Source organism: Saccostrea cucullata, unplaced genomic scaffold, assembly GCF_032062105.1.
Source record: "Saccostrea cucullata isolate Sc308-1 unplaced genomic scaffold, CSIRO_AGI_Scuc_v1 ctg382, whole genome shotgun sequence".
NCBI lineage: Eukaryota > Metazoa > Mollusca > Bivalvia > Ostreida > Ostreidae > Saccostrea > Saccostrea cuccullata.
This window is the reverse complement of record NW_026925758.1, coordinates 192,822-337,000: the sequence shown is the minus strand read 5'-3', so window position 1 is coordinate 337,000 and position 144,179 is coordinate 192,822. Positions and strand designations below refer to the sequence as shown.

Genomic DNA, 144,179 nt, shown 5'->3' with positions numbered 1-144,179 from the left:
ACGTAAAATCTATGAGATAATAATATTACACACAAGTATGACACGCCAAATTCACAAACATGAGCTAAACATAGTTTCACAGTCGATAAACTAGGTTTCTCGGTTGTAAACTATAGTTAACAACGTTAATATATATTCTAATCTGTAAACCATAGTTAATGAGATAATGTATGTTTCAGAACCGTAAACTATTCTTACACTGAAAACAATCACTTGCGATTGCAAAACATAGATTATCTGCTAAATACAGTTTCACGATTTGTAAACTATGGTTTACAACTCTTAACTCTTAACTATAGTTATCGATCTGTTAAATATGGTTTCACGATTTGTGAAACTATGATTAACAACTCTTAACTATAGTTCACGATTGTAAACTATAGTTTACAGACGTGAATTTATGTTAATCATCAAAATCTATTGTTAACGTTTTATTACTGACAGATAAACTCAGATATGCATTCGTAAACTATATAGTTAACAACCGTTAAATATAGTTTTACAGATGAAAACTATAGTTAACGAATTGTTAACTTTAGTTCACTATGGCACGCCAAATTCACAAAAATGAGATAAACCTAGTTTCACAATTGATAAACTAGGTTTATCGACTGTAAACTATCTTAACGGTCGTTAACTATAGTTTACGAATGCTAATCTAAGTTTATCTGTCTGAATAAAGCGTTAACAATAGATTTTGTTGATAAACATAGATTCACATTTGTAAACTATAGTTTACAATCGTAAACTATAGTTAAGAGTTGTTAATCATAGTTTCACAAATCGTGAAACTATATTTATCAGATCGTTAACTATAGTTAACGGTTTGTAAACTATAGTTTACAAATCGTGAAACTGTATTTATCAGATAATCTATGTTTTGCAATCGCAAATGATAGTTTTCGGTGTTAAGTATAGTTTACGGTTGTGAAACATAGATTATCGCATTAACTATAGTTTACAGATGTAAAATATAGATTAACGTTGTTAACTATAGTTTACAGTCCGTAAATTATAGTTTACAACCGATAAACCTAGTTTATCGATTGTGAAACTATGATTTGCTCATTTTTGTGAATTTGGCGTGCCATAGTTCACAGTTTGTAAACTATAGTTTACAGTCCATAAACCTAGTTATCAACTGTGAAACTATGTTTAGCTCATTTTTGTGAATTTGGCGTGCCATACAAAAGAATGAAATTTATAGGGATCAAATGATATCGTGTGTTTCCAGGAAAATAAAGCAAAATGATGCCACGGTATGTGTGTATAGAATTTAGAAGAATGTACAATGTCAAAAAATCGGATTTTATATTTTTGCTTCAGTCAATACCATGTACTATCAGGTGCAACATTTTTAACACGTGTGCGATAATATATTAAGGGTACTTGGACACAGATTTAAAGTTAATATTTTCTGTATAATATCACGAATTATATTATATAAATATAGCCCTTTGATGAGGTCGATCCATAGATATATCGACTTCACAGAAAAGCATATAGACCGAGCACGAAGTGCGAGGTCGATATGCTTTTCTGTGAAGTCGATATATCTATGGATTGACTGAATCAAAGGGCTACATTTGTTATATTATTTTCTTTGGCAAAAATAAAGCTTAAACAATTTTTTGGACCATTATAACATATTCAAACATTTTGTATTAACTAACAACAATTTTGAACACAAAAACTCATTTACTCTGTGTTAGTGTTTTTGCATAATGTTATAGTTTATGGTAACACTTGTGCAGTTGGTAAGGCTCAGGCCTGGAATCGGTACAAGCATGTTAGCTGACTGTAAGGTAGGTGGCTGTACCAAGGTGGTGTTAACCTGAGTTTTCTGTACTTGGACATTCTGTTCAAATTCAATAGAACGTAGGATATCATCAATTCCATCCGATTCATCAAATAAATCTTTCATAAGAACTTCTTCCTGTGAATTTGATAGGGGCAATAAACTGTAATCTTGCATTGGGCTTGGACTAGTGACTGTTTCTGTTGCCTTTCTTCCTGATATTTTCCCTGAGATTATCTGTGACATTACTTTTTTGGTGTTCTCGTTGGTCTTCCCTGAATATGTTTTAAGGGAACTCTCTGCTTTATGACCAGTAACTGACATAATATGTCTACTTGGGATATTTGCTGAATCTAACACACTTACAGTTGTTGCCCGGCATGAATGATTAGTGTAGAGTACATTTATTCCAGCACTGACACAAATTCTTTTCATATACTGTCCAAGTTCATTATGACCCACAGGTATATTACAGTAGTAAGTATTGTCTTTAGGAACACTTCGGGGCTGTTGGAACAATCTTGGGCAATGAAGACAGTCGTCGAAGATATTTCACAAAACTTCGTACGGGACATCGGTCACTATCTGAAATTATACAACATAAATTCTAAGAACTGCTTTGACCCAATATCTTATTAAAAGTAGGGTGATTATTATAATTAAAGTAAAAATAAAATTATTTTTTCTTTCCTTACTTTTCAAATATTTACCTTTTATCTCGTACATCCTTCCATCAGATGATTTTTCAGAATCATCTTGATGGTTCTTTGTTTTTTCATCTTTTGTTTTGTACACGAAGAGCTGATTTCCTTCCCCTCTCATTACTGCGAAGTCCTTTCGTGTTAGGGAGGAAAGGTTTTCTCTGCCTCGCCGGCCAAAATGTAACATTATGTCCAAAAAGACCTTAAACAAACAAGACAGATATCACGCTCAAAAACTTTAATATATCATAGGCCTATAGGCCTAATTATTTACAATTTCTTATTCATAATGGCTAAAGTACCAACCTTGTACTGCAACATTTTTTTTCATCCTCCAAGTTTTGGGTTAAATGTTCATAGATTACTTCCAAATGTTCGTCTGAGATGGGTGGATGGTGATCTATAGCTGCGCGACCCTGTCTTTTTAGCTCTTTAGTCATACACTTGAATGCCCTTGCCGACTTCTTAAAATCAGTTCCTTTCAAAATGTCAATATCAGTTCTCGTTTTCTCTAAATGTCTCTGTAAGCCCTGTCGATACGAAAGCAGTGTTGTTTTTTTATACATCTCACCATCCCTGTTGCGCATCTCAAGGTAAAACTTGGATAAAAGTTCGTCAAGTTTTTCATTGTCGAAAGATTCGAAATCTAACTCCTGCCCCTTCGTTAACAGGTATTCCCGAAATAATTTCACTGACGTTGAAGTGACTCGTTTGGTATTTTGTGCTTCAACATTCTCCATCAAATTTTTGATGCCTTCATCGTCAATAGAAGCGAATCTTCGCTTTTCAGTTTTTACGAGCTCTTTCGTGTCGTTCATCTTCTGCTAGTTTCGGAACGTACATGAAAGAACGATTTTCATTGGCTAAAATTTTCGATCATGAACTAATCGCAATCTGTAAAACAAATCTTGGATTTTCCCTTTTCTATTCTTAGTAACTCAAGTCTTTATCGGTATAATATAATTTAACACGTGGTACAGACCAAACCAATCAATTTTACTGAATTACATAGTAAAAATAATATTATATAAATATAGCCCTTTGATGAGGTCGATCCATAGATATATCGACTTCACAGAAAAGCATATCGACCGAGCACGAAGTGCGAGGTCGATATGCTTTTCTGTGAAGTCGATATATCTATGGATTGACTGAATCAAAGGGCTACATTTGTTATATTATTTTCTTTGGCAAAAATAAAGCTTAAACAATTTTTTGGACCATTATAACATATTCAAACATTTTGTATTAACTAACAACAATTTTGAACACAAAAACTCATTTACTCTGTGTTAGTGTTTTTGCATAATGTTATAGTTTATGGTAACACTTGTGCAGTTGGTAAGGCTCAGGCCTGGAATCGGTACAAGCATGTTAGCTGACTGTAAGGTAGGTGGCTGTACCAAGGTGGTGTTAACCTGAGTTTTCTGTACTTGGACATTCTGTTCAAATTCAATAGAACGTAGGATATCATCAATTCCATCCGATTCATCAAATAAATCTTTCATAAGAACTTCTTCCTGTGAATTTGATAGGGGCAATAAACTGTAATCTTGCATTGGGCTTGGACTAGTGACTGTTTCTGTTGCCTTTCTTCCTGATATTTTCCCTGAGATTATCTGTGACATTACTTTTTTGGTGTTCTCGTTGGTCTTCCCTGAATATGTTTTAAGGGAACTCTCTGCTTTATGACCAGTAACTGACATAATATGTCTACTTGGGATATTTGCTGAATCTAACACACTTACAGTTGTTGCCCGGCATGAATGATTAGTGTAGAGTACATTTATTCCAGCACTGACACAAATTCTTTTCATATACTGTCCAAGTTCATTATGACCCACAGGTATATTACAGTAGTAAGTATTGTCTTTAGGAACACTTCGGGGCTGTTGGAACAATCTTGGGCAATGAGGAGACAGTCGTCGAAGATATTTCACAAAACTTCGTACGGGACATCGGTCACTATCTGAAATTATACAACATAAATTCTAAGAACTGCTTTGACCCAATATCTTATTAAAAGTAGGGTGATTATTATAATTAAAGTAAAAATAAAATTATTTTTTCTTTCCTTACTTTTCAAATATTTACCTTTTATCTCGTACATCCTTCCATCAGATGATTTTTCAGAATCATCTTGATGGTTCTTTGTTTTTTCATCTTTTGTTTTGTACACGAAGAGCTGATTTCCTTCCCCTCTCATTACTGCGAAGTCCTTTCGTGTTAGGGAGGAAAGGTTTTCTCTGCCTCGCCGGCCAAAATGTAACATTATGTCCAAAAAGACCTTAAACAAACAAGACACGATATCACGCTCAAAAACTTTAATATATCATAGGCCTATAGGCCTAATTATTTACAATTTCTTATTCATAATGGCTAAAGTACCAACCTTGTACTGCAACATTTTGGCATCCTCCAAGTTTTGGGTTAAATGTTCATAGATTACTTCCAAATGTTCGTCTGAGATGGGTGGATGGTGATCTATAGCTGCGCGACCCTGTCTTTTTAGCTCTTTAATACACTTGAATGCCCTTGCCGACTTCTTAAAATCAGTTCCTTTCAAAATGTCAATATCAGTTCTCGTTTTCTCTAAATGTCTCTGTAAGCCCTGTCGATACGAAAGCAGTGTTGTTTTTTTATACATCTCACCATCCCTGTTGCGCATCTCAAGGTAAAACTTGGATAAAAGTTCGTCAAGTTTTTCATTGTCGAAAGATTCGAAATCTAACTCCTGCCCCTTCGTTAACAGGTATTCCCGTGATAATTTCATCTGACGTTGAAGTGACTCGTTTGGTATTTTGTGCTTCAACATTCTCCATCAAATTTTTGATGCCTTCATCGTCAATAGAAGCGAATCTTCGCTTTTCAGTTTTTACGAGCTCTTTCGTGTCGTTCATCTTCTGCTAGTTTAGGAACGTACATGAAAGAACGATTTTCATTGGCTAAAATTTTCGATCATGAACTAATCGCAATCTGTAAAACAAATCTTGGATTTTCCCTTTTCTATTCTTAGTAACTCAAGTCTTTATCGGTATAATATAATTTAACACGTGGTACAGACCAAACCAATCAATTTTACTGAATTACATAGTAAAAATAATATATTTTAATAGCATTTTACACAAAAATTAATTAAAAATCTTATTTCATTTAAAAGTTATTAAAACTTCAAATTTTTTGGCGGGTTTGATTGTCACATCCTTGCACTTTCACAAATTTTAATTTTATTCTTAACACTTAGGAAAAGTGTCAATCTTGTTGTGTATGAAAGAAAAATATTAATACTATAATCCAGAAAATTCAGAGTAGACATGTTCGAAAGCAAAACAAACACACAATATATTCTCAGTCCGTGCAGTTTAATAACTTTTAAATGAAATAAGATTTTTAATTAATTTTTGTGTGAAATGCTATCAAAATATATAATTCGTGATATTATACTGAAAATATTAACTTCAAATCTGTGTCCAAGTACCTTTAAAGTTTTCTTAAAAAGTAAGAAAATACCATCAAACTCATTTATCATATTTAAAAATTGGCAATAATAGATGTTAAGAAAAAAAATTATGCGTATGGACTACGCTGTTCTTAATTAGGAATTTAATGATTTTTCTTCTTTTTTCCATTTCCTTGTTGAAATTAATCGTTACCAAATCCTGTTATTTTTCATTCATTAATATCTTAAATACGAGACACATTAACACTTCGTGAAATACAATGTACTTGTCGAAAGGTGTCTATGCTTTTATGACTGAAATACTCATCTTAACAAACAAAATAGCAGTTGTAAAGAACATCAATATCTATATGAAATTCAAAATATTTCTAAAATTCGTTGTTATGGTAAAAAAAAATATCCGGTTTATTTTGTCGACTTTTACATGCATTCTGTATGCGAAGTATTTATTAAAGTAAGCAGAGGGAAAATGGTAAAAAAAAAAATCAATACATGGATGGCTACCTTTTCACTTCAATGTGCTTTTTCAAGTATACTTTAATGTTGATATTAGATTATTGACTTTTCGTAAATTATATTGTTTTTATTACATTAACACCCTTGAATGAAACTTAATGCAACGATGCTAATGTAGCATCAACAGATATTCTATGACTTAAAAAAAAGGACCAACATTGCCAGAGATCATTCGATACATCACACAATGACATATCTAATATTTTAAAAATACAAGTTCCATAAAACATCTTTATCTATCATAAGCAATAGCCTTCATAATTATCGATAATCTATAACCAAGGTCCGATTTATTCAAATACTTTATTCATACATTTATTAAAATGTCTTCACTTTCCTCAGATTTTACAGGAAATTTAAAACGAACTGTATGGACAACTGCTAAGATGAAATCAAAGCCAAAAACTTATTCTAAGCAACCAACGGGCGTTTGCAAACTAATCAAACCAGCTTAGCATCCCACTAAATTTCCCTTGGCATTAATAAGTTGATTTATGCATTTACTCTACAACATTTTGTTATCCTCTCGTATGAGAAACTTGAAATCCAATTTCTAGCTGGGCTTTAGGCTTGTCTTGAATCAAAGAAGATTCCTCTTTAAATGAATGATTACTTAGGATTTTATGCTTCAAGATACATTTGGATACCAAACAAGAGACATTGCGCTTTAGAAAAAGTTCGCAATATCCTAGATTCTTCATTAAAACTAATGCATATCGTATGTAATAATTTTTTTAAACTATTTTGGACAAATGTCTATTTGCTTATTTATTTATCTTGATTTCGCCATATTTATTAATCTTTTCGTGATTAACGATAACAATTTTTATATTAACTCTGACAAAGTGTAGACCCAAATAAAAGTAAAGGTTTAATATAAAATGTACTTATTGGTACATTCACTTCGTTTCCTGAGCCAGTGTGCAATTATTTATAATAAGAGATTGATAATAAGGCTTCAGACAAATAAGTCAATGTCACACGGGTTTCGAAAATCTCGTTTAAAGTCAACATTTTATATATTATGGCCATTACAATAACATTGTTTCCTGTCAGCCGGTGGATACAAGGACATTTGTTGACTTGGTTTCATGGCAATATGTTTGTCAGACCCAAGAACCAAACAGTAAGGTTCCAGTGGTTGACAAAATACAATTTGCCCGAAAGCCAATAAATAATTGTTTCGTTAAATCTTATTTTAAATTGAACATACTGGCATCTTGCCCTGACTTCTATATGCTTGCCATACATGTTACGAGATTGTAATTGATAATATATAGCTGATTCTACCCAATGTGAAACGTTAAAACCCTCACAATGGTCCAATATCGCATCGACTGGTCCAACTTCTCAATCAACAATCCAACTTCGACTTTTGTGGCGGCTTAGAAAAACAGTTCTATCCATTTTTTAGAGGAAGTTATGGATATGCTGTTATTACCTGATTCGTGAGTACAGGTGTATGCAAATTATGTTTTTAAACAAGAGGCCCATGGGCCTTATAGGTCACCTGAGTATTATGCAACAACTTTCCAGTGATTGAATTTGATTCATGTTTTAAGCCAGATGCTATGGCATTCACAATTTTGAAAGAGGCACCATTGATCATCATATCAATACACTTAGCAGTTGCTTAATTTGTTTACTTAATACCCATATGCAGGGTAAGGGAACAAAAAATGCATTTCAACTAATCAGTAATATTCAGCAATAATCAATAGTGCCCCTTTTTTACCACACATGAACCCCTGACCCTTAGGCCTTGATATTTGATTAATACCAAGGAGCTTTTCAAACCATTCATTCATTTTCAGTATATAAGTACAGCCCCCCCCCCTTCTATGGTACCCTGACCCTGGGGCCTTGAAATTCACAATTCTGGAAGATATGGGCCCTTGTCCAGCAAACTATATAGGTAAAAATCATCTGCTTAATACCCTGGAGCAGAAGAAAATTTTCAAAGATTTAATGTATTTTCACTATATAATCAATAGAGCCCCGCCCTAACACCAGAACCCCTGACCCTGGGGCCATAAAATTCACAATTTTGGTAGAGGCACTCTTGCTCATCATAACTATGCACTTAGTTAGTTTATTTAATACCCAGAAGCAGAAAAGATTTTCAAAGAATTCATGTATTTTCACTATATAATCAATAGAGCCCAGCCCTAACACCAGAACCCCTGACCCTGGGGCCAAACAAATTCACAGTTTTGGTAGAGGCACTCTTGTTCATCATAACTATACACTTAGTTAGTTTATTTAATACCCAGGAGCAGAGAAGAAGATTTTCAGAGAATTCATGTATTTTCACTATATAATCTATAGAGCCCCGCCCTAACACTAGATTTTCCTGACCCTGGGGCCATAAAATTCACAATTTTGGTAGAGGCACTTTGCTTCATCATAACTATGTACTTAATATTTTTTATTTAATACCCAGGAGCAGAGAAGAAGATTTTCAAAGAATTCATGTATTTTAACTATATAATCAATAGAGCCCCACCCTAACACCAGAACCCCTGACCCTGGGGCCATAAAATTCACAATTTTGGTAGAGGCACTCTTGCTCATCATAACTATGCACTTAGCTAGTTTATTTAATACCCAGGAGCAGAGAAGAAGATTTTCAAAGAATTCATGTATTTTCACTATATAATCAATAGCGCCCCGCCCTATCACCAGAACCCCTGACCCTGGGGCCATAAAATTCACAATTTTGGTAGTGGCACTCTTGCTCATCATAACTATGTGCTTAGTTGGTTTATTTAATACCCAGGAGCAGAGAAGAAGATTTTCAGAGAAATAATGCATTTTCACTACCTACTTATTTAGCCCCGCCCTAGCACTAAAACCCCTGACCCCAGGACCATGAATTTCACAATTTTGATAGAGGACTCATTGCTGATTACAATCATGCAAACAGTTTGACTGCTTGATGTCCAGGAGTTAAGAAGAAGATTTTTAAAGATTGCATTAATTCTAGTGGTTTTGGCCCCACCCCTCAGGCCCCAGGGGGGCAGGGATCATGAAATTCACAATTTTTGTTCCCCTTCAGCCATAGATGCTTTAGGCCAAATTTGGTTGAAATTGGTTCAGTGGTTGCAGAGAAGAAGCTGAAAATGTTCAAATGTTAACGCAGGTTAACACAACGCACGACGCACGACGACGGACGAAAACGGATAGCAATAGGTCACCTGAGTTTACTCAGGTGACCTAAAAAGAAGACAGATAAAAGCTTGTGCTTTCTGACGTTTATTATATTTCTCATTCAATTTTATTCTTAATTTTATTCCAATTCAATGTTTTATCATTCATTTTGACACCTCTTGATTTTAAACATATATTCAATTAGAAATCTAATCTCTTTTTAATATTACTCATTCAGGCTTTTATTTATTTAATGTATTCACTCAGTAACTCAGTTGTTATTATTTTTTTTCAACACCATTAAATGAATATATAATTCATACCCTTTTTTACTACCGCATTGCAAATGCTCACTTCTTTGAGAACTCATTGAAATCTTTTTAATATCAATTATCACTGAGGTGACTTTTATACCTCCAGTTTTTTTTTGTGAACACATGAATGTCGTAATTTACTTTAATTGAAAAATTAACTTAATTATATTTATAAATTCATCCCCCCTTATTTGGTATTTTACTACATCGTTCCATCTGCGTCTAATACCAAATATATCTCTTTTTTAACTATCAAGAGCCTTACAACTCATTTAATCTCAGACAATTACAATGCGTGTATTTACATCTTTGGTGGGCTTCTCTGATACGCGGCTATCCCTTCGAGGGGATCATAAATCGCCACAGACTAATCAAGTACAGCCGTACATATCAATCAATGTCTCCGTACCTCATAGAGGAAATAAAGTCCCTTAGAGAGAGGGGGGAAATGCATGTTGATTTTTTTTTTCTTTTTGTAAAAAGTAAACATAATGCATACTTAAAAAGAAATAAAGTGAAATTGGTCTTTGCATATATTTCCATTTTAAAGTAAACAAATGTCATGTGCATTTCATTTTTCTGGCTTACCATACTGCCATAACTTTCAATTGTATTTTTTTATATAAACAAACACTTTAGTAATAATATGGTTTTGCCTCTTCGCCTTAGCTATAAATCATTCTGTCCTACGTACGTATTAGAAGTTAGCTTTGCAAAGCCCTCACCGTATGCATCAGTTCAACATTATATAATAATCGCCTCCATACTTCCATTGCGGGGATCAGAAGATACCTTTGACATCACAGGACGAATTCTTCCTCAGGGTACCTTAGAGCACGTTTCTCATTATTTACAGAAACTGAAGGTGCACTATCTGTGTCCGTATTTTCGGATTCGTTTGCTTGAGAAGTCGTCGATGATAAGAGTTCTACTGTAGCTGCTGAGCTTGCCGGATTACTGTCATCACTTCTAGTTTTATGGTTGATTAGTGAGAGCTTTTTCTTCGGATGTCGAGGGTCGCTGACCACTTTCCCTTTATTACAGAGTTTAATGGTAGAACTGGATAAGGAGACGTCCTGTATCAGCGATTTGTTAGCATTATCGGCAATGTTTTCCGTCTGAGATTCAGCATTACATGTTATCACTTTACAAGTTTGAGATGAGCTGTTCTGTAGTTTCCTGGACTGGGCCGCGGTACAAATATCGATATGGTCGGGTTGTGAGGACACCTGTCCGGTTAGTAAGATATTCATACTCAGATAGAGCGGAAAGGTGAAGGCCTTCGTGACGGTCAATGCTAGCATTTCCTGAAATAGCAAAACTGGTAGATTTTTACGAGGTAATTATCCATAATCCTTTAATTATTTATTCCGACGTGTCGTCTGGATGAATATTATTCCCAAACGATTTTTTACGCATTTTACTTCTATGGATAACAAAATCACGACAAATGATTTATTGCTTGTCTGTTAATATAAATCTACATTAATAGGAAAAAATAATAGATACCAATTTGCAGCAAGAATGTGTATGTATGTGCATGGTTACCTTCTTGTAGAAGTCCATTATATCTATCTATGTTCCAGATTATTCCACAAATGTATTTGTTACTTCCCAATCAATCCATTTGTAAACCATGTATAATTACCGAAAAGAAATCAATCTTATAAAATGTCATATGTCTGATATCTGTCATTGTCATTGTCATTGATATCCTTATTCTCTGTAAGACCTGTAGACCTGTAGACCAGACAATGTACATTCAATTACTCGATACATCAGCAAGAGTTAAGCAGGCTTGTCATCAGTTAAAACAATGATATACTAGAAGACTACTTATGAATGCGATACTTTAATCTATTTCATTACTGACATTAAAACTGTTCCAATATATTTCTTACAGCAATGAAAATACCAAAAGAAATGAATTGGATTTTTATCAATGACGGTTCCAGCTTTTACGCAAACAGTTTCAACAATATATTAACATTATCGTTTATATGTTGGATTAAATAATGAAATTGTTTTATACAGAGTTACTTATTTCTAATGTTAAGGGAATTCTGTTTTAATCTTAATATTACCGATTTTCTGTGAATAATTAAAAATCCCACAATAACTGATTCTTTTCTCATTATTTAATAAGTAACCTTGGATGAAACACAGAGTAAAATGATATACTTCTAGAATTCAAACTTTAGAAATGCAAGAGATGGCAAAACGTTCTGTACATTTACAAAAATATTAAAACAAACAAATGAAGTGTTCATCTAGACAAATGCAAATGCATCTATAAAATAGGTAGTCTCACACTAAATAAATGTTCTGCTACTGTGTATCCCTAGATGAAACAGTGATGCAGATTTGAATTGTATAGGATTTAAAGTTAACTGGAATGGTCCAAAAAAATTCTAACTTGGTCCAAATTTAATCCGACCATTGCTCAAACAGCAAATGAAAATTAAACCCAGCATCTGGAGTAATTCTGGAAGTTAGCTTCCCTAGATGTATATTCATGCAAGTTTATTACTCAAGTATGAACCAGCTACAAAACTTTAATCAGAAAGATCGTCAGATGCAGGATTTGAAGTATGTTTCCATCCCTTAAAGCATTCACCGTGCAAGTCTGGTCCAGGTAGGGCTAACAGTAACATGTACTTGGGAATGGACATGCTCCAAAAATTTTAACTGGGACACCAATATTGTTGATTTCTCCATAAATATTTTATGCCTAGTAGAAAATTGAAGTTAATTTATTCTGTTTTTAAAAACAGAATCATAATTGGATGAAACTAAAAATTGATTAACATTTTAATGAGGGCAAGGGCTACAACACTTGTTCACCTTTCTGACAAGAAATCAAATACAGTAACTGTAGATTGGCAAATAATCACGATGGTTTTAATTTTGCTGTGTTCGCGATTTATCATTTTTCTGCAAAATTAAATCCATCGTGAATTCTCTAACCAGTTCTTAGATAACTTAGTTAAGATGCTAATACAAAATTTGAAAATTACAAAATTCTCTTACTAGTTCTTAGGTTACTTAGTTTAGATGCTAATACAAAATTTGAATTCATTTCTTGCAGCGTGAAATTAAAACCATCGCAATTGGTACTTTTTGGGATATCATAAAATTTTAACACCGTGAAATTAAAAGGACTTACAGTATATAGATATAAGGAATGTCTTCAGGTTGTATCCAAGCATTTCAACCCATGATTTAAGCAACTTTAGTTAAACTAAATCTTTTCCCCCCATTCTAGCCCCCCCCCCCCTCTTTGACCCCAGGGCAAAGCACTGTAAGCAAAAGTTGAATTATTTAAAAATCTTCACAACATAATATTGTTAGTTAACTTATTTACTACTTCAAATGTTGTTTCAAAACTTTTGTTTCTTAAAGGCCAGAGTACCAGTATGTATGTATATATGTACTATTCTCTATCAACCATTTCCCACATTTAAACTGAGGGTCGATTATTATTATAAAAAGTGGGCCCTGACATTAAGTATCTGATATTACCTCATCCTTATGTAGGGACAGTTTCTGGATCTCTGTAGTTTTAGTCTCCGTTACTTTTCCATCTTTATCCACAGAAGCCACAGTCAGCCTTCAAAATAAAGTTATGTCCTCTTTAACATCAACACATAAATATTGATCAGCGAACCTAACTATATGACTGAAAAAGTCGTAGTTATCTTCAACAAGTCAAATAACATGAATGTTTGTGTTTAACTGTTACAAAACATATTAGTTTACCTGTAGGCAAAATTTCGGACTTTTTCCAGGCTAGCTGAGTGAGGGTTGGGCTGGGTGAGAGTATTTCGCTTGATGAAGATCAGGTTGTTAACATAGGTGAGTAAAATGTCTACTCCGTAATTATAACCAACCCAACGCCAACAGTACTGAAATAGAGAGAGCTCGGATTAGGTGTTAGATCACAAGAAAATATCCCCATATAGCAGTAATCATATTTGATATCACGGCAATTACATCAAGTACAGGTATCAATAGATTTTTTTTTTCCATTCAGAAATGAATCAAAACAACTCAATAACATTTGATCATTGATATATCTTTATATAGTATAAATTTTCTCTTGGTCAGGAAAACTTACCTCTCCTTCACATTTAAGGAGTCTCCCACACCTTAAGGAGGTTTGATTAAAATGATTTTCATCTGGAATTTCCTCTGGACTGTTGATTTAAAGATAAAATGTAATAAAAGTTTACAAGTATATTACTTCATTCTAGGCATAAGATTTTACTTCTGACAAGAAAGGATTGCAGATTGAAGAAGATTGACTTAAGGAATAAATAATGAATGAAAAGTAGATAAACACACAGTCACATGAAATAAGAACCGTTAAATGGTCCCTCCCCAAAAGTAGGAAGATTGTCACATGCACAATACAAAACTCTGAAATCTAGTGTCAGATCTATGCAAAATTAAGTTTCTTTAATTTCAAACAGTCTGAAAATGTTTTACTGAGATTTGTATAAAAAATTTATCTTCAATTAAAAAAAAAAAATAAATTCCCTCCCTCCGGTGTCTGAAACCCTCTAGCCGGCAATTCCAAACAAACAATTTTTTAAGGGTGGCCTAAGAACCGTTACCCTTTGTCCTTGGATTGTTCTAATTTCATTTTTCTCCACATGCCATGATATAAAGGCTTAATCCACTCTAAAATTAGGAAAAGAAATTATATAGTTTTGTGTTTGAATTTTTTTTCTTCAGGAATTTTATGAAATAAATCACGGGTGGCTACAAAGAAATAACAATAACCCCCGCCCCCCACCCCTTTCGACATTTTTTTCATTCAAAGTTCAAGGTTAAATACTGACAAAGTTCATGATTAAATACTGATTCTGACCTAGATTGATTATCCTGTCCTGTTCCAGTATCAGCAGTGAGTCCAGATCTATGACAATATGCTGCCATCTTATAGGACTGAAGGCTGGTAGGTATGTCTGTCCTTCAGAAGATTCTAGATAACAGTCGGGTTCATCAGCCCCTAAAGAAAAAGAGTGAATTGAAATTTAATTTCATTATGTAAGTATGCATCATACACAATCTGATTAAAATCAGATCTTTGTAAAAATTTCAAAATTCTGTTAGTCTTTTTACTGGGACTATCAGAATTTCAGTGCAAAACAAGATCTGATATTAATCAGATTGAAATAATACACTGAATATGCATATTTCTTAGATTTACAGGCACAGATTTCTATCCCAGATTATGTGAGGAGAATTATCTATGTAAAACAGATGTACAAGTATTAATTAGCAGGCATAATTACTTACTTTTAAAGAAATCATCAATGACAGAGAGCATTGATTTATAGTCTCCACACCAGGTAGGATTCTCTTTCAGAAATATCCACTAAAATATAAATCAGCATCCACATACATATTTCTATACAACACTTATATATTTTACAGTAAAACCTGTTTAGTACGAACACAGATATTGCTAAGTCACGGATATAGCAAAGTCATTTTGGATCCCCAACTAAATAATAATTATGAATTTCTTACATGGATATAAGGAATTACGGATATAGTGAAGTAATTTCATAAGTCCCAGTGACTTCATTATAACCGAGTTTTACTGTACATAAATTAGAGTCATACAACAAGCAGACATCTTACCCGTTTTAACACTGTGTACACATCCATTTCTACCTGCATAACAAACAATCTGGGATCTCCAACTAAGTTTTTCATCATGTCAACACTGTGTATTGAAGAAATGTTGAATAAAAATTGACAGTATGATACAGCATGTGAAAAAAATTATATAAAAATTCTAAACATTAAACTCTAGAAAGCAAAACAAGCAAAGAAAATGTCTAAATCATTTCAAAATGTTCATATTTTTTATTGACTAAGACACCAAGAGTTATTCATTATGAAAACAAATAATTTGTCTCAAACAGTATCTGTCTTGCATGAAACTGTGACAATATCTACATTGTGTCTACATCATATAAAAGATCGAAAACACACACAAATCTGACCTGATTTGTTTAAAGAGGTCAAGGTCGGTTGAGGTCAGGATGTTGGTAAGGAGCCAGTTATAGCACTCTGCTTTCAGGTTCTCCACACTGTATCTACAGCAGGCTTCATGGTAGCTACACACTGTGTCTCCACTGTAATTATATAGAAGAAAACTTTGTGTTACATTATATTCAGCTGTATATTGTTTAGATATTATGTACAACTACATAGCTGAACAGGTATTTTAAGAATGAAGAAAATAAGTGGACTGGTAGGTGAAGCCTTTACGTGTGTGCTCAATATATGTTTGTACTATTCAGTGAAATTCAGGTTTAGAATAATAAAGCTGACACCCACCTTATAGTGTTACTCATCAAAGTCAAACACTGCTGCTTTAAACCATCCTACAAAAATATCAACATTATATAATTAAAGCCTTCCTAGAAAGGAATATCTATGATTTCAGTTTACACCAGGCTACAGAGAAGCTGAGCCTGGCTTTGCTCAGACCTACCAGCTGTAGGAGAAATGCTGCCGCCAGAACCCCTACCACCTCCACTGGCTTGATAAACACATAATCCCTGTACAGAGAACCAAAGGCGGTCTTCAGAGCTACAACAAAGTTTTAACTTTCATGATATATCAACATTGCATAATCATATTCATGTAGAAATGTGCTTTAATTTTTTGAGAGGTGAGATAAAAGCAAAATTGTACAGATGTGCATGTATCAAGAATTTTTTTTAAATTTTTTTAAGATAGATAATTTATAAACTTTCTTTTTTTTTTTCTCCTAACCTGCAGTGTCTATGGCTGGGTCAGGAATCTGTAAGTCTATTTCAGACAGAAGAGATTCCCTCCAGGAACCATTGAACATGCAGGCAAAGTAAGGCGACTGAAAATAATATCAAACAAAGTTAACTTTACCTCAATCTTTTGAAAAAGTTAGATATTGTGAAGAATTTATTTTCTGGAAAACTTATCAATATTCTCAATGAACAAAAAATAATGCAGTTTTGAAAGCTTACTCATGTTTTTAAAACAAAAGATGCTTGTTTTCAAGACAAGTTATCATTTCTTGATGAATGCCTATACATTCAAAAGTAAATTCTCACCTGAGAGAGATATATTTTGTGAAGTTTCCACTCTTGTTCTAGTGCATATATTTTGATATCACTATTTTCCCCATCAAGAAATAATGTCTGATAAATGTACTTTGATGTTGATTTGTCTGATAAACTTCTCATGCGACCACTGACAGTGATGTCCTGCCACAAGAGTGTCAGTTAATCCCATATGAAATGTTGAGCACTAGTACTTTGATGTTGATTTGAGTCTTTTTCTGTAAAAATATATATACATATAGTAGCAAACCATTTCCATGTAGCATACACCTTAAGCATCATATTAACTTTATACATATGATTTGTATGTATGCAGTGGACAGTGGTTTATATTTATAGAGTAACTTTTAGCTAATTTATTAATTTTTGTTCTCAAGTTTAAATTCAAATTTGTGATGGTTTGTTACATTGATCTATGCTGCAGACAAAATTTAAGAAATGTCTAGCTGTCTGACAAAATCTATTTAGTCCCAACTTCTTTGTCAATTTGGTCCAGATGTAGAGACAATTTTGCCATTAAATATTTTGACAAAAGAATTTGTCAATGAGAATGTAGTAGTTTAACCATGTCTCAAAACACTGGCGTCCCACAAAATGCACAGCATATTATTAATAACATATGAATTATGTTCAGAAATGACTATGAACCTTTCTATCAACCTTTCTACAAAAAAATGTATGACTAATAAAATATATTTTAATTTTGGAGAATTTTTTCGGAGTTTGGATTGAATAACTGAGTCAAAGTTTCATTAAACGAACTGTCAACGAGTTTCAAAGTTATTAGGAGTTACAAGCCTGACACTCAAATGACAGTAATTTGTCAAGTAAACAGGTAAACATTTCAGACTCATTATAATTTTACAATACTTAATACAAATAACTTTTTCACCTTTTAGGTGTATGAATGTCTGAGAGTGGGGCTAAACCAACTTCCAGATCCGACTTTGTTGGGGAGGGGCTTTCCTCCGAACGTCCCACAACTCCCTCTACTTTCTCTTCGTTGTCTGATTTATCCGAGTCAATTTCAAGCTTTCTTTTGGTCCCTCTTTTACCATGTGCACTTCCAGAATGCTTTGAAAACTTATTTGATATGGCAGAGCTTAACTTATTGCCCATAATTTGTCCAATATGAATAATTAATACCAGATAGTAAAACAGATGAGATATTGAGAGAGGTAACGCTAAAATGTCAACATCCGGTTATGGGCGATCACTCTTCCAGAGTAAGAATTGGGTAAAATTAGTTTACGAGCGTTTAAAACAAAATAATGCATTTTAACAGCCGTTGCGAATTTTAAAAAAATCTTTTGCGAAATAAGAATCTTAAGTTAATTTTTACAGTAAAAACTGGAGTTTTTTTGTAAGTTAAACATCTGAACAAACAGTCCACCTCCAATTCTTGTGACTGACCCCCCTTTTTTATTTTAAAAATCAATTCATTTCCTCAATTTTGCAAGAAAGAAAGAAAGAAAATTACAAAAAATAAATTCGAAAGATATATGAAATAAAAGTATCACAAGTTCTCGTCATATTTTACACGAAAAGTAAATTCAACCTTTTCTGACCGGGAGTGGGCCATATAGTACATACATGATTATATATAATATATACAGGGGTCAAAGGCTGGTGAAGGTCTCGAAGGGTGTAACTGATGTCACTAAGTTACATTATCAAAACTTCGATTCAATGTCTTCCGTCGCAAATAGGTTCTGCCAGCAAGTCACTGTGACACATCTCACAACTCCTCCTTTGGTGACCCTGGAAATACAGCCGTTGCGAATTTTAGCTGAATGACAGTGGCAAAAAGCGAGTCTCCAGCGCCTTTAAATAACTGGGGCCTGTGAATAAGGGAAGGAAAACCAAACAGAAAACCACCGGTCCTCCGGGTCCGGGGGGGGGGGGGGGGGGGGGGGGAGGAGTTGTGCACAGGGTTAGCAACCCTGCCATATAAAACAACAAGTGTACAGAAAGGCAAACAAGATTTAGTCAAAAGTGAAGACTTCTCAAATTCTGGAAGAAGTTTCTTCAAAAGGAAAACGAAGGACGCCATGTGGTGAAAGCCAGAGACAGAAGGAAACTACAAGACCGGAAATTCTTCTCGGACCTAGAATTTTCAATTTTAGAACTTTGAATTACAAGAACCATGTACGAAGCAGGGAAAACAGCGCAAATTGCAGCAGAGATGAGAAATTACAATCTTACACTGCACGACATTAATGAGACAAGATGGATTCAATCAGGACTGTGCAGACTTACTACAGGTGAATTACTCCTCTATTCCGGACATGAAGTAGAAAATTTACCGCATTCTCAAGGAGTGGCACTCATGTTATCCAAAAACAGCAAGGATCGAAGCATTAATAGGCGGGGAAGCACATGTACCAAGGATCATAAAGGCATAATTTAAAACAAAACATAAACGGATTAGCACAAATATTATACAATGCTATGCTCCAACAAATGATGCAGAGGAAGAAGCAAAAAACGAAGTGAGTTCTACAACAGACTTCAAAACATTATTGACACCTCTAGAGAAAGAGATGGTAACATCATGATGGGAGACCTTAATGGAAAAATTAGAAATGATAACACCGGATATGGTGAGGTAATGGGACAGCATGGACTGGGACGAGTGAATGGAAATGGTGAAAGATTAGCAAACTTATGTGTATTCAACAAACTGGTCATTGGTGGCACTCTATTTCAGCTCAAAAGAATCCACAAGCCACCTGGGTATCAACAGACCAGAAAACTGAAAAGCAGATAGACCATATATGGATCAATAAAAAGTTTAGAAGGTCTTTGCAGGATACTAGAGTCAAACGAGCAGCAGATGTAGCTTCAGATCACCATCTACTGACAGGCAGCATCAAACGGAAGCTCAAGAAAATGAAAACAGAAGGAAACTCTCACAGAATCAGATATAAGACTAGGTTTCTCCAAGCTACACAAATCTTATAGGAGTACAAGATTGCCACTGAAAAACAAATACCAAGCCCTACAGGAAATAGGTGAATTAACAACTGCTGAAGATAATTGGAAAAGGATAAAAGAAACCATCACAACAAGCTGCCATGAAATACTTGGAGTGAGAAAGTACCATCATAAAGAGTGGATCACAAATGACACACTTAAGAAAGTAGAGGAGAGGAGAGGATAAGAAGGCTGCGGTCAATTCAAGCAGAACTAGGGTTAAAAAAAAAATAAACACACAAAAAGAGTATGCAGAGGCCAACAAGAGAACAAAACAAAGTATTAAAGCTGACAAAAGAAGGTACATCGAGGAACTAGCAACAGAAGCAGAACAAGTTGCTAAAGCAGGAAACATGAAAGAACTGTATGGCATCACAAAGAAGCTAGCTGGGAAGCGAAGTAAACAAGAAAGGCAAGTAAAAGACAAAGCAGGGAAACAACAAGAAGGACAAGAAGAACAAAGAAGGATATGTAAAGAACATTTTGAAGAATTGTTGAATAGGCCAGTTTCACCTAACCCTCCTAACATTACACCAGCAGACAAAGACCTAGACCTAGACTGGGTACCATATACTAAAGAGGAAATAAAAATAGCCCTAAAACAGACGAGGAATGGCAAGTCAGAAGGGCCTGATAATACTACGGCCGAGGCACATAAAGTTGATTTTGACAACTCAGACAACATACTCCACCCACTTTTTCTGAAAATATGGGAGGCAGAAACAATTCCAGTAGAATAGAAAGAAGGGTACCTCATCAAGCTTCCAAAAAAAAGAGACCTCAGCGATTGTGCCAAGTATAGGGGAATAACACTGTTGGATGTTCTAGGGAAGGTATTTAATAGGATCATACTGAACAGAATGAAAGAAGTGGATGATAAGTTACGTGACCAACAAGCTGGATTTTGTAAAATATATCTTGTACGGACCAGATAGCAACGTTGCGCATTATCATCGAGCAAAGTGCTGAATGGACCTCTTCCCTCTATGTAGGCTTCATACCTACGATACCTTTGACAGTAATGATAGGGAGGCAATATGGAAACTTCTGCGGCATTATGGAATTTCCTGTAAATTGGTAAATATCATCCGCAACTCTTATGAAGACCTGACATGCAGGGTCATCCACGGAGGACAACTGACAGAACCATTCGAAGTATCTTCTTGCAATAGACTGGATAATGAAATTATCGACAGACAATAGAAGAAATGGATTACAGTGGACGCCATGGTCACAGTCAGACGACTAAGACTTTGCGGATGACCCGGCACTCTTATCTAATACTCAGGCACAAATGCAGGAAAAAATATAACAGTGGCAGAGACATCAGCACGGATAGGACTCAACATCAATATCACAAAAACATAGATCCTAATAGCAAACACACCATCACATGCTCCATTAAACAGAGAAGGTCAGGAAATAAAGGAAGTAGAACATTTCACCTACCTTGGCAGTATAGTGGACCAACAAGAAGGAACAGACGGTGATATAAAAACAAGAACAGAAAAGGCCAGAGTAGCATTCCTGCAACTTGGAAACATCTGGAAGACCAAGGGAATCACAACATGCACCAAAGTAAGGCTTTTTAAAACCAGTGTTAAGGCTGTGCTTCTTTATGATTCTGAGATATGGAGGTATACGCTGCCACAACAAACAGGATCCAGACATGCGTCACCTCTTGTCTAAGATGCATTCTCCAGATAAGATGGCCCGTTAAAAAAAGCAACATCAATTTGTGGCAAAGAACAAACCAAGCCTCTGTAGAAGCAGAAATAATGCAGAGAAGGTGAGGGTGGATAGGGCATACTCTACATAAGCCACACAATAACATTACAAGACAACCCTATCCTGGAACCCCCAAGGAAAACGTAAGAGGAGGCCAAATAACACCTAGCGGAGAGATTTGGAGGCAGATGTCAAAAGAATGGGGAAGAACTGGAAGGAGGTAGAAAGCATTGCTTAGGATAGAGGGGCCTGGAAAAATATTGTCAGCGGCCTAGGTCTCAAAAGGGGTAGCAGGCATAGATAAGTAAGTATAGCATAAATATTTTGAAAAGATTGGATTAGGTATCATTAAAGTCTTAGAGTCCCTGTCATGATCAGGAAAAATTGAGAAATCCAAAGATCTACATTTTTTAATGTAAATAATGGTCTTACAAATAGTACAGAAAGTCGATTCGGTGATAGACTTCCTTTGCTAACAAGGTCAATGATTCGACAATAGAACATTGTGAAATGATGAATTTAATCGGGACTGTTGATATTCTTGTTTCATTAACCGATTTGCCAATGGTTTGCCAAGATTTAGAAATTGTTATTACGTAGAACTTTAGATTTTCTTGTGTATCGAGTGAACTTAGATATACATCAACCCCTAATTGCTGATAAAGGTACATATACTCCTACATGTTACATGTAAATGAACTGAAGCTATAGAAATGTTGAAGACATCATGTTTATCACAAAATGTATTCACGGGTTACCACTGGCGTCTTTCTATGGTCATATATCTCAAAATGTCCAAATATGAAACAGATATGTCAGACTTTGTGGTACAAATGTGTCTTATATTTCAAGGCATAATAATTTGATATTTTCAATCAGAAGATAAGAAAATGCATCAATGCTTTTATTTTTTTTTAATGAAGTTTATCCATTATAGGTATGATTTAATTCAAATTCATTTTAATTGCAGGGAAGAGTAAAAAATATTTAAACTGATTTTGAAGAATACCTTTCTCAGAAAGGGACCTATGGGTATAAGTTGTATTACCACTTGCCAAAAAATCTCAGTTCCTCTAAAATACAGTTACAGTAAATACTAAGTAATGAGCCTTACAAAGACAATTTTTTTACCACCTGTGTCAGCTGTGACCAGTACATGCTGATCATGTAATCTACAAAATTCTTTTTTTTCACATCTGAATAGGAGAAGGATTTTTTCTTTAGTTTTTACATTGCCCTCAATCGCTCAAAGCAAGATTTTAACATCCAATACAAAAGTTGAAAATAACGAACAGCCATATCTCATAAGTGACACATTTTTATGCAATAGAGATCGTTAAAAAGCATTTAAAAACGAATCATGGGAAATTCGAGGCTGGATCGGTTGCCTAGGAAGAGTTAGAATCCCCTGCTGACCAGCCACACCAGCCGTGAGCCCTATGTTATATTGATCAGATAGGCAGAACATTAAGTAGTCGAAAGGTAAAACCATGATAGTAATTGGTATAAAACATGTCAGCAAAAATTCAACTCACTGATAGATTACATATCATAACAAGGTTATTTCAACGGCCAAAGTTGAGACGTGTGAGGACCATATGTAGGTGGTAGCGGAACATTACTAGAGCAATAAGGAAGTTGAAGACAGAAAATTTGAAGGCATCTTTTTTGTCATAGCGTAAAAGTTAACAGCTAATTCGCCGTTATCGTCGATAGTCAGTAAAACATCCAAATATGAAGCATGTGTAACCGCTTCTGCGGTATCTTTTATTTTGAGTTGACATATTGATAAAAGTAGCTAATTTCAATTGCCAATTTACATCGTCAATATATATCAATTCGAAGGACACAGCAAGTGTTTTATTCTTCCCATATTGAAGTTTCTAAAAGATACTTGTAACAATTATAATTTCCATTCTTATGTCGATATAATATATCCCAGTTAGCTTGAGATTAAAGGTATCACAGAGTCTGACACATCTGTTTCATATAAGGATATTTTACCTGAAAAAGACGTTAATGGTAATCTAACAACCAAGCTCTTTGTTAAACGCGAAGACTTTAACTTTTCTATAATCAACTTCACTTACTTATGCAGCAATATACCTTCATCACCAGCATACGGAGTTTATGTATCTCATTTGATTAGATACGCAAGAGTATGCTCTACGTATGAACAATTTCTAAAACGAGGTAAATTATTGACAAACAAGTTGATGAAACAAGAATATCAGCAGTCTCGTTTAAAGTCATCATTTTGTAAGTTCTATGGTCGATACAATGACCTTGTCAGCAAAAACAATTTGTCATTAAGTCAAATGCTGACTGACGTTTTTCAAACTAATTGGTAGTCCATTGTTTATACGTACACTGAATTGACGACGGATTTTTCCTTTATTTCCCGATCATGTCAAGGAGCACACAGCGGGTGTGACCGGTCGGCAGGGGATGCTCACTCCTCCATGGCACCTGCTCCCACCTCTGATGTTTTGGTGGTCCGTTTTTGCTCTGCTCCTGTTTTGTATTGTTTCATGGACTTTTGATCTTTAATACTGTTCGTTATGTCCATTTGTTTCATTGATGATACAGGATACAAATCTTTTTTCAAGTCAACATATTTCGCAAATTCTTTGGTTGATACAATGAACGTTTTGCAAGTACAATCTTCATTGTTATGTCAAATGCTGTTTGACGTTTTTGATACACAATTTTGGACCGTCATTTTTACACCTTTGTGTTAAAGATCACGACAGAGAGCACACTCGGGTGTGGTAGGTTGACAGGGCTCTCTCTCTCTCTCTCTCTCTCTCTCTCTCTCTCTCTCTCTCTCTCTCTCTCTCTCTCTCTCTCTCTCTCTCTCGCCTCGCCTTTTTTAAATTTGATTTTGTATTATGATTCCTTTAAATGAAACATTCTAAAATGAAATTCAAAATTTTATTGCAAGTTAATTTTTTTTAATTTGAAATTTTATTAACTATCAATAAGACGCCTACAAAGATGGAGTATTTTTGTGAATAAATGTGCGGAATAAAAAAATAACTCTATATAATAAAGACCATCTGACCCACCCATTCAATATAATATGTCAATGCTTTTAGAATTACTGAGTATTCAACAAAGCGTTCCTATTTTAAATGATGAAATATGACTTTTATTACATATCAGATAATTATTAAAGGATTAATTACAAATTATTACCCAAACTGAATACTAGCTATAACATAAAGAAGACCACTGAACATTAATAATTTGTCACAGACATAAAAACTTTGTATTATGAAACCTTCACAAAGAAAGCAATTTCCTCCTTCAAACTGACGCAATTTTTCTGCGGGAATGATTTTAAATAAGGTGCACATTTTGGCAAATTATACGGTTTTGAATTCATGTCACTTGAGAAGATCATAAGCATCGCAAGTACTTGATAACATTCTTACTTGGGAAAACCTTTTTTTCCAAAATGTAATTACTTAGCGATAAATTTAATGTATAGTTTCTTTAATTAAAATATAAATATACCAAGATATCAAAATGTGTCATAACAAAAAAATCTCTGCTTAAATGGTTTTTAATAATTCTAAAGTGCACATTTTTGCAAATATTTATTCTGAAGTGTATATTTTTGCAAATTACACATATACGGTTTTATATTCGGTTTTATATTCTTGTCACTTTGAGAAGAATTCAAAGTGCAGCAAGATCGAAATGTGATGTAGCCAAAAAAATCTTATAAAAAGTTTAGCATCGTTGTGGAAATATGATTTTGTTTTATAAATCAATAAATCAGTACTTATATATGACTTTCATAGTATTCTTTGTTAAAGTTCCAAAATGTATTTGCTTTGCTTTAATTTAGATAGTTTCTTAATTCAAAGTGCAGCAAGATCGAAATGTGATGTAGCCAAAAAAATCTTATAAAAAGTTTAGCATGAAAATCTCTCTCTCTTTCTCTCTCTCTCTCTCTCTCTCTCTCTCTCTCTCTCTGTTGTGGAAATATGATTTTGTTTTATAAATCAATAAATCAGATACTTATATATGATATTGGTGTCTTCATTTTAATAGTTTTATTTTTAGAACATAGTATTCTTTGTTAAAGTTCACAGCCAATTTTTGATTTTTCAATTGAGGTTATATATGCTAGTAAGACCTACAAAAATGTCTAGTGCAGATGCGTACGAATGTTAACATTATACATGATGTATGAGTAATCCCTTTATTCCATAATAGTTTCTTTTTAAAGTTGAATTTAATTATCATGAGGTAAAATATTTGCACTAAAAGTTATTCCGATAAATATCTTTCTTCTTCTAAGCACATATTTTATTTACTAAGTTAAAGTCTTCTTTGAAAGTTTCCATTTTGCCAGTTTCCAATTGTTAGAAACTTGAATAGTAAGGAATACGGTACTTGAAAATTAACATGTATGTGGCCTAACAGAACACAATGCATGAAACACTTTCAGAGTTACATTTTTAAAGCTTTTTTAATCTAAATACATTAAATACATCGGAATATTTCAGCCTTTCCCTGATGTTTGATGCAAAGATTGATTGAGGATACGCATCGTATTTAAAGATATCGAAATCACTTTTTAGGATATGGACAAGTTTGACTAGTTTATCAAAGGCCACCGTTCTGTATATATCTATGAAGAAGCCTTCTTTCTGTAACTTCCTGTTCTCTTTTGAGGTAGACTTCCGTTTTGCTTCCTTCATAGCCCGTATCAGCTGCATTGGTTTGAGATATTGGGACTGTTTCTCACTGTAGGGGTAGTTCTGATCGATACTAATCAGTCCTTTGATTTGCATGTGTCGCCAGGATCGGAGATAAGCTTCATGCATCGATATACACTTTACAATCTCGTCTCGTCTCTCCTCTAACGATGTGGCGACGTCGATGAAAGTATCGTCTCCTGCTTCTTCTTCTAAGTCGTTGACATCAAACTTAGATATATTTAACGTCTTCATCATGAATGTAAAGTCTTCTTTGAAAGTTTCCATTTTGCCAATAAAATCGTACTGTACTTGGCATGGCTTACATAAATCGTACATTGCCATGAAATGGGGGTCTCTCCTTCGAAAAGTTGTACTCTCTGCTTCAATAACATATTGGATGAATTCGTCAAAACTAATATTATGATAACATTTAGTGGGAGGTTTCGCTGTTTGGGATAATTTTGCGACTTGATCTAACCGCACCACTTTGGTAGTTTGTTTTATAGGGACTCGGATTTCTTTACCAAGCACCCCCCAGTAAAATGGATTGGCTGTGTATATCTTATCCAAATAACCAGACAGCAGTCTTTTGAATGGATTTCTAACAAACATGAATACTATATGAGTTCTTAATTTTGCTAACATCCGAAATAAATCTTCCCTGAATAGTGATTGTGACTTTTTATTCACATTTAGTGGTTTGATTTGGTAAGGATTTTCTAGATTAGTGGAGTCCAGAACTTGAAGCACTCTTCTCCAGAAAGTAGTCCCGGCTTTCTCTATGCTGCAGTATATCAGTTTATGTGACTTGCTCATCTGAAAGTGGTTTTGGATGGTGCGATCTGGTTCACGTCCAATGTCAAACTCTTTACCTCGGCAGGCTTCGTTATATTGTGTAAGTCTTTGATTTACATAGGGTTCCGAAAGGACAGCTGTTTGTATCTACAGACGTAAAAAACAGATTATAATTAACAAGCACTGTATGATATTAAGTACATTAGGTAACAATTGACTTTGTAATTTATGCTAATTTTTTCAATATTCATATTTCTGATTGTCAACTTTGAAAGATAATTTGATTTCTTTATTCAATAAATTTATTAATAGCCCCAAAACCTGAGGAATCAGAATAAGAGTTTTTTTGTCTTACTAGAAGTTTTGGTGACTGTGTGTGGTACGAGGAGACATTATTTTTATTGTCAGGTGTTAAATCCACGAACAATTCCGAGAGATTTGATGGGTATAAAGACAACTGCTTCCACACCACATCCTCCTGTGATCCCCTCAGGCTATTCAAGGAGGAAAGCTCTGCAAAGAATATTTTCATTATTTTTAAAAATCACAAAGGCTTGCTCCCGGCGTGTAAAAATACTTATAAACAAATATGAACTATTATCTATGTTACATATAGTATTTAGTGTATGTTTTAGTTCAAATATATATGGTTTTTTAAACCAGAATAGTTTTTGACACGCCTTAAGCAAACCCGTGTGTTGAGAATAAGTGAAAGTATTTGCAAATATTAACAGCAATTAAGTCATTCAACCCTTAAGCGCAATCTATCATGAAGCCAACCATACATTATTATGACAGTACGATGATGACATAGAATTAATTTTGTCGTGTAAGTTCACTACGTTATTTAAGTTAATTTATCAACACACATACTCCCAAATCTTACTTCACCAAAAACAAAATGTGGGATTCATTGTGCATTATTTTTGTTTTACCTCTTCAACTCTTTTTTATGTACTACACTTTGAATGTTACTCAAATGTAAGTGAAACATATGGAGGTAACGAACAGTATTCGAAATTAAAAGTCCATAAAACAATACAAAATAGGAGCAGAGCAAACACGGACCTCCAAATCATCGGAGATGGGATATATTTTTATATTTCTTTATTAGGAACTTTGGATGTCTGGGTATTATATCCTGGGTTGTATATATACCGAATGCAAGGTTTATGAGTCACTGAAGACTTTGTGTTCCTTCTCTGAACCGCAATAACCACCACAGCAAAGATTGCAAGAGAGATTGAAGTATTTAAAATTATCGCTCAAGTTGATAAATGCCAATACTTGTATTCGACACAAAACAAGAGGTCTTAATTACTCATGGTGTACGAATAAGACAGAGGGAATCTTATCAAATTATATGTTCAAGTTAATTACATTAATAAACCGATGAAAAGGAATTCATATTATATAGAAATTGATACATTGAAAGGGTAATTCATTTTTAGACTTTCTAATAGTCTATAATTAAGTCGAATGTTGACAGATACATTTCATTATTAAACCATTTATTTCGTACTGCATTGTCAACGGACCCATCATGACAGGGAGCACACGATGGGTGTGACCACTAGACGGGGGATGCTTACCACTCCCTGGCGCCTGATTCCAATAAGTATTTTAGAAGTCCATCTCTGCTCTGCTCCTGATTCGTATTGTTTCGAGGACTTTTGAGTTCGATTTTTTTCTGTTCGTGATCTCCGTATTTCATTCACAATTTACACATTTTTTTTAATTAAATATCTTTCTTTCTTAAAATATTATGTTGTGACTGGACAATAAATGGAAATAAAAGTTATTTTCTGAACTCAGAAATAATTTAAACTCGCATCTTACCTTGATATTGTACGAGCGCAAATAATACGAGAAACACAAAACCAATTATAGCCAGATTCTCTCTGGAGATCCGTCTTTTCCGGCAAAACATTCTCCTCCTAACACAAACCTTACTCTCACTCCGACTGTTTCGCAGTACCGTAAATCGAGAGCATTTTTGGATGATAAAATTCCCCTGATTTACATTCATTCAGCCATACTAATTAGGTAACAAGAGAACCGGACATATTCCGCTTTTTTTAAATGCCGTCAATCAAAGATCCTGAGTTCTTTTTATCGTCCGTGACACTTGTATAACATGTAAGGGGAATGAATGACAAATGATCGTAGAATGCTTGGAGTAAAATTTTAATTTGTAATTATATCAATGTCAGAAGAAAAACTTTCCATATAAGCTACGAAAATAAAAATCACAGAGTTTTCTTTTTAATCTTGAAAGATATATCATCATTGTCTCTGTTAAGTATTAAAATTTTTAATTTTTGCCTATAGACTTTTCTTCAAAACTTTATATTTAGATATTTCGACGACGTATTGTGGTTGTCGATACGATATATTCAGGTGAGCTGAAGATATAAGATACCACAACGTCTGTCACATCTGTTTCAAATTTGGATATTTGACTTGAAAAAGACGTTTATGGTACTAAGTTACCTAACAAGCAAGCTCTATATATGATAAACTGATGACTTTAACTTTTCAAACTTCCATTACTTATACAGCAATATACAGATATCTTCATCAACTGCATATGGAGTTCATATCTCTCAGTTGATTCGATACGCAAGAGCATGCTCTACGTATGTACAGTTTCTAAAATGAGGTAAATTATTGACAAACAAGTTGATGAAACAAGGATAGCAGTCTCGTTTAAAGTCATCATCCGTGAGTTCTATGGTCGATACAATGACCTTGTCAGCAAATACAATTTATCATTGAGTCAAATGCTGATGACTGAAGTTTTTCATAATCATTGTTAGGCCATTATTTGCACACAGAATGGGCGATGTATTTTCAATTATTTCCGGATCATGACAAGGAGTACGCGGTGGGTGTGACCGGTCTGTAAGAGATGCTCACTCCTGCATTGTACCTGATCCCACCTTTGATGTTCTGATTACAGACAACGTTTTATCAGTGAAATATCCAAATATTGAACAGATGTGTCAGACTCTGTTTAGGCCCTATATTCTTTTTCAAAGAATAAAAAAAATTAGCAAACATTGCCTAGTAGGGTTGTTTCCCCCCTCTCGATTGCAAATTCTTCATTGGGTCTCATGCGACCTGTAATTACAACACTGAACAATATGTAGGGGGTAGACTTGGAAACAATCAAGGAAAACGGAGAATCAACTTTGAAGTTTCACAGCAGAGTTCAGTTAGCATTATTATGGTTAATTGTGTACAAACTTAAACAAGTACGAGAAACTTCTTAAATGAGTCTTAAATGACTCCTATTTTTGGAGGTCCATGTTTGGTCTGCTCTCTATATGTATTGTTAAATGGAATTTGAGATTAGATAATGTTCGTCCAATCTAGGTTTCGTGCATATTTTTGGAGTGAAAAATGGAGCTAACGAAAAGTATTCAAGCTCATAAGTCCTTTTAGTAAAACAAATCAGAAGAAAAGAGCAACATCCAACCCTAAACATCAGAGGTGGGATCATGTTCCATCGAGGAGTACGCATTCCATGCAGACATGTCACACCCGCCGTATAGTCCTCGTCTTGATCGGGAAAGATTGGCAAATCCGTACACAATTCAGTGTTAAAACATCATTCTTTTTAAAAAAATTTAATGGCAGATTGTATTTGCTGGCCAGGCATCTGTATCGACCATACAACTTGCCGAAATGTGATTTTATATGAGACTATTGATATTTTGATGTATCAAAGTGTTTGTCAAAAGCTTGTCACATATTAAACAATATTTTTTTTCAACTGATCAGATCAACTGACAGACATAAATCCTATAAGCAGGTGATAAGGGTATCATGCTACATAAGTAAGAGGAGTTGTTGTTTAAAAAGTTGAAGTCATCACGTTTATCATAAAACCTTGTTGTTAGGTTACCCTTAATGCTTTTTTTTCTACTAAGATATCCAAATATGAAACAGATCTTTGAGAGTTCGTGTCGTCTCTATTTCAAGCTCACTAGAATAAATAGAGCATACTTGTATAAATGGAACTAAAGCTGTACATGTATTGTTAATGGACGATACGTCATCAATATATACTGAGTGTATTATTTACACAGTAAGTGTCCTCTTTTCTCATCAATAAGATTTTGAATAAACTTTGCTCCATATGAGGTCTGTTAAAATTGTTAATCTGGGTTTTCCGACAGATTGTTGGAAGACATGGCTCTGGTGCCATAAAACTTAAACGAGCTCGCTTTTGATCTCAGTCTCACTTTTTTCCAATGGAATTAATAGTGGAAAAGTGAGACTAAGTTAAAAAGTGAGCTCGTCGAAGTTTTATGGCCTCGGAGCCTGATCTCCAAAATCTATATGCATGTTCATATTGTCAATAAAAAAAAACCACAAGTATCTATTTTTAGTAAAATATCAACATTGTTGTGTGTACAATCATAGCGTTTTTCCCAATATCTTTGCCAAATGACAACGTAATAAAATTTAGGACTTTCAGTTTTATTTAAAAGCAGTTGTCAATGACGTCATTAAGCCTGGATTTTACATCTTTTATTTCATTTTTGGGAATAATAATGTTAAGGATTGAAATGTGTGGAAAGTCCTCCGTTTTAATGTTAGTTAAGTCTCAAAAATATGTGTAAGATTTCAAATATTCTTTAAGTTCTTTGGAAATTTCAGTATCCACATCTTAGTTATACCAACTCTCGATCATATTGTTGTGTGATGCTCCTGAAATTTCTCCTTCACTGCTTAAAATAAATATTTCAGTGTTAAGTAAAGAAAGATACCTGGTGGAACTTTTACTGGAACCCGCAATACATCTTTGATTGTAAGGAAGTTTTATGAAGTGGAGAAATCCATTATATGCGAATTCATTTTGATTGTTGGGATTATCAAAATTATTCACAATTCACAACTGACAATTGCTTGTCAAATATTTCCCCCCTTTACTTTTGAATTATTAAAGGCAGGGAGATAGATGGTTTTCATATTGACCCTTAATGCGAGATTTTAGCATCAAACAAATACCTATATATTTAAATCATTTTATCTTAGTGTCAAAATCTTCTTTTTTATGTTTGATCATTTGCCTAAAGTAATATTACACAGAATTCATTATACTTAATCCACTTCTGATGTTTGGGGGTCCATGATTGCTCTGCTCCTATTTTTATATTGTTTTGAACTTGAATGCTGTTTTTTATCTCCATATGTTTCATTACAAAATTATAACCCGGGTTGAAAGATCGAGCCTAAACATTGGGTTTTAAATTCATTATTACTTTAAACAAGGAAATTTCTCCCCTTTCACCGTAGAAACAAGTGGACGAATTTGAAGAAGAGGTAAACTAAAAGAACAAAGTTTTATTTCTTAGTGTGAATGGGCGAAAGTAAAACGAGACAAAATTGTTTGCAACAATAAGCAACTATATTTACTCCCCTAGTACAGACGTTTCTAGAAGGATTATAATAGTGAAGGTGTTTTAGATTTACGACATCTATCAGAGTCTTGTAGAGTTTTATTGTAATTAAAAGTTTGGAAGCAATTATCTATATATATTTTTAAATATTAAATTCAAGGTGTGGTATTCAACTTGAAATACATGTATGGTAGAATACAAAACTTGACCCCTTTTATTATTAAGAATATTACTCAAACTAACAGCGTCAATTTCATTTGTAGGCCTATTGAAGTTTAAGGGAAAATGGTTGTTTTTGCAATGATTTTTTCTTTTAAAAGTAGCAATTTAAACACCCTATGACTTGCAAATTTCATGATTACAGATCCAATCCTGTATTCCAGTATCGAAGATTTTTTTGCAAACAGATTTTTATTTAATATCAAAGGGATATAATGAGGTAGTAGTGAATCATAGGAGATTACATTTATATTGTAAAACCCATGATCATGACTACGCGTATGTTTTTTTTGTTAAAAAGTCAAATTAAATTCGAACTACTACACTATATGATTGAAAGATTCCTTATACTGTAAACGTTGTAATTGATTGACCTGTAGAGCGTATTCTTTGCCAATAATTTGCGTCATGGACATAATTATAGAACAAGAGGCCCATGGACCACATCGCTCACCTGAGAAGCTTTAATCATGCTATTCTTAACCAGATTTCCCTATTTTACATGCAATACCTTTTGTGACCCCATCTTACCCCACAGGTCAAAATTTGAACAATTTAGAATCTACACTATCCCTGGATGCTTCCACATAAGTTTCAGCTTTTCTGGCCCAGTGGGTTTGGAGAAGAAGATTTTTAAAGATTTTTCCTATATATTTCTATGTAAAACTTTGATTTCTTATTGCGGCCCCGCCCAACCCCCGGGGGCCATGATTTGAACAATTTAGAATCTGCACTATCCCTGGATGCTTCCACATAAGTTTCAGCTTTTCTGGCCCAGTGGTTCTTGAGAAGATTTTTAAAGATTTTTTTTAATATATTTCTATGTAAAACTTTGATTCCCTATTGCGGCCCCGCCCTACCCCCGGGGGTCATGATTTGAACAATTTAGAATCTACACTACCCTTGGATGCTTTCACATAAGTTTCAGATTTTCTGGCCCAGTGGTTCTTGAGAAGAAGATTTTTTAATAACCCCACCCAATTTTTGTCTTTTCTGGATTATTTCCCCTTCTGAGAGGACCTGGCCCCTCATTTTTACAATTTCAATTTACTGTCTTCCAAGGATACTTTTACCAAATTTGGTTATAATTGGCCCAGTGGTTCTTGAGAAGAAGCCGAAAATGTGAAAAGTTTACAGACGGACAGACGGACAACTAGACAGACAGACGGACGGACGATGGACAAAATGTGATCAGAAAAGCTCACTTGAGTCTTCGGCTCAGGTGAGCTAAAAATGTAATTTACTTTCGTTTCTTTAATATTCGCAGGCATCAATTTTCGTTGATTTAGTAAAAATCGCAGTTTTGAGGATACATAAATTCTTTGATAATAGACATACTAAAGAAACATTGTCACATTTTCATTTTGTTCTCTCTCTGTAGGCTTCACTGGATAGCTTTAAGCCATTTACAGTGTAAAAAGCAGGTTGAAATATTAAAAAACTTTATATCTGATATTGAAATCGATCGATTAATTAAAAAGATCAACATTTAAGGAAAAATTTGCAAGTGTCTTAAAATATATTCAAATCAATTTATCAGTATAACTTTGAAATTTACATAATCGGTTAATAGATAACGTCCAGTTTTCCCCGTAATCGAACATAATCGATTACCTTTAAATTTACAATCGATTAATAAAAGGTAACTTCAAATTTTTTCTTCTTTAAATATCAAAGCAAAAAATATTTTAATGTTCAGCATGTGGTATCATGGTTATGTAGATTATATCTCTCCTAATAATTGAATATGCAGTTTCAGTGCAGATTATGTTGAAGAAAAAAATCTAGTGCAATTTCATTCCTTGCATCCATCGTCCTCACTAAATGCTTAAATGAGGGACTCTTTATCATAGAACATGGAGACATGCTTCTCGCAATAAAATTTGTCACGGAAGTTAGTATTCTTTCAGCTTCTGGACGTTAACATCCATATTCATTTGCTTTTGTTGCAGAAACTATTAAATGTTTCATTGTGATTTAGAAGTACATTGTATTTGGACTACCTGCATGATGGCAGCACATATTATACATTCCTGAATTTTTTTAAGTAACAATCATATAAATAAAATTTGCCATAAAGTGAAACGAAAAGCATAATTTCTTTCTTTATTGAAATAAGTGTTTTGACAGCTTTTAATTATTGTAATAGTATTGTTTGTCTAATGTCTACAGTGGAGCCATCAAATACAGAAGTTAACCATAGTTTATCTCGTTATCTGTATACACATGGATGTTCCAGTCAATTAGGCAAAATAAACACACAATGACAATTACTGAAAATTACATACACTTATATAACCTCTCTGACAAAATATGTAACCTCACAATTTTGAATGATTTTGCAAATTTTAAAGTTCATACAACATATTTTTTTAAATAACTTTTAAAACATCAGAAATAAAGAAGTATTTCAAACTTATTTTTCTTAGTAGTATTTAGTTTGTTTACTCAATTTTTGACTTATACACGACGTTTAAGGACAGGTGATATAATCAAACTTTAATCAGCAAACTTTCATTAAAAATTCTGAAAATAACAACCTGAATTATAATCATGTTAAAAAATCTATAGAATAAAAACGTGGATGCAGAAAGGTTGAATTTTGAACATCGTAGGGAGTTAAATTCTTATAATATTTTAAAAATTTATGTTAATTCATTTTCAATCAAAATATAGCTAAAAATATATACCATGCCAAGCAACCATATTTTTGTTTGCATCATATGCCCCTTTTGTAATTCATTATATTCAATTACACAACGAAATTGAAATATAAAAGTAATGACATGCAGCAAAAGGAGTGCGTCAAATGTTAGATGAATAAACACAAAAAGCTGTATGTTTGAAATACTAGTACTTAAAAACTTCAGTATTTAAAATGCTTACTAGGAAAGTAGGTACATGTATATATTAAGTATATAATGTTAATTTTATACTTTACATCTTAAACTTATGATAAACTATATTGGAGATAACGAACAGTGTTCAAGACCAAAGGTCAATTAAACAATACAAAATTGGAGCAATTATGGACCTCCTAAACATCAGTGGTCAGATCAGATGCCATGGAGGAATGAGCATCCCTTGTTGACTACTCACTACCGCCGTATGCTCCTTATCATGATCGGGAAACAACAGAAAGTTTGTCGACAATTTAGTGTGTATATAATGGCCAACAGTTACATGTATTATGATAGTGTTTACTGACATGGTCATTGTATCGACCAACTATTGAAAACTTACGAAATTATGACTTTAAACGACACTGCTGATATTCTTGTTTCAGCAACTAGGGTGTCAATAATTTACATCGTTTTAGAAATTATTCATACGTAGAACATGTTCCTGTGTATCAAATCAATTGAGAGATTTAACCCTTTCATGCACGTGATAAAGGTATATTGCTGCATAAGTAAAGGTAATTGCAATTGGCGATTGAAAAGTTATTGTCAACACGTTTATCATACAAGTAAAGCTTGGTTATTAGATAACCATAACGTCTTTTTCAAGTAATATATCAAAGTATGATACAGATGTGACTCTGTGGTATCTTTTATGTCAAGTTCTCCGGAATATATTGTATCGACATAAGAATGGACATAGCCATTGTTTAATCAATACGTCGTCGATATATCTTAATGTCGAGTTGAAGGCCACAACAAGTGTTTTTGTCTTTTTATGTGTAAGATTATTGATAAATTCTGCTTTATATTAATACAAAATAGGGTCTGCTAATAACGGGGCAGAATTGGTACTCATGGGAATTCCAATAGATGTTGGAAGACCTGCTCTTCAAAACCACATAGATGTTGTTAATCAGAAATTCAAGCTTTTTAAAAATTATCTTCAGAGTACTTGTGTGAACAATCAGAAAGTTTTATAACAAACTAATTTTGCAAATAATCAATGACACGGTAAGTATATTTACGAGTTTCATTTTTTAAAAATACAGCTGTCAGTGATATCAAAAAGACTAAACTTAAATTTATCGTAGGGAATAGTTGCATATAAAGTAGAAAAGTCGCAAGTTTATATGCTGTTGATTTTGGTAAAATTTTGTGATTTAATATTTTCCAAAAGTTCCACGGATATTTTAATCTACATCCGATTTCCTTGAATATCTTAATCCACATCTAATTTACACCACCTCTCGAATATTTTGCATGAAAATTCTTTTTTACTAGTGTTAATATTTTAGTGAGAAGTACGGAAAAAGAGGCTTATTTGAACACTTGCTGGAACCCGCTATTTATCTTTGCAAGGATTGTTTTGTGTTTTTTCAGAATCCAATATAGATATGGTTATTTCAAATTTATTTTGGTTGTTCGGACTTTTTTCAAAAAATATTCAAAACTGATAAATGATATTGAAGAATTTCTTCCTTAGAAAGGGAGTTATGGGTATAAGTTGGATTACCACTAGTAAACTGAAATCCCAGTTCCTCTAAAATACAATTTAGATGATGAGCCATACAAAGGCAATGTTATTACCAGGTACATACTGACTGTAATCTATCTAATTCTTTTTCATTTCGTAAAAACTTACCACAGAAGAATTGTTCTTTTTCATTTTGCCCTTCAATAGCTTGATACGGTATTTTAACATAGTCTGATACATTTAATCCATTTTCACAACGTTTCAATGTCTCCTATTTAGTTTAAGTTATCTCCTGTTCTAAAACGTGGATAATTCTAGAGAATATTTGTAGTTAAGCATAGATTCTTTGATGTGTATAGCCAAGAAATCCTTCACAATATTAAAATATCTACTAAGAAAAAGTTGTATCAACATATCATAGACCGATTATTTATCAAGACCTATTAAACGTGCATACAAAAAATGAGATCTTGAGAAAACTATTCAATGTCTCCATATCTCATCTTTGTTATGGATATACTGTTCAAAACATTCTCACACAATCTTGAACTCTAACATGTCTAAGAGAAAAACATCCTGGTTGATATAAAATGTTTTAGTTTTGTATGTCATGTAGAACTTTCTTACATAACAATTAACATGAAATGTAAATGTACCTTTTAAAGTACATGTATAGTACAAGCATTTTATATTCATGCATGAAACCAAATTTATTTCTAGAAATGACAACAAAGAAGCTATATATACATTATTTAGGGGATCTAGACACATTTCTGTAAAAATAGAAGAAGAAAAAGTCATTTGGTATTTACGATAAAGATTCTTTTGATAAATTATCAAGTCATTATCTTTGCACATCTAAAATTTATGCTATGAAGGACTGTGGTGTTTTCACTTGGTTAATTAATTAAATGTATAGAGATAACGAACAGTATTCAGCTCAAAAATACATTAAACAAAATTAAACATATTTTGGAGCAGAGCAAACGCAGACCTCTAAAACATCAGAGGTGCAATCAGGTGACATGGAGGAGTAAGTAAGCATCCACCGCCTACCATTCACACCCACCGTGTGCTCCTTGTCATAATAAATAAAAGTTTAGTTGGTGTCTGATGAAAACAATGTGACCATAAGCAATTCATTCATCTTACTCATGAAACAAAACTTGAGAAAAAAATTTACGGGCATCCATAATTTAAAGTAAAAATGTTACTAAGTAAATAAACCACATATCAAGGGGTTTCTGTTTGTAATGAGAATAAATCTTAATCTGGCAAACCATTTGTTAAAAAATACTTCAATCTAATATAATAATCCTCTAAACTCTATTTGTCATTAGTAACCAAGAAATCTCAAGTTTAAAATGTATAAGGTAAAATTCGTTCGACGTTCGATAGAATTTTCAAATACTACTAAAAGTGAAATATTTACTGTCAAAAGCTCGGGAAATTCGCAATGTAATAAATAAATATTCATTAGACAAGTAGTGTCAACGACAAGCATTAGGAATTTATCTCCCCGCCAAATAATAAAATGTCATTTTTAGTAGAAAATGAAAGATACTTTGGGGGCAAAAACATGTTAGCAGAAAAAAAAAATTAAAAATAAATTTGACAGCGTTTGCATGGGATTTCATCTAGTGAGCTATGTATATGACTGTACAACCGGCTATCATTAATTTTTGTCACATAACTCACATTACCCAATGAAAATATGCAGTGCCTATCGTCTGATCAATAACTTGTATGGATACACATGAAGTTTAAATATAAATGTTTTACATATTTAAGATGAATGGAGTGCAGAGAAATTACAAATACAATTTTGACATGTCATACTTTAGATAAAGTGTATGCATAAAACATAAAACATAGATAACATTGAAAAATTCAAATGCTATGATCAAATTTAATAAACATACATCATGTGAAATGCATAAGCGCCTCTTCTTTTTTGTATACAGTTGAATACCAAGAACTAGAAGGTTAAATAAAAACTAAACTTCGACAACGAAAGAAAAGGGACCGGCAGATATCGCGAAATTTCTTGTTAAACAAAATGTAGACCCAAAAGTTACTAAAATAATTCAAAAAGCGCAAAACGTACAAAACAAATATTAATTGAGGACCATTTTCAATTATAAAATTGATCGGCTGTTTGGTAACTACCATATAATATTGCAAGCAAAAGAAAACAGAAAATGGGATTTCGGACATAAGATGTACAATCGTTAGAGCAGTGACAATTTTCACTGACCGCCTTGATGCTGGAGTTGGTCTGAAATCATATCTTCTTCTTGATAGTTTATAACAGAAGTATGTACTGGTACACACCAAGACAAGAACAGGAATAACATGGATACAGATTGCCCGGGTCAGACGATCATCCCTCTGCAAAAACATCTGGAAGTTTTCATTTTTGAAGCTTTTTATTGCACAGTAGAAACTGTCAGTCTTTTTCAATTCTTCAGGATACAACTTTGCAGTGATATCATAATTGTCTGTTAGGAACCGAGGAATATTGCACAAGAAAGTTATTATGTATACTGCCATGGTCCCTAGCAACAGTCTCCTGGTTGTCGTGTAAAGCTTTGCCTTTAGCGGAAAACGGACCAAAATGAATTTAACGATTCCAAGAAACATCATCAGCCAAATGGATGTCATGTTGAAGGTTATGGATAGGGTCGTTCCATATTTGTAGGTAATACATAAGAAATGAATCTGAAATTCACTTTGTGGGTCCACAGAATGGATGTGTAATGTCAGGGCGAACAAGTAGGAGATCAGGAGCAGCACCACGGACGCCATGTCAGAGAGAGCCATGCCAATCAGAATCACATTAACGCCTCCAAACCACTGTCTCCAGAAGAATAAGATGAGAATGAACATATTTGTGATAACCACCAACAGTTGTAAAAGAGCAGGAATCAAATTTAGGTAGAGTTCTTGATCCTTTGGGAACCAGCTATATCGTGCATAAAACGTGGTATACTCCATGTCCGGCTTTTACAAGGTTATCAATTCATTTCAAATTGCAACAATAAATGGAGGATACAAGGAAAGGGTATAACTTACATGATCAATTTAATCCTAATTGCTTCAAACTGAGTGTCTACTAGAGAATATAGTTAAGTAATTATCAAATTCGACCACAAATATCCAGAGGTCAGGATCACTGGGCAATAAAATATTGAAATAATTGTATAATTTCGTGGTGGACAGAAGTATCTACTTTATATGTTCATTACACATATGTTACAGAGTGAACTGAACTGAACATGTTGCAGACCGTTCGAAATTGTTTCCACGGTGCACCATTAATTACTAGTACGGTATGCAACATTAAATTAGAATCTGCCTCTAACCTATAAAGTATCAGGCCGTTATAACGATGAGTTTTATTTAAAATATAGTCTTAGTTTATTTAAAATATACTTCAAATTTAACACAGAAAAAATACTTGATCAGATCTTATTAGCCGCACGTGTACACTTCTTCTTACCCAGTAAATAGCCAAGAAGCTCAATAGTTAATTCAAAATATTAAAAATTACATTCCTTAATAAGACCCCAGGATGAAAAATTCTAAAACCTTATGCCAAAATCGCTTGGTCACCAGGTCTTCAAAAATATGAAAAAGCTACTGCTTAATTTTTGCCCGAAAAATGCTTTCTGTGTGTCTCTTACCGTCGGCCCAAAATACAAATGAAAATTTTGGCAACCTTCTTCCTCATGTACAGGAAACATATCCCATGTGTCATTTATTTCTCTTTCCAGATCTTCAGTGACCATTAAATGGAACGTATCACATGGCTTATGGAATATGTTTGGTATGTCATGTACATGAACAAGAAATTTCTAAAAATATACCTCTGCTTAAAATATGAGGAATTCTTAGAATTAAATTTTTGTACAGAAGACGTATGCCCCCTTTACCCCTTGTCCTCCCGGGTGCAAATACGGTAAAAATTTTGGAACCAATGTGTATACATCTACAGACACCTCACTGATCAGACAATGAACTGCACAATGACATGCATATATACTCGTTCATTCATGTATTTTGTTCCTCTGCGATCTTCTAACTTTTGAATTTACCGGGTGGGAGTACATACAAAAGTAAGATTTAGAAATTACAAATTAAATTATATGCTGATCGTTTATGCATCACTTGATACTTGATTGATTTGTCTGATGTCTAATGCGTTCAGCTGTCTTAAGAATACTATCCATGTCTACAGTTATGTTTGTTTCTATATGGTACCTAAGAGCCTTCGCTATAAACTTCATATTAGTGAAGGTTTCTGTGAGAAGAAAACTCGGTTGAGTTCTTTGACCTCTGTCATCCACACTCACTGGAGCGGGACATCCGTAATGGTCGCGTGATGCTCGAAATTCCAATTTTTCCTGTCCAGTTCTCTCCCTTTTGAGGTTTTCGTGCACTCTTCTGCAGACTAAGCATTCAAAGCCCTCGAAAAAAGTTATACCATCGCTGTTTCCAGAGTAATCATAGATCCACTCCCTTTCTCTCAGAACCGACAATAAATATCCATTACTTATCCCTGATTTCTTCCAATCCAAGTATTGTTGGTATTCGTCGTCGTTGTTGTCTAGGTATTTGAGATATTTAGCCAGATCTTCTACAGATTCATAGTCATCAACAACAATGGCCGATTTATTGGATGGGAAAAAGTCCTGTAACAAAGAAACTAACATTAAAAAATCAATGTAAAATAATTATTATATATACTAGTAAACAACGAAATGAAAAAAAGGCTATAGAAAACTCGTACTCGTATAAAAAAAATAACAACCAAGAGAGAAGGAATATACCTATTGTTTGTTTCGACCGTCTTAAAAAATTCTTTCTAAGATATCTAAAGTTTCAATGCATGTTACGCAAAAGCATACTCTATGTATGAAAAATTTCTAAAACGAGGTAAATTATTGAAAAACAAGTTGATGAAACAAGAATTTCAGCTGTCTTGATAAAAGTCATCATTTCGTAAGTTTTATGGTCGATATATACCGGTAATGACCTTGTCAGCAGATACAATTTATCATACTAATTGTTAGTCCATTATTTAAACACTGAATTGACGACGGATTTTAAATTACCGCTGTTTCCCGATCATGACAAGGAACACACGACAGGTGTGACCGGTCGGCAGGAGATGCTTACTCCTCCACACATGATCCCACCTCTGATATTTTGGAGGACTAAGTTTCCGCTGCTCCTACTTTGTATTGTTTGATTGACTTTTAATCTTGAATACTGTTCGTTATATCCATGTTTCATGCTATCTTTTGACAATAAAAATAATGTTGAATCCTTTACAAATCACAGATCAGTAATATTGATGGCAGTCAAAGATTACAGATTTAAGTTGAAAGGCGAAGCTATAAAAAAGGACTTCCTACTTTAACTTTTGTCGAGCCCAACACAATGGGGACTGTGCCGACGTGTAGCGGCCTCCAAAGCTTCTCCGTCACATAGTCCACACAGATGGCGTTCTCTATGGCCACGGCAAACTTGTACTTTGAGATCAGTTTGTAAAACTCCTCGTGAAACATCCCATCTATTGAATCTCTTAGACTGTAAAAGACATAGTGTCATAACCGGAAGCTAGGCCTACCTGAATACTAGTATTATTGTGGGCTGTTTTTCATTTGTGAAATGTATCATCATCCCAGACTTTTTGCAATCAATATTTTTATGTATTTTGTGGGAATACGTTTCATGAATATACGTAAAAAATAAATGTTTGCATTTTTACAGAAAGTATATACTCACTGTTTTGGTAAATCCCTGTTGTGTAGACATAGACCGTACGAGTCCACTGGTATGTATTCCATTAGTTTTCTTATGTACCCGTCTCTGTCTGAGGCTGTAGCGCAGGCGCTGTTTGTAAATATCACGGGAGCTAACTTTAATTTTTCGGCTTGCTGTTCTCTCTCCATTACACACAGCAGGTACTTTGTGCTGGTGAGCCAATCACTACTCTCCAGGAACTGGGTGATCAATGGGTAATCCGATTCCCGCCGAAATGTGCTGGTGTGATTGAACAAAGTCATCACTTCCTCAAACGAAAAAAGATAGTTGTTTTTGGGAGATTCCTCGTGAAGAAGTGCCCATTCATGATGAGGTTCTCTAGGCAGTGGAAGATCGGCATACTGAAATGATGTCCCGTAAAACATGAAAACCTAGAATAAGAAAAAATAAGGGAAATTCCTCGTGAAGAAGCGCCCGTTCATAATGAGGTTCTCTAGGCAGTGGAAGATCGGCATACTGATACGATGTCCCGTAAAACATGAAAATCTAGAATAAGGAAGATTTAAATATTGGACCGGTCGGCAGGTGATGTTTACTCCTCCATGACAACTGATCCCACCTCTGATGTTTCGAAGTTCTCGTTTGCATGGACTTTGAGCTTGAATACTGTTCGTTATCTCCATGCATATATTTCACACAGAATTGTCGACAAATTTTTCGCTATTTTTCGATCATGACAAGGAGTACACGGCCGGTCATTTCATACTTGACAAAAATAATTTTCATAGGTTCCATTCGGTAGCTTAGTGGGTAGAGTGTTCTCTCCGTGATCGGAGAGGTCGTGAGTTCGAATTTCAGCCGCTACTGACCTTAGTCGATAAAAAATGGGTAGCAAATGTTCCTTCGCCATGCGCTCGGCACTTGAAGTGAAAGTTGCGGTTCCTTCGCATGAGCCCTTTAAAAAAAAAAATTAGGGCCAGATCACGGCATTTGTTGGCACGATAGAGATCCCATTCTGCTCAATGACCCTGAGTGGCGAGTAAAGGTCAAAATTTGAAGCCCTTCACTGGTTTATGGTGACGTCTCTACATGAGTGAAAAATTCCCGAATGGATTCAATCAATCAGCGACTGACTGACCTTGGTGAGTGGATTTCTGGTATAGCTCCTGTTTCCGGTGATGAAGCACGTGACATCCCCACACTTCCTGTAGATGTCCTTCTGATCATCGCCGTCCGTCCACCACAAAATGATCGGATCTGCCATTTCTAGCTCCCCCGAGTGACCTTGAATTATAATTATTTTTTGTTTTTTAAAAACTGGGTTTCTTTTTCCATCTCGTAATATTTCATTGTTTCTTTTCTTTAAAAAAATTGAATAACTTGATAAGTAACTTAAAATTATGAGATCACTACGTACATGTAGAAATCAATAGCTTAAAATACAATTTGCTAAAGAAGTATTCAGAGCTTTGAAACAAACTCTACTACAGAAATCATTTTTAAATATTCGGTGTTATATCTGACATTTGAAAGGTTTTCCATTCTCTACATACATGTAGTTTCTTTCCTAAATGAAATATGAATTCAAATCATTACAAATTCTAAGAATCTGAGGTTTAAAAATGAAATGGAAAAAATTTGAATACTTGCTCCAATTGCCAGTACGAGCATCAGTAACAACAATGCCAGGAAAATAACAAAGAAGCACAGGATGAAACAGCGGAACCAACGTTTAATTCGCATAATAGAAAGCCAATGAGGAAAACATTCTAGGCATAATGATACATTGTTTATTGGGGTCACAAATTTCGTTGTCAGAGAAAATATTATCAGTATTGGTCACCTAGATAAGGCCTCAAGAATACAATGAACGACTGCATTAAGGTTCTTTCTTTATAATGCTATACATCGATCATTAATACTGACGGATATGCCACTATTTCTCTTGGTGTACAATTCAATCAAAAGGGAAAATAAATTTTATATTATTGAAAGATTTATTGAAAAATATACCTGTATATGAATGAAATACATGCGTTTATTGATGTGTACGATAAAATCAAAACCACCTATGAATAAGAAAGAACCTGAGATCAATGAAAATATATTATAAATAAAAAAGCATAATAAAACAAGATGCATTTGTAATACAATGATGCCCCCGTATGACAGCCTATGGCGAAGGTTTAAAAGTTTCTAAAATGCATTAAACTTCAAGGTCAAGATAGATTTCAGAGAGGACTTGTAAAAATGAATATACGTGTGAAAAATGAAAGGTCAAGAATCAACCATTCAAAGTTAAAGCCAAAGTAAAATTTTAAAAAGAGGGTCAAACTCCAAGTTCTAAGTAGAAATGAATGATATCCACAGAAAATATATTTCGACTAATTAAAGGACCTAGCACAAACTGTTATAAAGATGTTGTCAAAATTAAAGTTCCTCAAATATCAAAGATCACACATTAAATATTAAAGTCATAGATCCAAGCATAGTAGGTTATAGCAAGTTAGAGTATTTTCAAAGAGACAGACAAATAGATTAACATGCAAACTGAAAGACAGGGCAAAAGCTATGTTCCCCTGAATCTTCAAGTTCGGGGGCATAATTAAACTAAAGATATTGCAGCGCAAGCCTTAACACGTTTAATTCTCTACTCTGGAATTCTGCTTTTCTCCTGGTTTTTCCTTCTATACAAAAACCAGAAGTCTCTGTCGAGACTGTAGCTCTACTGGTTTGAACTTATACCAAAGGATGAGAAAAGAAGCCATTGCCATTAGACCAAAACTGTAGAAGGAGTAGAGTTTAAAGAAATTTCACAGACATTTCTATTTTTAGTAACAATGGCAACACCTTTCATCGAAATCAAAAAACAATGCACTATTTAATGTATATTATATCTTGGTGTAGTCTACTTGTGTGCCAAGTTATATTGAAATCAGATCAAAACTGTACGAGGAAAAGCATTTTAAAGAATTTTCACAGAAAATTCTATTGTTAGTAACCATGGCAACACCGTTCATCGAAATCAAAAACCGATGCACTATTTTATGTATCTTAGTGTAGTCTACTTTTGGTGCCAAGTAATATTGAAATCAGATCAAAACTGACGAAGGAGTAGCGTTTTAAAGGAATTTCACAGAAAATTCTATTTTTAATATATTTCATCGAAATCAAAAACCGATGCACTATTTTATGTATCTTAGTGTAGTCTACGTTTGGGCTTATCACAAAACTGAAGAAAAGGAATTTCACACACATTAAATATTCAAAAACCGATGCATTATTTTATGTATCTTAGTGTAGTCTACTTTTGGGCCAAGTAATACTGGAATCAAACCAAAACTGTAGAAGGAGTAGCGTTTTAAAGGAATTTCACAGAAATTTCTATTTTTAGTAACCATGGCAACACCGTTCATTGAAATCAAAAACCGATGCACTATTTTATGTATCTTAGTGTAGTCTACTTTTGGGCCAAGTAATATTGCAATCAGATCAAAACTGAAGGAGTAGCGTGTTAAAGGAATTTCACAGAAAATTCTATTTTTAGTAACCATGGCAACACGTTCATCGAAATCAAAAACCGATGCACTATTTTATGTATCTTAGTTTAGTCTACTTGTGTGCCAAGTTACATTGAAATCAGATCAAAACTATAGGAGGAGTTGCATTTTAAAGGAATTTCACAGAAAATTCTATTTTTAGTAACCATGGCAACACCGTTCATCGAAATCAAAAACCGATGCACTATTTTATGTATCTTAGTGTAGTCTACTTGTGTGCCAAGTTATACTGAAATCAGACCAAAACTGTAGGAGGAGTAGCGTTTTGAAAAATTGTTTACAAAAAACATATGAACACAAACAACACCTTACTATCGCATAAGCTCTTCTGGTCTCTGACCAGTAGAGCTAAAAATGAACACAAACAGCATATAGCCCCAGCAATAAAAAAAAATATAACCTACTAGAAATACTGTAGATCCTTTATTTTTGTGAGTATTTATGATTGCAGATGGGCTCTTCAGCGTCAAATCGCAAGAATATTAATTCGCAAATGGACGGTTGATTAAGAAATTTTACATAGATTTCAGCACCATAAAATAAAGGTGAGTAATTTCATTTCATGTGTGAAGCTTCTCACATAATTATGCGTTCATTCCACACATATATTTAGGAATCTACAGTAACAAAATAAGCAATGATGTTTCAAAATCAGATTGGTATTATATAGCTATCTTGACCTTGAGGTCAATTATTACATTACTAAATAAATAAAATGCCTAGCATTGATATAATAATGGATTTCAACAAAAAAAATTAATCAATGCCATTATGATGAGGTCATTGCTAGACATAACAAGAGGCCCAGGGGCCACAGCGCTCACCTGAGCACACCAGCTAGGAAAAAGCACATATCAGATCAGAACTAAAAGTTTACCGAGGTGGGGGGGGGGGGGGGGCTTTAATTTATACCCCCCAGGGGATCATGATTTGAACGAACTAGAATCTACATTACCTTAGGATGATATATATAAATATTACTAATCATGGCTTTGAAGTACTTGAAAAGAAGATTTTAAAAGGTTTCCCTATATATTCCTATGTAAAACTTTAATCAGCCATATTCGCCCCACCCTACTCCCAAGGGTCATGATTTGAACCCACTTGAATCAACACTACCTGAGGATGATTCCACATGAGTTTCATCTTTCCTGTTTCTATGCATCTTTAGAAGAAGATTATTAAAGATTTTTCCTATATATTCCTATGTTAAACCTGGATTCCCTATTGTGGCCCCGCCCTACCCCGGGGGTCATGATTTGAACAAACTTGAATCTACACTACCTGAGGATGATTCCACCTGACTTTCATCTTTCCTGGCCTATTGGTTCTTGAGAAGAAGATTTTTAAAGATTTTTCCTATATACTTCTATGTAAAACTTTGATCGGCCATATTGGCCCCACCCTACCCCCAGGGGACATGATTTGGAACAACTTGAATCTACACTACCTGAGGATGATTCCACATGAGTTTCATCTTTCCTGGCCCAGTGGTTCTTTAGAAGATGATTTTTAAAGATTTTTCCTATATACTCCTATGTAAAACTTTGATCAGCCATATTGGCCCCACCCTTCCCCCGGGGGTCATGATTTGAACAAACTTGAATCTACACTACCTGAGGATGATTCAACATGAGTTTCATCTTTCCTGGCCCAGTGGTTCTTGAGAAGATTTTTAAAAAACACCATTAATTTTTCTCTAATTCATAATTATCTCCCCTTGGTAAAGGGCGTTACCCCTCATTTGAACAAACTTGAATCCCCTTTACCCAAGGATACTTTGTAGCAAGTTTGGTTGAAATTGGCCCAGTGGTTCTTGAGAAGAAGATGAAAATGTGAAAAGTTTACAACGACGACGACGACGACAACGACGGACAAATTTTGATCAGAAAAGCTCACTTGAGCCTTCGGCTCAGGTGAGCTAAAAAGGCAGAAGCCAAATATTGTACAATGCACAAAAATATTGCTTTCAAACAGATAAGGATAATACAAAAAGTTGTTAATATTTTAGGAATGTAACATCCTACATGTACTTTTTGCAGAAATAAATGCTATAAATGAATAACAGTTTTTGGATATATATGTAAACATTTTAAACAAGAAAAAAAATAAATTACATATCTATAGAAATCTGATCTCAGATCAAAAGTATAAATATATAATGTGTGTACATGTTCTTATTATACATGGAGGACAAAAAGTTCTATACAGCCAATATACGTTTCTTTGTACATAAAAACTAAAAGTTTTGTACAGCAAATTATAAAAGTTTCTGAAATACCTAAAAAATATTTGAGCAAATCTTTGATAATTTTTCTTTGATTTAAAATACATCCAAAAAGAAGGAACCAAATATAAATAAAAAGACAAAGATGATATTGTACAGTTATTGTCATCTAAGATCCCCTGCTGCTCTGAATCGATTTGCAGTGCTGGCTATACTACTACGATCTATAGTTTTATTCATATCTAAATGAAACCTTAATGCTTTTGCATAATATTTACTGTTGAGGTATTCATAACCCCAGTCATCATTTTTCAAAGTCCTTTTACCATTGTCATCGAACTTTGATGGAGCTGGACAGCCATAATGATCAACAGTTGCTTGAAATTTTAATTTTTCTTTGCCTTTTTTCTCACGTTGTATATTTTCATGTATTCTTTTACAGACAAAACACTCAAATCCATCAATGAAGTTTATTGCATCGTTGCTGGTGTAATCATTAATGGCCCACTCTCTCTCTTTAAGAATTTTTAATAAATACTGATTTTTTATTCCTGTTTTCTTCCATTCCATATATTTGTCATATTCCTCATCATTTTCATCTAAGAATTTAAGGTATTTAGCCAGATCCTCTATCGAATCAAAGTCATCCACAATAATGGCAGATTTATTGGAGGGAAGCAAATCCTGTTTAGAAGTAACATGATATGATTAACTTGTGTGTAAATTGACAGCAGATGTTGACTAGAGCAGTGTACCTATTGATTTTAATGTGCTGTCAAGTCCTTCCAAATCATTAAAATAATATAACAATAGATCACTTTTATCCATCCAAAACTGTACATTTTACTGTACAACAGTTTTATTTTGCTGATATTACACCTTTACTCCAAGTTTTTCAAAAATTGAAATTCAACTTTTTTTATGAATTCCCCAATAAAAATGTATATAAAAGAATTCTGTATTAAAAGCAAGTTAATGAAAGGCTCTGTGTAATTAGTTTTGAAAAATAAATATATTGAAGAAAACCTTACCTTGATCCGTGGTGAACCAATGACAATAGGAATAGTTCCCACAAACAATGGCCGCCACAACTTCTCTGTCACGTAGTCATTACAAATACCATTCTCCATCGCAGCGGCAAATTTATACTTAGCAATAAGTTTGTAGAAATCATCATGAAACATTCCTTTTAATGGATCCCTCAGACTGGTAAACAAATCAAAATGAAGAATAAATAAGTGAAGTTGTCATGCTGTAAATTTTGTATTTACTGCCACACAGTAAATTCAAAATTTACAACATGACAATAGGGAGATCCTGATTATAACTTTCAGGAAGGAAAGGGATAAAAGAGCATGTCCATTTTCAAAGAGAGGAATGCCAACTAGCATAACCACACAGTAGCATTAAAGATTTGGTAAATTAAGAAGAATTCATTTTTACCTTTCTATATCTATACTGTTTGCTAGAACAAACAGGAAATACATGTACACAAGATATGTTAAACAATGACTTACTGATCAGGTAATTTTTTGTTATGTAGACAGGAGCCATAAGAATCAATCTTGATGTGGTTCATCAGTTTATATACAAAGCCATCCCTGTCAGAGGGTGTACCACAGTCACTGTGTGCATAGATCATCGGGGCCAGGTGTAGAGCCCTGGATTGTTCTGTCTTCTCTTTGGCAGACAGAAGAAACATGGAGCTGAACAACCAGGCAACACTGTCTATATACTGGGTGGTGATTGGGTAGTCCGACTCTCTCCTAAATGTGCAGGTGTGATTGAACAAGGTCATAACCTCCTCAAAGGAGAACAAGAAGTTATTTTTGGGAGATTCCTCATGAAGGAGGGCCCATTCATGGTGGGGTTTCCTTGGCAGTGGTAAGTCAAAGTATTTAAAGTCTGTTCCATAAAACATGAACACCTGAAAAATATTTTAATGCATCTATTCCAATCATCAAATTTGAAGATGTTATTTAAACAGGGTGGGGTTAAGATTCATTTAAAACAATCATTTCCTGAATTTTTCTGTAAACATCAAAGGAACCGGTAATAAATTATGCTTGATCAAATGAAAATCAGGTTCTGAAGTCTGTCAAATGCTGGTAAACAAAGACTATAGACTCAACCACCATTAAAACATATTTTCTCATTTAGTTTTTTCCCCCATTTTTACATCTGACCTTAACTATTAACAGAACTATGACAGTTTTTTCTTAACCCACATAATCAGGGCAACTTTTTTTTCTTAAGCAAGAGACTGAGCAGAGAACAGCTGTCATTTCAGGAAACTGCATGCAATTTGGAAGGCAGAAAGTGATTATTCATAGATGTTCTAGAAAGATTGCCAACCTACTTTTGTCTGTGGGTTATTCCTGTAGTGCCTGTTAACTGTGAAGTAACACTTAACATTTCCACACTTCTTGTACCTTCCAGGTTCCCCAGTAAATGGAGTCCACCAAAGAATGATTGGCTCCGTTATTTTCTCCTCTGATTTCTTTTTCTCCTCATCTGGATTTAAATCTTCTGGGTCTACAAATACCGGTATACATTATCATATCTGTATATTTCTCAATTTTGTGTGTATATCTATTTATGTAATAATTCTGAAATACTAAAAGCCTCTTGAAGTCTGTGAAGCATAGGATATGTTCATTAGAACGATTAGATTAAACACCTTACCATCATAATGTGGTTGAAAGACATGGTTATCTCCATCATAATTCTGAAAAAATAAAAACAGGGACACCTTAACTAACACAGACAAAAACATTCCTCACTGTAGATTGAAAGAGGGTCTCTTGTGTTCAATAATATAGATCACAGAATATTGTATAGACCAGATTTTTTTCATTTTAAGAATAATATCAAACAGTTAAAATATTAAATCTCGCTTTAATGTCAACATAAAATCTTCCGCTAACCTATATGTCAATGACTTGTAATTTACTTTCACTATTTAACGCAAAAAATTGGCAATTCTTGAAACTTTCATTCACCCAAGGCCTCACAGAAGAGTACAAACCTTATACAATCTATAAGTAAACATTACATGAGCAAATTCGGGAAAGGTTTTGTGACGTGTGAAAGTGAAAGTTGATCAACTAGGCGTGAATTTGTAATTACCTCTCCGCCGTACAGCATCATCGCAATAAAAATAGCAAAAAATATGAGGACAAAACACAATATAAACAATTTAAATGCATTTTTAACGCGCATTCTCCAAGTATTATCTCATTTGATGATGGAAAGATTGGAGAAAAATCGTCAGTCACCGATTAATCTGGTCACCCTGGAGAAGGACCAGTTTAATGGTGTGTGTAAAACTAGTTCATATTTGCTGAGCATGAAAGGTTCTCTGACAGGCAAGGCGGCGAGGCCTGTGCCTCCCTCTAAGTTGTAAAGTTGTTATCAAAAATTTTCAGTATGAAACTACGAATGATCATCTTTTTTATTTAATCACAGATTTAAAAAATACAGGTACCCTTGACATATTTGAAGAAGCTAACGTTAGATTCTTCAAACTTCAGTCTTTAATTCCACCATGCATATATCAAAGTAAAAAACTACACTCTGCATTTCCTACAGATAATCAAAACCGTTGCTTCCATACTTTTTAATAATAAACAAATCTTACAGAGTCAATATGGAACGCCAATTAATTAACATATATTCAAATATTTGTACTGTACGTCCTATCTTCAAATAATTGTACCTATCTTCAAATCAATCGTACCTATCCTCAAATCAATTGTACCTATCTTCAAATCAATTGTACCTAGTATCTTCAAATGAATTAGAGATAGGTACAATTCAATTCAGTTCCATAGTCTATAGACATATAAAAAATCCTCTCAAGTGTCTTACTTGCTCTTCTCGATGACCCAGTATACATACAGATACACAACAATAGTCCCACTGGAAACGTCATAACTTGTGATGTTAATATAATTAAAAATGAAGATCGTAAAACAACAATCTTAAAAAGTCTTAAATGTAGGGAGCCCTGACCCGGTCTTTGAAACTGATTGGCGGCAGAACACTTAAACTCATTTCTGTTATGAATTCTGTCTCTAGATTATGCAAGACTTTGGGCTTCATATGGAAAGAAAGATATTCAGACACTTTGTCAGAAGGAATTTAATGTTTGAAAAAAATTAAAAATAGTATAGGGTCGGTATGAATGACTTTGTAAGCAAAATATAAGCCATCATTCGTTAGTGTCTGCTAGATGTTGTGTGATGCATCTAGTGTGTTGGTATTGGTGTTGGTGTGCTTGTCACCTCTCGCTTTCAGCCCGCACTGCTGGCTAGCAGTATTGCGAAAAGGAAGCAATTTCTAAGTTTCCCCCCGCCAGTACATATCCTCCCCTCAACAAGTCCTATGCGATGCCTCCACGTGGAAGCAGACGGAAACTGGGCACCATTTGGCCCCAGGCTAACTTCGCAAGGGTGCAGGGGAAGATGAGGCTCGAAAGCCTTAGTCGGCAACTCATCTAAGGGAGAAAACTCTGACTACAATCCGGATTTAGTAGGAGACCGTTAGCAACTATTATGCTGGCCCGAAGACATAAACTTGGAGGTTGGATTTGAGGCTAATCACCCCCTTCCATAAAAAACAATTGATTACGGAAACTGTTACAACAATTAGTACCACGGAAGGAAGGGCAAGCGCGACATGCAAGATTCCAGATGAGGATTACATTCATTGGAAATCGAGAGAATGGCGGCAATTAGGAAAAGCCGAGAGGACCCTAATAGCTTGAAAGGAACGCAGATGTCATCTATAACGACACCTAAAAACGTCAACAAGATCGGATGTTGGAACGTAAGAAAATGTTCTAGATTGGAAAACAGCTAACATCGCAAGAGAGTTTAACAGATATGAGTTGGACATAATGGGACTGAACGAAGAAAGACGGACGGGCTTTGATTAACTAAAGAAAACCTCTGGAGAGACCATCTTGTACTCCGGAGCTGAAGAACATCATAGAGGAGTAGGACTAAATACTTAGCATGAAAAGCCGAAAAAGCGTGATGGAATGGAGTCTTGTTATGACAGAATTATCAGCGCACACTTTTTCTCCCGCTTTGCTAAGCTAACAATAATACAATTATACAGCCCAACAAACGAAGCAGTCGAAGCGGATAAAGAAACCATCTATGAACAGCTTGTGAAATTGCAAAAATGCCAAAGCATGACATACTGATGGTAATGATGCAAATGCAAAAGTTGGAAAGTCGAATGAAGGATGGGAAAGAGTCATGGGACCAGAGGGCATTGGGACTATGAATGAAAACGGCATGAGGTTAGCAGAAATGTGTACTCTTAATAATTTAATTATATGCGGAACACTCTTTAAGCACATTGACATACACAAGCTTACATGGGAGTCACCTAATGGAAGAGTTAAGAACAAAATTGGCCATGTCATGGTGAATGGCAGATACAGAAAAATCAGTATGTGGCGTAACGGTTATGCATTGTGCAGACGCCAATTCAGATCAACATCTAGTACTGGCTAAAGTAAAGATGAAGCTCTGCAGAAACTTAATAAAAGCCAAAGGAAAGCAACAGGAAGATATATGATGTCAATAAGCTGCAAGATCCAAGAGTAAGCAAAAGATTCCAACTTGAATTAAGAAATAGGTTCAAGCAACTGACTGATGATGAAAACACAATCAATGAAAAAGGAAAAATCTGGAAAATATAGCTAACCAAGCAGAGAATGCAGCAAATACAAACGGTCTGAGCGAAGTTAACCGACTTACCAAGCAGCTTTGTGGGGAAAAAGAAACAAGCCAAGTAGCATAAGGTCAAGAATGGTGAACGAATCATTGAGGATGGAAAAATATTAGAGTGATGGAAAGAACATTTTTAAAAGGTCCTTAATGTCCCAACAGAAACAACAGAATAACCTAAAGGATGCACCATCCAAGAGAACAGAATTGATGAAACTGACAAAACAGTAATAAGAGAGGAGGTCGAAAAAGCAATCCAAAAATGAAGAATGGAAAGAGTCCCGGCATAGATATCATCAATGCCGAACTACTAAAAGAGAGCGTATCATATTCAATATCAGACAAATTTTATTCAACAGAATCATCAGTGAGCAGGAAATACCAACAGACTGGAAGAGATTTCTCATTATCAAATACCCACGAAAGGGGATTTGACAATATGTGAGAACTATAGAGTAATATCACTACAATCAGTGCCATCTAAAGTATTTTGCAAGACCAGAACAGGCACGTAGCATCGTTTATGAAAGTGGGGGGGGGGGGGCCAACCAGAGAAAAAAATTTTTTACTTACCTGAAAAAGTTGAAAAAAAAAAAAAAAAAAAATGCAAAAGTTAAATGTCGCCCAAAGTCGAAAATCCTATTTTGTAGGGGGGGGGGGGGGGGGGGTTAGTGGCCAACTTTTTCAAAGCCAAATAACTTTCACTTCCAATTTTTTTCCAACTATTCCTTGATAACACTATACTGTGGTAAAAAGTGGGGGGGGGGATTTGACAACCTTTCTTTCAGCGAAAATTTCCTATAGGAAAGGTAATGTTGGCCAAAAAGTGGGGGCCAGTTAGCCCCCCCCCTGGCCCCCCCGGATGCTACGTCCCTGCAGAATAAGCTGCATATCGAAGAGGAAGCGGAACATCAGAACAGATTTATCTTCTAAGAAATATTTTAGAACAATCTATAGAGTGACAAGCCCCACGGTACATAAGTTTCATAAACTTTAAAAAAAAACCAGCCTTTGACAGCATAATAAGAGAGAAACTGTGGGACATACATGTACTAAGGCAGTGTGGAATTCCTGACGTATATGAAGACATCATCAAGAAATTATACAATGGAAGTTCTAGTTGTTTAATAGAGAATAGAAGAACAGCAGACTGGTTCAAGGTACAGAGAAGAGTGAGACAAGGTTGTGTTATGTCTGGGTTCCTGTTTATCATTGTGGTCGACTGGATAATGAGAAATACCAACAATAAGAAGAGAGGCATACGCTGGAAATTTATGTCCACATTTGAAGACCTGAATTATGCAGACGACCTTGCATTTATTTCCAACAAACACAGTAACATGCAAGAAAAGACCAGCAGATTACATGATGTTGCGGAATATACCGGCCTAAAAATTAATGTTGAGAAAACAAAAAGCATGAGAGTTAATGGAAAGACGACGGATGTCATCAGGATAAATGATAAAGAAATAGAAGAAGTCGACAAATTTCTCTTCCTGGGTGCCACAATGGATAAGACCGGAGGAACTGAAGCAGATATATGGAGAAGGCTAGGCTTAGCCAGGACCGCCTTTGCATCGCTTGCCAAAGTATGGAAGTCAGCACAATAAAGCACAAAGAACAAACTTAAGATCTTGAATACAAATGTTCTGTCTGTGTAGCTGTATTGACCTGAACTATGGAGAACAACAGAAAAAGACGACGAAAAATTTGAGACGTTCCATTGAAAATGCCGTTGGAGGATCTTAAAAATACACTGGCCTGAAAAGATAACTAACCAAGAACTGTATGAAAGATTGAAATCCATACCTCTATCAAGGACCATCAAAGGAAAGAGGTGGAGATGGATAGGCCAAATCCTCCGAAGGGAAGAGAGCCCACGCACATGGGCCCCTGAGGGAAAGAGACGAAGAGGACGCCCACAGAACACCTGGCGACGCTCTGTTGAAATGGACAGAGAAGAACTGGGCTGGAACAGTTGGAAGGAGGGAAGGGTTGTTGACAGTGACAGCCGTGAGTAGCGTACTTTGTTGAACGGCCTCATGCGTCCTCCGGGGCACGGAGAGGAGAAGTAAGTATTCGGTAGTATTTTTGCATGACTTGTTAGGCGTTTGTTTAAATACTGAAATGAACTACACATATCTGATCAATACACAGGGCTCACGGAGAGTGTGACCAATCAACAGGATGCTTAGTCCTATTAGGTACCTGATCCCATCTCTGGACTCTAAAGGAGTTTTGTATCGGTTTAATTATAGATTTTTTTTCGAGATCGATCACTGTTTATTGGAATCACCTATTTCATTTGAAAATAATTTGTTGTAAAAAATATTATTTTGATTGATCGATATATAAGAACCCCCACCCCTTGAAGGGTTAATTTGTATTGATATAATTTAAAAAGGCCTTATAACACAAAATGAAAAGACGTTTTTATACGCCATTTGACAGGCCTCTATCAATTTTTTTTTTATTTTGGAAGAGGGGAACAGCTTCCCAAAAATTCGACAAGCACAGATTTAATTAATTAATTAATTAATTAATTGCCAAACTCGAAAATCCTGATTCGTTTGTGATGATGGTGGATTTTGTATCTTTCTCCTACTTGCAGAAAAGTCTCTTTAATGCAAGGATTTTCCAGAGTTTTGAAATACATCCAGCAATACAGCGTATGTGTGGGGACAAAGAAGGGCAGGCTTTAAATGAAACTTTAAATATATCTCATTTTATTGGATTTTAAGTGTAATAATTTACACATTTATATATATAAATGCTTGTACATGTATACATATATTCATATGACATTATTTTTTAAAAGTTGATACCGGGAATGCCCAAGAAAATAATTGACGAGTAATACAACACCTAAAATCTCCACAAACTACCAGCACAACTGTACTCCGGTCCGTGTAACACTTAACAATTCAAATTTCTACAAGGATTTTGAGTTTTATAATGTTAATATATTAGTTCAAATTTTTTTCAAAAACTCAAAATGATTTGGTATATTGAAATTTAATATTTTTGTGCAAAAATCTAAAATGTGAAATTTCCAAACAGGTTTTAAAATTTTAATATTTTAGATTTTAACCTTAAAAAATCAAAATTCAAATTTCCAAAAACAATTTTTGTAATCTAAACGTTTGAGTTTTTAGTCTACTGTTTGTTCAGAAAGTTTACATTTAACAATCTATAGTTCAGTAATATTTTTCGTCTTTTGATTATTTGAAATCAGCTTCAAACTTCTAAAATCCAACTTTGAAGCCTTTTAGATTTTTAGAAATTTGAAAGTTTGCTTCAAATAAGCTAATTTCAAATAAACTGAACACTTTGAGTTTTAGAATTTTACTTTAACAATCCAAAATACCAAGTTTCCAAACCCGATTTGAATTTTGAATATCCGCTCAATATTCTAACTATCTTAAAGCTCTTTTTCTTAACCAACAGTGTTTTTGTAATAGTTTCAAAATTCAAACCAGGTTTGGAACTTGATATTTTGGATATTTGAAGTAAATATCTAAAAACTCCAAGTGTTTTGGTTATTTGAAATTTGAATGTTTAAATCAAAATTCTAAATTTCAAAAAATGTAAAACGTTTCGAAAGTTGAAATTTAAAAGTTTGAAGTAATTTTGAAATATCAAAAATCGTCAAACTGTACTGAAATTTAAATTGTTAAGCGTAAACTTATTAAATAAACGGTAGACTAAAAACTCAGAAGTTTAAAATTTGTTTTTGGATATTTGAATTTTGAATGTTTAAGGTAAAAATCTAAAAACCTACAAATTTTAAAACCTGTTTGGAAATTTGAAAATTTAGGTTTTTGAAATAAAATATTAAACTCCAATATACGAAATCGGTTTGAGTTTTTGAAATTTAGAAATTTGAACTATTATATTAACATTCTAAAACTCTAAATCGTTTTAGAAATTTGAATTGTTAAGTGTTACACGGACCGTACTCCACATAAACAGTCGAGATATTGTTATCAATTTTGAATAATTTCCCTTAAGACCATTTACAAAGAAAGAAAATAAATCAAAGAACTCAGTATCAATATATTTTAACTTTTGCAAATCACGGAAGTAAATTCTTTTTGGAAGTTGCCCTTTTGAATGGAAAGCACTGATATATCTTCACATTCTATGTAGAAATTCCTGTATCAATAAGAAATTTTAACTTTCAAATATGAATAACTTAATACAGTTACAACTGGTATACAGTATCTAGTATAACAGATGTCAAGGCATTCCCAGGTTGTCAATTCAACATTTTTATCAATGGGAATGACCACGTGTTATCTTCAGACTGAAGACCTCAGGTAAAATAAGACCAATATCGTCAAATGTAAATTAGCAAACGTAGCTACAAAGATCACAGGTAAGGCATTATAACAGTAAACATTAAAGGCATTGCATGAAACTTAATTAATATTTGTATATCCTTTGCTTTAAGTATAACCAATGTCATATGCCAATGGTTGAATTCTTTAAAGCATTCTGACTTATTTGGCCAGTAATTGATCTAACCATAATGAATATATCACATCTGTTCCTCATGCTATTGACCTAAAGAAAAGGATTTATTGACCCACCTTTACTATGGCCAAGTCTAGGCAAAACAATCAATGCAACACGTTGTTGGCGTCTAAATATAAAGTATCATCTCTATTTCTTGAAGAAAAGAATCCCACTGAAGGGTTTACCTTCATTTCATTTTGAAAGTCGTTTAATTAAAATTATTTTCACTTTTGAAAAGAAAAAAAAAACATGTTCTTATTGGAATTAAAATCAGAGGGCGAATTTCAACCTTGGGATGCTACTCAACAAGAGTATAGTATACATGCATAATTTATAAGCAGTGCATCTTCTGTGGCAAACAATCAATTCCTTCACTTCACGCCGATAGTGGGATTACCTATAATATGATTTGTTAGGTCTGTTATAATTGATATGTTCTTTGTTATATTTATTGAGCTTTAATTTGTAAATGAGAAGAGGACATGGCTTACATACACGTAACGATCAAATCTCAAAGGAACAAGGTGATTACTTCAGCACAGCAGGTATGTTTATGTTTTTATCCTTTACAAAGGATCGTGAGTTGTATTATTATCAAGAGGTACAGACCTTCACTTTAGGTCTATGCTAGAGGCAATAGAATTTTGGAAAAAATAACTTTTACAAGTAATCTTAGATGATTGCTTGAATTACTATAGTTATATATTTTCTGATTACACAGATTTACAGAATTTGTGTTAATAATAATAAAAAAAGCTTAATCTTTAAGGTTTTTAACTTATAGATTTCACAACTTTGACATTTTAGAATTGCAGCATAAAAGTCTATTGCCAGCCATCCTTAGGTAAGGTTCTTTATCATTTTTCTCTAGAACCTCTTATCTATTAATGAAATAATGCAGATTAACATTTAATTTTTTGTTTCTTTGTAGGAAACTGAAGAAATATCGATGTCATCGTAAATACTTGTACCCAATAGGTCTCGTGTTTCTTCTTCTTATTTTGCTCTACGGTGCGAGTTTTCTTTATTTTCTTTTTCTCACAAGCTTCAAGAAATTTCATTGGTATGTGTCGTATAATAAGGTAAAATAAGGATAAAACTAATGTTTTATAGGAATAAACTCAAACAACAACTTGTATCTGGTAGAAAGGAATCTCCATCAATCTGGTTTTAAAAATGGCATTGATAACATTACAAACCTCCATCCTACCATCCTGTGGTGGACAGCATACGGCGGGAAAACAGATGAGAATATTACGTGTGGAGAGATAAAATGTCGAGTCAGCGTGGACAGGACTCTAAAATCTCATAGGGATGTTAAGGTGAGTTGACCTTCTTCTGAAGGAACTATAAAGGTGAAGATAACAGCAGTGATTGATATAAACAAATCTATAAGCAATATAAATCCGAGAAGAGGGAATAACATACCGACCCCTGGAAATCCAGAGATAGAATCAGGTGCCTAGAAGGAGCAAGTATCCCCTGTTTATTTATTTATCTGTTAAGGTTTTACATTGAAAGATACCCATCAAATAAAGTTGTGAAACAATGCAAATATTTGTGCAACATATAGTTAAGATTATAAATAAATGTGTTTTTAAAATAAAATCTTGTTTAAAAAGAAATTCAAGTTTACAATATTTAATCAGAAGACCGACTTCTTTATCAATACAGACCTGAAACCATTTATTATATCCACAAAGGCCATCGTATTTTACGGAACCTCACTAGAGTTAGCGGATATGCCACTACCCCGTAATCCAGACATCATCTGGGCTCTGAAACACGAGGAATCTCCTAAAAACAACGACTTCATGTTCTCCCACGAGGAAATAATGACTCTGTTTAACTACACATCAACCTTCAAAAGGCAGTCCGATTACCCTCTCCCCACTCAGTCGCTTCCTAATCTGGATTACCTACTGGTGAGTACTCTTTAAATTCTAAACACTTATTAGTAAGTACTCTATCAGTACATGTTTCTTTCTTTTCTTAGTATACGTTTCTTCCAAATCTTAGTTGCTTATTGGTAAGTACGGTACTATACCTGTATCTTCCTACTGTTGAATACTCATAGGTGGGTATTCTTATTACCTACATATGGTGTATACATCTCCCAACTTGTTCAAGTTCATGTACCAAGTTCGATAATTTTTTTAATTGAGACAGAAAACAGATAGAAAAGTTGATGATACAGGGCCATTATAATGACCTTGATAGCAAACAAACCTTGCTCTTATTGATATTTTGGACATTTCGTTTCCTAATCATCAGGATACAACCTTTGTTGTGGACACTAGAACTAAGTCTGAGCTGAGGAGGACAGAGGATTTGGCCCCCATGCTGTACGTTCAGAGTGACTGTGGGGCCCCCTCAGACAGAGACGAGTATGTTAAACTCCTCCAGAAGTACATCCCCGTGGATTCCTACGGAAAGTGTCTACACAATAAAGACCTTCCAGAACAGTCAGTAAATTCAAAATCCTCCAAATCAAGGGCCATAACGCTTTCTTTCACTTTTAAGAAATGAAAAGATAATCATTTATTTTAAAAGCCAAATATTATAATTGAAAAAAAAAATTTCGTAGGATATTTACACATTTTTTTTATATTTTAATTTTATTGAAGCCATTACAATAACTTACCCGGGTAGTTATGTTTCTATATACATTTATTTTTTTATTCTCTAGCATTAGATTTGATTTTGGTAAAAGCATGACTGGTATGCACCACGATGACTTCTTCAAGCTAGCAGCAAAATACAAATTTACTTTAGCCATGGAAAATGCTGTTTGTGACGACTACATGACAGAAAAATTATGGCGCCCGCTAAGACTGGGATCTTTGCCGATTATATTCGGTTCACCTAAGGTTAAGGTAAGGTGTACATGTTCTGGTTGGTCATAAGTCAATAGATTTGGAACTTTTAAACAATTACAATTGATTTTTTATCATTCATAGTGGAACAAAACGTTGAAGATATGGATTGATATCATTTAGTATAACTTATCATTCATTTCAGGATTATCTTCCTTCCAATAAATCTGCAATTTTAGTAACAGACTTTAAAAGTGCTGAACACCTAGCCAAATTCTTAAAGGAGCTTGACGAAAATGATGAAAAATATAACGAATACTTGAAATTCAAGTATTCCAATTCCATTGACAACCAAAACTTAAAATCTCACATGCAGTATAGAGAATGGGGAGATTTTAGTGCAATTCAAAAGACGCCTAAAAAGTTTTACTCGCACATGAGTGGATTTGACTGTTTTATATGTCGAAAAATTCATGAAATACAAGAGGCTCGCGCCCGAAATGAATCTCCTATTTTGCATATAGCTAATATAGACCATTATGGATGCCCTGCGCCAAGGCGCTTTGATGCAGAGGGCAAATACGGAGTGTACGATGAATGGTTCGCAGAGCCATGGTTTTATTCAAAGTATCTTGCAAAGGCGTTCAGGAAGTACTATGACCGTAACGAATCCAACTTCACACACAACGACTTATTGGCTTTGTCAAAAAGTCTAAGGAAAGAAGACAAAGAATGATATAAATACAAAAATATGATATAAAAATGTGAAACTTTATTATAAAAAGATTAAAAACACATACATGATTAAAACAGTTTTTCGTTTTCGTTTCGTTCAAGCTTCAGTATAGAAAGGGTTTTGTGAGAGCGTAACGGAGAGAAAAACCTTGGCATGCCAAAGATAAAAATGTACATTGCAAGGTACTTTATATTCACTTAAATTGATTCAATATTGTTTGAGCAGCACTTGAGTTGTTTTATAATCAGATGATGTTACAAAGGACTGATTCCTGAGAACGGGGAGTTCTCCTCCTTTTCTCTCTGTTTATGTTGATTCTGACACGAGGCCGAATCGTCTTCTTAAAGACAGTCTTCTGTGGCGCTCTGATCGGTGAAAGCTTAAATATAAAATGGAGGATCAAATATTAAATGAATTTATGTGTATGAGTTAGATCATTAACATCTATGTTCACTCAAATAAGTTAAGATAAAGTGGATTCTATACAAACATACTTGAATTATTTCTGGTAGAGGTGAAGGTCCCGAATCACGTGGTTCCGGTCTTTGAGGAATGGGATACACAATGGAATATCTGTCACATGATGAAATCTTTGGATGTATAGGTAAAACGGGACTTATATCTATAGCGAAAGAAAAAATTCTGTTAGGCATAGTTTATTCAAGATCATTGCACAACAGTAGAAATATATTGTCAATTTTGATATGTATGATTTTATAACCGAACTAGGAGCAGGTGATTAGTCATGCCAGAAACCTTAAAATCTTCAAAATTAATTAAACAATTCTTTTGTACTAATACCTTTAAATCTCCGTCTATCTCGATCAAAAGTTGATTCACAAACTTGTATAAAGAACAGAAAAGAATCTGAAGAAAAAGGAAATTGAACTCAGTTACCTTCGTTTCTATCCGTGTAGCTGAAATGTGGCTGAGAATTGAGCGAATTGGACGGTTCAGGAGAGTTATGGAGACACAGAAGAGGCACATGTTTACTGTTCTCTAGGTGGACAACAATCTTACAGCAGTCGTCTGACATTACATGGTTAATAACAGGGTGGTGCATGTCAATCATAGTCACGTGGAGACCCAAAAGTACGTCCCACAACCTGATGGTTCCATCCTTAGATGCTAGAGACACATAAAACAAATACACATTTAGTATATAAAAAATTTATCGCTAAAGCTTGAAAACAAAAGTTTTCAGTGATGTTTGGATACTACTAAAACAAATTAAATACCCCTCGTCATCAATCGAAAAGCCTCAGTCACAATTCACCAGACAATACGGATGAAAAACGACGAGAGAAAGCGATCTTAAAAACGCATAATAACCACGTGCATTCAATACACATATTAACCATGCAAGCAGTACACAGTCAAATAACCGACTTCACTGTCTGAGTTATGAACGAGTGCCACGTAAAAGGAACGCAAAAGTTTTCAAACAGAATGGTTGAGATTGTTGTTTAGAGAAAGTCTTGTACGCTCCAAGGATTGTTATTGATCATACATGTATATGACAAAAGTTGACCGCTAACGTGTCGCAATATAGCAAACTTGTCAAATGGAAGAAAAGCTTATAAGTTCTACACTTAAATGCATACAAACGCACATGGCTACAGAACTTTCAGCGGTATTAAGTCAGTTTACTCTTTTGAGATAAAGGTCAAAATTGACCACCGGATAAAACTTTCCAAACCTTAAAAGAATTCGCCGAATAAGAAGTGCATGCGATCGGTAAGAAACGAATTCAGAATTTTGCAAAGCGTTTAATGCCAGGAAATCATCTGATAATATGAGACTAAGGCAATATATAGCAAAGTGTTTATAACTTACATGATATTACAAAATGCTCGTTGGAAAGAAAATTTAAGGCTGTTATGCACATTGTGTGACAATTGAGTTTATGGCGATACTCCCCACTGGATACCTCCCATACCATGATACACCCATCGCTGGCTCCTGAAATAACGGCGCTTCCACCGCTGTTAATAGCAACTCTGACAACACTAGTACTGTGTTCTACTAAAACCTAGAAATGTGAACAAAACGTATCATAGAGTCGGTCAAAGTTATTACAGTAAAAATCGGAACTTGCTTTATATTTTCTCTTCAAAATGACATGCTATGATTTCAGCATGTCTATAGATACGATTACTATAGTATGTGGGAAACAAATACTTTGCTATGTAACCATCAGAAAAAAATTGAGTTTAGGAATCAAGTCAAAGCCGTTTCCTTTGTAAGATGTGATTCTACCTTGGTGAGTTTTTGATGTGATCAGAAGGGAGCAGTGATTTGACCAGCGTGATTTGTGATATTACCTGGGTAAGTTTTCCCGTGGTCAGGTCCCAGACCTTACACGATTTGTCTTCAGAACCAGTTACCAGGAATCGGTCTTTTTTATCACAACAGAGGCACGTGATCTTTTCTGTATGACTGACACCAGTAACCAACGTTCCTGTGTCAGTTTTCCAAACTCGTGCACTGTGAGTACCAAGAAGACAATCACAACTTAAGATTGCTTAATTAACAGTACACATTAAAGAAAAGGTTATGGACATCAGGGTTGAGTTTCTTTGTTCTCTCGCTTCATATACCGGTATGCTATTTTAGTTTACCAAAAATATAGAAATTGCTTCATTATGTTCATTTGATCGATGAAGTAGTTTGCAAAACTCCTTTTTCGCCTAAAACGCTGAAAAAGACAACATATGTTTTAGTAGACACTAAACAAGTTAATCTTTAATTTAATTTTGCTTCACTGAATGCATATACTGAAACGCGTCATAGTTACACGTACCATACCCGGTACCATTTAATACAAGAAATTGCAGGATTAAGTTAAAATTGCATGATACGTATAATAAAAAAAAAAAGGTACATCTTTACTCTGATTGACAAAAGCAAGCATTCATGGATCCTATTTCAAGCCAAACAACAATTGAAAATTATCTTTAAAGTCTTGTTCAAAACAATCTTTTGTAGGGCTGTGCAATATTACCGGTATATCGGTATATTGCGGTATTATCCACCACGATAATATATCGCGATATGAAAATCAGATACCGGTATTTCACGATATCTATAAAAAATATATAAAAACCTCCTTTATTGTAGAAACCGCTGAAATAATACTTGTAACTTCCCCAGGCCTTTTCAATCTAGTAAAAAAAATACTTCGTCAGCTTTCAGAGGCAGATAGAGAGAAAAGAGAGAGAGAGAGGGTGAAGCTTTTCATTCACTGTCGCAATTTTAAATATCTTACTTTAAAATAAAATTAATAATTAATAAAAAGACTTTTAAATAAAATTATTAAGAAAGAAAATATATAAAACATTTCTACAGAGTGTATACCATGTGTATTGTGGTTCTCAAAATCTCATGGAATCTACACGATCGACGATGAATGTTAAGTTCAAGATACATATTACAAATCATTCTCTATCCAGAGTTGTCGTTCCCGCTTCTCCCCAGTTGTCGTTCCCGCTTCTCTCCCACATACACCTCTGTCAACGCTTGTTATACAAGTTTCTTGGAAAAATTGTTTTTGATTAAAAGTTGTATTTATAATTGTGTGTAACTATATTTCTTATCGGAAAACATGATTTATTTTAATTTGTTACATCTTAAAGGGATTTTTTGATTAAGATTTTGATTTTTACTCCGCAAAATAGTTCCCTAAAATCTTTGAAAATAAGTCGTTTTGAGTTATTATAGATTTAAAATAAATAATGAATTATCATCTTTATCAATATTTACAATAATTAAATATCATTTAAATTTCGAATCTTCGCTTTTTAAAATTTGTACAAGAATCTTGTACAACGAGCGTTGACAGAGGTGTTGTGAGCGTAGCGGAAGACAACTCTGGATATAGAGAATGATTACAAATAAATGGCCATCCATGTTTTCACTTGATACAGTGTTGCTTTTTATTATTTTTTAACAAGTTTCATGCCATTTTAAACACATTCATGCTTTACCAGGAGCATGTATATTAAAACAATAGAAAAAAGGCCAATGCTGTTCCTGATCGTATGTGTCATAATGTGAAATTAGGTCATAGACAAAAACCACATAGGTCACAGTTTCTGTTTTAATCATTAAGTTACATTTTATGCTATTTCAATAAAACAACCCCCCCACCCACCCCGAAAAAAAAACATATAAAGAATATACTATGCATAAACTTTTTTTTTTCAATTTGAAAATACACCAAATGAGTACATTTTGTTTTTATTTTTTACCTGGTTTTTGATAGAAAGTTATTACTTATGTGTGTGATTAATGTCTTATCCCCCGCCCCCTTTAAATTTTATAGAAAAATTCAAATAGTCTTTGAACTTCACAGCATTTTAAACTTTCTGCACAAGTTTATTAATGATAATTAATCTACAATATATTGCAATATATTGCAATATTCAAACTAAAATATTGCAATATATCGCAATATGGTTTTCACTCGCAATACCCAACTCTAATCTTTTGTTCGAAGCCAATCTTCGCCTAAACATGGAAGAAATATTGCCGACTCGGCATTTAACAATAATGATAAACCACTGAAACCAATCTTCATTTTTTAACGCCAATATGAATGTTCTACTCTGATTTGCACAAAAAATGTTTCTCCAATCAGAGTGTAATGCATGCAAATTTAGCTGCAGCATAATGGAATATGTTTATTAAATCATGAAGCGAATACAAATTGCAGCTAACTACCAGTCCTACTTAAAAGCAAGGCAAGGTTGGACTTTTTATGAGGGGACATAGCAAAAACCACATGCTCTTTATGGCATGAAAATAAGTGTGGGGAAGGTTATTGGATTGCAAATTGGTTATTCATTGTATGATTCGTTTTATTTTATAAAGGCAAACAATCTAACATAAAATCACAATCATAAAATTTCGTTTTCTTTAAATAAAAGCATAGCGAGAAAGGGACGTCATCGCACATTTGGCCTTCAAAACAGCTGTTAAAAAAACTGTCTAAGCGGCATCTTATTTTCGCGAGGTATTTTTTTCCCCACTTTTTTGTATTATAAAACGATAAAAAGTAAGTTAAAAATTTTATATATTGTTAAAAATAATGTAAAAGATACTTATTAAAATATCCCCGATTTTTACATTTTCGCAAACAGGCAGTTTTGCAAACAAATAGTAATTAAATGTAAACTAAAGGTCACAATATTCAAACGATCTCGATGCCTATGCAAGCAAAGTAAATATAAAGGATACTCGTGTGCGTGTCGCGAAATAAAATCAAGGCTGTATCTTTTAAATTTTCTATACCAACACATCTGAAACTTAACTACAATTCTACTAGATAATTAAACCATTAATATTTAAAATAATAGATTATACTAAATAATTAAACCATTAATATTTAAAATAATAGATTATACTAAATAATTAAACCATTAATATTTAAAATAATAGATTTCTATATTTTAACTTGTCGCACCAGTTATCTCCCCTAGCAGTGATGAGTAACTGACAATCTGTTGATAATATGAAGGTAGATGCTTGTCTGTCAAACGTCATCAAAGTCGTGCCTTCATCCGCCCGCCATAAATGAAAGTGTCCAAGGATATCGTAAGACACGATTCTCATATCATCCCCCAGAATCTTCATCTGTCTCACAAAGTTCTCGTGTTTCTGTAGGGAAGATTCAAATAATAGATGCCCTTTATTTTTGCGGTTAAAAACGCAAAATTTTAACAAGGAAAAACAATATTAAATATCACAAGATACCAGGTAGTTCATGTTTTTATACCCGCACTTTCGAAAGAAAGTTCGGGTATATTGTTGTTACTCATGTCCGTCCGTCCGTCCGTCCGTCCGTCCGTCCGTTTTACTCAGCAGCCTAATCATCTTTTGAGAGATGGTTGGTGGTGTCATGTAGATGTGCAGTAAGCTTTCGGAATTTTAATTTTGCCCCGGGGGATCAAATGGGGGTCGAAAAATGACGTTTTTTATACAAAAAGCCCCTTCTTCCCTGAACTCCTTCTACATTTTACTCAGCAGCCTAATCATCTTTTGAGAGATGGTTGGTGGTGTCATGTAGATGTGCAGTAAGGTTTTGGAATTTTGATTTTGCCCCGGGGGGTCAAATGGGGGTCGAAAAATGATGTTTTTTATACAAAAAGCCCCTTCTTCCCTGAACTCCTTCTACATTTTACTCAGCAGCCTAATCATCTTTTGAGAGATGGTTGGTGGTGTCATGTAGATGTGCAGTAAGCTTTCGGAATTTTGATTTTGCCCCAGGGGATCAAATGGGGGTCGAAAAATGACGTTTTTTATACAAAAAAACCCTTCTTCTCTGAACTTCTTCTATATTTTACTCAGCAGCCTAATCATCTTTTGAGAGATGGTTGGTGGTGTCATGTAGATGTGCAGTAAGGTTTCGGAATTTTGATTTTGCCCCGGGGATCAAATGGGGGTCGAAAAATGACGTTTTTTTTTTATACAAAAAGCCCCTTCTTCTCTGAACTCCTTCTACATTTTACTCAGTAGCCTTATCATATTTTAAGAGATGGTTGGTGGTGTCATGTAGATGTGCAGTAAGGTTTCGGAATTTTCATTTTGCCCGGGGGGTGGGGGGGATGGGGATCAAATCGAGGTAGAATTTTTATATATTTTTTTTTTTTACATATATTTGACATGTTTAATCATCCTGCTTTCAAGAACTTCCCTAATATCTTATGCTGCAATAGCTTTAAACCATGATCATTTAGAAAATGATTGGTTTGTTTTGTGTATGTGTAAAATGGTTTCAAAATTTGAATTTTCATATGGATGGCAAAAAGGGGCTGGAATAATATGGCACCTCCCTAACCCTGGTGGTCATGATTTGTACGAACTTGAATCTACACCTCTTGAGAATATTTCCATATTAATCATGCTCTTGGTGTTCCTGAAAAGAAGAACTTTAAAGATGTGTTTCCTTTTATTCCTAAATAAAACTTTGATCCCTAATTGTGGCCTGACCCTAGCCTGAGGTGATGATTTGAAAAACTAGAAATATGTCTATAGGACATGAATGTCCCGCCAGATGTGTATTACTAATGGTACATTAAACAAGAGGCCCATGGGCCACATCGCTCACCTGAGTACTGAAGCTAAGAAAAAGTAGAAATTGGTTTATAATTGAAAAGTTAAAATCCAAAAGTAATCCCATGATCAATCATGGATTTGCTTTTCTTCAAAGAATTTTCCATATATTTCTATGTAAAACTTTGGTCGGCCATTTTGGCCCCGCCCTACCCCCTGGGGTCATGATTTGTACAAATTTTTGAATCTACACTACCTGAAGATGCTTCCATATAAATATGATGAATTATGGATTTGTCATTCTTGAGAAGAAGATTTTTAAAGAATTTTCCCATAAATTTCTATGTAAAACTTTGGTTGGCCTTTTTGGCCCTGCCCTACCTCCAGGGTCATGATTTGAACAAACTTGAATCTTCACTACCTGAGGATGCTTCCATATAAATTTGATGAATTATGGCTTTGTCATTCTTGAGAAGAAGATTTTTAAAGAATTTTCCCATATATTTCTATGTAAAACTTTGATCAGCCATTTTGGCCCTGCCCTACCCCCGGGGGTCATGATTTGAACAAACTTGAATCTACACTATCTGAGGATGTTACTCCATAAGTTTCATCTTTCCTGGCACAGTGGTTCTTGAGAAGAAGATTTTTAAAGAATTTTCCAATATATTTCTATATAAAACTTTAGTCGGCCATTTTGGCCCTGCCCTACCCCCGGGGGTCATGATTTGAACACATTTGAATATTCACTACCTGAGGATGTTAACCCATAAGTTTCATCTTTCCTGGCATAGTGGTTCTTGAGAAGAAGATTTTTAAAACATGCCACCAAATTTTCATTAATTCCCAATTATCTCTTTTGAATGAGGGCATGGCCCTTCATTTGAAAAAACTTGAATCCCCTTCACCCAAGGATGCTTTGTGGCAAGTTTGGTTGAAATGGCCCAGTGGTTCTTGAGATGTAGTCGAAAATGTGAAAAGTTTACAGACAGCTAGACAGACAGAGGGACGCCCGACAAAATATGATCAGAAAAGCTCACTTGAGCCTTCAGCTCAGGTGAGCTAAAAACTAAAGACTAACATTTGTATTTGTGTATAAAATTTGATGAAAATATCTTAAACAGTTTTTTTTCAGAATTGAAACTAAAATATAAATAAATTGGATATAGATAATAAATTCTCATCAAATTATGTATAAGTGCATGTTAAACATAAAAATGTCTTAAATTATTTCTTAAAAACTAAGCAAAATACATATTAAAGAGGAGGGAGGTCAAGGTCACAGGAATGTGCAAGATGAAGTTTTGATGCAGCTGAATAGCTCTCACTAATACATATTAGCTTATTATATTTGATAAAAATATCTTTAATGATTTAATAAAAGTGAGCTTAACACTTTGTTTTAAGAAAAGAGAAGTCAAAGGAAAGGTTGTGGTCAAAATGTTGTTCTAGCTGAAAAGCTTACATCAGTGTGAATTTACTATTATCAAATGAATTTTGATAAAAATATAATTAATGGTTTATTTGAAACTTAGATAAACACATATTTTAAAAAGTGAGGTCAAGGTCAAAAGAAAATTCAAGGTCAAAATAAGTTAATGCAATAATAGCTCTCATCAGTATGTATTAGCATATGAAGTTTGATTAATATATCTTGAACTGTTTATTCAAAACTGATCTAGTCTAAGACAGTGAGGTCAAGATCACAGGAAATGTCAAGGTAAAAAAGAGTGAAGCATTGTAAAGCTTTAATTGCTTACATCAGTATGTATCATCATGTGAAGTTTCATTACACAACTTTAATCATTATGGTTTCTCTAAAATAAAGCTAAACACTAATTTTAAGAAAAGTTAAGTAAAGGTCAAAGGAAAGTAAAGGTAAACAAGATGTGTTTGTGAAACACTATGCGCCCGGCGGAAACAAAGTTCAAAAAATCTATTTTTAGCATATTGGTCACAGTCAAGGTCACAAGGTCACTGGCCGTGGTGTCATTTGAAAGAACTTAATCAGTGGAGTATGCATCCCAAATATGAAGTCCCTATCTACTATGGTTTAAAAGTTATGGCCAAAAGTGTAAAAAGCTATTTTTAGCATATAGGTCACAGTCAAGGTCATTGACCATGGTGTCATTTGAAAGAATTTAATCAGTGGAGTATGCATCCCAAATATGAAGTTCCTATCTCCTATGGTAAAAAAGTTATGGCAAAAAGTGTAAAAAGCTATTTTTAGCATCTAGGTCACGGTCAAGGTCACAAGGTCATTGACCATAGTGTCATCGGAAAGAACTTAATCAGTGGAGTATGCATCCCAAATATGAGGTTCCTATCTCCTATGGTTCAAAAGTTATGGCAAAAAGTGTAAAAAGCTTTTTTTAGCATATAAGTCACAGTCAAGGTCACAAGATCATTGACCTTGTTGTCAACTGAAAGGGCTTTATTAGAGGAGTATGCATACCAAATATCAAGTCCCTATCTTTTATGGTTAAAAAGTTATGATAAACAGTGGAAAAAGCTATTTTTAGCATATAGGTCACAGTCAAGGTCACAAGGTCATTGACCTTGATGTCATTTGAAAGGACTTTAATAGTGGAGTATGCATACCAAATATGAAGTCTCTATCTCTTATTGTTCAAAAGTTATGGCCAAAGTTAAAGTTGACAACAGACAAACAGATAAACAGACAAACAGACAGGACAAAAACAATATATGCCCGGGATCTATCAAATAAAAAATATTGCCACAGTTGGATAGTTTACATCAGTATATGCATCAGCATATGAACTTTGATAAAATATCTAGAAAGTAATTTCTTTGAGCTCGATGGAAAGACAGATGGAAGGGTGGAGGACGGACATGACAAAAACTGATACATGTATTCCTAATCATGGCGTAGCATAAAAAACTTGAATATACATTATATGAGGATGTTTCCATATCAAGATTATACATGCAAATTCAAAGAATTGTGGTCCTTTGCTTTCTGTGTTTAAGTGAATGGGATGCCATAATTTATGGCAGATTGTGTATCAAATATGCATCCCTATCATATGTCACTTTATGAAAATTAGGTCAAAGGGGGGAAATCATCGCATGCTCGAAATATTTTGTTGCAGGTAAAGTACATGTCAAATATGAAAGACCCATCTCTTTTCAATCAAAAGTTATATATATATAAATATATAATATAATATTTTTGAAAAGTAGGTTAAACTTCTACGTCAAGATCAGAAAGTCAAAAGTCATGATATATTTAGAAAAGTCTTTTCACATGTAATATACATGTATAATTTAAATGCCATATCTTTTCTCTTTCAAAATGATTAATTTAAAATGTTATTTTTTGGAAAATAGGTAAAATTTTGAGGTCAAGGTCTCACTTGGGTTAAAAAATCATAGTACATTTAGAAAGTTTTGTGGTAATGTACATGTGAAATATAAATTTAAAGCCCTATCTCATATTATTCAAAAGTTATGATCAAGGTTAAGGTAGAATGCCACACCAACTTTTTATTTTATAGATCTTTGAGTCTTCCTTTTAAAACAAGGGTTTTAGCATTGAAAGGTCGATATTAGCTCTTAATCATTTTATATGAATTTTTTTGTATTTTTTCAAAGAAAATGAAAAAAATTAATTAAATTCAACTAAGATGTTTTTGAATTAAAAGTTTGCTGTAAATGAATGTATCATATTAATATCTAATAAAATATGTAAAGAAAGGATTATTAGACTTTTTAATTTTTTTAATAAAAAAATATTTATGAAAATAAAACACATTATTTGTGAATATTTTTTAAACCTATGGTTAAAATCACTATAAAACTAGTCACAACTGAGGACAACATGTTTGTCAATCATATTTTTAAAAGAAATTGAAACGAAATTGAGAAATGTTAGAGAAATTAATTTTTTTTATATTTGGACCTAACCCGATCAAAATTAAACTGATCCCGATCAAAATTAATACAAAATTAATTTAAATGCTAATTTACTGTATTTACAATGAAGAAATTTATTTTATTGTCATGTTCATTAATGTTTTAATCCTTATTACACTTAATCAGACTATTGTTCTTGGGGAAATGTATTCATTTCCAATAAATATACAATTATGGTTGGGATCGGTTTAATTTTGATCGGGATCGGCCAAAATTAAAAAAAAATAATTTCTCTAAAATTTGGCCATTTCGTTTCAATTTCTTTTATAAATATAATTAATGAACATGTTCTCCCCAGTTGTGACTGGGTTTAAGAAAATTTTAACCACAAATTTGAAAAATATTCACAAATTACGTGTTTTATTTTCATAAATATTTTTTTATTTTAAAAAATTTAATATATATACGGCTTTTCTACACATATTTTATTAGATATTAATGTGATGCATTGATTTACAGCAAAAATTTTACAAGAAAGCATCTTATTTTGATGGAAATAATTTTTTTCATTTTCTTTGAAATAATACAAAAAAATTCATATAAAATAATTGAGAGCTAATGTCGGCCTTTCAATGCTGAAACCATTGTTTAAAAAGGTTGACTCACAGGTCTATAAAATAAAAATTTGGTGTGGCATTCCTCCTTAAATTTATTGTGACAGATGCACATACTGTCAAAGATGGCCAGACTGACAGACAAATAAGATTTATTATTACCTAACTTACTATCTAAATTATAATTAGGCATTTTGAACTGTTTCACGGTTTACTTTATGTTTTTAACAGTGAACTGTTGACCGGTCCACAGAATGAACTGTTGACTGGTTAAAGCGTCATTGTGATATTCAAGCGTTTTGATGATCACGACATCACTATTTACCTGCTCTATAATGAATTAAATTTAAACAAAACACACAAACAATAAATTTATTAAGTATTACTTTAAAATAAAAATATTAATTTAGTCTTTATATTATGTATTCAGCTAATTAATAGACAAGTATGTGAATAAACAATTGTGAAAACTTTTTATTGATTGTTTGTGTGTTTTTATTCCAATTTAATTAATTATATAGTAGGTTAGGTAATAAAACACTTATTCAATGACTACTCGGTGAAACAGTCAAACTGTTGTCCCTCAGTAGTACGTGGGGGAGACCTGGGAAACTGTTGCCCTTGGCCTTCGGCCTTGGGCAACAGTTTCCCAGGTCTCCCCCACTACCTTGGGACAACAGTTTGACTGTTTACCTCGTAGTCATTAAATAAGTGCATAATGTTCCCTCCCTTTCCCCCCAAACAAGGGACAATAATGCCCTTGCTGTTCTTGAGAAGAAGATTTATGATGGAAAAAATCCCCTGCATATTTCTTAACGCAAATCAATATTGTGTTTTTATGTCATTTAATTGTTTGTTTGTTGTTAAACATCCCTCTCAGGAATTTTTCACTCAAATGGAGACACCCCCACTTGAAAAATAATGAGGACAAGTCGGATTTGAGGTCAACATTCATTTTAGGAGTTTTCAACCATTAAGACGTAAAGAGACAGGAACTCGATCCTTCCCTTCACCCCATCCCAGACCCCTGTTTATATTCATGACATGTATGCAAACTACTGCTTGTTTTACATTTTTAAAAAAATATGTTAATAGCCTATATACAAATACTTTAATGTGGTCCATCTCTTTGAATGATTTTCATTCCTAATTCTAGGAGGATAGGTTGATGAATGAAATGTCAAGCAATCTTATCATTGATGCACTTTTATTTCATTTAATGCAGTCATATTGTGAACATTTCCAGTTAGAATCATTAGGAGAGTGGGGATGACCTCCAGGGGGTTCAAAACCTTTATACCATTAAATTTGCATAACATAATAACACAAAAAGTGCAAAATTATGTATTGTCAAATGGAAAAAGTTTCCTACTATTTAGGAGTCACATGATCATTTGCCATTACTGTTTACAGGGACTGGAAGTGTATCTTGAGATCCCCCCCCCTCGAATTTGCAGGACTATATTATAAAAAAGACTTTGGATGCCCTCCACCCTAGAAAACAGACACCATCATAACTTCTCCTTTTATTTGCTTCTCAGAAAATTCTGGTCTGGAAGTCCCCCCTCCCTCTCAGAAAAAAATTCTGTATTTTGTAACTGAATGTAACGTCGATAACGGGCGATAACTCTTTAGAATGTGAAATTCGTCTTATTGCAGCATCGGATGACCTTTGATCCTTTAAACTTTAACCTAACCAGTTGCATTTCAGACTATTTTACCCAAATCTATACCAAAACGTGTACTTACCGACTGCCATAGCTCCAACTTCATGAAATATAATCCAATTAAACACAAAATAATTCCAACTGACATACATGCAATGATGTGTACACAACACTAGGCCTAGTACTGCACGTGCAGTGCTATCTAAAAATGATAATGGTAAAACTAGTACTTAAGTTAGGTACATGACGCAAGCCCAATGTGATGCAGGTCTTCAGATACATTTACAGTATAAGAACAAATTATAAATTATTATTTACAAAAGATGTTTTATCTTAACTTTGCCATCTAGGCCTATTTCCAAAAACAGGAAAATAGGGTGTGTTTGCGCGTGTGTGTGTTGATGGGAGAAGGGTGGGGGTTGACTAAATTGATTGGGTATAAATGGTATATGGCAGCTTTCAAGGTGTTTCTGCCTAATCAAGTATAAAAAAGTTTGTACATTTTGGAAAAAATCATCAAAAACGCTTTAAACTAATTTGAATAATATTTGTTGTTGATCTATATGAGAAAATAGATTTAAAAAGTTCCAAATATGGGCCAAAAATTTACCCCCCCCCCCTTGTTTCAAACCTAATTTACATCATTAATTGAATTCTGTTGTTTAATTTCAGACTGGTAATGAATTATGAATATGAAATACATGTACCTATAAGATCGAGGCCCATGGTGACGGGTCACATGTTCACTTGAGAATATTATGCTCAATTTGATGAATACATGGAGGCCCTATTATGTAAATTATTAAATTATATTGACTTTTTCTTTGGTAAAGCCTAATTTTAGAGGAGTGTGCATTTAGAGGCAAACACCTTAGTGCGGGTATTACTGTCTCATGACAGTATCTAGTTATATTTTGTAGATGAATGTTTACGTGAAGACATAAAAATTCAATATATCATTGCAACAAAATTATCTTTATTTATTCTTACAAAGATCTATATTTTCAATCCATTTTTTAAGCAATAAAGTAGTTGGTTATAAAACCGATTTCTGAGGATAACTCATATATTGCTGAATGTGACTGTGGCTAGATTTCTTCAGCTACAACATAGCTTACAATGTTGTTGCTACTATTGTATTTCAAGCTAATCTCATAAATATCAATACAGTTGCTGGGTATCTGGAACTTTACTCATAGCTTACAACGATAATTGTTAGATTTCCGGAGATTAATTAATAGCGTACAATGCTGTCTCTAGTTTTTAAAGCTAAACTCATATATATCGTACAATGAAAGTTGCTAGATTTCCAAAACGTGCCTTGCAGCTTACGATGACCTTGGCCAGATTTCATTGGTTAACTAATAGTATCAATGTCGGTGACAAGATTTCTAAACTAACCTCATTACTTTCAATGAGAGTTGCTATATTGATGGAGCTTACCCTATAACATTCAGTGATGGTTGCCAGATTTCTGAAGCGTCCCTCAAAGATTACAATAGCCTTTGCTAGGTTTCTAAGCTTACCTCAAGTTTACAATGATTGTGGAAAGATATCTTAACTTACCTCATAGATTAAGTATCAGTCACATTATCCAGCGATGGGGTATACGATGAGAAACCGATGTGTTTTTTTTTTTTTTATAAAAATGGCGTGATTGCCGGCCGGACACCTATAGTAATCGGACGGTGACTGAGGCCATTTGGCGAGTCGGTGGGGGTCATCGGTAGATAATATGTTGGTAGTTAAAAATCAGTGATGTCTTCACCGATGCCCCATATCGCTCCTCATCGGCAACCCTTCATTAACACATCTTTCAAGGATTGGCCGATGTATGGCCGAGCATCATCAAGACTAGTGTCCGTTGAATCTTAGGTCATGCAACAGACATGAATCGGTCGATGTTTGAACAAACATTGGCCCATAGTCGACCGACATACGTATGATGTTCACCAATGTATGAGCGATGTAATATAAATCGACCGACTATCCTGGAACATCGTTTTTATGATTAGCAATGCCTCGCTGAGCCTTTGTTCGTCCGGCCGGCAACCACGCCATTTTTATCAAAAAACGCATTGGTTGCCCATAGATTACCCATCGCTAGATAATGTGACTTATACTTTAATGACTACTAGGCCGATGTGGACCGATGTTGGGTCATCGCTCACACCACGGATTACAACCGATTACCACCGGTCTACGGCCACCGGCCGGGAAATGTGACAAAGGCTCAACAATGACCGTGACTAGATATATATCTAAGCTTACCTCGTAGCTTACAATGACCGTGGCTAGATATCTAAACGTACCTCATAGCTTACAATGACCGTGGCTATATATCTAAGCGTACCTCGTAGCTTTCAATGACCGTAACTATATATCTAAGCGTACTTCGTAGCTTTCAATGACCGTAGCTAGATATCTAAGCGTACCTCATAGCTTACAATGACCGTGGCTAAATATCTGAGCTATACCTCGTAGCTTACCATGACCGTGGCTAGATATTTAAGCGTTCCTCATAGCTTACAATGATTGTGACTAGATAACTAAGCGGACCTCATAGCTACATTGTCGTCGTCGTCGTGTGAAAATGTAAGGTGACGTAATGAAAATTGAATTTGAACGATCACTTATGGCATATCATTGTATATGCGTACTTAATATATATATATAGCTTACAATGACCGTGGCTAGATATTTAAGCGTACCTCATAGCTTACAATGACCGTGGCTAGAGTCATACTCCAGACTTTAATCCTCTTGTCCTCGGCTGCTGTCACTATAAAAGCAGATTTAGAGGAGGGTTCGATACATGTAATGGCGCCACTATGCCCCAGAAAACTCTCGGAATACGCGTTCATTTCAAGGTCCCATAGTTTGATTTCTCCATCTGTGGCCCCTGTTAATTCAATGAAATTTACTCTTTATTGCAGATGTCCAGTAAAACTATTGTCTTTCATATCATACATTTTTAAGGATTTTTTTAGCTTTAAGCTTTTAACATATATATTTGACATATATAATGGTTGACATTTGAAAGAAAGCACCTGATAAAGCGAGTTTAGCGTCAGTCGTGATGGCTACGCATGTCACGGTACAGATATGGTCATCATTTTCTACGTTGTTCGTAAGTTTTGGCAGGAAACTCCATAAATTAATTTTACCCTAAAAGAGTATTAATATTATATGCTTAATATCATTACAATATATGACTTTGATAAAGTAGTGGAAAAAATATCCCGAGAAAAATCCAAGAAAAACTTCCAGATTCTAATATATACTAGTATTACGTTTTATACTAGATCAGATAGGCTTTCTAATTTTTTACACTCTTTTCCACATTTATCTTTGCAAGATACAGGGCATTTCACTCTAAATGGCTTCTTTTCAATTTTGATAATTTCACCACTTTTAGAAAGTAAATTCTTTTTACTTTTTGTTTAAATGAGCTTTAAAAAACAAAATGTCAAAGGTTAGTCACTTAAAATAGTATTACAGCAAAATCGTAAAAGACGTTAAATAAAAAGTATAAATTTTAACCATAAACATCAATATCTTTTAAGCAAACGACACTTGGCTTGTGTCTTATTAAAAAAAAAAATAAAAGTTCTCATTGATTTTAAAAATTTTCCTACTCTTCCAAAGTCGAGAGAGACCACTTATCGACGTAAAAATTAAAATAAAAATTATCTTTTTTAAAATCGTATTTTATTTCATTTTTTTTTATTTTGAGACATGACATACATTACTTGAGCAATAAAAGATTATTGAGTGTAAAGATAATTTGATACCTCTGAAGAACTGAAAACCATTGACTGGTCATAGGAAATTTTTACATGTGTGACTGCGGAGCTATGTCCCTGGAAAATATCTATAAGTTCTGTGGTCCTGAAGTTGTACATATAAACCATGTTGTCTTGGCAACCAGCAAACACATGGTGACAGTTATTAGCCAAAGTCAGAGTGCGTACCTTAGGAAAAAAGGTAATCAATTCTAAAAACAAGGTGTGATAGACTGCAAGGCGTCATGTAACTGGAGAAATAAATATCCAGTTTTAGTCTTATTGTGTTTTGCGGTATTGGTTTGAAGAACTATTTTCGTCCCAGACGTTATATTTAGCAAGGTAAAAAGGTAAATATTACTTTGTCTTTACAAGTGTACTTTATCTTTATCGAATTTTATTCCGCCATTTTCGTCTGCATCAATCTGAGTCATTGCCGTTTTCGTAACAGGAAAAAGAAAATACTGACAACAAATTGATTGATATAAAATGCAGGTAATAATTAACTCTAACTGTAATATATGGATGAAAATAACTAGAACTTATGGAACAATCCTTACCCATCCTTTGTGTCCTTTAAGCTGGTGAATCCAGGAACCGGTGGTGAATGATATCACATTCAGACTCCCGTCCTCACAGCCTGTAATAGAAACCCAGCTCGTCACCCAAAGCAAGGAATCTTGTAACATACAGTGTACTTCTCTTAATGAAATCCATTGAAAATCTCCAACATTTTAAATGACCATGTATTAAACTTGATAGAATACACAAAAGGAACTACACACAGTTTCAAATACATAAGAAACACAAAATTGCATATTTTTATTCAATCTAATAAAACAACTACACTATTAAAATTTTGTAGAAATCACACATGTACATTTATAATCAATTTAATTTGTCATTATTCCCCCGCTATACTAGTAGTCATTAGCCAAATCAAAAGAGCTCTTATGAGTTTAATTTAATCACGCCAATTTTATAATGAAGACGAATTACATGAAAATTTACAAAGAGAACGTAATTCTGATTTTTTGGATGTCTTATAACAGCAACGTACCGCGAAAGTATCGTGCGACATTAGCACGGCTAGTCAGGTACATAGAATGTTATCTGAAAATAATTCAATGCTTAAATACATGCATGTCTGGTTCTAATGTGGTTTTTACCTGCAAGCAAAAACGTGTTGTCAGACGTCAGATCTATACAGGAAATAGGAGAATGAATGTCATCCACCGTCAGCAACTGAGTCTTCTCTTTCATGCACCAAACAATAATCTTTGTGTCCCGAGAAGCTTTAAAATAAATCAGTTATTTCAATGTGCACAAACGGCGTCATGTATGTCTGTCTTTTTGTGAGATTTTTAATAACTTAACGTTAATTTGATTTTTTAGGTCACTTCAGTTATTCAAGATCAGGTGACACATTGCTTTTTCGAAATATTTTTTGTCCACCCTCGTCCATCTTATGCTAAAAATTAATCATTTGCAGCAGCATTTATGGAGCAAATTTCAGCCAATCTTTGGTATGGCATATGAGGTCATTTTTTTTTATTATTCCCACCCCCCCGAAGGACCCGACAGTTGGGGCTTAACTATCAAAATTAATGCCATTTTTAAAACGACTAACTGACTCCTGGAACATGAATAATGAAACACTGAATTTACCAAAATTGTGAAATTATGGACCCCTGGGTCAAGAGATCAAAGAATTCTGGTTTTTGAGTGAATGTCAAATGATCATATAGTGAAAATGCATACAATCTTTAGGAAAAGCTTCTTCTCTCCTGTCCCTTGTTTACTTTAGCAAAGAAAATACATGGTTATGACGAGCAAGAGCACCTATTCCAAAACTGTGAAGTTCATGACACCTGGGTCAAGTGTTCATGCCTTAGGGTGGAACATTGTTGATTATTTAGTAAAATTCATGAAGTATCCAGAAAACAAATACAGTGTAGTAATATACCTCAAAACTCCACTGGAACTATATATTGGAGCAGAGCAAACGCACATCTCTTAAAACAAAGGAGTTGGGATCACGGTCCATGAAGGAGTAAGCGACTCCTGGTGATGGTTACACTCACCTTTGTGCTCCTTTTTGGGACCGGGGAAATGGGAAAAAATGAGACAATTCAGTGTAAAACTAATGACCTAACAATATGTATGAAAAAATTCATTCAACATTCAATTTAACTTTAAATTGTATTTACTAACAAAGTCATACTGTATCGACCATAGACTTTGCAAAATTTGGACTTTATTCAAGACTGTTTATATCCTTGTTTAATCAATTTGTTGGTCAGTAGCTTATCTCTATGGTCGATACAATGACATTGTCAGCAAATACAATTTATCATTGAGTCAAATGCTGATCGACGTTTTTCATACTAATTGTTACTCCATTATTAATACATATACACTGTATTGACGACGGATTTTTCCGTTATTTCCCGATCATGACAAGGAGCACACGGCGGGTGTGACGAGTCGGCAGGGGATGCTCACTCCTTTATGGCACCTGATCCCATTTCTGATGTTTTGGAGGTCCATGTTTGCTCTGCTTCTGTTTTGTATTGTTTTTGGGCTTCTGATCTTGAATACTGTTCATTATCTCCACATGTTTCATACATACAAATATAGGTCTTACGGTAAGTCCCTCGGTCTCTTATATAATTTGTTACTTCATTTTGTGATATTTAATGATATTTCTTTTAGTTCAAATTACGGTACGCGTTATATATAATTTGCTTGAAAAATGATCAGAATCTTTTACTATAAAAATAATAATAATTAAAAATTGCTTCTTAAGCCATAAGCTAATAATTCGGCTGTGGAAAATGACTACTTTATACCTGAAGATAAAAGATCAGCATTGCTGTTGAGCTTAAGGGCTGTCACTGCTTTTGTGTGACCTTTCAAAACATCAGTTCTCTTTCCTGTAGACACAGAGGACAGAACAATAGTTGTGTCATCAGATCCACTGATTATGACGTCATCTTCTGGGGTCATGCTGAGACATAGAACAGCGCCCAGGTGCTCCCTTCAAAGATAAGTAAAAACTATAATTGTTATAATTGCATCATATGCATAAAATATGGACTTTGAAATAAATTATTTTGAAATGATTTACCTTATGACACGTGTACAAAGACCTTCAGCAAATTTCCAGAACCTAACTGTCCCATCCTCTGATCCACTGATACAAAACTGTTCCTGGTTTGACAATATCAGGCACCGGATAGTACTTCTGTGACCTTATAAAAATTGAAAAATATGTACACGATGGAAAGCAAAATATGATTTTAAGACTAAAGAAAAATAATCATTTTTTGCTTTTTTCTTTTACCCGAAAACAGCTTTAGTAACTTTTTGGATGGCACGTGGTACATTGCAATGTCAAGAAGACCATAAGAACAGAGAATATGCTGGTTGTTGTTCAGTGGTGCAATGAGATTCGCTCCATCTAGACCGTCCAATGCTGCCACAAGCGGAATGTGGGGACTTGGAAGCCATGACGTCATAGGAATAAACAAGGGCTCGTTGTATGTGTCACACCACTGCATGCTCTGGGTCACAAGAGATTCCGTGAAACAAGGGTAAAAATCTATAGATTCAAAAGATCTGTAAGCATTTTAAAAATGTACATTTAATACCAATTGTTTATCATTTATATTACCGGAACAAAGTCGGAGACCAAAATATGGTATCATGCTAATAAATGTTCCAGTAGACGACTGGTACAATCTTATAAGGAAATCATAAACACCGACACAATTACCATTAAAATCTTCTGATTAAGCGGAATTTTCGATTTATTTGTTCTAAGTAACTATCAAACTAATTCTTTTAAACTTAAGGGAATATTTTCTTCCATAATGTCAAATTTGGATACAAATTGCTTGTTACCATAGAACCATGAATGAAACGAATGCATGCAAGCTTTTGCAAGACTTTTTCTTCAGGAGTTGCAGTGTGCGTTGACATTCTTGTGAAATACGCATACCAAATTTGTTTATATATATATGTACGCATGAATGATTTAAAACTGTTCGATTTATTCTTGCATCATTCAGAATGATTCCTGGGTAATTCTGTGATGATTATGAGAAACATAAATAAACAATGAAGCATTACCTTTGATATCTCTTAGATACCCGATCAGCTCATTAGCTAATTGTGTCGGATGCCGAGCAAGGACAGGAGATGATTTCAACAAGCAGTTGTAAATCAGAAAGATTTCAGCATCAACAAGTCTGGACAGTGTTAATCGGAAGTTCTGTAGGACGGTGTTGATGGACGAGGAGTCAATCATTGAGAGCAAATACTCAAAGTTACACAAGGTGTGTTCCTTTAACCGCTTTGCGTCACCTGTAAAATGATCAATAATTGCTTCTTGTTATATAAGTGTTGATTGTTTCATAAAGGAAAGCCTACTTTAAGACAAACGCTATCGATGGATAAACGTTATTATTAATGCAACTAATATCACAGAAGGAAAAAAAATAACATTGCTACATTCAATATAATATGAATATGTATGATGTAAGATAAATAAATAAGCGAAGGAAGTATGAGGTATAGGTGGATTTTTAAATTTTAAGTTCTTTTTTAGAGGAATTTTCTACGTCCTACTTTCTATTCTTATAAAGGGATCACATAGTATTTTAATCCTTTATGCCAAATCTCCAGGATTCAGTATTCCATTCTTGTAATAGAGGCACATAATCACAGCTACAAGGGTGTTTACCTAACTGCAGTATGTGTATCCACAGTTCGTTGATCTTCCTGTTGTTGTACTTGGTCTCACTATAGAGAAGAGGCTGGTGACACACATATCTCTGGATGTCGTCCTCCACCAGCGAGTTCTCGTGGACCAGCATCTGTTTACCCTCCGTCCACGTCTCCAGAAAAAGTTCCGTCAGATCGGAATGGATAACTCCAATACTATCAACATTGGCCATATATCTCCGCCGAATGATATCCTCTACAAAATCATGGGACCAGCACAAGACAAGTTTTCGGTGGACGAAACGCTGAGACAGAAGTAATCCTGAAAACAACATAAAGTTGGTAAATCTATGCAGTACATGTTCAAAAATTTAATTAAGTCACTGATGCAGATTTGTTGCCATCTCTATATACCTTGGCGATATATGCCAATGGATCAAAATAATATCAGAATAGATGCAATAGTTAAGAAAATAATTGCTAAACATATAACATTTTAGAGTTATATGTACTGAGCTTATGAAATAGGACAAATAACGAACAATGATCGCTCTATGAAAACCTGCTTACATTACAAATCTGTTAAGAGGGCATAAAACACGCAACCCTGGAAATACCAGAGGAGTGATCAGGTGCCACGGAGGAGCCAGTATGGTCTTAAATCAAAACCCTGCCAAACTACTCGCAATAACATACTCATTTAATTAGTGACTCAAGAATTAAGAATTAGTATCTCATTATTTCGTGATCCGACATACGACAGCATTTTAAAGATTGAATTAACGAGGCCGAGTCTAATTATTTCTGCCCTAGGGATTTTGATAATTTTTTGACAATTAATTTTTACTGTTATATTTATTATTTTCAGATTAAAAAATCGAATGTTTACCATCCCGATTTCTTAGGGGGCCATCTCAAAAGTCGTCAAATTTTACTATTGGACCCTATGGGAAATTGTTGGAAAAGCGCCAAATTATCAATGTTTCTCCATATTTTTTGTGTTTCTGCCCTAGAGATTTCTTTTTCATTCAAGTAGATGAAAGTTATTGTAAAAAGTCACCAAATTGTGAAATTTCAAAAAAATTCACCATCTAGGTTGGTCTAGGAATTAATTACTAGGTTTATTTTTTCAAAGCCCAATACCTCTAAAATTGCCATATTATGGTATAAATACATATCAGTGCAGATGAAGTATCGGCGCAGATTAATTTTTCGGTAAAACATAGCAATGTTAAGATTGCTAGTATGTTTCTTTGGATGTTCTGTCATCAGTCCATGGAAGCCATGGAAGCCTTGAACATACAAGCGATTCATTGGTCATTCTTCAGAGTCATGCATTGCTTACAAAATCTGAAAATGGCAACGTCGTTAGAGCCATTTCAGCGTTTTTTCCCTAATCATTGTCGTAGAGCACATTTTCAGACTAGTAGGGGTTACAGAAAATGTTAATTTTGTGTTAAAATCAAAATATTTGGCAAAGGTGTACTGTCGCACAAATGACTGCATGAAATTAAAAAGCTGCGCAAATTCATGCGCACTCGATTTAGACTCGGTCTCGTTAATTTGACCTAACACCAGGTTCTAACCTTACGACTTTTACAAGATTTTTTTAGCATTCGAACCATCAGCTAAACACATACATATCCATACCTATCTCTGATTTGAGATAAATCCACAGGAACCATGGAAATCGGAACACCTCAGAGTTGCTATATCTTAAAACAGACAGTATGACTTCGTTGTTGCAAGATAATATGTCCAGAAGTTCTGTTTCACTCAAACCAAAACTCGACAAGGTAAAGTATCGACACATCGCTTCTACGACCTCTGTTCCAAACGTAAACTCCAACTGGTCTATATGTTTGTGAACTATTTCTTCATTTGAAATTGGAAAGTGGTTGTTTATGACATTGTAGTTTACATGCCATTCTTTTAAAAGTTTCAGAGCATTTTGAATGACGAACGGTGAGGCTTTCAGGAGCAGTTTAATGAATTGTTTTTCTTTGTTTTTGGCCATTACTCTCTTATTCTTAGACAGATTAAAAGTCAGTGCGTCTTTTATTCTGTCATGCGTCCAACCTGGAAAGATCACCATACTGTCTATAGCATTGTTTGTTTTGGCTTCAAGTTTTTGAAAAACATGATCTTTGCCTGGCCTGTATGAAATAATGAGATGCACTTTAGGGGGTAGCTTTATCGAGAACCAGTCAATCATATAGTTCATTTCTTCCTTATCATGGCTCTCTAAGTTATCAACACCATCCAGCACAAGCACTAGATGACGCTGACCTTTAGAAATACGATTCGCAAGACCATAAAAGTAATTTGTGAGATGGGATCCATCATACTCCTCCAAACAAATGTTCTGCTGAAGAACAAAGTTTAGTTGAACACAAATTTCCCTAAGAATTTGCTGCTTATCCTTTGATTTTGGTGTTATTCCTATGAATCTTGGTATAAGTATCATATCCTTTCCAAATAATTCTCTCGCTCGAAAACATATTTTAGATAGGAAGTGAGATTTTCCGCATCCAGTATCCCCTTTGATAATTATGAGTGGGTGATCAACTCTTGTTCCATTCATTAGCAGCACCTGTATCTTGGATAAGAGAAAGTCCAAGCCACCTCCATGGTAGTTCTTCATTAATTCTTTGCAATGATGTAAGTGTATCAATGTCTCAAGGCAAAGTTCACCTTTTTTCGTTGACGGAAAATGCAGTTTGTTCTTTTCAGATTCATCAAATAAATCTCTCAAGCCCATTGCGGCTGCAGCTGTCAAGTTTTCAAGATATGTCACATGTTCCGAATTTTCTTTTGATATACCTTTGGATTCACATTGTAAAGTAAACGTGAATTTATTTGAATTAGAAATCTTTGAGTCTACCTCACATTTTAAATTGCCGAGTCTTTCCTGTTTGTCCTTGTCTGGAATTCCGTTGAGGTCAAGGTCATAAAAGACGGCTTTGATGTCTTTTTTCTCACTCACTGATAATATAGAATACAGTTTCATGTTCAGGGTATTTGGTACAAGAAAAGTACAAAAATGGCCTTTTAATATATAGAAATTTGTTGAAACTTGTATATCATTTCCATTTTTGAACAAATATTTAGTTTTTTCTTTTTTCATTTACCTTCTATATTTCTGAAAATAAAAACTCCTTCCTTGCAGCCCAATTTCAAAGCTAGTGAAACCTCCTGTTCAAGAACTAAAAAAGATCACTGTTGAATGTTTTTAACAACATTGCTAAACGTTTAATGAAAGGAATAAATGACCAGTTGTTGATCATGCAGAACAATAACTTACATTGGAATCATTTATTTTCCTCAATAATAATAGTTTTTCGTGGAAAGCTTCAAGGAGAGAGAATGTTTCCCTGCATATTTGCTAATGGTGATTTATGTTTTTTTTTTATCTCAAATTTTAGGTTATAAATGTCTTTGACTTTTCAGACAAATATATTTTTTGTTATTTAATCGTATACCTGAGGTGAAAAAACGTTCCTGTTTCTGAAGATGAACCTGATTAATGTTTCCTTCGTCGTGAGCTATTTTAGCGCCATATTGGATTATGTCCAAAAGACCTGTGTATGTAGCTGACCATTCCTCTACGTTTCTCTCGTGTTCTCTCTGATTTCCACTAGATCTAATCAAGAATGAATATCATAAGACACAAAGACAACTTGGACATCATTTTTTTTTTCTTTTGGAAATATATGCAAAGCATATTACATGTGAAATTGAACCTTCAACAAGGACACGGGAAAAATGAGAATCCCTAGCAAGAGAACATTTGTTAACAACGTTCCTTGTTGATTACACTAATGCTTCATCGGCATCCTTTTCTTGAAACATTGAACTATCGACAAAAATATCTATGATGCGATGAAGCCATGTGACTACATGGCCCTATTCGAATCCATTCTTACCCGAAAAGCAGCTTAACTCTTAATCAGGAGAAAACATTTTATAAACCCAAATACAAAAATGAATTTTTCGAAAAAAAAAAGAAAGATGTACGTAGAAAATTCTAAAGAACATAAGAATATTCCATGAAACTACAATAACATTTGCATTTCAAAGATAAAATGCTTTAGATAAGAGCTCTTTAGTACATAACCTGATTTTAAAATTCCCTTGACAAGGTCAGTACACAACGGTTAGATTCTCGCAATAAATAAAATATACAAATAATCTTCCAAATGCATGCTCTGTTAAAATGTTACATATCCATTTTACCTAACTAACTTTTTATCAACATTTATAATTGAAAATAAGATTTTTGAGCATATCAACCTAAATTGGATGTTTTTGTAGACATCTTGTAGAGGTTTCAGCTTATACAGGACGGGAACAGCATACTCATCCTTTACGTACCAGTCGTCCAAGAGACGGATGTCTGTTAACGAGACAAGAAAGGGTCAATCCTTTTGTGACCTTACTTTAAGTCAAAGTTAGTATCAGAAATGAATGTACATTTTATTTTAAACAATTAAAAGATGTGAACATGCAAATTTGTCTTTTCATCAAAAGTATAACTGTGTAGAATTTTGAGATACTGTATCACAAATACATAGCCCCAATTCATAGTTAAGATGAGACATTTATTTCTTAAAATTCAAGTTGATTCTCGAAAAATATCCATCATGGTATTTCACTAAAAAACAGTAGTACCGTAGTTTAGGTTCAAAATACCCAGTACCTTTTATCTTAAATTGTTCCTGTGCATATTTATATATAAAAAAAACAATATTTAGATTATCAAGTAATTGACTTATACTTAGAAAGAGAAAAGTAGATCATACCTTTTCCACCCTCAAATGCTTCATTTCTGATGTGTGTAAACTCTGCTTCGTCCAGAAAACTTGGAAGAGGACAGTCCCCATATTTTGACCCCAAAAGGCACTATAAGAAAACGAAATTTTATTTCTGAATTTGATAATCATTTTCAATAAGGAACCTTTGCCAAAAAAAAAATCCGTAAATATTTTTGATTGCCGTTAGTATATCACTGCAAATATTATCAGAATAGTATGTAAAACATACATATACAGGTCATGCGATGCAAAGTACCGAACATGCCTTCCCTAATCCTCTGGTCATAAATCATAACTCGGTTTAGGAGTATTTTCCACGTAATTATTAATGCATACCATTAATTGAGATTTTTATGCTGTAATTAAGCACATCATTAGTCTTATAACATACACCTCTTCCTATATAAGACTCTTTTTCAATTAAATGTTTAAAGAAATTCAATTTATTTTAAAACTGGCAAACAACAGTAACTCTAGGGTCCATTGAAACAATACAGATTGGGAGCAGCGCAAACACAGGTATCTAAAACTAAAGAAACAACACCTTAAGTATCAAAATCATTGTGTAATAATATTTAAATAACACTTTTAGATCATAATTCTTAGAATAAATAAAATAGCAGTTTACATGTGTGTGTATTTGAAAGAAGAATAATGAACTGAAATGCTCCCATTAGAATTCATAAGTTAACATGCAAAATTAAATGTCATGTAGTAAAGCCATATAGTATATAGTTAGAAAAATTACAGTTCTAAAAGATAAGATGCACTGCTTGTATAAAAGTACTTGCAATGAAGAAAGGGCCCGAGGACTTCCTGTGACACTCCTCCATTGTCGCCAGGTGGCGCTGAAAGCTGTGCGTGTCCTTGGCATGGTCCAGTTGACAGCCATGGTGGACATCAATCCAGTGGAGATCAATCCCGAACTTCAGGCAATGATGTTGAAGTGTGGGGAAAGTGTCTTTTAGTAGAGCAGTCCTTTCAACTTCAAAATCTGTTTTAAAGGTGTAAAACGACTACTTGTATATTATTTCTTCAAACACTGAGTAAACACTTTTAAATGAAAATACGTTCTACAGTTTTTCAGTTTTTCAGTTGACCTTTCAGCAGTGATTTAGACCGGGGTGTATATATTCTATCTGAAGTAGAGTGCTAATGTTTCCAACAAAACAAAGGTAAAATGATGAAAGTCACCAAAGGGAAACGAAATGCATGTCACAGAGCTTGTAGTTATATCATATGACGGTCAATAAAAGGTTTGAAGGTTAAAAATGAGCATCGATGAAAATGCCACCTAAGCATTTTCAAAAAATATTGCATATATATCTGCGTTTTATATTGAGTTACTTCTCTAAATTATCAATGGTAGTATCTTAACCATCCTTATTCACAATGTAGATGTATATCAAAGTAATTCCACCAGAGGAATTACATGTATTAAGAAAATACAATAAACATCTCTATGCTATAACCATAGTGACTCGACAAATAAACGCCGTAAATGATGCCTTGATGGAAAAAAAGACATCCGTTATCTGTAATTAAAAAGCGAACAGTGTAATTAGACGACCAACAGAGGTAATCGATCGGAGTATTATTTGTTGATAACTTCGGACACGAAAAACAACAGTAAAACAAGATGTGTTTGTAAAACACTGATGCCCCCGTATGGCAACATAGCAAAGATTAAGCTTTTCTTAAATGCAAATTCAATTAATTGGTACCAAATGTAGGGTATTCTCACTGGAAAACAACTGTGAAATTTGAAAGTAAGCTAATGTTAAAGTTTATTAATAATTACAAAAATCTCCAAGGTCAAGGTCAAAAGGTCAATGTAATTAGTATCAAATGAAAGGTCTTGCCACATAGAATACTTCTGTAGAGCATGAAAGCCCTAGCCCTAACCGTTCAGAAGGTATGGTCAACGTTCAATTTCTTAAAAAATAGGTCAAACTCCAAGGTCAAGGTCAAAGGGTCAAAGTTATTGTTATCAAATGAAAGGTCTTGTCATAAGGATCAAATATGTAAAGTATGAAAGCACTAGCCCTAACTCTTTAAAAGTTATGGTCAAGGTTTGCTTTTTTAAAGTAGGTCAATCTCAAAGGTCAAGGTCAAAGGGTCAAAGTTCTTGGTATCCAATGAAGGGTCTTCTCACAAGGATTACAGGTATGAAGTATGAAAGCCCTATCCCTTACCGTTCAAAAGTTATGGCCAAGGTTAAAGTTTTTTTTCACAAGTAAGGAAATCTACAAGGTCAAGGTCAAAGGGTCAAAGTTGTTGTTATCCAGTGAAAGGTCTTTTAACAAACATTATATATGTGAAGTATAAATGTCCTGGTGTCTACTGTTCAAAAGATATGGCCAAAGTAAAATTTTAAAATTTTCATGTAAAAGTGGGTCAAACTCCAAGGTCAAGGTCAAAAGGTCAAATTTGGTGGTAGCCAAAGAAAGGTCTTGTCATAAGGATCAAATATGTAAAGTATGAAAGCACTGGCCCTAACTCTTTAAAAGTTATGGTCAAGGTTTGCTTTTTTAAAGTAGGTCAATCTCAAAGGTCAAGGTCAAAGTTCTTGGTATCCAATGAAGGGTCTTCTCACAAGGATTACAGGTATGAAGTATGAAAGCCCAATCCTTTACCGTACAAAAGTTATGGCCAAGGTTAAAGTTTTTTCACAAGTAAGGAAATCTACAAGGTCAAGGTCAAAGGGTCAAAGTTGTTGGTATCCCGTGAAAGGTCTTTTAACAAACATTATATATGTGAAGTATAAATGTCCTGGTATCTACTGTTCAAAAGATATGGCCAAAGTAAAATTTTAAAATTTTCATGTAAAAGTGGGTCAAACTCCAAGGTCAAGGTCAAAAGGTCAAATTTGGTGGTACCCAAAGAAAGGTCTTGTCACAAGGAATACACATATGAAATATGAAAGTCATAGCTCCACTAAATCAAAAGTTATGGGCAAGGTTAAAGTTTTCGCGGACAAACAGACAAACAGAGAGACAGACAGAGAGACAGACAGACAGACACGGCAAAAACTATATGCCCCCGAAACTTTGTTTACGGGGGCATAATAGAGCAAGCAAGTAAGTTCATCTCCACCCACATCAATCTAGATTTCTTCTAATATATCTGAACATATTGACAATTGATGTTAATAAAATGTGTTTACAAACTGTATTTCCCACCTTCGGTAAAATATCGACGAAAAAGTACATTATTTCTATGTCTGCTCTCATATTTATATTTTTCGATTCCTTTAAGATACATTTAGCATGAACTTTGTTCCTATGTTTTAGTGAAATACTTCCAAAAACTACTGTATTTGACTTAATTTGTTCCAAGATCAAGACTGCTTTCTTGTAGTCTGGTCCTGATTTTTAAAAAGAAGGCTAGAAATAACTTCTAACGGCAAATAATTATTATTTGGTCAAGCATAGTTTTTTAACCTAATTCGAGAATGCTGAATCCGAAAAAATATGCTGGCCTTCATGAAAATGGTGTTAAAGAGGTCAAAATGGCGATTCAAAATGGCGGACATCCAATTTGTCTAATTTTCTTATAATGTCGTTCAAAATGGAGAAGTAATCAGTGAATATCTAACTGAGTGTAATAAAACTATTAAAAAGATTAATAGAATATTAACATTATTAGTTTAACTCAGAATATTTAGTCATTTCTACACTTAATTCGAATTTTCTCTGATTTATTTGTCTATTGTTTCTATATTCGTCTTTGTTCAGAATTTTACATTTGCAAATATCCATACACTGCAAATTTGTATATTTTTCCTCTGCATCTCATTATTTTACAATTGAATGATGGTGCAGCCGTAAGCTTTAAGTCAAAATGGCGGTTCAAAATGGCCTATATTCATTTCTTTTTCAAATTATTTCTTAATGTCGTTTACATAGGAGAAAGGATTTGTGAATATCTTGCTGAGCGTAGTACAACTATGTAAAATGACAATATAACACTAATATTATCACTTTCGTTCTATAAATTTAGTCTTTTTAATTTGAAATGTGTTAATTAGCTCAGATTGGCAATTCAAATGACGTCATATTCACTCGAATTTCGTGAAATACCCAAACTGCTGAATTCTGATTCGTTTTGCAGAAAAATTTTTCTGTTTTCTGTAAAACATTTTTTTTTAATTTGTGAAATAATGTTCAAATATGCAATTAAAGTTGGAGGATATTTTTGTTAATGACTTAAGATTTTTATAACATTGATTTTTTAAATTTACTTCTATTATTAAGATAATTTTTTTTTGACGAAAATTCCGAAAACATATTACCTCTCTCACCATGCTTCTTCATATAAAAAGTTAATAATATCATAAAGTAATTGCTGTTTTGAGGACAATATGAAAATTAAGGTACCCCAAGAGAAGTATTCCCCGATCATTTAGGCGAGTGAAACTTTTAGTTTGAGGTGTGCTAAATCATATCAATGATTGGAAATTCTTGATCTATTTTAAGTCCAGTTTAGCAAAATTATAAATGTTTATGTTCATGTGGAAGGTCTAGTGCAACATAACTTAGTTTGATTTTTAAAATGATGGACCACGACCAATTAGAGGGCTAGTAATTGTTACATCATATAAATCTGAACTTATAATATCCAAATATAAACATTTATTAAGAATTATCAGTATAATACACGTAAACCATAAATTTTCTTGATTGTCCAGCTCTGATTCGGTGTCCCTACATTTGCATTTTGTTAATCTCAGTCAAAAATTCAACTGCATTTTCAAATATTTCATGTTTTGAACCGATATAATATTGTATTGAACAGTGTATATAAATTTAAAAATTTTGAAATTTACAAAATCTGAAAGAAGAAAATGTTTGAGTTCAATTGATCCCCCTCGATTCTTCATACAACCTTACACTATCCTAACAAAGAAGTGTGGATCAAGTTGCCTTGTATACATGTAAAGTTCTTGGAGTGTTCAAGAAAACTTTGTTGTCAAGAGAAGTGTTGATTAGATCGAAGTCAAGAATGGCTTAGGCCTATGGGTACGAAAATTTGTGCGTGATAGTAATCACGAGGAATCTGCAGGCGTTCTTAAATTGCATAATTATACAACTTTTCTCACCAAAATATGCACAAAATGTGATTCCAGATGATAAAGTTTGAGAATTTTCTTGCTAATATAATAAACTTTCTACCCCAAAAGACAACAAATCTATCCGTAGTCACAAAATAAAGAGGTACATGTCTTGAATATCAGAGATTTGATTTATTCCCCCCCCCGCTTGAAAAGCGGGAGGGTATAGAGTAATCAGTATGTCCGTCCTTCTGTTACGCTTTGGGGTACCCATCTCTTATCCGCAACTCCTCTCATACCACTGAATGAAATTTGATGAAACTTTCACTAAATTTTTATTACATATTGTCATTGTGCACCTCTTATTTTACATTTTGATCCGACACATATTTTGGGCTTCCCATAGCAAAACATGAACATTGTCATTATATTCATATGGGAGACGGGGGTATCATTTAGTGAGCTAATTGCTCACAGTACCTCTAGTTCATTTTGCATAAGGTTTTGGAAAACAAAATATACTGTTAACATTTGAACATAAATGTTTGTTCCTTGAGTGCTGATTGATTGATTGTATATTGTTTAACGCCGAGTCGGCAATTTTTTCACCATGATTCGGCGGACCATCAGTTTACATACTGAGTAATCGGTTTTTGAAGGATTTTCGTTTCTTTGGCGGCCCCCAGTGAGCTTACTCTTTTTCGAACTGCTGAGAAATTATCTTTTACGTGCCAAGGGGGTTGACATCCTTGACACGGGCATCGTTTTACTATAGAAAATAAAGATTAAGCTGGAATAGAAGATGTTAGGGAATAATACCAAGTTCTTATAAGTGCTAATTTCAAAAGCTAGTACAAAGTGTTCGATGAGATCGGACAAGAATTTCTTCAGTTATATTCGATGGTGTACTCTGGGTGCTGAAGTAGAAGTGCGAATTGATAATGACAGCGATCCAGGAATGATTTCAGGTGGATGGGGGTTCAAAGGCTTTGAAACACGGTCAAATACGAGGGGGGTTTGGATTGATTGTTGATTGATTGTATATTGTTAAACGTCCCTCTCGAGAATTTTTCACTCATATGGAGACGTCACCGTATGCCGGTGAAGGGCTTCAAATTTAGACCTATACTCGGCACTCAGGGCCATTGAGCAGTGAGGGTTCTTTATCGTGCCAGCGCCTACCGTGACACAGGACCTACGTATTTAAGGTCATATCCGAAAGACCCGTGACTTTCACTTCTGATGCCGAGTGCTTGGCGAAGGAACAGTCGCTACCTATATTTACGTCTTGGGTTTGACGAGGCGCCGGGAACGAGAATCGAACCCGGGCCTCCCGATCAGGGGGGGGGGGGGGGGGGGGGGGGGTTGGGGGGTTGGAAACTCTTAAGTCGAGTTTGTTTTAACTATTTCCAGAAAAAAATGAATCTTTTCTAGTAATTTTGTTTTTGGTTCATATTTAATGGACTAATTAATATACTATATATATACTATAGATAAAAAAACTGTAATTTATTTTATGCAAAACAACTCAGAATGAAGCAGTTTAAGTATTTTACAAAATTCAAGTGAATATGACGTCATCTTGAATCGCAATTTTGAGCTAATTATTAACACGTTTCAAATCTAAACGACTAAATTTTTCGAACTAAAGTGATAATATTAGTGTTCCTTTGGAATTTTACATAGTTGTACTACGCTCTGTAAAAAAATTCACAAATCCTTTCTCCTATGTAAACGACATTAAGAAATAATTTGAAGAAAAAAATGAATATCCGCCATTTTGAATCGCCATTTTGACTTTTAACTTACAGCTGCACCATCATTTAATTGTAGAATAGTGAGATGCAGAGGAAAAATATGCAAATCTGTAGTGTATGGATATTTGCAAATGTAAAATCTTAAACAAAGCAGAATATAGAACAATAGACAAATAAATCAGAGAAAATTCGAATTAAGTGTAGAAACGACTAAATTTTCTGAGTTAAACTAATAATGTTAGCATTCTATTAATCTTTTTAATAGTTTTATTACACTCATTAGATATTCACTGATTACTTCTCCATTTTGAACGACATTATAAGAAAATTAGAAAAATTGGATGTCCGCCATTTTGAATCGCCATTTTGACCTCTTTAACGCCATATTTATGAAGGCCAGCATATTTTTTCGGATTCAGCATACTCGAATTAGGTTAAAAAACTATGCTGGACCAAATAATAATTATTTGCCGTCAGAAGTATTTTTTTCCATAAATCGGACCAGACTATTGAAATATGACGTAAAAAAGAAGACATGCAAACCAAGGGGAATTTAGAATACAGTATTATTAGAATGGGCAGTACTTGAAATGCAGAACAGTTTCATATACTGTAATTTAATTCTATTTGAACATGATTTGACAACAAGCTCAAAGAAATTAGGACTCACTATTATTTCTTCTTGAATGGAATAATCAGTTAAGGACCAAGTAATTTTATTTCACACAAGAGATAATGCTTCATAATCAAACCTTAGTGATACTGTCAATCTTATATTATCCACCATAATGCGACAAAGATATGTGCATACCATATCACAGGCAATTGTTTCTGTAAGAAGTGTTTACCCTATGATATACATGGTTAATATAACACTACCTGGTTTACAGAAACAAGTGCTTAGCTGTGTTTTCTTAAACTGAACATTAAATCACGGAACATCAGTGGACATAATACGATTTTCCTCTCTCTGAAGGGCGTTTGTACACTGGTTTCAATATCATGAAGAGTAAGTTATGTATTTATCAGTAATCAAAATTTCTCTCAATCGTAGATCAAATAACCATCACAATAATCAGTGGTTCATGATAAACTATTTTTTAAATCATTTTTTGGCGTACCACTTGAAATAATATGCAAATCATTGCACTGAACATAGTTTCATTGAAATACGTAATAAATACATATTCTTAACTTTAAATATTATTTTCTTGAGCATTAATACCTGAGTAATTGGAACACACGTAGATTTTCACGGTCTGTCGTGGGAGTTCTGGTACTTCCTGCAGTCTCCCAGTTAAGATGTTCTGTACCGCTGTTTTATAGACAGTTGTGGAATCAGCGGCCATCTTGCCATCACCATCATGTGGTTCTGGTCAGCTCAGTGGACAGCTAATGCCGAAGGATTAATCTCTGTTTGAAGCTTACATCATACCTGTTACAAACTGATAATTTACCTTTGGCTAAATACAAAAAAATAGTATGACAAACTAAAAATGAAATAAAACGAAATACAAAGCCATGCCATATCAGTAAAGGAAACTTCAAATTAACGTGTATTCAAATATTTGAATCTATCTTCAGATAAGTGAAACTCTCTTCAAATCACTTATATCTATTTTCAAAACAAAGTTACCTATTTTTAAATAAATTAAAGCTAGGTGTAATTTAATTATACCAATCCTCAATCCATTTGAAGATAGTTGCAAATTAATTGAAGATACGTACCATTACCGCGAATTAAGGAAATGTTTAACTGATTTAAAGATAAACTCAACATAAAAAGGCTTTGTGCAGTTCCCTCTATGTTCAAGTTGATGTTAAAATGGTATTTTATTTTCAGTAAGGGAATTGAACCTAGGTATAACTGAAATGTATCTATATACATGTATATTCAATGTTTCAATTGTACCTATTTCCGAGTCAATTGTATCTATTTTCAAATGAATTGAAGACATGTATACTGATAATTCAGTTGAGCCTATCTTTAATCGAATTAGAATAGGTGCACATGTTACTCCATTAAAGATAGGTGTAATTCATTTAACAAAGATTTAATGTTTTAGAGATAGGTATAATTTTTTTACATATTTTAGACCTTTCTTCAATTCAATTTTACCCCTTCGATTCATTTGGAGATTTGGTTCCAATTATTTAAAGATAAGTACAGTTAATTAGAGAAAGGTTAAAATATTTGAATAAACTGGTGTTAATTTGGCGTTCCAGAAAATTCTATTTTATAGATGTTCTTTTACGAAATTGTCAAGAACTAATTAGAAAAGAAATGGTGAATATATGCTTTACATAGACTTAGTTATCTATTTAAGAAGATTATTGCTTAATATTGCTTAATATTCTCAAATATCAGTAATTAATTAGATGCAATATCAAGACAGTGATACAAGCATGTATCTGGTTACATCTGAATAATTATACATTGAATTTGTAAATCTCGACTCCTTTTTAATGTATACAGAAATATACACATTAACATTGAAGACAAATAAAAAAAAGTTTTTGCAGCATGTGTGAGATGGAAATAGACAAATAATAAAATTGAAGTTATACATGTATTCACCAGATCAGGGGCACGTTTTATTGGTATTTCTAATAAATGTTCACAGTTTCGATAAAGGATGTTTGAAATTCTTCTTATTGGAAAATAATTTTATTTCTAAAATGTTTTTGCTTTGGTGCTAAAAAATAAAATTTCAGAAATCAATGGTTCCATTTAAAGGTTTGACTTTGCAAAACATTTGAAAGTCCGTTGATATGAATCTTTTAAAATTGACATTATTTGTCCAAGCAATTTTACTCGTATTTTGATTTATAATATCAATCAATTTAAAGAGTAGATTAGACATTTAAAGTTTCTTGTACAGCCACTGCAGTTAATGCGTAAAATGTAAAAAGGGTCTTGGAAACCAATATCTTAAATGGAAAATATCGTTTTTTGACTCATGTTGGCCCTAGTTAGTTTGAAAATGAATGCTCAAAAAATCTCAGTGGACATCTACAGAAAATCCCCGATCACTTTGTAGAAAATAAGATGGCTACGGGATGAAATGTATTAAGAGTTTTGGGAAACAGAATTTGTGAAAAAAAAATTCTTCAATTTTGGAAATGAAGACTATTATATATTACATGGGCTAGGTAAAAACACAAATCAGCTAAGAATTGAAAAATTTACTGGGAGCCTTGAATTTTATACTACCATGCCACCATATCAATGTAGCATACATGTATAACTTTGCCGTTCTTGAAAAAAAATCTTTAAAGATTTTTTTCCCTACGTATTACTCTGTAGAAAATTTATCTCCAATTGTGGCCCCTCCCTATCCCCGGTCATAATTTGAAAAAAAAAAAAAAAAAAAAGAATCTTCACTATATGCGGATGCTTACATGTCAATTTGACTAAACACAACTTTTTCTGTTCTGGAGAAGAAGATATTTTCCCTTTATATTCTTGTACTTTGATCCCTCATTGTGGCCACACTCTTTCCCCGGGGGACGTGATTTGAACAAACCTGAATCCAAACCACCTGATGATGCTTCCATTAGTTTCATATTAAAAAAATCACTAACCATAGATTTGCTGTTCTACAGACATTTTGTAAAGATATTTTAGTATGTATATTCCTATGCTAAAAATTATTCCAGATTGTGTCCCTGCTAAGAGTTTCGATTTGAAAAATCTTGAATCTACACTACCTGAGGATGCTTCCATATAAATGTCACGAATCCATTATGGCTTTGCTGTACTTGAGAAGATGATTTTTAAAAGATTCTTTCCTATTTATTTAAATCTTTGATTGTCCATTATGGCCCCACCCTACCCCGGGGTCATGATTTGAACAAACTTGAACTTACACTATCTAAGGATTCTTCCATATTACAAGTAATATCACTAATCATGAGTTTTACGTTCTTGAGAAGAAGTTTTTGCCCAGGGGACAAGATTTGAAAAAAAAAGTTGAATCAACACTATCTAAGGATGTTTTCCTATTAATATCACCAATCATGGTTTTGATGTTTTTGAAAAAAAAAATTTAAAGCTTTTTTCTGTATATTCCTATGTAAAACTTTGATCGTCCATTGTTGCCCATCCTACTTCCGGGGGTCATGATTCGAACAAACTTAAATCTACACTAACTGAGGATGCTTTCACATGAGTTTCATCTTTCTTTCAGACGATTTTTAAAAGATGTCATTAATTATTTTACTACTTCATAATTATCTCCCCTTGGAAGAAGGCGTGGCCTTTCATTTAAACAACTTGAATCCCCTTCCCAAGGATTTTTTGTGGCAAGTTTGGTTGAAATTGGCCAAGTGGTTCTTGAGAAGAAGATGAAATATTGCAAAGTTTACGACAACGACAGACAACAGACTTTTGATCAGTAAAGCTCACTCAAGATGAAAACGTAATTTTTTCACCCCCATTCGGCCGCCAAGATGAAAATCTTATTGCACATTTAATGATACAATACCTTTAAAAATATGATTAGGCTTGTATGCAGAAAAACGTCATTTTTTCCCCTACGTAATCCCCAGGCTGAAAATTAAAATTCTAAAATCTCTTTGCACATTTAAACAAAATATCTTTAATTATCTGTATCTAATTATGACGATTAAACTAATCCGTGAAATGTCAGAGGAGTTATGGGTACCAGTTTTTGTAGAAAAAAGCATCGTTTTTCAACTCCCATTTGGCGCCGAGGATCAAAACGAAAATTCCAGAACCATATTGCATACCTTCGGAAAACCTTCTCACACATGCTAAAGATAAATTGGTTACTTCTTGAATTGTACGAGGACTGACAGGAAGAGAAAATTGTGACGACAGACGGAGGGAAGGAGGGGGATATCAACAATACACCCGAACTGTCATTAGAAAGTGCGGGTATTTTAGGGGGCCGACTATAGTTTCCATTGCGCAATATTTCGCTCATCATAGTAAAATGAAGCGTATTTACTGTTTTAATGCAACTTTTTTTGCTTATTAAAATTAAACAAAATTAAGAAATTATAGGTATAAAAATATAATTACAATTTGATATAACTGATTTTTAACCGATTTTGCAATTGATAGGTAGGTTGACGTCGTTAAAGTGTGTTTTTGACGTTAGCTCTTAAAGAAAGGGGTAATAAAAATATTATTAAGGAAAAAGTAATTAACATACGCTCTTGAAATTTAAAACATAGAAATGTAAGAATATCTCCAATATTTTTATCATGGTTTCATGTGAATCCATTGTGTACGTCATATTTTGTAATACTCTATAAAAATAGTAAAATTTGCTAATTTTTTGCATTTTGAGATGCCCCCTCTGGTAACAAGACGGTAGAATTTTGTGTTTCTTACATATATTGTATAATATAATATTACTCATCAAGTATTATAGTTCGAACAAAATGTCTATTGTAGTATTTGTATAATTTGCTTTAAAGTGCTAAAAATTATAATCCTACAGTAAATTTACCTGTATTTTGAGACGATCCCTCAAAAATACCTGGTCGTAGATTTCCCCCAAAATTTGCATGTACACTGAAGTTAATGTAAGTTATATATGGTATAAGAATGAAGAGTTTCGCTATTGTAGTTTTCACACAATAAAACTATAGCCGGCCCCCTTAAATATACCTAAATTAGAAAATAAACAATTACTTCAATCAATAGGTCTTGATATATTAATGTAGCTTTAATTTGATTTTATCACATTGACTTTATGTATTTTGTTATGCAAGTTTTCAGTATTTTTGTATGGTGGTAGTTCATTAATGTGATTTATTTTACTCAGATATATAAAGGAATTGGCAGCAATGGTGTGTTTAATGCTGACCGGATATGAGTAATGCATTTGCGAGAATTTTCCTTCGGAAATCTATTACTGAAATCGGATTGATTATGTAATTTACTAGAAACTTCTTAATGTAATTAAAGGAAGAAGATGCAGAGATATATGAATTAATATTTAATATCACGCGAAAGCGTACGTATTTAATGACATTTTTGACAGGATTGTATTGGTTTATTAGGAGAGGATATAGAATGTTATGCGTAATAAATGAATTACCTTGTCATGAAGCTAATCCTTTACCGTGGACCTGACTTCTTTTGATGTTCTGAATTAAAGGAAAGGGAAAATGATAATTTGATCAATAATTAAAACAAGGAAAGAATAAAAATGAGATATCCAAATTCTGTTAAAGACAAAAAATAATAATTCTATTCAATTGTATACATGTATATATTTTACAGAGAACAACAAGAAGACTATCCTTTGGCACTTACTTGGACTTAAACACTGGGTCCCTTGTAAAGCACGGTACGTACGATAACTGTATCAGTTTCAGGTAGAAATGACTATTAATTGGAAATAAATGCCACAAGGGTGTCACAATCGATCTTAGAAGATTTCATTTCAGCAATGTTGTCATCTCTGACGAAGGTCTTCCGCTCATAAGATGCTTTCCTTTTCTGCGATAATTTTGTGGATATCTAGATTGGAATCCGCCATCGGTACTGTCTTACTACACAGTGGCGTGTCAATTACTGTATTCCTATGCCGTACTTCGGTTGTCATAGATACTTGTTACAGATATGAGATCCTATACATACTGTCATGATATCACCCAAGTCGTCTCATTAAAGCCATACTGTTAATCGAGTTTATGTCTTTTTACACAACACTGTGTTATATAAATACTGTTCAATGACTAGAGCTGTCTGTTATTGTTAATCGATAGCTTTGTTAATACAGATTCTCGATAAAATCTTAAAACAATAGAAAATAACAAAAAAAACATATATGCATTAGAGTGAAAACTTATGCATATGTCTCACGTTAAGTCAAATGACTGACATTTTTCATACTATTTGTTAGGTCATTATATTCATACTTAATTATTAGTCATCAGATTTTACCGTTATTTCCCCGTCATGATTAGGAGAACACGGAGGGTACTGTGACTGGTCGGCAAGGAATGCTTACTCCTCCATGTCACCTGATCTCACCTCTGATTATACCCCCGCTTGAAAAGTGGGAGGGTATACTATAATCGGTATGTCCGTCCGTCCTTCTGTCTGTTACGCTTTGGGGTACCCACCTCTTATCCGCAACTCCTCTTATACCACTAAGTGAAATTTAATGAAACTTTCACAGAATCTGTATTACATATTTCCATTGTGCACCTCCTATTTTATTTTTTGATCCGACACCTATTTTGGGTTTCCCGGCCACAGCAAAACATGGACTTTGCCATTATAACTATATGAGAGGCGGGGTGTCATATAGTGAGCTCATTGCTCACAGTACCTCTAGTTTATTTTGAGGTCCCTCTTTGCTCTGCTCCAATTTCGTATTGTTTAATGGACTTTTCAGCTTGAATACTGTTTGCTATCTCCATATACAAGTATTTCATTTAAAAATGTATTTCTCATTCTCAGAACACTACTTTGGTACATGTACTGTCCCTAGCCCCTGAGGCAATGACTTGTAAAAACCTAAATTCAACTATCTGGAGGCGGAGTTATGATTTGATCCTTACATCGCGGATTTGAATCCCTCTGAAGGACAAGGTGATCGTTCCTTTTGATTAGACTGTATAAACTGAAATCTCGTGTCGCAAAAGGTGCTAGTACGAAATAGATCCCTCAATGCTTAAACATGTTAAAGGCAGTAAGTATCGAGTGCATGTCTAAATTACTGTCTTCAACTAGTAATGGTGGCATCTCAATATGAGTAAAATAGTTCTCGATAGGATGTTAAAACAAACAAGGTACATATTTAAGAATTTTTAAGCCGGTTTAAAAGAATGCTTAAAGAGCAATTCTGTTTTATTCGTGCTATAAACTTCGGATTCATCTCAAATTGTAACACAATGTCATCAATTCAACTCAATCCCCAATCTGGATCTGAATTTTTAATGCAGGGATAACATCAAATTCGTTCAAACAGTTTGCCTCCTAGACGCCATAGTCTAAGAGAGGAAGATTTTCAAAGAAATATTCAGAAGTTTAGAATTTACTTTATCCCAAGATGCTTCAAGTTTAAGCTTGTCTGGTTGCGTGGTTCTAGAAAATTTTAATTTCCCATCGTTGCCCAAAAGCACGCCCGGGGTCATGGTATGAAAATTTCAAATCTAGACTTCTTGATCTGAATGCTTCCATATAAGTTTCAGCTTCTTTGTCAAAGTGGTTCTTGAGATAAAAAAATTTAATGACGCAATCCTATGTTTGTCATAACTTCATTATCTCCCTTTGTAAGGGGTCATAGTCCATCATTTTAATAATTTAAATTCCCCTTCGAAAAGAATTGATTTTTACCAAATTTGGCGCGGGTTTGAATCCCAATGTGGGACGTGGAGACCGGTCCTTCAACCAAGACCTATAAAGCGAGGTCCCGTGTCGCAGTAGGTTCTGGCACGAAAAAGATAGGTTTTATCTCAGTGCTCACTGGGCCTATTAATGCCGAGTAAAGGACAAAATTTGCAGGCAAATGGTGGCGTCTTCATACGAGTGAAAAATTCTCAAGAGGTACATTAAACAACAAACGAAAAAAAAAAACAAATTTGGTTAAAAGTGGTTCTTGAGAAAAAGTTGAAATATGAAAAGATATATAGATGGACGTAAAGCTGGACAGACGGATTCAAGCTCAAAAGTCCATTAAACAATACAAAATAAGAGCAGCGCAAACATTAGAGGTGGGATCAGGTGCATTTGTCTATCGACAATAATTCAGTGAGTATGTAATGGATAAACAATTTGTATGAAAAACGTCAGTCAGCATTTGACTTAGTGATAAATTGCATTTGCCGACAAGGTCAATGTATCGACCAGAGAACTTACGAAATAATGACTTTAAACGAGACTGCTGATATTCTTGTTTCAGCAACTTGTTTGTCAATTAATTACCTCGTTTCAAATAATGTTAATCATTGTAGAGCATCTTCTTGCGTATCGACTCAACTGAGAGATAATAACCCGTATGCAGCTGATGAAGGTATAAAGTAAGGGGAGTTGACGATTGAAAAGTTAAAGTCATTTCGTTTGTCATAAAGCTTGTTTACTAGATTACCATTAACGTCTTTCTCAATTACTGTTATACAAATATGGACTCAATGTAGGTCAATATGCATTTATAATGACCCAGGATGACAGATATTGACCGAAGATACATGTAGTATATCGACCGAGGGCGCTAGCCCGAGGTCGAAATACTTCATGTATCTGAGGTCAATATCTGTCTCCTGGGTCATTATAAATGCATATTGACCGTGCATTGAGTCCATATTTATTATATTATATAAATAATAATTTCCCAAATTTATTTGTGCAATGTATATCATCCTATTATTTACAGAGATAGTATTAACCATAAATAAGTTGAATGTAAATGTTTTAGAATTTATTGAATATAAGAGGAAATTGTTTCGGCATAAATTTCCCATATCATAATAATGACGCAAGATATCTATCTCCGAATAACATAGAGCACCCCCTCCCACAGATTGAGAATCGCTCTCGTTTACACTTGCAGACGAAATGCACTGACAAAATATAAAATACCTAGTATGTCTTCTAAGAATAGATACAATCTTACATGGCATGCTTGTCTATATTTTCTTTAGTCTCCGTAATCGCGTAAACAGCGTCAAAACTCTGCTCGCTGAGTGGAAAGGTCGAACTCAACCATGAAATGGTATGTGCTAATTATTCCCGAAAAATATTCACAAATATCCTAGTAATTGGTTTGTATTATCAGTCTCAGAGTTCTTCACTATATGTTTTAAATTTTCCTCACCTTCAACTTGCGAACTTCCATGTTTGTCTAAAGTGAAAGTGAAAACGAGGCAGCTCGTGCGAGTCATTATTCGCTTTCAGCGGTCGTTATTAAAAAATAAGTACTTCGTATTGACCAATCAGATTACCGGATTTCACAAAGTTATATAATATATAGAAATAATATGAAACAGATGTGTCGGACTTTATATTTTTTTTTCAGGCTTACCGGAATATATCGAATCGGCATAAGAATGGAAATAGCCATTGTTAATTGACAATACGTCGTCGAAATCTAAATGTCGAGTTGAAGGCCACATTGAGCGGTTTCCTCTTTTTACGTATAAGATTTTGGACAAATTCTGCTTCACATGAATACAAAAATTATAGGTCTGCTTATAACGGGTGCAATTGATACCCATAGAATTTCCAATACTGTAGACGTACTTTTTTCCGCGGGGTTGTAATTCCGCGGAATCTCAATTTCTGTTTAATCCGGGGGTAGAAAATTACGCGGATTTTCTTGACTGTCACTTTATGCCTTACATTTTTTATATTAAGTACGCTTTGACAAATTTCCGCGGAAAATTTTTGACCGCGTACATAGCATTAATTAATACCACGCGGAAAAAGTACTTATACAGTATATTGTTAGAATACCCCTGGTACGTGATCCCCCAAAACCACAGAAATATTTTCAATCAGATTCTCAAGAATCTTTTTAATATCAACTACAGAGTACTTGTGTGTACAATCAGAAACTTTTTTAACAAAATGATCAAGGACAAGGTAAATAAATGTACGAGTTACATATTAATTGAAAAGCAGCTGTCAATAATATCAAAAAGCCTGGACTTAAATTTATCATGGGGAATAGTTGTATATGAAAGTTTTTTTTCAAAATGTTTTTGATTTTTAGTAAAATTTAGTAATTTTAAATGTTCCAAAATTTCCTAAGAATTTTTTAGTATCCACATCTGATTTACATCACTTCTCGTATATTGTCGCGCAGTACTCTTGACGTTTCTCCTTCACTACTGTAATATCTTAGTGAGGCTTGAAACTCGCTAGCTATCTTTGTTTGTAACTTAAGGACAGATGATACAAACAAACTTTTGTCCAAGAATTTGAAAATTACAACTTGGGTCATGTTTAAATGAATAAAATGAATAACGTTCACCGCATAGTTTTTATTTTTTTTATTTAAATTTGCACAAAAATGTAATTTGAACTGAAAAATATTTGTATAGATAAATAAGGATGGTTTCAGAAGGGCACACTTTTGAACATCACAGAAGGTTTACAATTTCTTAATATTCTAGAAATTTATTACTTGCATCATTTGCAATGAAATTAGGCCGAAAAATATATACCAATCCAGGCATCCATTTTTTTGTTTGTATCATCTGTCCTTAAAGGATTTTTATGAAATTTCGGAATCCAATATAGATATGGTAATTCAAATGAATTTAGGTTGTTTGGGATATTAAAAGTATTTAAAATTATATTCGTAAATTTTATCTTTTTTCTTCAATCGAAAATCTCTGGGACTTACTGTCCAAACGTTAGACTGGTACCTTAGGTCTTCTAAGTTCGTGCTTGCACTTTGGAAGACCTCGGGTACCAGGATACTTGTCATTCAAGATTGTATGATTAAATTCAGTCTAAAATTTTGTGACCTGCATAGAGACTCAAGTGTCTCTGCATACGATCTAACTAAAAAAAACGATGGGCAATTTAAATGCACTTAATGATATACGAAGTGTATTGAATTGGCATATACACGCTAGTTACGGATTGTTTATTGAACGTTACGGAATTTAAAGTTTTATGCATGAGCAAACGGTGCATTGGTAAACTGTACAGGATTGTATTTGCATTTTAAAATCTCTGGATTTTATGCAATTAAAAGGAATTTTCTGTTGTGTGTACATAGTAAGCTAAAAACAAAATAAATAGCTATACTTGTGTTATATAAAGATTATATGAGATGGATCGATTAATTATTGTTCTTGACCTATATTTTTGACTTTATGGGTACCATGACATTTAACTAAAGAGTTTCCTTATCTTTAAAAGAGAAAATTGCTTTCTTGTTTGTAATGGCAACTGGTTCATCAATCGAGCTAGCAAGCACAGGATGTTGTACGGTGTAAATACTGCGTGAAACCAACCCCAGCCGTATATTACTGTAAAAATTGTGGAGATGAATTGTGCTTGAATTGTCATGAAAATCACAAAAAAGATGCAACGTATGCACACCACGTAACAGTTCTTTACAGCGAGAGGGAAATCGCAGGTAAAAAATGTAAAAATCATCCGCAGAACTGCTATGAAGAAGTTTGCAAAACGTGTCGCCTGCCAATATGTCCAGAGTGCAAAATCAAGAGCCATAGAGACCACAAATCAACAAATCTTAGAGAATTTTGTGACGAAACAAAAAGATTCATGATAGAAAAAATAGAAAATCTGAACAAGAGAAAGAAAAAGATTGGAACAGAAACTGACAATGGAAGAGCAGGTTTAAACCGATCGCAGTGCTTTCAACAAGCAAAAGTGAATCTGGAAAAAAGAGCGACAGAACTAAAGCGTATGATAGATGATATCTATCGGACTACGCATGATGAGGTGAATAATTTGGAGAAGACATACAATGACAATGTCAGTGAATATCTGCGAGAACTAGATCAAGAAAATACCGAACTTACAGAAATGATACAGACGTGTGAATATATCATGGATACTTTAGATCCCATAGACTTAGCAATTTTCAAAAATGAAAATTTGAAATATTTCAAATCGATGACAAAAACCATGTGTGAATATATTATTCATTCCTGCTTATAATAAAACAGAGATTGGACGACGTACCCTTAAATCAGATGTGCGCCAACCCCCTGGTCAAACGCGTAACCATATCGTTTGCTGACTTTCCTTAGCAGACCTTCCAACTCCCTCAAATATGACAACATTCGAAGAACTACAAAAGGACTACGCGAATATCCGGAGTGCATCAAGGAGTTTAAAAGTAGCCTGAACTATCTTTATCATATTGTATACTGTAAAGAATTGTCACTGACAGGTGTTTTCATTAGTGGAGCGGGGAAAATAATTTCGTTTTACACCAATATTTTCAAAGACAAAGTAGATTTTACAACTTGTAATGTTGGAAGTGAACCACAGGGTCTAACTGTATCTTCAAAGAATAATGTTGTCTTTGCAGATAATAATAGCTGTGTTTTTGAAGTACAAGTGGTTAGAAAGAAACAACTTGAGTCCAGATACCAAGCTTCTCAAATAAATGCCCCAGACATAATACAGATGACAAATTTTAAAACATTAATTTTCAGTGCAAAGGGTTATGAAACATGGGGAATCTATCAATCACGCATAGGTGAATATATGATTTGTCTTGCACCTTACCCCAAGACGAATCAAGAACCTTCGTCTGGTAAAATTGTTGTCATTGGCAAACCTGGAGATGTAAAAGAATTCCTTTATGATGAAAGTGGAAATCCTCTTTTCTCTCAGCCGAGATATATATGTGAAAATAAAATTAACTTAGATATATGTGTGTCAGACTTTGGACATGGTGTCATTGGTTTGAAGAGGAATGGAATCATTCGATTTACGTACGTAGGAATTCAAAGCGCAGGAATAAAAGCATTTGCTCCACGTGGAATTGATTCAGACAGTCGCGGAAATATCTTGGTTGCTGACGTGAATAACGACACTGTTCATTTACTAGATGAGAAAGGACATTTTGTTACCTTTATCCTTTCCTCCATTAGTCAGATATCACAGCCTTGGGGTATTTGTGTTGATTGTGATGACAGGGTGTGGATCGTGGAGAGAAATGTCCATCAAGGGGAAGTAAAAACATTAGCTAAAGTGAAAGTTTTTAATATTTACTAAGCAAGCACTGTACACATGTCATGTAAAACTTACCAGCAATATCAGTTCTCTCTACAAGCTATGCTATGGTGGACAGTGATGTTCCAATTCTAACCTTATGTCTCCAAATGCATTTTAGCGTTTATAAAAAGAAAAACATTTGAATGATTTCACATGAAACTTACTGAGAATCCAGCTAGACTTTCGGAAGTTTTCTGATAAATACAGGAACCAAAATTTTTTCGGAGAAATTTCGTTAACAACAATCAGTAATAGAAACAAAAGGCTCATGGACCAAATCGCTCACCTGAGCAAATGGGCTAGTTTAAAAAACACAAATCAGCTCAATATTAAAAAGTTTAGTTGTTGGGGGAAGGGGAGATTTGAATTTTCTATTACTTGAGAATGCCACTACATCAATAAAGCATACATGTATAACTTTGCCTTACTTGAAAAGATTTTTGAAGATTTTTCCAAAATATTACTTGATCTCCCATGGTGACCCCCTCCCCCCGCGACATTACTAGTATTTGAATAGATTTAAATTTTCATTAATTGCATATGCTTACAAGTCAACTGGACTATACAACACTTTTCTGTTCTGGGGAAGATTTTTTCCTATACCGGGAAATTCTTATGCATAACTTTGATTCCTCATTGTGGCCACATCCTAACCCCTGGGGGTCATAATTTGAACAAATCTGAATCTAAACCACCTGAGGATGCTTCCATTAATTCCATATAAAAAAAAATACTAATCATGGATTTGATGTTCTCCAGAAAATTTTTAAAGATATTTTAGTATATATTCCTACGTAAAAATTGATACTGTAGTACCACATTGTGTTCCCACGCTACCCCCCCCCCCCAAAGAATTCTGATTTGAACAATCTTGAAACTACTACACTACCTGAGTATGCTTCCATATGAATATAACCAATCAAGCCATGGCTTTGCTGTTCTTGAGAAGATTTTCAAAAGATCTTTCATATATATTTGTATGTAAAGCCTTGATTGCCCATTATGGTCCTACCCTACCCCCAGCAGACATGATATGAACAAACTTGAATTAACGCTAACTGGGGATGTTTCCATATTTTAATATCACCATGCATGGCTTTGATTATCTTGAGAAGATTTTTAAAAGATTTTTCCTACGTATTCCAACGTAAAACTTGATCAGCCATCGTGGCCCACCCTATCCTTGTGGGTCATGATTTTAACAAACTTGAATCTACACTACCTGAGGATGCTTCCACTGAATTTCATCTTTCCTGGCCCAATAGATAAGACTTTTAAAAGATGCTATTAATTTTTCATTAATTCATAAGTATCTCCCCTTGGAAGAGGGCTTGGCCCTTCATTTGAACAAACTTGAATTACACAAGAATATTTTGTGGCAAGTTTGGTTGCAAGTGGTGCGTTGGTTCTTGAGAAGAAGATGGAAATGTGAAAAGTTTACAACGACGACGACAGACAACGGACACATTTTGATCAGAAAAGCTCACTTAAGTCTTCGGCTCAGGTGAGCTAAAAAGAAAAAATATATATTTTTTATAAAATTATGGCTATCAATTTAATAGTCAAACCAAACCTGATAATTCTTATGCATAACTTTGATTCCTCATTGTGGCCACATCCTAACCCCTGGGGGCCATGTAGCATAATGTCTCCTACCAATAAGCTTATAGTTATATTTTATTATGTGTTATCATGGCATTCTGTGTTATTTTTATCTGAATGAAATGAAATAAATTTGTTTTTCAGAATCTCCAATGTGTGAACATTGTCACTAATTTTGTTCGTGATGTTTAACATTTTGTCACATGTCCAAAATTAAATCGTCTATAATATTGTACTTATCTGACATACTACGAAATTAAATTAAAACATTATTCAAACATACGGAAGAGGAAATTTTTCCCTTTTCAATAACCCTTCAATATTTAATGGATGTTTATTGTTCTTGTTCTCCAGTATAAAAGAAAGATTCAAACAAGAGGTCCATGAGCCACCGCGCTCACCTGAGTAACCACGACCTTTCTGGTTCACCAGCATATTCTTTTCCCTCAATATTCCTGTATAAAAATTTGATCATATATTGTAGCCCCACCCTATCTATTATTTTATGTCTATGCAAAACTTTGGTAACCATTTCAGTCACATCCTACTTTGTATTTTTTCTGCAACAACTGCAAAATTTATTCCTATACTAAAATTCAAAAATGAATTAAATCATTAAAAACATTAAATATATTCTAATAACATGTATAAGACAAAACCGTTTAACAGTTCATACTTACGCCTTAGTACGTCATGGTAGATAAGGTATTTCAGCCTTTATCTTGACCAACAGTTGGAGAACCTGTTTGTTCACCATGTCTAAACATCTGTTGGTCGTTTTTGAATTTCTTCTAGCCGGCATTTCATGCCAAGCCGCATTGACAGAGCTTGATGCATATTCGTTACAAGGTGAGAGCACAATTTTTCTGTATTTTTGAAGCATTTGCTGCATATTTAAATTAACTGCACAAAAATTCATACAGTCTAATTTAATTAACGGCACAAAAACATTATTAAGATTTCAAACTATCTAGTTTAACGAGAGGACTCTAATGCTTAACTGAATATGGTAGAAACGGTATCGCCAGTTAGGCATCATATGATAAAGTAAACTTTCTAGAACGCGAACTCTTGGTATAGAGACTTGAAACTCTCCCTGTGTTATCGAAATGATTGAATTTTGTCTGCTGAATATCAATGAGTGCTAAATGTGATCAACATATGGCTCTATATTGCAGCCCGATTCTTTAAAAAAATCACAAAATATACATTCTAAAATTTTGCTATCTTCATATTTTTTTCTGAGAAAGGTTCTCCATTTAGACATGTGGAAATGTATGAAATTTATGGAGAAAACGAACAGTATTCAAGCTCAAAACGACAATACATGTAGTTCATTAAACAATACTTATGAAGCAGAGCAAACACTGACCTCTAAAACCTCAGAGGTGGGATCATATGCCATGTATCAAAACAATCAAATTAACCTGAAAATGGCGCGAGAACCTTAAAGCTACAGAAATCAGTTCCCTCATTTTGGTAAATGGTTCATCCACGTTGCCATGATCGTACAATTTTCGAAATTTCTATTATTTTAAAATTTTGGAAGACTGAATTGAATAAATATTTGAGTTGAACCTATCCATTAAGTCGAGGTTTCTTAAAAATTGAATATCAAAGAATTACAGTAGTTTTGTTCCCCTTTACCATACTATGTTCTAAAACTGTTTAAAGTAGCTAAAAAGATGTTAAAGAAGCAGATGAGATACATTTTTGACGACAAAAAATACGAAAGACCAAAAAAGGTAATAAGTCACCAGAGAGACTAAGGTGATCTATTAATGAACTGATTAAATCTGCAATGTCTAGAGGATCAAATGAAATACGTGAAGATAACGACGAGTATTTATATATTCTGTATGAAATTCTAGACATTTACCTTAATTATTAATTTAACCATCTTTGTTGTAGAATTTGATAAGCTGGTTCGCCAGAACCTGGTGTTTATGGTTGTGGATCGTGTCAATGACTCCATCACAGCCCAGAGCCAAATGCAGTACGACTGCGCAAGTCTAGTGAATCACACCGCAGACAACTGCAGATCATGCGAAGGGTAAGATTTCAACTGTTACTTAAAGAACACATCAAATTCTGAAATTACCTATTCTTTATTCTTTAATTGATCCCTGTGTGTATTTCAGAGCACAGTACGTTTTGGAGGGAAAAGGATGCTGCCAAAGATGATGTGGTCATTTTGCGATATGAATTAGGGTTGTTGCGATGCATATATCAAACCGTTCTCAAAACTAATACCGAGTATTCTTTAAACATAATTTATGCTATTATCAAGAGATAATATTGTTATGAAATAAATAATACATTTCTTATTAATTATCAGTGACAGAAACATTAACAATTCAAGCTGTTCGCAACAGCCTCGGTTTATATTCAAATGCGTGTTACAATTTAAAAAGGTGGGTTATTTCTAAACATCTAGTAATTTTTTGTCAATTATAAACAATAAAATATGGTAATATTATTAAATTAACAGTTCTACAATTGATGAAGACTGTTTTCTTTTTTATTTTAGGTCACACTGATGCGGCAGTACTTCTTTTCTTCATAAGGATTTTTTTCATTAAACTATTTTGATTTCAAAAGCAATTTCCTTTTAACTAAGCAATTCTAACAATCTAGATTTCTTTATAATGAATTCTAAATGCCGTTTACATTTACTTAGTCACACCCCCGACAATCACCGAGTTAGTAATCCCCTAGATGTGGTGTTGCCTGTGATTCTAGAACCCTCCCTCTCGGCTGGAAAACTTTTGGATTTCGTAGCCAGCACGGTGACGTCAAGCCCCGCCATTAAATTACTAGGCAAGAAAACAACAAAGCTGGTTCACGATATAGGCAGTGTAGCAGAAAATGCAGGCAAAACTCTGCTTGGTAAGTTAAATAGGTTTTTGATTAAACCATATCTACATGCATTTTGCTCAAATTAAAAAAAAATGTTGTGAACATTATTAAAGAAAATCTTACGACTTTTCAACTTTATACACAAACATTCCCCACGATAAATTAATGTCCAGGCTTTTTGATACCATTGACAACTGCTTTTTCAATAAAAATGGAACTCGTAAATTGACTTTCCTGGTTATCGGTCATTTGCAAAATTATTTTGTTAAAACACAGTCTGACTGCACACATCAAAAAGATGCTTGAGTTTCTGATTGACAGCATCTATGTGGTTTTTGGTGACCAGGTCTTCCAACAATCTATTGGAATTCCAATGGGTACCAATCGCGCACCGTTATTAGCAGACCTATTTTTGCATTCATTTGAAGCAGAATTTATGCAACATCATATCCGCGAAAAGAAGAAAATACTTGCCGTGGCCTTCAACTCAACATTTAGATACTTAGTATATCGACGACGTATTGTCAATTAACAATGGTAATTTTCATACCTATGCCGATACGATATATCCTGGGGAGCTTGAGATAAAAGATACCACAGAGTCTGACATATCTGCTTCATACATGGATACCGGTATTTTACTTGAAAAGGGCGCTAATGGTAATCTAACAACCAAGTTCTATGATAAACGTGATGACTTTAACTTTTCTGCAATATACCCTCATACGGTGTTTACATATCTTAGTTGATTCGATACGCAAGAGCATGCTCTACATATGAACAGTTTCTAAAACTACAGGTACTGAGAGCAATGAGCTCACTAAAAGATACCCCGCCTCCCATATGATTATAATGACAAAGTCCCTGTTTTGCTCTTGGAGACCCGAAATAAGTGTCAGATCAAGAAGTAAAATAGGAGGTACACGATGACATCATGTAAAGAGGAATCTGTGAAAGTATCATTAAATTTTGTCCAGTGGTATAGGACGTATAAAAAAAATGGCAGTGTCAATATTTCGCTCTGGAAAACCCAAAATATGTGTCCGATCAAGAAGTAAAATAGGAGGTGTACAATAGCATTATATTACAAAGATTCTGTGAAAGTCTCATCAAATTTAATTCAGCGGTATAAGAGGAGTTGCGGATAAGAGATGGGTACCCAAGCATAACAGACAGACGGACGGACGTACAGACAGATGGACGGACATACCGATTACAATATACCCTCCCGCTTTTCAAGCGGGGAGGGGGGGTATAACGAGGTACGTTTTTGACAGACAAGTTGATGAAACAAGAATATCAGTCTTGTTTAAAGTCATCATTTCGTAATTTCTTTGCTCGATAAAATGACCTTGTCAGCTAATACAATTTATCATTGAGTCAAATGCTGACTGACGTTTTCCATACTTATTGTTAGTACATTATTTATACACTGAATTGACGGATTTTTCCGTATTTCCCGATCATAAAAAGGAGCACACGGCGGGTGTGACCGGTCGGCAGGGGATGCTCACTCTTCCATGGCACCTGATCCCACCTCAGGCCTAGGGGCCATAAAACTTAGACGACCTCACTTTTGATCTTAGTCTCACTTTTTCTCTAAGGAATATATATTGGAAAGGTGAGACCGAGATCAAAAGTGAGCTAGTCGTCTAACTTTTATGGTCGCCAGGCCTGATGTTTTAGAGGTCCGTCTTTGCTCTGCTCCTGTTTTGTATTGTTTTATGGATTTTGATATTGAATACTGTTCGTTATCTCCTTATCCTACACCAATTAACAAATATATGTAATTTATTCTTCAATGAATCTGGAATCGTAAAACATTTATTGTAGTCAATGTATCATGTTCTTAAAAATATTAACTTTCTATGAACTTTAATTTTGCTTGCCTACTACGTAAACTTCAGGTTTTTCCCTTACAAACTTTGACTAACAGAATTGTTTCTTGGTATCATTTATAAAAGGAGGTGCGAAGGATGCCTTTTCTACATCAGTAAGTGGTCTTAAACAGCTTGGTGACAAACTCACGTCACTAACGTCTGACATCGGATCTTCCTTGAAAGGGGCTGTGGGGGATCTAGGGCACCTGTTCACAGACCAAATCGGGGGAAGCCTCCAGAATATCGGTTCTGGGTTAGTAAGTGGGGCTCAAGATTTACTGAACAACATCGCTAGTGGTGCCACGGATGTTGCCAATGGTATCGCTAGTGGAGCCAAGGACGCAGTACATTCTATATCTAGTGGGATAAGCAGTATTGGACATCATATCGGGCGTAAGTACGAAAAAGGAGAAAGAGAAAGAAACCTACTTTAAAGACAACGTTTTTTACTTATTCTAGGGATACATTACGTCACAAAATCTAAATATCGCAATGCATTAGTTCTCATAAATATAACACTCTACAAAATAGTTTTTAATATATCCATTTCTTTGTTTTCATGGTGAGTTTCGGTTTCAGTTTTATCTTGACTAGACTATGAACGGTCATATACGATTGATTGATTGATTGACTGTATATTGTTTAATGTCCCTCTTGATAATTTTTCACTCATATGGAGACGCCACCACCGGTGGAGAGCTGCAAATTTTGTTCTATGTCCAGCGCTCAGGGCCATTGAGCAGTGAAGGATTTTTTTCATGCCAGCACTTACTGCGACACGGGACCTCGGTTAATACCGTCTTATCCGAAGGACCGGTATCCATATCCCACAGTGGGATTAGAACCCGCGACATAAGGATCAACTCCTTAATTCGCGACTCTAACCACTGCACAACGCGGACGACCGTCATATACTTGTACAGTTATACTAAATTCTACCACGGTTATCGCAAAGAGCAGATAAATTATTCTCTCCAATAAATTATTATTGTCTTTAACAAATCATCAATAACTTCAGATCGGTCTCCTCTAATGTTGAACGTTCTTATTAATGATAATATCGAGGCCTCTTTCGCAATTTAGTGGGGAAAATATCATTTGGCAAACCTGATGATTTCCTTGCCTTCATCAAGAAATGATTTCATCGCACATTAAGCGACTAAGGGGCAATATAAAAAAAAAAACCATCTTTCCTTCTGTATTCAATGATAGAGAAGTGAAAAAAGAATTAGTTAGATTACATGATCAGTACGTACTGGTCCCTGCTTACAAAGCAGGTAACAACACAGTCTTCGTCTGTAAGTCTCGTTATAGAAAATGTATTTTAGAGGAACTTGGATTCAATTCTACAAGTGATAATCCAACTTATACTCATAGATCCCTTTCTACGGAGGAAATTCTTAAAAATCATGTCAGTTTTGAATATATTTAATATTCCAAACAACCAAAATGAACTTGAACTACCTTATCTTTATTCGAAACCGAAACTTCATAAAATATCCTTACAGACATAGATACATTGCGGGTCCCAGTAAATATTCCATCGAGCCTCCTTCTTTACTCTTCACTAAGATATTACGGTGACAGTAGTGAAGGAGAAACTTTAATTCAAGAGTATGTTCAGTATACGTAGAAGTACTAGAAGTAGTGTAAATCAGATGTGGATGCTTAAAAATTCCAAGGAACTTTTGGACCATTTGAAATCACAAAATTTTACAAAAATCAACAGCTTAAAAACTTACGACTTTTCAACATTATACGCAACTATTCCCCACGATAAATTAAAGTCCAGGCTTTTTGATATCATTGACTGCTGCTTTTTCAATAAAAATGAAAGTCGTACATTTACTTAACTTGTCCATGGTCATTTGCAAAATTACTTTGTTAAAAACATTCTAATTGTACACACAAGTACTCTGAAGTTGATTAAAAGATCTTCGAGTTTCTGATTGACAATTTCTATGTGGTTTTTGGAGACCAGATCTTCCAACAATCTATTGGAATTCCCATTAGTACCAATTGCGCCCCGTTGTTAGCAGATCTATTTTTGTACTGATATGAAGCAGGATTTGTTCAAAATCTTTTCCACCAAAAGAAAACACTTGCCGTGGCCTCTACATTAAGATATATCGACGACGTATTGTCAATTAACAATAGCTATTTCCATTCACACTGTCTGACACATCTGTTTCATATTTGAATCTTTTACAAGAAAAAGAAAGTTAATGGTCATCTAACAAAAAAGCTTTATGATAAACGTGATGTTTTTAACTTTTCTATCGTCAACTTCCCTTACTTATGAAGCAATATACCTCTGTCAACTGCTTACGGAGTGTATATATCTCAGTTGATTCGATCCGGAAGAGCATGCTCAACGTATGAACAATTTAATTCACAATATTTGAAAAGAGGTACCAGTAAGTAAATGACAAAAAAGTTGCTGACAAAAAAATTTCAGCAGCCTCATACAAAGTCATCAATTCGTACATTCTATGGTCGATACAATGACGTTTTCAGCAAATACAATGTTTCATTAAGTCAATCGATGACTGAATTTTTTCATACTAACTGTTCAAACATTATTTACACGCTGAGTTGTCCATGGATTTTTCCGTTATTTCCCGATCATGTCAAGGAGATAGGAACAACAGTTCTGACCGGTCGGCAGAGGATACTCACTCCTCCATAGCACCTGATCCTACCTAAAGTTTGATGTTTTGGAGGTCCATGTGTTCCCTGCTCATATTTTGTAATGTTTAATGGACTTTTGAGCTCGAATACTGTTTGTTATCGCCACATATTTATTTCATCTAAAAGACGGGGTTTTCTATTAGTATTGTTCATTCTTAGCACAATACAATTACAAAACAAAATAAATGCACATATGCAGCTGATTTTCTGCATCAATTTAATTGTTAAAATTGTAAAATGGAAATTTTGTGAGCTAAAGTGAATTCTGAGTAACAATTTTGGAAGAGAAATTACAGTTTCCTATGATATAATTAAATTAATCATTGTCGTTAATTACTAGATATTTTTGGAAGGAAGAGGTCGGCCTGTCCCAGTTGTGACAAGATTAACAGCAAGAACTCGGACGAAATTGTTACAAACGGTAGGTAGCTCTCACACACAAAGATACACACAGAGGCAATTATTACAAACGGTAAATAGATCTGAAACATTAGCAAACACACATACAGTGAAAATTATTGCAAACGCCTATGGTAGGTAATTTCCAAACACAAACACGCACACATTGAGGAAAGTTATGTTCAGTTTGTTTCAAGTCCCTCCAAGAATTTTTTTCTCTCCTATTGAGACAACACTCTTTTCACGTTTTCTTTATGTTGCCACTTTATCCTGATTTGCATGTTATCCGTATTTATAAATCGCTTAATCTAAACTATCTTCATTTCAATGTTGAAGTAAATTCAGGATTACAAAAGTATTACAAAAGTTTAAAGTATAAATACATGAAAATTTCATTGTGCCAATATAATAAAACTTTTTTTAATTTGATAGTGTGCGGATCTGAGTTCATGTCTCGCCATAATGCTATCCTCACTGAAATTGACCACATGAAAGATATCTACTCTTCTGCTGTGAATTCAACCATAATACAAAAGGTGGGCCAAACATGAATTTTACACAGAAAACTGTGAAATCACTAATTTTCGTGCGGGGTTTATTTTCGTTGTTTTCGAGGCAGGGAAAGACCAATGAATTAATGAACACCACAAAATTTACAAATTTATATGCATTACTTACTTAATTTATTCCAAACACGAAAATCAAATCCCCAAAATCTAATATATTTTTCTCAAACCTCAAAAATTTGACCTCACGAAAATATGAAAATATAGTCTACTTCTGATTTCAAGATTTCAGTTTTTCATTATTCGAGAAGAGAGAAATTATCTGCTCTGCAAAAACATCAGACATAGTATTATGGAATTGACATTAATAGGTTGAGTATGACCCAGCCTCTATTGATGTGACCCATGGTGTACAGTTCAAAGTCGTCTTCATCACGTACACAATAAATGGACACACCAAGCGTTACGCCCCCACATCACCCCTACGTCTGACTGATCTACCCTCCATGTCAGAAAGTGTGTCCATGGAGATATATGAGTCTTATGTGTAACAGACAAAATACTATTTCTGTTCTGAGTAAATCTTTTTATTATTTTAAAACAAGTGATTTGCTTGTTTCTTTTCAGGAAGTAAACATAACAGGGAGAAAAATATATTTTCTGAGCATATTTTCCCTTATAACAATAACTGTCATTGCGCATTTATAATTATTTTATTGCATATACATGTACTCTACTTAAAAATAGTATGTTTTTTTCCTTGAAACTTGATGGTGTAACATTTTCATCATCTGAAGAGAGTTGAATATAAGAAAGCAGCAATGTGTTTATAACATCCAGTATACTTCCATTTCCTTTTAGGCAAAAATGCAAAACAAAATTGGACATTTCTTTCCCAAACAAATGTTTGTTTCATGTATGTTTATATTAATTATCCAAATGATGAATTTCATATCACAGAACATAAAAGCAGTCCACACTATCAAGTCCTTAACACATTCAATGGAATATTATTCCTTCGTCCAAGAAATAAAGGATTAAACCTTTCACCACAAAAATTCTCTTCGACACAGTTCTTTAAAATAAGTTTTTCTAAGCAGCACAGTAATCTGCCTAGTTTCACAATCTCCTCTGCAAATAAACCATGCTCCATTTACAAGGTATTTCTCTGACATTTAGGAAGTATTTAGGCAGTAAAATATACTACTATTGATTGATTAATAATTAATTAAAAAACAATATGTTTACATACCTTTAGAAGTTTTACTTCCCTCAAGAGTCAGTGACTGTAAATTTGGGGTATACTGAAAAAAAATGAATTTCTTCTCATTAACATAGACTCCACCTCCTGCACAATGAAATTTCTGGGTTTTTTACATTTACCAGCCGACTTACATAAGCTAACTCAGTTCATACACTTGCTTAATAGTACAGTGTACAATTGATAAGCTGGCTAATAAGTTAATAAGTTGAAAGGTGCCCAATGCTTTGAATTTATAATTAAACTGAGTTACTAAAGCTGATAAGTGTCTGACAGTCATGATTTAAAATTTTGACATGTGATGGATAGTTTGACATTTATTTGCTAGGACAGTTGATAAGCTGACTTGTATGACCTACGACAGTTGATAAGCTGACTTACATGAGCTAGTTCAGTGGATAAGCTGACTTACATGAGCAAGTTCAGTTTCGAAGTTAACGTACGAGCCAGTACAGTGGATAAGCTTACTTACATGAGCTGGGACAGTATATAAGCTGACTAGTATGAGCTAGTTCAGTTTCTTAGCTGACTTACATGAGCTAGTACAGTGGATAAGCTGACCTACATGAGCTAGTACAGTTGATAAGCTGACTTATATAAGCTAGTATACTTGTTAAGCTAGCTAGTACAGTGGAAAAGCTAATTTACATGAGCTAGTACAGTGGATAAGCTAACTTACATGAGCTAGTACAGTGGATAAGCTAACTTACATGAGCTAGTACAGTGGATAAGCTAACTTACATGAGCTAGTACAGTGGATAAGCTAACTTACATGAGCTAGTACAGTGGATAAGCGCCTGATAGTGGGGATTTTTATTGACATATGACGGAGAGCCTGAAGTCTTGCACTGTGGTGAATTTGAATCTGGGACAGCTTTTCTATTTCTATCTCAAGATGAGACAATTTAGGACAGCCCTTCAAAATAAGAAAAAGATGATTCATACATGTACTATTACTAATAATCATTTTATATAGTCATCAAAATCTCAAATTCGTTTTGCATAATTATTTCAAAACGTGTTTATTGTTGCACTGACAGGACTTACTTGCACTCGAAGAGAAGATAGCTTTGGACACTTGATACCTGTAAAAAAGACAAATATAAGCATCATATGACTATAACAAACAAAATGACTTTCGGTCATTGAGGTGTTAGAGTTGATACTGATTACAATGAAGACCAGCTTACACAGAGTGGAGAGGTGAATCCCCTGGTCTAGCGTTAGTGATTGTAACTGGGACAGCTCTACTGACAAATTTATCTCCCCTGGGATGGCCCGAACCTCCAGAATTTCTAAGGATCCTTCACACTCTTTTAAAAGTTCCCTTCTTAAAGCTGGTGTAAACTTAGAAAAAATATTTTCATTATTTCAACATTTTATCAGCATGTTATAAAAACGTGAATATTTTTTCAGTGTAAAATTCAGTGATTTTTATCATTTGTAGAATATAAATGTATGGTTGCTACCTTTGGTAGATTGTTTAATGTAAGATGGTGTATTCTAGTTGGTTGAGTAACTTGGACATTCTGTAACCTCCTTAGTCCAGTCATGCTAAGAACTTCTAAAGTTTCAGGTACTTGTAAATTCCTGGAAAAGCACTGATTCAATGCCTCATTTGTTTCATTAAATTATTTCAAACTTTTTAACATCAAACTGATTGAAAATATACCACCTCTTATAGCCTCTTCGGATTCAATGAAATTGAATTTATGTAAAACAGATATGTAAATCTTATACAGTTTAAAAACCTTGAACTATCCTTACAGAGTTATCTTCCCTTGTTTTAAACTGATAAAAAGATGGATTTTCTCTGCTTGACTTTTCTTTCACTCTAGTCAATAGATTTTGTAAAATTTCCTAATATTTCTTCCATGACTTACTTTAGCTGGTGAGTTCCCAAAACTGTAAGCGAGGTCAGCTTAGGACAGCGACAGAAAACATTTGCCATTGTATCATCTGACAACATGTCACACTTCTGAATGTTCACAGATCTCAGGGCTGGACAGCTGGCATCCAAATATAAAAACACCAGTGTTGATTACAATGCTTAACGTAAAACACATTCATCAGATACTGAATCTCTTTAAAATGTCTTGCATATTAAAGATACAGTGAAACTTGTTTATCCAGATGTTGTGTATTCTGAAATCTTGTCTAACACAATATAAACCAGAAGTCTTTGTCGAGACTGTAGCTCTACTGGTTTGTACTTATAATAAAGAAAGAGAAAAGTAGCAGTTGGGACTTAAAACTTTACAAAAGCAATAAATAGAATAATAACAAAAACCAATGCACAGAATTATGTATCTTAGTGTGGTCTTCTTGTTTGCCAGATATATTGAAATCACACCAAAACTGTAGGAGTAGCATTTGGAAAAATTGTTTACAGATGGCAACACCATTCATCGAAATCAAAAACCGATATATAGATTTGTGTATCTTAGTGTAGTCTACTTGTGTGCCAAGTTATATTGAAAATCAGACCAAAACTGTAGGAGGAGTAGCATTTTGAAAAATTGTTTACAGACAGACGGAAGGACGGACGACGGACGCATTACTATTGCATAAGCTCTTCTGGTCTCTGACCAGTAGAGCTAAAAATGAATTCCCTCTTAGAATATTGAATTGTTTTATATGTTGCCTAATCCAGTATGTTGTCTAGTCTGGCTAATTTACCAATACTGGCCGGATTATACAAGTTTTACTTTATTTGATTAGGACATAGGTTTGTTGTTCTACAGTTTACAATTATATGTCTTTGAGGTTAGGCCTTTTACCTCAGATTTAATGTGTTATCCTCTCTGGTACACACTCCCTGTAACTGTACATCTATCAGTACAGAGGAGGACAGCTTAAAGTGGGAGAAGTTGGTCCCGGTGAAATCAACATCAGTCAACTGATTGGCTATCACAAAACACTGCTCCATCATACTGCAGTACTAAAAATAAAATCATGTAGTATTGTCACATTGTTAAACACTTTACTTTGAAATGGGGAAATTCTGACTAATTGTTTATCAAGCTGATTAACTTCTTTTTACAACTCCAGAACTCACTTTAACATGAAGAATATCAAGTTTTGGGGAATCACAAATATCTAGAGAGGTGAATTTCGGACAGCTTTCTATACAGAGGACTTCTAAACTGGTACTGTTTGTTACAGACAGTCTGAAAAAAAGCAGAGACATAGCATGGATTTTTTAAACTTAACACATAATACAGATACGATGTATATAAAACCTCTACAAAAATAAAATTCTTTACATATTTCCTTTGTTTTTACTGAGCAGTTAAAAAAATTGATACAGAATTGAAAAAGTTAAATTTGAAAATTCAAATATATAAAATTAACATCAAAACTTTTACACCTGTATGGCAAAAATGGAAGCAAGTAAAGGTGTTATAATAAAAAAAAATTTAATGACTGGAATCTTAAATCCTCAAACCAGCAAGCCCCTGCCCTCTACCTAACAACCTCAGACAAACAGTTTCGTTTTTGCAGACCAAAATTATTTACTCAGATTTAATATATTGTGAATTCGCAAATATATAAAGAAGTAACTGAATATTTGATGGGATCTAAGTCAGAAACCCCATTCTGTATGCGATATTCGCTAATAAAACAGATGTATAAAATTATTAAAACACCAGCATATTCTAAGAAATATAAGAATTGCAATACAATCCTCCAAGAATAACCTACATGTATTGTGTCATTAAACACATTAAAAATCTGAGTGATATGCTCCTCTCCTAACTAATTTAATAATCTGTATAACAGATGTGCAAATAGACTCCTGATGATGGCGGATTTGCAGCTAATTAATATACTATCAAAATTTTAAATCTCATATATATCACACGGCCGAAACACTAGATTAGTGTCGAGTCAAGTGATTTGTGGTACGTGGCTGATGAGAGTCACTTTCTTTGAAACAGTCAATAAACAAATATTTTATTTAATAACTTACTGGGAGAGAAAATTGCATCGTTTAAGGACGAGTTTTGATAGGGACCTAAAGTTGTTGATGACTGACGACAGAACAGTTCCTTTGATGCCCTTCATGTCAGTCAGATACAGCTCTTGTAAATTCTCCACACCACTGTGATCTGTAAAAATAGCTGGATCCACTCCCTGATTCCACTGACATTCCATTCCTCTCACTCTCTGTATCTGGAAAAATAAACAACAGAAATGCATTAATATCATCCTAGAAGAGTTTCTAACCAAACTTTGATGCAATGAGTGACACATAATTTGATTTTTGAAGCAATATAGTTTTATTTCCATTAAACACAAAAGAGAAAAGCTAAAATTATATTTACCTATTTACCTTTTAATTTTATAACACTTTATTTCATGTAAAACTCAATGGATTTAATCTGTTTTATTTTCTTCCCATATCTAAGTACAGTGCATGTGTTAAAGTTTTGAAACCTTTTATCTATGACAAACACTTACTCTTTTTCCAAACATTAATCCATCAAACAGCTCAGCCTCCTGGAAATCTCTGCAGTCATGGAGGTGTAGAGACAGCAGGGAGGGGGCACTCACAGGGAGACTGGACAGAATGAGGCAGACCTGTAAAATAAAGGTCAAAAGGTCACTGTACCCAAAACAGGGAGGGGGCAGTCAGGGGGAGACTGGACAGAATGAAGCAGCCCTGTCAAATAAAGGTCAAAAGGTCACTATACACAAAGCAGGGAGGGGGCAGTCAGGGGGAGACTGGACAGAATGAGGCAGCCCTGTCAAATACAGGTCAAAAGGTCACTGTACCCAAAACAGGGATGGGGCAGTCAGGGGGAGACTGGACAGAATGAGGCAGCCCTGTCAAATACAGGTCAAAAGGTCACTGTACCCAAAACAGGGATGGGGCAGTCAGGGGGAGACTGGACAAAATGAGGCAGCCCTGGCAAGTAAAAGTCACTATACACAAAAGAATTTTTGAACATGTTGAAATAAATGTGCAGCATTTTTCATAATCCTTTAAAGTTGAATTTCCTTTTTTTCATTTGAAAAACATTTAAGGATGATGAAAAATGTGTTGCATCAAATAATTTTTTTAACTGTAACATCAAACATGATGTATCATGAAAGGTTACATATATAAGTCTTTAAATGAATCTTTCTTAAGTTTTCCGCAAAAAATGACCAAAAAAAATAAAAAACGGATTGGAAAAAAAAATCAAACATGTTTGTTAATGATTGTCTACCTGGTTCCACTTTTAAATTGGAGATGGCAATTTTTAGTTTTGTAAATTCAAACTATACGTGATACAACTATTCAGAAAAAGTATTAATTAAAAAACTAACAAAATCAAATACATATAAATTGAAAGAACATGATTAAACCGTGTTTTCTTTTTCTGAATTAATTTCATACAATAATTGATTGTTTGCACAAAATTTCATTAAATCTTATCCTCAATGATTGAAGAAAAGATTTAATTGTTTACAAAAAATTATGACGGACACGGCTTACATATATGATACACTTGTAAGTTTAAAGTTTAATAGATTTGATATCCTGCAAGCTAATATATAATTTGTTTCCAATACATTGGATACATATTGATTTTTTTTTACTAAAACATGTTTACAATTCAGAAATTCATTGTATAATGGTGATAGCGTTTATCTTGTAAACTATAAGAGACAAATTGAAAATGATAAAAAAAAAAAATTAAACTTACTTCGTTCAGAATTTCACTATTCGAGATCAGCTGCTGATAAATTGACATCCCTATCACTTAATACCCAGATAGATCAGAGTAACAAAGAGAAAATGCACTTCCACTTTATAACCAGTTGTGTGGAATAGCTGCCAACAAACTTTTGCAAATTTTATCATAAAATGGTTGATTAATACTAAAGAGCAGATTTCAAAGCATTAATATATTTTCAGACTATGTAACCCCTACCCCCCCCCCCCCCCAGACCAAAGGGGCATAAAAAATAATCATTTTGCTAGATACACCTTTCTTCATCATAAATATATATACTTGGATCATTGGCATAAAACGCAGGAGTAAAGGAAAAGAATTTCAAAGAATTAATGCATTTTCACTATATAATTAATAGAGCCCCGCCTTAATACTAGAACCCCTGATCCTGGGGCCATAAAATTCCAATTTTGGACATGGCAATAACTTTTCATAACTATGTACTGTGTTTATTTCACAGCAAGAAACATTTTCAAAGAATAATGCATTTTAATATAATGAAAACTTGCCCTAACACCAGAACCCCTGACCCTACAAAAACAAAAAGGTTCTATATTGTGCTTTTATTTTATTTAATACCTAGAAGAAGATTTTCAAAGAATAAAAGCATTTTCACAATATTTCTACTTAACACCAGAACCCCTGACCCTGGGGCCATAAAATTCACAATTTTACCTTTTGTTACAACATAACTATGTATTTAGTTAATTTACTTAATACCCTTGAGCAGAGAAGAAGATTTTTGCATTTTCAGACTATATAACTCTATATAGTGAGGTGTATGGGGCCATGAAATTCACAACTTTGGGGGATAACTCATTACATTCATGCTTTGCCTGCTTGATGTCCATCGAAGGATTTTTAAAGATTGCAAAAATTTTGATGGTTTTGTCCCCTGGAAATGAGAAGGATATAAAATTCACAATTTTTGCCCCTTCACCACAGTTAAAAATTTGTTTGAAATTGGCTCAGTGGTTTCAAACAAAATGTTTGTTAACACACGACATTTCAGGTCACCTGAATTACTCAGGTGACCTAAAAATGATTGTACCATTTTCAAAATTATTGTTTAAAAAAGCTATATGCCTTATTAAATTTTGGTCTTAGTCATAAGTTCCTCTTTAAAACATATCCATGTATTAATTTCCAGTATTTTACAATCAATCCAGAGAAAAGGATAGTCTATTTTAAGGCTTTGCATTTAACCTTAAAAAGCGAAGTGTGCGGAAAGGTTATTTGGTTCTCCCACTTCCACCCCTAGTTCTCTCACATTAGGGAGCTAACATGCAAAAAGAAAGATCATTTAGAGGAATTCACTTATTATAACTACTCACTGATTGAAAAAAGAGGATTTTAAAAAATTATGACAAGGCTTTTATATATGCTGCACTTGTAAGTTTAAAACACAATAGAACTAAAACAACAAAATAATTCGTTTGGTAGAATGATAGAGTTTTTTATGAAAGCAGTTTGGTAATGTTCTTAGGTTTAATTTTCTGTACTACCCGGTATAGGAATTCCAACTTAATACCTTACTTCTTTCAGAATTTCACTGAGATCTGCTGCTGATATTCCGTCACAGCGATTCAAAGTCAGTATTTTTATTTGATCCTTGTGTGGAATAGCTGCCAACAAGGCTTCACAAGTCAACCTGTATAAAAAGAATGGCTAAAGAATTTCTGCATTTTCCTTTCCAAATCTTAATTACTTTGCTTTTTTGACTTGTAGTTTTTTACTTTCTTCCAGCAATAACTTATTGCTTTGCTATATGTTAATTTCACTAAAAGTTATAAGATATTTTCAATAATTGCTACAAAAATTTTTTATATTGTACTTTTTCATTCTATTTCATTCAATATTTCTACTTCCTGGAGAAATTTTACCTTTTGTTACAAGAGATTTCTACTTCTTGTAGAGAAACACTGTTGATTTGCATAGACTGAAGTAACTCTAAAGTGAGATGTATAGAACTGATACTGCAGGGGGATAACTCTAGGCTTTCTAGGACATCACAGGAATTGCATGAAAATTGATGTACTGTTGGAAATGAGTAAGAGATATATTATAATAGCCATTCAGCACAGTTAAATAACTTAAAACACAATAGTTTCAAACATTTCATTTTGATAATTATGTCCCTTACAAAGAGGTGATGCCATTTTAACAGACTCTAAATTTTGGCACATGTCAACATTCAAACACTCAAGGCATGGAAAAGGATAGTCTATTTCAAGGCTTTGTAAACCTGAAAAATTGAAGGAATAGTTGGTTATAATTAACAAAAGAACTATGTGCCATCACAGTATCTTTTAAAATTTCTAATAATATAATGATCACAATGACCTTTGCCCTACCATAAACTAAAACTCTGGAACCATATATTAAATTGAAATATATCTGTTTGGTAAAGACTCTACGAATCTTAGCATATTTGAGCAGCCTTTCTCTTACATATTCAGAGGAAAAGATTACCGGTAGTAAGGTATAATGTATAATATAGATTTCAAAAATCCTATCATTATCATGTAAGTTACCACCTCCTGTTTTTTACATATAGATTCTGTATAAAACATTATTTGCATCTCATGGGGTTTTTTTTTTACACATAACAAAGCCAACAATTTTGTATAGTTTTGAACTTTACATACGCACAATTATACTTTCTTTAAATTTGTCCCCTTGTAAATTTACCCACTACACATGTAGCAGCAATTAAGTGGCAAAAATAAAACAGGTGTGAAAATTTCCATGTATAAAGTATATATATTTCTAAGCTTACCACTGTGTCCTAAATTCAAAACCTTTAGTTTGTTCAATCCATTTCTTCCCTGTAAAAGAATGCATAATTTGATGACGATTTTAATTCTAAGAAAAAAGTTATTATATTGATATCTTAAAATCTCAATAATTTGTTTTTAAATATGTATTGTGGATATTAAGGAATTTGAATAACTGAACCAGCAATAATCTACTTTTTTTTTTGTTATTAAAGATGTTGTAAAGGTAACTAAATTCTTTTTTAAATTACATGTGAGTTGTATTTAAATTCTGTGTCATTTACATCGTTCCTGAAAAGTTCCACACATTGAATTACGGTTCTATTGTGTACTGTGAAGTATGACCTTTTGAACAAATTCCTATTTTGTTTATATGTAAAAAATCTTATAATAAAATCTTGAAAATTTAAAACGATTTTTACTATGAGGTCATGGGATTCACGGAGCAATCACTTGACGTAAGCGACGTGACAACCAGATTTCAACGGGTTAAGCTTTGTCGCAGTTCTATAAACAAACTTGAATTTTCTACACTTTAAAATTGAATATCTATTTCAAGACATGTTAGTTTTCTTCTATAATGTCTTTTGTACTGGGATATTAGTTCCTCAGTGGTTCTGGAGAAGAAGATTTAAATCTTTTGCCTATATATTTTTAATTTTGATAACTTTGTGATGTAAACGTGCCAAAAGGTGGCCCCAAGCAAGTTTTATCAAAATAAAAAAGCTGTATATTTTTCAATAATCACCGGAGAGCATCAAATTCTTGTATATTTATTGGAAAAAATTTGATTTTATCTAAAATTTGACCGGTTTCGAGGAAATAGCGCGCCACATGAGTTTCATCTTTCCTGGCCCAGTGGTTCATGTACCTGTAAACTAAGATTTTTGTAATTTACATGTAATTTGTGTTTAAATTTCTTTTGTAACATACAGGTAAATTACTTGGAGGGAACATCCTGACTGAGTTTTGTAGATCTAGGTGTTCTAGATGTACACAGGTATGTTTGTAACTTAAAGGTAAATTACTTGAAGGGAACCCCTTCACCCTAGGTGTTCTTTGTGCCAGTTTACAGGTAAATTACTTGAAGGGAACACCCTCACTGAGTTTTGTAGATCTAGGTATTCTAGATGTACACAGGTACTTTTGTAACTTACAGGTAAATTACTTGAAGGGAACACCCTCACTGAGTTTTGTAGATCTAGGTATTCTAGATGTACACAGGTACATTTGTAACTTACAGGTAAATTACTTGAAGGGAACACCCTCACTGAGTTTTGAGCTAAAAAAAATTTATTATATTAAAATCTAAAATCTCAAAAATGTGTTTAAAAATATGTATTGTGGATAATCTAAGGAAATCAAATCGGTAATTTACAGGTAAGTTGTATTAAATTCTTTGTAACTTACATGAAATTTATGTTTACATTCTTTGTAACTTACAGGTAAATTACTTGATGGGAACACCCTGATGGAGTTTTGTAGATCTAGGTGTTCTAGATGTACACAGGAACGTAATATTTCTCTGACATTCTCTTCCAGCAGCAGTGAATCACTCAGACTGAAAACCAGAGAGTACTATCCATTATTAGGATCAAATACATGATAAAGAAAACTATATGAGAAAGATTTCATAAATCTGAAAACTAATGAACATTCTCACAGGAAATTAACTTACAATGCTGATTAAGTTTTGACCTTTGATAATCCAAAACATTACATTATAATGAGTCTTGAAATTTGGTTCATCCAACTGACTTAGCATTCAATAAGATACTTAAGATACCTAAAAAATTATTGTCAAATATAGAAAAAGAATCTCTCACATGCATGCACCTGAAGAAAACATCAAACTGAGAGATCAAAATGTCATCCAAGAAACTTACATGAGCTTTTTAATGTTATATGTTGAGTTGTCCTCCACTCTTGGAACAAAAATGTTTGATCTGCATCTATATCAAGAAATAATGAATTAAAACCAAATATTTGTGTTCTATGAATAAATTGTGTTACCAATTATAATTGTGTTTTTTCTCAAATTGCTGTTTTTTTGTGGTTGACTTCTTATATGTGAAAAATTGCATTTCATGGTGGACATAAATTTAGGGTCTCTTTATACCTTGAAAACCATGAAAATTAACCCCCCATGAAAATAAGTGATTTCACATTATTACTGTATGTGTACTAAAGTGGCTTCATATTTCAGCAGCTTTGGTGCTAAATGAATACCACAAAGAAATCAAAATATACAATATCATGTATTGTGTGATTACTAAATTTTGAATACACCAAATTATGAACATGTATAGTATTTTAAGTGTCCAACATTATAGTGTCCAATATTGGTTACCACTGACAAGATTTGGGTGAACAGACAGGCTGATTCCTGAATGTTCAACCCACATGTTTGCAGGGGATATTAGATGATCTCAGTTTATATTAGATTGAGTACAAAATAGTACTACATGTAAGTATTTCATTTTTACCCCCCAATTTCTACTGATTTTTGCACATCAATCTGGCATTTTTACCTATCCTCCCTTCAGGGTATATTTTATTATTTTCCTAATAATAGCATTACTGTTGGAAATGAAGCTCTCTCAGGTTTTCTAGGGCTATCACTTGTGTCAGGTGCTGACTGTCAAGGAACTCTTCATACAGATTTACAGACAGGAACTCCAAGTTATCTCCCTTCTTGTGCAATACTTCAACTGTAAGAGAGATTTTATTCTACTGGTACTTTTGACAATGTCTTTCTTTTTTTTTTTACTCTATAATGCTTTAATATAACCAGAGATTAACAAAATTTACATTATTTTTTTTTTTTATCAATCTTTAATTCATACATGTATAAATTATCTTTAGCAGAAATGAAATGTCAGTTTTCTTGTTAAACTATGTGAAATGAAATAAACATTGATGAAATGAAAAATAGCTAAATATTTTTTTCCTACCAGTGAGAGAAAAATTAAAATAACAAACACTTACTACTCTCATTGTTTATAGATGATGTATTGATTAGCAATTTTTTTAAATGTTGGCAGCAATCAAAAAGTGATTTGAGGAAAATGTCCAAAGTGGAATGTTCTAATATTAATTCTCCAACTTTGATACAGTCTAAAAATAAATAAATATAATACTTAGTTTGTAACAGTTTTAAGTTTACAATTATCATACTCTCCAGATGAAATAACTTATTTCTATCTAAAACATGTCTCATTTTTCATCAGAAATACCAATTCAGCAAAAGTTTTTGAAATGTCCCTAGCAAAACCACAGTACCTGCATTTGGACAGCGTTTTATAATATCCAGCAATCTCTCTGCCATAGGGAGAGGGCAATCTGTTAAATCTAACATCTTCATCTGCATCCTGAATTGTACATTAAAATTCTGTATTTTTATACATATTGTCAAGTATATGTACTTCTGAGCATAAACAACATTTAATCTTTTATTAATTGTAAAATTTACCAGATACCATATTGTGGCTTTTGAAATAAGGTCTCTGAACTTTGTACATGTCTGGGCTAGTGAACATAGGTCCGTCCAGTCCAAGTGTTTGAATATTTCATATAACACACCAGATGGCTGGTAGACCAGAAGATGATTATACCTGCAGAGTAAATGAGAACAATACTAATCACAATAAGGCAGAAACATGGATCCCTGCAAAAAGCAGCAGTGGGAACAGCTGCCTTGGAGGAGTTGGTTTCCATCCTCTTCCCAGATAAGTCTCAACTTGTCTTGTTTTGGATACCATGGTCCAGTTCAACTATTGTTGCATGTTTGCATGCCATCCACTTTATAAATGAATACTTTTATAAACATTTCAATTAATGTTTTAATAAATCTCAATATTTATCAGTACTGCATTGCTTACCATTTTGTATATGAAACCAACAATTAAGAAATTTTCTTACTTTTTATTGAAATATTGGCTTTCATGACAGAAATTTTCTTGAAAATAAAGAGTTCCATCAATATTATATCTAAATAATAGACCGAAATGCCCCTGGAAATTACAAAATGCCCCTTGTACCGAAATGCCCCTTTAAAACTTAAATCCTTTGGTTTTTATGAAAGGTAGTGAGTTTATTATATATATTTTAAAAATTTGAATTAAAGGAAAATATTTACAAATGTGTTCTTTTTTTCTTCCAAAAAGGTTCGTTTATCTAATATCTAAGAGAGATAACTCTAGTATCCTGGCGTATTGTATTTTCGACCTATTTAGATTTTATTTTTTAATTTATCACAAACTTTATAGAACCTGAAAAAATATGGGCTTAAAATGTTAGCATATGTGTCTATGAATAAAATGATATAACCCAAATTGCAGTTTTGTGTTTATCTTATTTATATGCCATTATATGGAGAGGGTAAACTTTTCCTTACAAAAATATTAGCGTCTTGTGTTTTCGACCTCAATATAGTATCAACGCCCAAGTAATATTGGCTATTAATATCCATTGGATATTCCAAACAATAAAAATACGATTGTCTGTCCTTCAAAAAAACATTGAACAGTTTGCATATTTTGGTTGCAAATACATCTATTCGTTGGTTGATTCCATCTGTCAGTAGCTCTGCATTTCCAAAAAAAAATCAATGAAATTACGTTGCATTTTTCAGTAAAAATCTGTAAGAAAGTGCTCATATTTAAGGTATAAAAACAATTGTTTGATCCACCCATTCATTTCAATATTCATGCGTCTCTTTGACAGTGATCTTAATTTTCTTTCAGAAAAATTTCATCAAAAAATCTTTGTAATTAACCGATTACGGCTTTGATTAATCAACAGATAATATTTTAAAAAAAGAATTTCTGACATCGGACTAAAACCATCGGGGAAAATCCGTTGAATTAATTATTTTGGGTATTTTCACTACAGTTTTGCTTCAAAGGTATTTTTCCAAGAGTAGCAACCGAAAATAATTTTGCGCGGATGTCATTCAAAAATAGTGATAAAACAAAATATTCATATTAGCAGAATTATTTTCTTGATGATGTCGATTTACATGCCGAGTAATTTAAATTAAATAATTTAAACTTTTCAGTTTAATATGCTATAAGCATTTCATAGCCATTTTAAGCATTTCATATAAATTTTACAACTCTGAACCACAGGGGTTTAGTATCCCACTGTGTACCGTTATCCATTAAAAATTTTGCCGAGATTGCTGTTTTAGAGAAAGAGTACGACTTTTCAAAAGTACTGGAAAGGTAAGTTTTTTTATTTTGTAACTTGTAGGAAGCCCTTAATTTGTATTTAAAAAAAAACAAAAAACATTCACATATGTCTATTTTCAAACAATTCAAAGAAATATTTTTAACAGTTTAAATTTCCGTATCATTCTAACTCATAAAGTGATAGGACGAACTCATCATGATGATAGTTGATTTAATTTATTTGTAATCAACATTTTGCTTAAGGGGGGACCTATGTCCGAAAAGTCTTTGTGTGAAATTTTCAAAACTTTGACATTTCTTTCCTGACCACTTGATCTTAATTTTTAGGTATTAAAAACAATACCTTTATATGCTTATTTTTACACAGGAGCACGTGCAAAAACAGTGTGAAATGCTAAAAATAGATTATTTTCAGACGTTATTGTTCTACTGCAAATATGCGCTAAAAAGAACCAAAAATGTCAAATCACATTCGAAATCAACATGTATTTAATTTATATGACTTGTATCTTTAAAATGAAGGCAAATTCATTGTAATTCATCTCGCAAGAAAAATTATACAGGAGCACAATGTAAACACCCCGTTTTTCTTGGTTTTTTACAATTCCGACATGCATAACAGGTAATATCTTAAAAAGTCTTTGTGTGAAAATGTGGTAATTCATATTTTTTGAAAGAAATGACCCCTCTCTTTATTTTAACAAGGAAAAAAGTATACCTTTATGATAAAATAAACGAGAAATATAACGTTTTCTTTTATTTGCATACTCTTTTGTCATAAATATTGACCTTTCTGCACTAAAAAAAAGGTAAGTTAGCACTGACAAACATCTGAATATAAAACTATTTTGCAAAAAACGGGTAAGAAATAATTTAAACAGATATACTCTTTTTTTCTTCATTGCCTCCCATGAACAACCAACACCTAATAATTTTATACAATAAAATCTACATACACTATAAATCAATAAGTAAATATAGGTACAAGTACATTTCTTTATTTTTCTTAGTTTTATCCAGAAAATACAATTAATGGTAAATAAAATTAAACATTTTTTGGCCTAAAATTTTGCTGAATTTTTTCTTATATTTTTTTGCATTTCTATATCAGCATATCATAGAGGTATTTCTTCACAATTTAAATTGCTATGTATTATCAACCAAAAGAAGAGAATTCTGATATTAACAAACTCCATAAATCAAATAAAACTGTTTTAAATGATGAAAACAAAATTCTTTTTGTAAAATGTGTACGTTTTTGATTAATAACAATGTTATGCCTATAATCACAGTTGCAAAAGTCAGCGGGAAAAAAACAAACGTCGCTTTTGTGACGTCACATAACGCTGCTTTGACGTCGAACGACATAGGTCCCCCCTTAAAAGATAAGTACAAAATAAGTTAAATCAATGATATCTTAGCCATGAGCTCCAATTTATTATGTATATGACCAGCAGGTTGTGTTTGCAATAAACTTTGGAAAGCCCTGCAATATCAACTAATTAAACAATATCCTATCTTCTTTTAAAAAGTGATCAGTCTTATTTAAATTAGATCCTTTACATTCCCATATATTATATTTTGCTATGTCATTCAGTGATAAAACAAAATATCCTTTATTGTTCATATGGGATGAAATTTTCATAATAGGGACAATTTATCATACTCTGAACATGAAAAAGAAGAAAAATCGAGGAAGTTCCCTTCTTTTTAATAAAATTATTTATTGCATTCAGAACATCAATCAGATGTCTCATCCTGGGCCTAATTACGACACATTTTAACCCTTTGATCTTGTCACACATTAATTAAATTCGATGTTTTTTCGCAAACCTTTACATATCAAACACATACCAATCTCCATCTTCAAAACTTTCATCATCATCCACATCCATAGCAGCACAAAAACACTGGACGGCTGGAACACAAGCAATAAGATAAAACGAAAGTAAAGCATAGTCACTTAAATGTTTGAGGTTATACCAATCAATGAAATCAATTTAAAACATTTCGATGAAATATGGTTTGATTTTTTTTCTCATTTTTACTAATACAAAAATCACGACTTATTTTAATGAGCATATTTTTACAAAAATGAGCAAATTGATTTTTTTCCACAAAGTCAAAACTGTTTCAAAACGAAAGTAGATAAAGAGTAAACAAAACAAAAATTCCTCCGCGTATTAATTGATAAATTATTGATCAATAAAATATAGATTTTGTGTTTGTATGGCAAATATAAAATCAGTTTTTAGATTGATTCATTGTTTATCTATTCGAAATCGAGTCCGAGTCTAGAAAAGTAAACGAACTATATTACATTACGTCAGTATAGACAAAAGTGAGTAATTGGGCTGTTGTTTTGATCTGCAATGACAGGACTAAATGGATACATTTTTCTTTGTTAAAAATAGTGAAACTGGGTACCTTTTGGTGTTTGACACCCTTATGTATTAAGATGGGAAACTGTTTAAAATCACCAAGTAGTGACGACATTTCCCTATTACGTGAAAACGAAGGCCCAGAAGGACCAGACAACCTGGGCCCCCCACCACCGTATCAGGTACTGCCCGTCTATTTCAGCGAAATACTTAATATAATGCAGAAATAAGATGGTTGTTTTATGGTGACTTGTATGTGCTTTCTTACATTTAAATGTAAAAGGTTTATTGTGGTTAAATCGACACAGACTGAAGTACAATATGTTGAATGGCAAACTTCGTCACCAGAACAAAGAAACCAGCTGATCGGTCGTAAACAAAGAAAACAGCTGATCGACTGCACGTTATCATTTTTATTCCATTTTGTAACAAATGGAACATAAAATTTTATTGAATATTCATATTTTATTAATGAATAAACATGATAAATGTCATTTTAATGTTAATTTTAGATAAATTTTTTTTATTGAAATTACTTAATTCAACATGGTCAGTCACATGTTCAAAAGATTGAAATGTCTTTCTTTGATGTGTTCTAAGAAACAATGATATGACTATACCAGACTATACCGTATACGGTAAGAAAAAAAAGTTTGAGAGGTTAATTAAGTCTTATTAAATGTTTTTTCGAGATTCCTTAGTTTTCAAGATTTCTTTTTCTTTAAGAACTGATAAAAGAACACGTTTATTTGTTACTCTGTTCAATTTTTAAAAATCATACTGATATAATAAAGCTATACTGTATGAAATATACATGCAATAACATCTTTTCCATTATGGCCCTTTTTTTTATAACAAGCATTTTTTACTCAGTAGCCAATATACTGTATTAATTAATTATGGGTATTTTAATTTTGTTTTGGATATATACATAAACTCTATTCTAAGAGAATTAAGATCAGAGAATTAATAAATGAATATTATATTGCTACTGATAAAAAGTGCATCTTCACCTCGTCCTATGAAATGAGTGAGATATAATTGGGTCAGATCAACATGTATTTCATTTTAATTCCGCACGCTAGGTTAATATCTGTTTGAAGGTAAAACATTTCATTTTTTTTAAATGTTGTGCTGTAATGTTAGCTGATGTATATTAAATTGATTACTCCTGTTACAGGAGAGACAGAGACCCCTGGAGAGATCTAGGGTACCTGTTTACCACCCCTCCCCGAATGTCAGTAGACCCGCCAACCAACTGACAGAGGATGAGCAGATAAAGATAGCCAAACGAATGGGACTTATAAGTCACCTTCCATTAGGGGTCTATGATGGGAGTACTAAAAAGGGCAAAGAGTATGTATCTCACATTTATATGTCCAGTGCACAAGGACTGGTTACATACTATATTTTATTTTGCATAATCACTTGTTCCTTTTTGTATTGGAGTGATTATATGCGTAAAATACTATACAATTATTGTATCGCCAAAGGGCGAGATGAATATTGTACTTCGAAGACGGCTAAATCATTGTATCGACCGAAAAAACAGCAATAATTGTTTTACTATATGATTCACTGATAAAATGATACAGCTTATTACTTGTTTGCATTTAGTTTTAGCCAAATACAAGAGAGAAACAGAATTAAAATGTAAATAAACATTACCAGTCGTATCAATTTGAAATAATTTTTATCAATTTTAGTTATAATTAGAAAAAAATATATATAAAGTCAGTCTTCTTTATAGGATAGATTTTGAAAGGAAGGGGTATTATCTGGGAAAACTGACTGCCAAAAAGAAAATACATATGTATTGTTGTTCAGTAAAAGTGTTGGAGGGAGTATGTATCCCTCACATTTAAAATATATACATGTATTCGCTTATGTTTTTGTTCACATGAAAAAAACATCATAGTCGTTTAAATAGCTTTCCAAAATAATTTGTATCAATTTGGAATTTCCCGATCTATTTTTAGATCAATGTATGTAATAAATCCTTGTATTCACCTGGAACGTCACGTGCAGGTCAATACAACGTAGTATTTTTCTAACATAGTTGGATCTCAGCCAATCAGAGAGATGGAAATCATTCAATCATATAATAAAGTATGATATATGTTACCAACCCCTATGGTCCAATACATGATGTAATTAATTTTATTGATTAATTAAATATATATATACCAGCTAGTATTTAGACATAATAAGATATATTCTCATATGCTATAGAGTAACTATAATAAATCATAAATCTTAATGTTTTTATCTTTGAAAAAAGATTGTTATGAAATATTTCATCATTTGACATATGAAGGATACTTTATGCATTTTATCAATTTTATATGATTTTTGCTTCCTTAGTATTTTTTGCTTGCATGAAAAAATGTTGAGCAGCTTATAGATATTTAATCTGTGAATTAATACAGGAAGTTTAAAAAATATTGATTCTATCCAAAAGTATTTGAATCAATTTATTGCTTTCAGCAAATGAAATATTTCCTCGATGTATTTATTAAGAATCACATCTGCTACATATGTACATCCTGTTTTCTGACATATATAAAAATAAGTTGTTTATATATATCTGCAATTACTGGAATTCAATTATTCTATCTATAGTACATTATATTTTCCTTCAGCTAATTATAATAAAAATTCTATGTTGATTTTCAATTTTAGTAAATGACTTTATTGTGAGTATCCCTGGTTTTTCAGGTGTGCAATATGTATGTGTGACTTTGTGTTAGGCGAATCTCTTCGATTTTTACCCTGTATGCACATCTACCATAAAGACTGTATAGATGACTGGTTAATGCGCTCGTTTACATGCCCCTCCTGTATGGAACCTGTAGATGCTGCTCTCCTCTCCTCCTACCAGTCCAACTGATCGTGACCTTGTGATATTGTCTTGTGATAAGGATGGGGCCAGTCCCTGTGTAGTCTCATCCACTCAAACATTGGGGGAAAATTCCTTGCACTGGAAGGATAAGTGTATATAGCTGTACACTTAATCTTCTAAGTACATGCTGGGGTATTGAATTTTTCTGGTGGTTTTTGAGCTTTTTCATGCTTTATGTACACAATATATTCTCTGTGTTTAGGGCTAGTCCTTATTTCTGCTGACTGGCTTTCCCACAGTGACTTTTTAAATATTTTTTTGTAAACATCAGTCAACATATCACATAATTGTGAGAGAGATTATTCTAATTATTGATTTTAATAATCAATTTTCAGATAAACAGATGTATTTTTTCTCTCTTAAGCAGCACAAGTTGTGTAGGCCAGTCCTATGTATATTTTATGAGGTGACAAACAATCCTAGAAAGTGTTTTAATGTTATTCCTCCCCGTTTTTCCTGTCATTGTGTTCAGTTAATAATTTAAAAAGAATAAAATTAATATAGTGATCAATATGATATTGTTATAATGAAATTTATAAGAATTTTTGGTCTTTTGTCACATGTATGTCTAATTTTCAGAAACAACAATTTTTAGGATGCATGTTAACAGCCTGAAAGCTTAAATATGTATTTATACTTTTTATAGTATTATTACTAAGTGACTGTAGCTGCACTTGAGACTGCAAAATGATATTATGCTGAAACAGTACACTAAAAGGTTTTTAATAGGGGATTTTTTTTTCTAGCTGATTCAGATTTACATAGAAAGTAGAGGTGTTTAAATTGTAGATGGTGCTGAGGCTTTACTGTGAAATGTTTTGTTTTTATTATACATGTTTTCTGTCCATGTTTTTATTATACAGAATGATTTTAAATGGCAAATTTGTGCAAATAGTTTGTTGCAATGAAAGAATTAATTATACTGTGAATGTTAGATAAAATTTCAAAGTTAACTTTTAAAATAACACCTAAACTAACTGTAGTTTTTCATTAAGAATACCCACACATACACATTTTTAAAAATTTTGTCCTTTTTATTTCTCCTTACAATATCAAATACAAAACAAAATTCACATGTTTTTTGCTGTTTATGTATTCTTTTATTTCAATTTCATTAGAATGGCTAGTCAGTCAATTGCTGTTACGTAGTCAAATGTAAAATATTATTCCAAAGAATGAAAGATGTTGATTTGGTTCCTACTTCATTGCAATTAAAGGTGACTGTGCTCCTTCAAATGGCCTTAATTAAAAGGGTTATCATTGCATTAAATTAGGTTTTGAAAATATCACTATATAAAGTGTGGTTTGTAGAAGTTTATTCTGTATTTATGACTTATGTAGCTTTGTTTAAAATGTATTGACTGTCATGTAGCCATAGGATAATAACCACAGGAAAGGTGTGTCTACTGTAATTTTTTTTTATGTATTTACAGATACAAGTCCCATATAAATGTAAAACAAAAGTAAAACTGATGTTAAGAACCCCAGTTCCTCACACTGCTAGGGGTAGTGGGGATAGAGAGTTCAGATGGGTTTTGACAGCAGAATAGAGTTTTATCATAGGCCCTATAACTTTTTAAAGTCATTATCCCAGAATTCACATTAATTTTAGATTAAAGTAATAGATTAATAAATTTATTATTATTTATATAATATACATACACACAAAATAATTAAAATGTGACATGTTGCAGTTCTAAACTTCAGGAACAGATATAAAATCTGCCTCACATTGAAAAAGCAATGAGTATACAGATCCATTATAATTAGACATATTGCAATAAAGTACATGTACATGTATACATAATTGAGGCATCCCAGTATTATTTACACAAAATTTGTTTATTGCTTAACAAAGATTTATCAGTATTAGATTAAAAATGAAATAAAACTCATAAAAGAAGATACTACCATATATATTTAAAATATACACACTTATAGTAAAGCGCCAGGGAGAACAATTAGCATTTCACAAGTTCACAATTATAATAATTTTTTTAAATCATGGAAAATGAAAATAACTCCACTGCAAGCTTAAATTGGATGTTTTAGTGTGTTAGGAATAAATTTATGTACCGTAGGGGAACCACTTCCATTTGAATGAGAAAAAAAATTTCATACCAGTACGGCGATATCCTGCTGTACATTTTGATCTTTATGACTGTAGTGTTATCTCCCTTATTTCCCTCTAAGTAAAGCTTAACAACAGTCCATTTTAACTTTGAAAATATTTTTTGTTCAGTCTGATTGTTTATGCCCCTTGTTGTTTAATAATATACATCTATTTATTTCACAAACATATTACAGATTGTGAAATGCAGTGTATGACAAAATAGCTAGTGTTTAGTTATTACTTATTTATTCAGGAATTGTATATCAATGTGTTCTGTGTAAATGTGTGCTTGTTAATTTGTGTAATTTGTTTGTTTTGCTGATTTTCAACTGCCATGGCAGTGCCTGTACCTTGTTATACTTGTTGAAATCAGATGTGGGACAATGCTGGTCATTTAGAAAATTGTAAATGATTCTAGGCAAGAGTAATTTCTTCACTTATCAAAATTTCTCCCCAAATTAAAGGTTTTACTGATAGCAACAAATAAGATACTAGTATATGAATTATCATATTCATTGGGCAGGAATTAAGACCTTAAGGATAGCTCATAATCTAGATTTAAGATATCTAGGTCTAGTGAAATCATCGTTCAAGTTAACTTTTGTTGCCTAGATGTAATGGATATGCTAGCATAGTGTTAAAGATTGTAACCTTCACTATCTTTTATGCAGCTCTGGTATATTTGCAAAATTTGATACCTTTGGTATATTACACATTAATAGTTTAAAATAAGAAAATTTAATAATACTGTTTCAGGCTTTCTTTTAATGATTTTTCCATTTGTTCATTTGATATACATTTAATATGTTAAGTATTCACCTGAACTGCTTATTTGAACTAAATAAGTGGCCACATGGTTGTTAATGTTGAAGAAAACTAGATCTCCACATTGTATAGAGAAACAGTACTGCCACTGTCACAAATAAAATGTCAAATGAAATTGTGTTAGTATGGTTACTGAAATACAAAATGTACCAGTATTTCAGAAGGATTTCTTCAGTGTAGAGAAATCAGTGGAAAAGATTTCAAACTCCCACCAAAAGAGAAGGTGACAAAGTAATACATAGGAGAGTTTTTTTTTAGGTCAAACTCAGGTGACCTCTTGCTATCCGTTTTCGTCTGTCGCCGTGCGTCATGCATGATGTGTTAACATTTGAACATTTTCAGCTTCTCTGAAACCACAGAACCAATTTGAACCAAATTTGGCATATAGCATCTATGGGTGAAGGGGAAGAAAAATTGTGAATGTCATTGTGAATGTCATGGTCCCTTGCCCCCCCCCCCCCCTGGAGCCTGGGGGAGGGGCCAAAACGACTAAAATTAGTGCAAACTTTAAAAATCTTGTTCTTTATCCCTGGATATCAAGCAGTTGGTATGGTTGTAATCAACATTGAGTCCTCTTCCAAAATTGTGAATTTCATGGCCCCAGGGTCAGGGGTTCTAGTACTATGGCGGGGCTATATAGATTATATAGTAAAAATGCATAATTCTTTTGAAATTCTTCCTTTCTGCTCCTGGGCATTAAATCAACTAACCAAGTGCATAGTTATGTTGAATAAGGCTGCCTCTTCCAAAATTATGAATTTCATGGCCCCATGGTCAGGGGTTCTAGTGCTAGGGCGGGGCTATAAATATTATATAGTGAAAATTAATTATTTCTTTGAAAAACTTCTTCTCTGCTCCTGAGTATTAAATAAACTAACTAAGTACATAGTTATGTCGAATAAGGCTGCCTCTTCCAAAATTGTGAATTTCATGGCCCCTGGGTTGGGGGTTCTGGATTTAGGGTGGGGCTCTATTGATTATATAGTGAAAATGCATAAATTCTTTAAAATCTTCTTTTCTGCACCTGTTTATTAAACCAATGAACTATGTACATAGTTATGAGGAGGAAGGATGCCTCTTTCAGATTTGTGAATTTCAGGGCCCCTGGGTCAGGGCTTATTGTGTTAGGGCGGGGCTCTAATGTTTATATAGTGAAAATGCATGAATTCTTTGAAAATCTTTTCCTATGCTCCTGAGTATTATGCCAATGATCTTAGTAAATATTTATGACTAAGAAAGCTGTCTCTACCAAAATGATTAATTTCCGGGCCCCCTGAGACAGTGGTACCTTGGGGGGGGGGGGGGGGTGTACATGTTTGAAAATAATTTAATGCTTTGAAATATCCACTTTGGTATTAATCAAGA

At 33.7% G+C, this 144,179-nt stretch overlaps 12 protein-coding genes across 12 annotated transcripts in view; 4 read left to right on the top strand and 8 right to left on the bottom strand.

Moving 5' to 3' along the window:
• LOC134269722 (tachykinin-like peptides receptor 99D) overlaps positions 1 to 18 on the top strand; it is a 22,019-nt gene extending 22,001 nt beyond the window's left edge. The window contains exon 4 of the mRNA XM_062751927.1: positions 1 to 18. This exon is cut by the window's left edge and continues 431 nt beyond it. The gene's annotated coding sequence lies outside the window, so the exon portion shown is untranslated.
• Positions 19 to 3,723: 3,705 nt separating this feature from the next.
• On the bottom strand, positions 3,724 to 4,775 carry LOC134269721 (uncharacterized). Its single transcript, XM_062751926.1, has 2 exons — positions 4,594 to 4,775; positions 3,724 to 4,468 (listed from the first exon to the last, which is right to left on the bottom strand). Exons 1-2 carry the CDS (start codon positions 4,769 to 4,771, stop codon positions 3,792 to 3,794), a joined length of 855 nt encoding a protein of 284 aa, XP_062607910.1. The 5' UTR covers positions 4,772 to 4,775; the 3' UTR covers positions 3,724 to 3,791.
• A 4,989-nt stretch (positions 4,776 to 9,764) lies between these two features.
• Positions 9,765 to 17,186, bottom strand: LOC134269745 (germ cell-less protein-like 1). The gene is made up of 13 exons (XM_062751949.1): positions 17,055 to 17,186; positions 16,738 to 16,834; positions 16,454 to 16,551; positions 16,297 to 16,343; positions 15,960 to 16,091; positions 15,592 to 15,676; positions 15,244 to 15,322; positions 14,813 to 14,953; positions 14,556 to 14,622; positions 14,057 to 14,135; positions 13,699 to 13,844; positions 13,462 to 13,549; positions 9,765 to 11,246 (listed from the first exon to the last, which is right to left on the bottom strand). Exons 1-13 carry the CDS (start codon positions 17,184 to 17,186, stop codon positions 10,740 to 10,742), a joined length of 1,698 nt encoding a protein of 565 aa, XP_062607933.1. The 3' UTR covers positions 9,765 to 10,739.
• Positions 17,187 to 26,137: 8,951 nt separating this feature from the next.
• LOC134269720 (carbohydrate sulfotransferase 10-like) lies at positions 26,138 to 29,369 on the bottom strand. Its single transcript, XM_062751925.1, has 3 exons — positions 29,117 to 29,369; positions 27,633 to 27,790; positions 26,138 to 27,424 (listed from the first exon to the last, which is right to left on the bottom strand). Exons 1-3 carry the CDS (start codon positions 29,304 to 29,306, stop codon positions 26,240 to 26,242), a joined length of 1,533 nt encoding a protein of 510 aa, XP_062607909.1. The 5' UTR covers positions 29,307 to 29,369; the 3' UTR covers positions 26,138 to 26,239.
• Positions 29,370 to 39,242: 9,873 nt separating this feature from the next.
• On the bottom strand, positions 39,243 to 40,304 carry LOC134269758 (N-arachidonyl glycine receptor-like). Its single transcript, XM_062751963.1, has one exon. The coding sequence runs from the start codon at positions 40,279 to 40,281 to the stop codon at positions 39,271 to 39,273; it is 1,011 nt and encodes a 336-aa protein (XP_062607947.1). The 5' UTR covers positions 40,282 to 40,304; the 3' UTR covers positions 39,243 to 39,270.
• A 1,072-nt stretch (positions 40,305 to 41,376) lies between these two features.
• On the bottom strand, positions 41,377 to 47,486 carry LOC134269744 (alpha-(1,3)-fucosyltransferase 10-like). The gene is made up of 6 exons (XM_062751948.1): positions 46,957 to 47,486; positions 44,703 to 45,743; positions 44,195 to 44,340; positions 43,078 to 43,487; positions 42,705 to 42,879; positions 41,377 to 41,978 (listed from the first exon to the last, which is right to left on the bottom strand). Exons 2-6 carry the CDS (start codon positions 44,797 to 44,799, stop codon positions 41,451 to 41,453), a joined length of 1,356 nt encoding a protein of 451 aa, XP_062607932.1. The 5' UTR covers positions 44,800 to 45,743; positions 46,957 to 47,486; the 3' UTR covers positions 41,377 to 41,450.
• A 31-nt stretch (positions 47,487 to 47,517) lies between these two features.
• Positions 47,518 to 52,137, bottom strand: LOC134269756 (alpha-(1,3)-fucosyltransferase 10-like). The gene is made up of 6 exons (XM_062751962.1): positions 51,973 to 52,137; positions 51,529 to 51,571; positions 51,203 to 51,378; positions 50,361 to 50,770; positions 49,875 to 50,049; positions 47,518 to 49,527 (listed from the first exon to the last, which is right to left on the bottom strand). The coding sequence occupies exons 1-6, from the start codon at positions 52,063 to 52,065 to the stop codon at positions 49,009 to 49,011; spliced, it is 1,416 nt and encodes a 471-aa protein (XP_062607946.1). The 5' UTR covers positions 52,066 to 52,137; the 3' UTR covers positions 47,518 to 49,008.
• A 6,758-nt stretch (positions 52,138 to 58,895) lies between these two features.
• On the top strand, positions 58,896 to 62,733 carry LOC134269753 (alpha-(1,3)-fucosyltransferase 10-like). The gene is made up of 9 exons (XM_062751959.1): positions 58,896 to 58,965; positions 59,562 to 59,650; positions 59,913 to 59,949; positions 60,037 to 60,116; positions 60,219 to 60,427; positions 60,809 to 61,030; positions 61,380 to 61,570; positions 61,795 to 61,981; positions 62,127 to 62,733. The coding sequence occupies exons 2-9, from the start codon at positions 59,575 to 59,577 to the stop codon at positions 62,655 to 62,657; spliced, it is 1,533 nt and encodes a 510-aa protein (XP_062607943.1). The 5' UTR covers positions 58,896 to 58,965; positions 59,562 to 59,574; the 3' UTR covers positions 62,658 to 62,733.
• On the bottom strand, positions 62,672 to 102,527 carry LOC134269755 (protein qui-1-like). Its single transcript, XM_062751961.1, has 25 exons — positions 102,297 to 102,527; positions 102,079 to 102,127; positions 97,230 to 97,439; positions 89,986 to 90,188; positions 89,183 to 89,282; positions 88,674 to 88,776; positions 87,863 to 88,023; positions 87,512 to 87,586; positions 86,031 to 87,365; positions 84,400 to 84,702; positions 83,787 to 84,020; positions 82,999 to 83,256; positions 82,783 to 82,906; positions 82,505 to 82,692; positions 80,822 to 80,947; positions 80,213 to 80,292; positions 79,662 to 79,841; positions 78,918 to 79,035; positions 78,579 to 78,769; positions 68,122 to 68,315; positions 64,982 to 65,144; positions 64,494 to 64,689; positions 63,555 to 63,785; positions 63,152 to 63,279; positions 62,672 to 63,036 (listed from the first exon to the last, which is right to left on the bottom strand). Exons 3-25 carry the CDS (start codon positions 97,351 to 97,353, stop codon positions 62,902 to 62,904), a joined length of 4,950 nt encoding a protein of 1,649 aa, XP_062607945.1. The 5' UTR covers positions 97,354 to 97,439; positions 102,079 to 102,127; positions 102,297 to 102,527; the 3' UTR covers positions 62,672 to 62,901.
• A 9,483-nt stretch (positions 102,528 to 112,010) lies between these two features.
• Positions 112,011 to 120,241, top strand: LOC134269751 (uncharacterized). Its single transcript, XM_062751955.1, has 8 exons — positions 112,011 to 112,151; positions 113,214 to 113,355; positions 113,444 to 113,449; positions 113,983 to 114,191; positions 116,126 to 116,434; positions 119,073 to 119,153; positions 119,564 to 119,667; positions 120,009 to 120,241. The coding sequence occupies exons 1-8, from the start codon at positions 112,058 to 112,060 to the stop codon at positions 120,186 to 120,188; spliced, it is 1,125 nt and encodes a 374-aa protein (XP_062607939.1). The 5' UTR covers positions 112,011 to 112,057; the 3' UTR covers positions 120,189 to 120,241.
• Positions 120,236 to 136,664, bottom strand: LOC134269772 (uncharacterized). Its single transcript, XM_062751985.1, has 24 exons — positions 136,448 to 136,664; positions 132,881 to 133,015; positions 132,684 to 132,772; positions 132,390 to 132,518; positions 131,983 to 132,112; positions 131,288 to 131,353; positions 130,845 to 130,962; positions 129,404 to 129,452; positions 128,768 to 128,869; positions 128,508 to 128,661; positions 128,161 to 128,275; positions 127,850 to 127,903; positions 125,678 to 125,728; positions 125,363 to 125,533; positions 124,872 to 125,074; positions 123,957 to 124,068; positions 123,679 to 123,839; positions 122,782 to 122,907; positions 122,368 to 122,488; positions 122,089 to 122,245; positions 121,946 to 121,983; positions 121,671 to 121,814; positions 120,890 to 120,941; positions 120,236 to 120,768 (listed from the first exon to the last, which is right to left on the bottom strand). Exons 1-24 carry the CDS (start codon positions 136,486 to 136,488, stop codon positions 120,620 to 120,622), a joined length of 2,667 nt encoding a protein of 888 aa, XP_062607969.1. The 5' UTR covers positions 136,489 to 136,664; the 3' UTR covers positions 120,236 to 120,619.
• A 259-nt stretch (positions 136,665 to 136,923) lies between these two features.
• Positions 136,924 to 142,929, top strand: LOC134269750 (RING finger protein 11-like). Its single transcript, XM_062751953.1, has 3 exons — positions 136,924 to 137,156; positions 138,155 to 138,330; positions 139,693 to 142,929. Exons 1-3 carry the CDS (start codon positions 137,052 to 137,054, stop codon positions 139,862 to 139,864), a joined length of 453 nt encoding a protein of 150 aa, XP_062607937.1. The 5' UTR covers positions 136,924 to 137,051; the 3' UTR covers positions 139,865 to 142,929.
• Positions 142,930 to 144,179: the final 1,250 nt, after the last annotated feature.

Excerpts from the sequence above, each read along its gene's own strand:
- LOC134269751 (XM_062751955.1), top strand. The coding sequence starts at position 112,058 with ATGTCTAAACATCTGTTGGTCGTTTTTGAATTTCTTCTAGCCGGCATT. Across the intron at positions 119,154-119,563 it reads GGACGAAATTGTTACAAACG|TGTGCGGATCTGAGTTCATG; the intron begins GTAGGTAGCTCT and ends TTAATTTGATAG. Across the intron at positions 119,668-120,008 it reads ATTCAACCATAATACAAAAG|GTTGAGTATGACCCAGCCTC; the intron begins GTGGGCCAAACA and ends TGACATTAATAG.
- LOC134269750 (XM_062751953.1), top strand. The coding sequence starts at position 137,052 with ATGGGAAACTGTTTAAAATCACCAAGTAGTGACGACATTTCCCTATTA. Across the intron at positions 137,157-138,154 it reads GCCCCCCACCACCGTATCAG|GAGAGACAGAGACCCCTGGA; the intron begins GTACTGCCCGTC and ends CTCCTGTTACAG. Across the intron at positions 138,331-139,692 it reads AGTACTAAAAAGGGCAAAGA|GTGTGCAATATGTATGTGTG; the intron begins GTATGTATCTCA and ends CTGGTTTTTCAG.
- LOC134269720 (XM_062751925.1), bottom strand. The coding sequence starts at position 29,306 with ATGAATGTAAATCAGGGGAATTTTATCATCCAAAAATGCTCTCGATTT. Across the intron at positions 27,791-29,116 it reads TGCGCTCGTACAATATCAAG|AGCTTTCCTCCTTGAATAGC; the intron begins GTAAGATGCGAG and ends TATTCTTTGCAG. Across the intron at positions 27,425-27,632 it reads CACAGTCACCAAAACTTCTA|ATACAAACAGCTGTCCTTTC; the intron begins GTAAGACAAAAA and ends TTACGTCTGTAG.
- LOC134269721 (XM_062751926.1), bottom strand. The coding sequence starts at position 4,771 with ATGTTACATTTTGGCCGGCGAGGCAGAGAAAACCTTTCCTCCCTAACA. Across the intron at positions 4,469-4,593 it reads AAGGATGTACGAGATAAAAG|ATAGTGACCGATGTCCCGTA; the intron begins GTAAATATTTGA and ends GTATAATTTCAG.
- LOC134269755 (XM_062751961.1), bottom strand. The coding sequence starts at position 97,353 with ATGGCCGCTGATTCCACAACTGTCTATAAAACAGCGGTACAGAACATC. Across the intron at positions 87,366-87,511 it reads TATTTTCAGAAATATAGAAG|TGAGTGAGAAAAAAGACATC; the intron begins GTAAATGAAAAA and ends CTATATTATCAG. Across the intron at positions 83,257-83,786 it reads GTATCTAAGAGATATCAAAG|ATTTTTACCCTTGTTTCACG; the intron begins GTAATGCTTCAT and ends TTGAATCTATAG.
- LOC134269745 (XM_062751949.1), bottom strand. The coding sequence starts at position 17,186 with ATGAGAAGTTTATCAGACAAATCAACATCAAAGTACATTTATCAGACA. Across the intron at positions 14,136-14,555 it reads GAACAATCCAAGGACAAAGG|TCCAGAGGAAATTCCAGATG; the intron begins GTAACGGTTCTT and ends TTAAATCAACAG. Across the intron at positions 11,247-13,461 it reads TGTCCCTACATAAGGATGAG|GAAATGCTAGCATTGACCGT; the intron begins GTAATATCAGAT and ends TTGCTATTTCAG.
- LOC134269744 (XM_062751948.1), bottom strand. The coding sequence starts at position 44,799 with ATGCGAATTAAACGTTGGTTCCGCTGTTTCATCCTGTGCTTCTTTGTT. Across the intron at positions 43,488-44,194 it reads CCAGAAATCCACTCACCAAG|GTTTTCATGTTTTACGGGAC; the intron begins GTCAGTCAGTCG and ends TTCTTATTCTAG. Across the intron at positions 41,979-42,704 it reads TGGGCTCGACAAAAGTTAAA|GACTTTTTCCCATCCAATAA; the intron begins GTAGGAAGTCCT and ends TCTTTGTTACAG.
- LOC134269772 (XM_062751985.1), bottom strand. The coding sequence starts at position 136,488 with ATGGATGTGGATGATGATGAAAGTTTTGAAGATGGAGATTG. Across the intron at positions 128,276-128,507 it reads GAAATCTCTTGTAACAAAAG|GTTGACTTGTGAAGCCTTGT; the intron begins GTAAAATTTCTC and ends CTTTTTATACAG. Across the intron at positions 122,489-122,781 it reads TTGGGAACTCACCAGCTAAA|GAATTTACAAGTACCTGAAA; the intron begins GTAAGTCATGGA and ends GTGCTTTTCCAG.
- LOC134269758 (XM_062751963.1), bottom strand. The coding sequence starts at position 40,281 with ATGGAGTATACCACGTTTTATGCACGATATAGCTGGTTCCCAAAGGAT.
- LOC134269756 (XM_062751962.1), bottom strand. The coding sequence starts at position 52,065 with ATGCGCGTTAAAAATGCATTTAAATTGTTTATATTGTGTTTTGTCCTC. Across the intron at positions 51,379-51,528 it reads CTTTCAACCACATTATGATG|ACCCAGAAGATTTAAATCCA; the intron begins GTAAGGTGTTTA and ends CGGTATTTGTAG. Across the intron at positions 50,050-50,360 it reads AACAAAAAATTACCTGATCA|TCTGAGGGATCCATTAAAAG; the intron begins GTAAGTCATTGT and ends TTTGTTTACCAG.
- LOC134269753 (XM_062751959.1), top strand. The coding sequence starts at position 59,575 with ATGAGAAGAGGACATGGCTTACATACACGTAACGATCAAATCTCAAAG. Across the intron at positions 61,571-61,794 it reads AATAAAGACCTTCCAGAACA|CATTAGATTTGATTTTGGTA; the intron begins GTCAGTAAATTC and ends TTTATTCTCTAG. Across the intron at positions 61,982-62,126 it reads TCGGTTCACCTAAGGTTAAG|GATTATCTTCCTTCCAATAA; the intron begins GTAAGGTGTACA and ends CATTCATTTCAG.